The sequence below is a fragment of the Petromyzon marinus genome, chromosome 69 (assembly GCF_048934315.1).
Source record: "Petromyzon marinus isolate PM22_M1 ecotype Great Lakes invasive population chromosome 69, UKy_Petmar_22M1.pri1.0, whole genome shotgun sequence".
NCBI lineage: Eukaryota > Metazoa > Chordata > Hyperoartia > Petromyzontiformes > Petromyzontidae > Petromyzon > Petromyzon marinus.
Window position 1 is genome coordinate 7,385,551 of NC_133735.1, and position 144,179 is coordinate 7,529,729.

Consider the following 144,179-nt stretch of genomic DNA (forward strand, 5'->3'; position numbering starts at 1 on the left):
GATGGTGGTGATGTTAATTGTGAAGATGGTAGTGATGGTGGTGGTGATGTAGATTGTGAAGATGGTAGTGCTGGTGGTGGTGATGTAGATTGTGTTGGTAGTGGTGGTAGTGATGGTGGTAGTGATGGTGGTGGTGATAGTAGTGATTGTGGTGGTGATGTAGATGGTGGTGATGTTAATTGTGAAGATGGTAGTGATGATGGTGGTGATGTAGATTGTGATGGTAGTGATGGTGGTGGTGATGTAGATTGTGTTGGTAGTGGTGGTAGTGATGGTGGTGGTGATGTAGATTGTGTTGGTAGTGATGGTGGTGGTAGTGATGGTGGTGGTGATGTAGATTGTGTTGGTAGTGATGGTGGTGGTAGTGATGGTGGTGGTGATGTGGCTTGTGTTGGTAGTGGTGGTAGTGATGGTGGTGGTGATGTAGATTGTGTTGGTAGTGATGGTGGTGGTGATGAAAATTGTGTTGGTAGTGATGGTAGTGGTGATGTAGATTGTGTTGGTAGTGGTGGTAGTGATGGTGGTGGTGATGTAGATTGTGTTGGTAGTGGTGGTAGTGTTGGTAGTGGTGGTAGTGATGGTGGTTGTGATGTTGATGGGAGTGTTTGCTGCTGTTAATGTCCACGTGGTGATGATGACGATGCTCAGCTGTGGCTCTCTATCTCTCTATTTATCTCTATGTATCTCTGTGCGTCTCTATGCATCTCTATGTATCTCTGTGTCTCTATGCATCTCTATGTATCTCTGTGTCTCTATGTTTCTCTATGTATGGCTATGGGTCTCTATGTATCTCTATGTATGTCTAAGGGTCTCTATGTATCTCTGTGTCTCTATGTATCTCTATGTGTCTCTGTGTCTCTATGTATCTCTATGCATGGCTGTGGATCTCTATGTATCGCTATGTATCTCTGTCTCTATGTATCTCTATATATGTCTATGAGTCTCTATGGGTCTCTATGTATCTCTTTGGGTCTATACGTATCTCTATATATGTCTATGGGTCTCTATGTATCTCTATGGGTCTCTGTGTCTCTATGGGTCTCTATGTATATCTACGTATCTCTATGGGTCTGTGGGTCTCTATGGGTCTCTATGTATCTCTATGTGTCTCTGTGTATTTCTGTGGGTCTCTATGGATCTGTAATGTGAACGTGATGATGATGAGCCGCTATTATTTGTGATGGTCCCAGGTGGCTCCTAAAATTTGAATTTATTAGCTCAGTGGTAGCGTTACCCGGTGAGAAAAAAAATATGTGTATTTTACAAACGCGTTTTTTTGTAGTTGTTAATGCTGAGAGTCGCTCGGGAGGACCCGTAGCGTGCAGCGGTCACGGCCTCCGGGTGCCGGGAACCACGTGGGTCCGAGGCGAGTTCACCATCACCAACATCAACAACAACATCAACAACATCATCAACATCAACATCATCAACATCATCAACATCATCATCATCGCCATCACTAACATCACCAACATCAATATCACTAACAACACCATCACTAACATCACCAACATCAATATCACTAACAACACCATCACTAACATCACCAACATCAACAACATCAACAACATCATCATCACCATCACTAACATCACCAACAACACCATCAACATCACCATCATCAACATCACCATCATCAACAACACCATCACTAACATCACCAACATCAACATCATCAACAACATCAACAACATCAACAACACCTTCACTAACATCACCAACATCAACAACATCATCAACAACAACATCAACAACATCAACATCATCACTAACATCATCAACATCAACAACATCAACAACACCATCAACAACACCATCAACAACATCAACAACACCATCACTAAAAACACCATCACTAACATCACCATCATCAACAACATCAACAACATCATCAACATCATCAACAACATCACCAACATCACCAACAACACCATCAACAACATCGTCACTAACATCACCAACATCAATATCACTAACAACACCATCACTAACATCACCAATATCACTAACATCACCATCATCAACAACATCAACAACATCATCATCACCATCACTAACATCACCAACAACAACATCATCAACAACATCAACAACACCATCACTAACAACACCATCACTAACATCACCATCATCAACAACATCAACAACATCATCAACAACATCAACATCATCAACAACATCAACAACGTCATCACTAACAACACCATCACTAACAACACTATCACTAACATCACTAACAACACCATCACTAACATCACCATCACTAACAACACCATCACTAACATCACCATCACTAACATCACTAACAACACCATCAACAACATCAAACACATCAACAACATCATCAACAACATCATCAACAACATCAACATCATCAACAACATCATCACTAACATCACCAATATCACTAACATCACCATCACTAACATCACTAACAACACCATCACTAACATCACCAATATCACTAACATCACCAACAACACCATCACCAACATCAACATCATCAACAACATCAACACTAACATCACTAACATCACCATCAGTAACATCACCACCATCAACAACACTATCACTAACATCACCATCACTAACATCACCAATATCACTAACATCACCATCACTAACATCACTAACAACACCATCATTAACATCACCATCACTAACATCACCATCACTAACATCACTAACATCACCATCACTAACATCACCATCATCAACAACACCATCACCAATATCACTAATATCACTAACATCACTAAAATCACCATCATCAACAACACCATCACTAACATCACCATCACTAACATCACCATCATCAACAACACCATCACTAACATCACCATCACTAACATCACCATCATCAACAACACCATCACTAACATCACCATCATCAACATCACCATCACTAACATCACCATCACCAACATCACCATCATCAACAACACCATCACTAACATCACCAATATCACTAACATCACCAATATCACTAACATCACCATCACCAACATCAACATCATCAACAACACCATCACTAACAACACCAATATCACTAACATCACTAACATCACCATCACTAACATCACCATCACCAATATCACTAACATCACCATCATCAACAACACCACCACTAACATCACCATCACTAACATCACCATCACTAACATCACCATCACTAACATCACCATCATCAACAACACCATCACTAACATCACCATCACCAATATCACTAACATCACCATCACTAACATCACCATCACTAACATCACCATCACTAACATCACCATCACTAACATCACCATCACAGAGACCATCACCAATATCACTAACAACACCATCACTAACATCACCATCACCAATATGACTAACATCACCATCACTAACATCACCATCACCAACATCACCATCATCAACAACACCATCACTAACATCACCAATATCACTAACATCACCAATATCACTAACATCACCATCACCAACATCAACATCATCAACAACACCATCACTAACAACACCAATATCACTAACATCACTAACATCACCATCACTAACATCACCATCACCAATATCACTAACATCACCATCATCAACAACACCATCACTAACATCACCATCACTAACATCACTAACATCACCAATATCACTAACATCACCATCATCAACAACACCACCACTAACATCACCAATATCACTAACATCACCATCACTAACATCACCATCACTAACATCACCATCATCAACAACACCATCACTAACATCACCATCACCAATATCACTAACATCACCATCACTAACATCACCATCACTAACATCACCATCACTAACATCACCATCACTAACATCACCATCACAGAGACCATCACCAATATCACTAACAACACCATCACTAACATCACCATCACCAATATGACTAACATCACCATCACTAACATCACCATCACAGAGACCATCACGAATATCACTAACAATACTATAACTAACATCACCATCACCAATATCACTAACATCACCATCACTAACATCACCATCACAAACACCATCACCATCACAGAGACCATCACCAATATCACCAACATCACCATCATCAATAACACCATCACTAACATCACCAATATCACTAACATCACCAATATCACTAACATCACCATCACCAACATCAACATCATCAACAACACCATCACTAACATCACCATCATCAACATCACCATCACTAACATCACCATCACCAACATCACCATCATCAACAACACCATCACTAACATCACCAATATCACTAACATCACCAATATCACTAACATCACCATCACCAACATCAACATCATCAACAACACCATCACTAACAACACCAATATCACTAACATCACTAACATCACCGTCACTAACATCACCATCACCAATATCACTAACATCACCATCATCAACAACACCATCACTAACATCACCATCACTAACATCACTAACATCACCAATATCACTAACATCACCATCATCAACAACACCACCACTAACATCACCATCACTAACATCACCATCACTAACATCACCATCACTAACATCACCATCATCAACAACACCATCACTAACATCACCATCACCAATATCACTAACATCACCATCACTAACATCACCATCACTAACATCACCATCACTAACATCACCATCACTAACATCACCATCACAGAGACCATCACCAATATCACTAACAACACCATCACTAACATCACCATCACCAATATGACTAACATCACCATCACTAACATCACCATCACTAACATCACCATCACAGAGACCATCACGAATATCACTAACAACACCATAACTAACATCACCATCACCAATATCACTAACATCACCATCACTAACATCACCATCACAAACACCATCACCATCACAGAGACCATCACCAATATCACCAACATCACCATCATCAATAACACCATCACTAACATCACCATCACCAATTTCACTAACATCACCATCACTAACATCACCATCACTAACATCACCATCATCAACAACACCATCATCAACACCATCACTAACATCACCATCACCAACATCACCATCACTAATAACATCACTATCACTAACAACATCAACATCACCAACATTGACATCAGTAACATCACCACCAATATCACTATCACCACCAATATCACTAACATCACCATCACTAACATCACCATCACTAACATCACCATCACCAACATCACCATCATCAACAACACCATCACTAACATCACCGTCACCAATATCACTAACATCACCATCACTACCATCACCATCACTAACAACATCACCATCACCAACATCACCATCACTAACATCACCAATATCACTAACATCACCATCATCAACAACACCATCACTAACATCACCATCACCAATATCACTAACATCACCATCACCAATATCACTAACATCACCAATATCACTAACATCACCATCATCAACAACACCATCACTAACATCACCATCACCAATATCACTAACATCACCATCACCAACATCACCATCATCAACAACACCATTACTAACATTACTAACATCACCATCACCAATATCACTAACATCACCATCACTAACATCACCAGCATCAACAACACCATCACAAACACCATCACAGACACCATCACCATCACAGACACCATCACCAATATCACTAACATCACCATCACTAACATCACCATCACTAACAACATCACTAACAACACCATCACAAACACCATCACCATCACAGAGACCATCACCAATATCACTAACATCACCATCACTAACATCACCATCATTAACAACACCATCACTAACATCACCATCACCAATATCGCTAACATCACCATCATCAACAACACCATCACTAACATCACCATCAACAATATCACTAACATCACTAACATCACCATCACTAACATCACCATCACTAACATCACCATCATCAACACCACCATCACTAACATCACCATCACCAATATCACTAACATCACCATCATCAACAACACCATCACTAACATCACCATCACTAACATCACTAACATCACCATCATCAACAACACCATCACTAACATCACCATCACTAACATCACCATTATCAACAACACCATCACAGACACCATCACAGAGACCATCACCAATATCAATTACATCACCATCACTAACATCACCATCACTAGCATCACCATCACTAACAACATCACCATCACAGAGACCAATAACAACATCACCAACATCATCAACATCACCATCATAAACATCATCACAGACACCATCACCATCACAGAGACCATCACCAATATCACTAACATCACCATCATCAACAACACCATCACTAACATCACCATCACCAATATCACTAACATCACCATCACCAACATCACCATCATCAACAACACCATTACTAACATCACTAACATCACCATCACCAATATCACTAACATCACCATCACTAACATCACCATCACTAACATCACCAGCATCAACAACACCATCACAAACACCATCACCATCACAGACACCATCACCATCACAGACACCATCACCAATATCACTAACATCACCATCACTAACATCACCATCACTAACAACATCACCATCACTAACAACACCATCACAAACACCATCCATCACCATCACAGAGACCATCACCAATATCACTAACATCACCATCACTAACATCACCATCATTAACAACACCATCACTAACATCACCATCACCAATATCGCTAACATCACCATCATCAACAACACCATCACTAACATCACCATCAACAATATCACTAACATCACTAACATCACCATCACTAACATCACCATCACTAACATCACCATCATCAACACCACCATCACTAACATCACCATCACCAATATCACTAGCATCACCATCATCAACAACACCATCACTAACATCACCATCACTAACATCATTAACATCACCATCATCAACAACACCATCACTAACATCACCATCACTAACATCACCATTATCAACAACACCATCACAGACACCATCACAGAGACCATCACCAATATCAATTACATCACCATCACTAACATCACCATCACTAACATTACCATCACTAACAACATCACCATCACAGAGACCAATAACAACATCACCAACATCATCAACATCACCATCATTAACATCATCACAGACACCATCACCATCACAGAGACCATCACCAATATCACTAACATCACCAATATCACTAACATCACCATCACTAACATCACCATCACTAACATCACCATCACTAACATCACCATCACAGAGACCATCACCAATATCACTAACATCACCATCACTAACATCACCATCACTAACATCACCATCACTAATATCACCATCACAGACACCATCACCATTACAGAGACCATCACCAATATCACTAACATCACCATCACCAATATCACTAACATCACCATCACTAACATCACTATCACTAACATCACCATCACTAACATCACCATCACTAACATCACCGTCACAGACACCATCACCAACATCACTAACATCACCATCACAGACACCATCACCAACATCACTAACATCACCACCATCACAGAAACCATCACCAAGTCTGTGTCAGTCTGTGTCTGTGTCAGTCTGTCTGTGTCAGTTTGTGTCTGTGTCAGTCTGTGTCTGTGTCAGTCTGTGTCAGTCTGTGTCTGTGTCAGTCTGTGTCTGTGTCAGTCTGTGTCTGTGTCTGTGTCAGTCTGTCTGTGTCAGTTTGTGTCTGTGTCAGTCTGTCTGTGTCAGTCTGTGTCTGTGTCAGTCTGTGTCTGTGTCAGTCTGTGTCAGTCTGTGTCTGTGTCAGTCTGTGTCAGTTTGTGTCTGTGTCAGTCTGTGTCTGTGTCAGTCTGTGTCAGTCTGTGTCTGTGTCAGTCTGTGTCTGTGTCAGTCTGTGTCTGTGTCTGTCTGTGTTTGTGTCAGTCTGTGTCTGTGTCAGTCTGTGTCTGTATCTGTCTGTGTCAGTCTGTGTCTGTGTCTGTCTGTGTCTGTGTCAGTCTGTGTCAGTCTGTGTCTGTGTCAGTCTGTGTCAGTCTGTGTCAGTCTGTGTCTGTGTCAGTCTGTGTCTGTATCTGTCTGTGTCTGTCTGTGTCTGTGTCTGTCTGTGTCGTGGAGGAATCCCACAGGCTAAGAAGCTCATCGCATACAATGGCAGCTGTCCCTGTGCCTGCTGTCAGTAGCTGTGTGATGACTGCTGCTGTGTGTTCTGTAGCCTAGGGGCACCCCCAGTGGCAGCTGTCTCTGTCTGCTGTCAGTAGCTGTGTGATGACTGCTGCTGCTGCTACTGCTGTGTTCTGTAGCCTAGGGGCACCCCAGCGGCAGCTGTCCCAGTGGCAGCTGTCAGTAGCTGTGTGATGACTGCTGCTGCTGCTGTGTTCTGTAGCCTAGGGGCACCCCCAATGGCAGCTGTCCCTGTGTCTGCTGTCAGTAGCTGAGTGATGATTGCTGCTGTGTGGTCGATGGCCTAGGGGCACTCCCAGCGGCAGCTGTCCCAGTGGCAGCTGTCCCTGTGTCTGCTGTCAGTAGCTGGGTGATAACTGCTGCTGCTGCTACTGCTGTGTGGTCGATGGCCTAGGGGCACCCCCAGTGGCAGCTGTCCCTGTGCCTGCTGTCAGTAGCTGTGTGGTGACTGCTGCTGCTGTGTGGTCTGTAGCCGAGGGGAACCCCCAGCGGCAGCTGTCCCAGTGGCAGCTGTCAGTAGCTGAGTGATGATTGCTGCTGCTGCTGTGTTCTGTAGCCGAGGGGAACCCCCAGCGGCAGCTGTTCCAGTGGCAGCTGTCAGTAGCTGAGTGATGATTGCTGCTGTGTGGTCGATGGCCTAGGGGAACCCCCAGCGGCAGCTGTCAGTAGCTGTGTGATGACTGCTGCTGCTGCTGTGGTCTGTAGCCTAGGGGCACCCCCAGTGGCAGCTGTCCCAGTGGCAGCTGTCTCTGTGTCTGCTGTCAGTAGCTGGGTGATGACTGCTGCTGCTGTGTTCTGTAGCCTAGGGGCACCCCCCGTGGCAGCTGTCCCCCTGCCCCGTGCTCTGAACGAGCTGTCCGTGCGTCCCACAGCGGTCGCTGGGATGGCGGCTCTCAGGTCCTGGGCGGCTCTGCGCCTCCTGCAAAGGTGGACAACAACAACAACAAAAACAACAACAACAACAAAAACAACAACAACAGCAGCAGCAGCAGCCTCCACCACCTTCTCCACCACCGCCACGCTCTCCGCGGAGTGGTGGCGCCGCGGTGGTGACGGCGGCCCCGCCCACACCGGCTCTGGCCCCGCCCCCACCGGCTCCGCCCACACCGGCTCCGGCTCCGCCCACTCCGGATCCGGCTTCGGCCCCGCCCACACCGGCTCTGGCCCCGCCCACGCCGGCTCCGGCTCCGCCCACACCGGCTCCGCCCACACCGGCTCCGGCTCTGGCCCCGCCCACACCGGCTCCGGCCCCGCTCACTCCGGCTCCGCCCACACCGGCTCCGGCTCCGCCCACACCGGCTCCGGCTCTGGCCCCGCCCACACCGGCTCCGGCCCCGCTCACTCCGGCTCCGCCCACACCGGCTCCGGCTCCGCCCACTCCGCCTTCGGCTCCGGCTCCGCCCACTCCGGCTTGGGCTCCGCCCACCCCGGCCACCCCGGCACTGAGGAGGAGGCTGAGGAGGCTCTGCTGCAGCTGCGGCTGCACAAGCGGCGGCCGTACCGGCGCTGGGCGTCGCGGGAGCTGCGGGCGGCGCTGCGGCGGCTGCTGGGGCCCAAGTGGGGGCCCGCTGACGACATCCTGCAGGTGGGGGGGGTGGGGGGGTGGTGGGGGGGGTGGGGGGGTGGTGGTGGGGGGGTGACTTCTGTGGGAGAGTGTGGGGAGGCTGCCAGCAGCTGAATGTGTGGACGTGTCTCTGTGTGGTGGGTGGGTGGTTGAAGTGTGTTGGTGGTGGAGGTGGTGGTAGTGGGGGTGGTGGTGGTGTGGGTGGTGGTGGTGATGTTGGTGGTGGTGATGGTGGTAGTGGTGGTAGTGGTGATGTGGGTGGTGGTGGTGATGTTGGTGGTGGTGATGGTGTTGGTGGTGGTGGTGGTGATGTGGGTGGTGGTGATGTTGGTGGTGGAGGTGGTGGTAGTGGTGGTGGTGGTGATGTGGGTGGTGGTGATGTTGGTGGTGGTGATGGTGGTAGTGGTGGTGGTGGTGATGTGAAGGTGATGATGATGATGGTGGTGATGATGATGGTGATGAAGATGATGATGGTGGTAATGATGATGAAGATGATGGTGGTGATGAAGATGATGATGGTAGTAGTGATGATGATGATGGTGGTGGTGATGGCGGTGGAGGCGACGACGGAGCCCTCGGTGAGCCAAGCGACGACAGCTCGCAGCTGACCGGCCTCCCCCCACCACCACCTCCCCCCACCACCACCTCCCCCCACCACCACCCCCCCCCACCTCCCCCCCCCCACCCCCCCAGGTGGGTGCCCCCGTGCTGCGCTTGCCGGCGCGGGCGCTGCTGAGCGACGAGGTGGCGGGCGACGAGGTGGCGGGCGACGAGGTGGCGGGCGACGAGGTGGCGGGCGACGAGGTGGCGGGCGACGAGGTGGCGGGCCTGGTGCTACGCCTGGTGGCGGCGCTCAGGGCCAGCGACTCGAGTGGACTCAGTGCCCCGCAGATCGGGGAGTCGGTGCAGGTGGTGACGGCACCACCACCGCAACCACAACCACCAACACCACCACCAACACCACCAACACCAACACCACCACAACAACCAACACCACCAACACCACAACCACCACCAACACCAACACCACCACCAACACCACCACAACAACCACCACCACCACCGCAACCAACACCACCACAACAACCACCACCACCGCAACCAACACCACCAACACCACAACCAACACCAACACCAACACCACCACAACAACCACCACAACCACCACCACCACCACAACAACCAACACCACCAACACCACAACCACCACCAACACCAACACAACAACCACCACCACAACAGCCACCACCACCAACACAACAACCACCACCACAACAACAGCCACCACCAACACCACCACAACCACCACCACCACCACAACAACCACCAACACCAACACCACCAACACCACCACAACAACCACCACAACCACCACCACCACCACCACCACCGCAACCACAACCACCAACACCAACACCACCAACACCACCACAACAACCACCACAACCACCACCACCACCACAACAACAACCACAACCACCAACACCAACACCACCACCAACACCACCACAACAACCAACACCAACACCACCAACACCACCACAACAACCACCAACACCGCCACCACCTACGGCACCAACACCACCACAACAACCACCACCACAACCACCACCACCGCAACCACAACCGCCACCACCACCGCCACAACTGCCACCACAACCACCTACACCACTACCACCCCCCCTAACCACCACCACCGCCCCCAGGTGATGGTGATGGAGGTGACGGAGCGTCAGCTGGCTCGACATCCGGCCTCCCGTCGCCGTGCCCACGGGATGGTTCCCGTGCCGCTCAGCGTGTTCATCAACCCGTCGGTGCGGCCGCTGGCCGACTCGGCCCTCACCGTCCTGCCCGAGCGGTGCGCCAGCGTCCGCCGGTTCGCCGCCTGTGTACCGCGACACGATGCCGTGGTCCTCACCGGTGAGCTGCCGGCCATGGGAACGTGGAGTGGCGCTTAGCCGGGGAGGGGGGGGGTTTGATTGGAGAGACGCTGACAGGTGAGACAGTGACTCACTACTCTGACAGGTGAGACACTGACTCACTACTCTGACAGGTGAGACAGTGACTCACTACTCTGACAGGTGAGACAGTAACTCACTACTCTGACAGGTGAGACAGTGACTCACTACTCTGACAGGTGAGACAGTGACTCACTACTCTGACAGGTGAGACAGTGACTCACTACTCTGACAGGTGAGACAGTGACTCACTACTCTGACAGGTGAGACAGTAACTCACTACTCTCACAGGTGAGACAGTGACTCACTACTCTGACAGGTGAGACAGTGACTCACTACGCTGACAGGTGAGACACTGACTCACTACTCTGACTGGTGAGTCACTGACTCACTACTCTGACAGGTGAGACAGTGACTTACTACTCTGACAGGTGAGACAGTGACTCACTACTCTGACAGGTGAGACAGTGACTCACTACTCTGACAGGTGAGACACTGACTCACTACTCTGACAGGTGAGACACTGACTCACTACTCTGACAGGTGAGACAGTGACTCACTACACCGACAGGTGAGACAGTAACTCACTACTCTGACAGGTGAGACACTGACTCACTACTCTGACAGGTGAGACACTGACTCGCTACTCTGACAGGTGAGACAGTGACTCACTACTCTGACAGGTGAGACACTGACTCACTACTCTGACAGGTGAGACAGTGACTCACTACACCGACAGGTGAGACAGTAACTCACTACTCTGACAGGTGAGACAGTAACTCACTACTCTGACAGGTGAGACAGTAACTCACTACTCTGACAGGTGAGACAGTGACTCACTACTCTGACAGGTGAGACAGTAACTCACTACTCTGACAGGTGAGACAGTGACTCACTACTCTGACAGGTGAGACAGTAACTCACTACTCTGACAGGTGAGACAGTGACTCACTACTCTGACAGGTGAGACAGTGACTCACTACTCTGACAGGTGAGACAGTGACTCACTACTCTGACAGGTGAGACAGTGACTCACTACTCTGACAGGTGAGACAGTAACTCACTACTCTGACAGGTGAGACAGTGACTCACTACTCTCACAGGTGAGTCAGTAACTCACTACTCTGACAGGTGAGCCAGTAACTCACTACTCTGACAGGTGAGTCACTGACTCACTACTCTGACAGGTGAGACAGTGACTCACTACTCTGACAGGTGAGACAGTGACTCACTACTCTGACAGGTGAGACAGTGACTCACTACTCTGACAGGTGAGACAGTGACTCACTACTCTGACAGGTGAGACAGTAACTCACTACTCTGACAGGTGAGACAGTAACTCGCTACTCTGACAGGTGAGACACTGACTCACTACTCTGACAGGTGAGTCAGTAACTCACTACTCTGACAGGTGAGACAGTAACTCACTACTCTCACAGGTGAGACAGTGACTCACTACTCTGACAGGTGAGCCAGTGACTCACTACTCTGACACGTGAGACAGTGACTCACTACTCTGACAGGTGAGACAGTGACTCACTACTCTGACAGGTGAGACAGTAACTCACTACTCTGACAGGTGAGACAGTGACTCACTACTCTGACAGGTGAGTCACTGACTCACTACTCTGACAGGTGAGACAGTAACTCACTACTCTGACAGGTGAGACAGTGACTCACTACTCTGACAGGTGAGACAGTAACTCACTACGCTGACAGGTGAGACAGTAACTCGCTACTCTGACAGGTGAGACACTGACTCACTACTCTGACAGGTGAGACAGTAACTCACTACTCTGACAGGTGAGACAGTGACTCACTACTCTGACAGGTGAGACACTGACTCACTACTCTGACAGGTGAGACAGTGACTCACTACACCGACAGGTGAGACAGTAACTCACTACTCTGACAGGTGAGACACTGACTCACTACTCTGACAGGTGAGACACTGACTCGCTACTCTGACAGGTGAGACAGTGACTCACTACTCTGACAGGTGAGACACTGACTCACTACTCTGACAGGTGAGACAGTGACTCACTACACCGACAGGTGAGACAGTAACTCACTACTCTGACAGGTGAGACAGTAACTCACTACTCTGACAGGTGAGACAGTAACTCACTACTCTGACAGGTGAGACAGTGACTCACTACTCTGACAGGTGAGACAGTAACTCACTACTCTGACAGGTGAGACAGTGACTCACTACTCTGACAGGTGAGACAGTAACTCACTACTCTGACAGGTGAGACAGTGACTCACTACTCTGACAGGTGAGACAGTGACTCACTACTCTGACAGGTGAGACAGTGACTCACTACTCTGACAGGTGAGACAGTGACTCACTACTCTGACAGGTGAGACAGTAACTCACTACTCTGACAGGTGAGACAGTGACTCACTACTCTCACAGGTGAGTCAGTAACTCACTACTCTGACAGGTGAGCCAGTAACTCACTACTCTGACAGGTGAGTCACTGACTCACTACTCTGACAGGTGAGACAGTGACTCACTACTCTGACAGGTGAGACAGTGACTCACTACTCTGACAGGTGAGACAGTGACTCACTACTCTGACAGGTGAGACAGTGACTCACTACTCTGACAGGTGAGACAGTAACTCACTACTCTGACAGGTGAGACAGTAACTCGCTACTCTGACAGGTGAGACACTGACTCACTACTCTGACAGGTGAGTCAGTAACTCACTACTCTGACAGGTGAGACAGTAACTCACTACTCTCACAGGTGAGACAGTGACTCACTACTCTGACAGGTGAGCCAGTGACTCACTACTCTGACACGTGAGACAGTGACTCACTACTCTGACAGGTGAGACAGTGACTCACTACTCTGACAGGTGAGACAGTAACTCACTACTCTGACAGGTGAGACAGTGACTCACTACTCTGACAGGTGAGTCACTGACTCACTACTCTGACAGGTGAGACAGTAACTCACTACTCTGACAGGTGAGTCAGTAACTCACTACTCTGACAGGTGAGACAGTAACTCACTACGCTGACAGGTGAGACAGTGACTCACTACTCTGACAGGTGAGCCAGTGACTCACTACTCTGACAGGTGAGACAGTGACTCACTACTCTGACAGGTGAGACAGTGACTCACTACTCTGACAGGTGAGACAGTAACTCACTACTCTGACAGGTGAGACAGTGACTCACTACTCTGACAGGTGAGCCAGTGACTCACTACTCTGACAGGTGAGACAGTGACTCACTACTCTGACAGGTGAGACAGTGACTCACTACTCTGACAGGTGAGACAGTAACTCACTACTCTGACAGGTGAGACAGTAACTCACTACTCTGACAGGTGAGTCACTGACTCACTACTCTGACAGGTGTAACAGTGACTCACTACTCTGACAGGTGAGACAGTGACTCACTACTCTGACAGGTGAGACAGTAACTCACTACGCTGACAGGTGAGACAGTAACTCGCTACTCTGACAGGTGAGACACTGACTCACTACTCTGACAGGTGAGACAGTAACTCACTACTCTGACAGGTGAGACAGTGACTCACTACTCTGACAGGTGAGACAGTAACTCACTACTCTGACAGGTGAGACAGTGACTCACTACACCGACAGGTGAGACAGTAACTCACTACTCTGACAGGTGAGACACTGACTCACTACTCTGACAGGTGAGACACTGACTCGCTACTCTGACAGGTGAGACAGTGACTCACTACTCTGACAGGTGAGACACTGACTCACTACTCTGACAGGTGAGACAGTGACTCACTACACCGACAGGTGAGACAGTAACTCACTACTCTGACAGGTGAGACAGTAACTCACTACTCTGACAGGTGAGACAGTAACTCACTACTCTGACAGGTGAGACAGTGACTCACTACTCTGACAGGTGAGACAGTAACTCACTACTCTGACAGGTGAGACAGTGACTCACTACTCTGACAGGTGAGACAGTAACTCACTACTCTGACAGGTGAGACAGTGACTCACTACTCTGACAGGTGAGACAGTGACTCACTACTCTGACAGGTGAGACAGTGACTCACTACTCTGACAGGTGAGACAGTGACTCACTACTCTGACAGGTGAGACAGTAACTCACTACTCTGACAGGTGAGACAGTGACTCACTACTCTGACAGGTGAGACACTGACTCACTACTCTGACAGGTGAGCCAGTAACTCACTACTCTGACAGGTGAGTCACTGACTCACTACTCTGACAGGTGAGACAGTGACTCACTACTCTGACAGGTGAGACAGTGACTCACTACTCTGACAGGTGAGACAGTGACTCACTACTCTGACAGGTGAGACAGTGACTCACTACTCTGACAGGTGAGACAGTAACTCACTACTCTGACAGGTGAGACAGTAACTCGCTACTCTGACAGGTGAGACACTGACTCACTACTCTGACAGGTGAGTCAGTAACTCACTACTCTGACAGGTGAGACAGTAACTCACTACTCTCACAGGTGAGACAGTGACTCACTACTCTGACAGGTGAGCCAGTGACTCACTACTCTGACACGTGAGACAGTGACTCACTACTCTGACAGGTGAGACAGTGACTCACTACTCTGACAGGTGAGACAGTAACTCACTACTCTGACAGGTGAGACACTGACTCACTACTCTGACAGGTGAGTCACTGACTCACTACTCTGACAGGTGAGACAGTAACTCACTACTCTGACAGGTGAGACAGTGACTCACTACTCTGACAGGTGAGACAGTAACTCACTACGCTGACAGGTGAGACAGTAACTCGCTACTCTGACAGGTGAGACACTGACTCACTACTCTGACAGGTGAGACAGTAACTCACTACTCTGACAGGTGAGACAGTGACTCACTACTCTGACAGGTGAGACAGTGACTCACTACTCTGACAGGTGAGACAGTAACTCACTACTCTGACAGGTGAGACAGTGACTCACTACTCTGACAGGTGTAACAGTGACTCACTACTCTGACAGGTGAGACAGTGACTCACTACTCTGACAGGTGAGACAGTAACTCACTACTCTGACAGGTGAGACACTGACTCACTACTCTGACAGGTAAGCCAGTAACTCACTACTCTGACAGGTGAGACAGTGACTCACTACTCTGACAGGTGAGACAGTGACTCACTACTCTGACAGGTGAGACAGTAACTCACTACTCTGACAGGTGAGACAGTAACTCACTACTCTGACAGGTGAGACAGTGACTCACTACTCTGACAGGTGAGACAGTGACTCACTACTCTGACAGGTGAGACAGTGACTCACTACTCTGACAGGTGAGACAGTGACTCACTACTCTGACAGGTGAGACAGTAACTCACTACTCTGACAGGTGAGACAGTGACTCACTACTCTGACAGGTGAGTCACTGACTCACTACTCTGACAGGTGAGACAATAACTCACTACTCTGACAGGTGAGACAGTGACTCACTACTCTGACAGGTGAGACAGTAACTCACTACGCTGACAGGTGAGACAGTAACTCACTACTCTGACAGGTGAGACAGTAACTCGCTACTCTGACAGGTGAGACACTGACTCACTACTCTGACAGGTGAGACAGTAACTCACTACTCTGACAGGTGAGACAGTGACTCACTACTCTGACAGGTGAGACAGTGACTCACTACTCTGACAGGTGAGGCAGTAACTCACTACTCTGACAGGTGAGACAGTAACTCACTACTCTGACAGGTGAGACAGTAACTCGCTACTCTGACAGGTGAGACACTGACTCACTACTCTGACAGGTGAGACAGTTACTCACTACTCTGACAGGTGAGACAGTGACTCACTACTCTGACAGGTGAGACAGTAACTCACTACTCTGACAGGTTAGACAGTAACTCACTACTCTGACAGGTGAGACACTGACTCACTACTCTGACAGGTGAGACAGTGACTCACTACTCTGACAGGTGAGACAGTGACTCACTACTCTGACAGGTGAGACAGTAACTCACTACTCTGACAGGTGAGACACTGACTCACTACTCTGACAGGTGAGACAGTGACTCACTACTCTGACAGGTGAGACAGTAACTCACTACTCTGACAGGTGAGACAGTAACTCACTACTCTGACAGGTGAGACACTGACTCACTACTCTGACAGGTGAGCCAGTGACTCACTACTCTGACAGGTGAGACAGTGACTCACTACTCTGACAGGTGAGACAGTAACTCACTACTCTGACAGGTGAGACAGTGACTCACTACTCTGACAGGTGAGACAGTGACTCACTACTCTGACAGGTGAGGCAGTAACTCACTACTCTGACAGGTGAGACAGTAACTCACTACTCTGACAGGTGAGACAGTAACTCGCTACTCTGACAGGTGAGACACTGACTCACTACTCTGACAGGTGAGACAGTTACTCACTACTCTGACAGGTGAGACAGTGACTCACTACTCTGACAGGTGAGACAGTAACTCACTACTCTGACAGGTTAGACAGTAACTCACTACTCTGACAGGTGAGACACTGACTCACTACTCTGACAGGTGAGACAGTGACTCACTACTCTGACAGGTGAGACAGTGACTCACTACTCTGACAGGTGAGACAGTAACTCACTACTCTGACAGGTGAGACACTGACTCACTACTCTGACAGGTGAGACAGTGACTCACTACTCTGACAGGTGAGACAGTAACTCACTACTCTGACAGGTGAGACAGTAACTCACTACTCTGACAGGTGAGACACTGACTCACTACTCTGACAGGTGAGACAGTGACTCACTACTCTGACAGGTGAGACAGTGACTCACTACTCTGACAGGTGAGACACTGACTCACTACTCTGACAGGTGAGACAGTGACTCACTACTCTGACAGGTGAGACAGTGACTCACTACTCTGACAGGTGAGACAGTAACTCACTACTCTGACAGGTGAGACACTGACTCACTACTCTGACAGGTGAGTCACTGACTCACTACTCTGACAGGTGAGACAGTGACTCACTACTCTGACAGGTGAGACAGAGACTCACTACTCTGACAGGTGAGACAGTGACTCACTACTCTGACAGGTGAGACACTGACTCACTACTCTGACAGGTGAGCCAGTGACTCACTACTCTGACAGGTGAGACAGTGACTCACTACTCTGACAGGTGAGACAGTAACTCACTACTCTGACAGGTGAGACACTGACTCACTACTCTGACAGGTGAGACAGTGACTCACTACTCTCACAGGTGAGACACTGACTCACTACGCCGACAGGTGAGACAGTGACTCACTACTCTGACAGGTGAGACAGTGACTCACTACTCTGACAGGTGAGACAGTAACTCACTACTCTGACAGGTGAGACAGTGACTCACTATTCTGACAGGTGAGACAGTAACTCACTACTCTGACAGGTAAGACAGTAACTCACTACTCTGACAGGTGAGACAGTGACTCACTACTCTGACAGGTAAGACAGTAACTCACTACTCTGACAGGTGAGCCAGTAACTCACTACTCTGACAGGTGAGACAGTAACTAACTACTCTCACAGGTGAGACACTGACTCACTACTCTGACAGGTGAGACACTGACTCACTACTCTGACAGGTGAGACAGTAACTCACTACTCCGACAGGTGAGACAGTGACTCACTACTCCGACAGGTGAGACAGTGACTCACTACTCCGACAGGTGAGCCAGTAACTCACTACTCCGACAGGTGAGACACTGACTCGCTACTCTCACAGGTGAGACAGTAACTCACTACTCTGACAGGTGAGTCAGTAACTCACTACTCTGACAGGTGAGCCAGTAACTCACTACTCTGACAGGTGAGACAGTGACTCACTACTCTGACAGGTGAGTCACTGACTCACTACTCTAACAGGTGAGACAGTGACTCACTACTCTGACAGGTGAGACAGTAACTCACTACTCTGACAGGTGAGACAGTAACTCACTACTCTGACAGGTGAGACAGTGACTCACTACTCTGACAGGTGAGACAGTAACTCACTACTCCGACAGGTTAGACAGTAACTCACTACTCTGACAGGTGAGACAGTGACTCACTACTCTCACAGGTGAGACAGTCACTCACTACTCTGACAGGTGAGCCAGTAACTCACTACTCTGACAGGTGAGACAGTGACTCACTACGCTAACAGGTGAGACAGTGACTCACTACTCTGACAGGTGAGACAGTAACTCACTACTCTGACAGGTGAGACAGTGACTCACTATGCTAACAGGTGAGACAGTGACTCACTACTCTGACAGGTGAGACAGTGACTCACTACGCTAACAGGTGAGACAGTGACTCACTACTCTGACAGGTGAGACAGTAACTCACTACTCTGACAGGTGAGACAGTGACTCACTACGCTAACAGGTGAGACAGTAACTCACTACTCTGACAGGTGAGACACTGATTCACTACTCTGACAGGTGAGACAGTAACTCACTACTCTGACAGGTGAGACAGTAACTCACTACTCTGACAGGTGAGACAGTGACTCACTACTCTGACAGGTGAGCCAGTAACTCACTACTCTGACAGGTGAGACACTGACTCACTACTCTGACAGGTGAGACAGTAACTCACTACTCTGACAGGTGAGCCAGTAACTCACTGCTCTGACAGGTGAGACAGTGACTCACTACTCTGACAGGTGAGACAGTGACTCACTACTCTGACAGGTGAGCCAGTAACTCACTGCTCTGACAGGTGAGACAGTGACTCACTACTCTGACAGGTGAGACAGTGACTCACTACTCTGACAGGTGAGACAGTGACTCACTACTCTGACAGGTGAGACAGTAACTCACTACTCTGACAGGTGAGACAGTGACTCACTACTCTGACAGGTGAGACAGTAACTCACTACGCTGACAGGTGAGACAGTAACTCACTACTCCGACAGGTTAGACAGTGACTCACTACTCTCACAGGTGAGACAGTCACTCACTACTCTGACAGGTGAGACAGTAACTCACTTCACTGACAGGTGAGACACTGACTCACTACTCTGACAGGTGAGGCACTGACTCACTACTCTGACAGGTGAGACACTGACTCACTACTCTGACAGGTGAGACTAACTCACTACTCTGACAGGTGAGACTAACTCACTACTCTGACAGGTGAGACAGTGACTCACTACTCTGACAGGTGAGACAGTGACTCACTACTCTGACAGGTGAGACACTGACTCACTACTCTGACAGGTGAGACACTGACTCACTACTCTGACAGGTGAGACAGTGACTCACTACTCTGACAGGTGAGACAGTAACTCACTACTCTGACAGGTGAGACAGTAACTCACTACACTGACAGGTGAGTCACTGACTCACTACACCGACAGGTGAGTCACTGACTCACTACACCGACAGGTGAGTCACTGACTCACTACTCTGACACCACCTCCCTCCCTCCCCCCACGTGTCCCAGGTCTGAACGAGCGTGGCGAGTCGGTGTCCGTGCAGCTGAGGGGCTTTGCGGCCCGCGTGGCCCAGCACGAGGTGGACCACCTCCAGGGAGTCCTCTACCTCGAGCGCATGGACCCCACCACGCTCGTGGACATGCACTGGGAGGAGTAGCGGGCTGGGTGGGGGAGGGGCTAGCGGGGAAGGGAGGGGCTAGGGGGTAAGGGAGGGGCTGGAGGGGAGGGGCTAGGGGGGAAGGGAGGGGCTGAGGTGCGAGGGGATCCGACACGCTGGTGGACACGCACTGGGAGGAGTCGCGGACTGGGTGGGAGGGGCTAGGGGGAGGGGAGGGGCTAGTGGGGAAGGGAGGGGCTGGAGGGGAAGGGAGGGGCTGGGGGAGGGGCTAGCGGGGAAGGGGAGGGGCTGGGTGGGAGGGGCTAGCGGGGAAGGGATGGGCTAGCGGGGAAGGGAGGGGCTGGGTGGGTGGGGCTAGGGGGGAAGGGAGGGGCTGGGGGGAGGGGCTAGCGGGGAAGGGAGGGGCCTGGTGGGAGGGGCTTGGGGGGAAGGGAGGGGCTGGAGGGGAGGGGCTAGCGGGGAAGGGAGGGGCTAGCGGAGAAGGGAGGGGCCTGGTGGGAGGGGCTAGGGGGGAAGGGAGGGGCTGAGGGGGAGGGGCTAGGGGGGAAGGGAGGGGCTGGAGGGGAGGGGCTAGGGGGGAATGGAGGGGCTGAGGGGGAGGGGCGAGGGGACCCCGCTACGTTCGTGGACACGCACTGGGAGGAGTAGTGGGCTGGGTGGGAGGGGCTAAGGGGGAGGGGCTAGGGGGGAAGGGAGGGGCTAGCGGGGAAGGGAGGGGCTGGGTGGGGCTAGGGGGGAAGGGAGGGGCTGGGGGGAGGGGCTAGGGGGGAAGGGAGGGGCTGAGGGGGAGGGGCTAGGGGGGAGGGGAGGGGCTAGAGGCGAAGGGAGGGGCTGAGGGGGAGGGGCGAGGGGGGAAGGGAGGGGCTGGGTGGGAGGGGCTGGAGGGAGGAGGAGGAGGGGGGTAGGAAGAGCTGGGGTGGGCGGGGTTTCGTGTCGGTGGGGCGGGGGGCTGGTGCGGAGAGGGGATGGGGGCCGCGGGGAGGGTGGGGGGTGGGCGACGGCAGGGGAGGGGGGCCAGGGGGGAGAGGGGAGGGTGGGCGGGGGGGGGTAGAGGGGAGGGGCCACTGGGGGGTGGGGGTGGGGTGGGAGAAAGCTGACTTTGCGTCTAAAAAAATTATATGTTCGGCTTTGCCTTCCTCCGGTACGAATGAAGATTTCAGTTTTTTGATGATTCTGTTTGAGAGAGGGGGGTGGTGGGTGGAGAAAATAAAAACCACGACACAGAGGGTGGAAGGCAGCTGAGTTTGTGGGTTGTTCAGATGAAGAGTCGCTTGTGGGTGTGCGTGTGGGTGAGTGAGTGGCGTCTGTGAATGACGGTGCTGTGGGAGGGGGGAGGGCCAATTCCAATTGGCCCTCCCAATTGACGCTCACAACAACGAGTGGAGTGATGCTCACAACAACGAGCGGAGCGCCGGGTGGCTAAAGCACAGCGGGTTGGCACAGTAGGGGGGCACAGGTGGTGCATCAGCCAGTCATTTCAGTCGACCCGTGGCACCTGGGTCTGCCCCGTGACCTCCTGCCAGCGGGCGTTCGACACTTCACGTGGCCTCAATGTGCACCTAGCCTGGCACAAGTGTCGTGGTGACGTCACTGTGGCGAATGGCGGTTGTTGTCGTGAGGGAGTGGATTAATGGGTGGGTGGAGTTGGTGGGCGTGTGGGTGAGTGAGTGGGTGTGTAGGTGAATGGGTGGGTGAGTTGGTGGATGAGTGGGTGAGTAGGTAAGTGGGTGACTGGGTGGGTGTGTGGTTGAGTGAGAGTGGGTGGGCGAGTGAGGGAGTGGGTGGGTGTGTGGGTGAGTGGGTAAGTGGGTGGTGTGTAGTTGAGTGAGATAGTGGGTGGGTGGGCGAGTGAGGGAGTGGGTGGGTGGGTTGGTGAGTGGGTGAGTGGGCGATTTGGTGTTTGAATGTGTATGTGAGTGAATGAGTCAGTGAGTGAATCCGTGAATGAATAAGTGAGTGAATGAGTGTTCATGGTCATGTGACCGCTCCGCAGTTGATAGGCGCTAAGCACTGCGCCACCGCTCCACGTACACACACAGCCACTAAAGACAAAGATCCCCCGTGCTGCCTGCCGAGACTATTGGAGCAAGAGAATCACAGAGAGAGCCACTCGCACACACACAGACACTAACTCACACAGAGAGAGTGCCTCACAGACACTGACTCACACACACATAGAGACTCGCGCACACACACAGACACTGACTCACACATAGAGACTCACAGACACTGACTCACACGCAGAGAGAGCCTCACACACACAGACACTGACTCACACACAGAGACACACACACAGACACTGACTCACACACAGAGAGAGCCTCACACACAGACACTGACTCACACACAGAGACTCACACACACACTGACTCACACACAGAGAGAGCCTCACACACAGACACGGACTCACACATAGAGAGAGCCTCAGACACTGACTCACACACAGAGAGAGACTCACACACACAGACACTGACTCGCACACAGATAGACTAAAGAGAGACAGAGCGAGACACAGACATTGACTCTCACACACACATAGACACTGACTCACACAGACACACTGACTCACATAGACACTGACTCACACAGACACACACACACAGCCCACACACACACAGACACAGCCCACACACACAGATACACCCACACAACCCACAGCACAAACAAGATAACACACACACAGACACAGATACACCCACACAGCCCACACACACACACAGGCACACCCACACAGCACCACAGCACAAACAAGATAACATACACACAGACACACACCCACATACAGACACACACCCACACACAACCCACAGCACAAACAAGACCAACACACAAACAGACACACAGCCCACACACAGCCCACACACACACAGACACACACACCCACACACAACCCACAGCACAAACAAGACAAACACGCCAATATAATGACGACTGCGCGTGATGATGATCATGATGAGGGTCGCGCGCACGCACGCGGAGCCTGCACGTGACTGTCTCCCAGTGAGGGCGCCTGGGTTAGACTCCGGACCGTAGTCCATGGGGTTGTGGCGGTGGTGGTGGTTGTGGTGGTGGTGGTGGCGGTAGTGGTGGTTGTGGTGGTGGTGGTAGTGTTGGTGGTTGTGGTTGTGGTAGTATTGGTGGTGGTGGTAGTGGTGGTAGTGGTTGTGGTGGTGGTGGTGTTTGTGGTAGCGGTGGTGGTAGTGTTGGTGGTAGTGGTGGTGGTAGTATTGGTGGTGGTAGTGGTGGTAGTGGTGGTGGTTGTGGTGGTGGTGGTAGTGGTGGCGGTTGTGGTGGTGGTAGTGGTGGTGGTTGTGTTGGTGGTGGTGGTGTTGGTAGTGGTGATGGTTGTGTTGGTGGTGGTTGTAGTGGTGGGGGCTCTGGACGGGTGCGAGGGGCTGCTAACCCCTCCACCTTCAAATAAACGACCACTAAACCACGGAAAAAAATATCCAGCTAAGCTTGTGCCGGAGGCCCCGGGGGGACATGCGTCTATGACGTCTCCTGGCCGAACCTCATTTGGCGGAGCCAGGAGACTGAATCCTTACCCTCGGGGCTCCTCCAGAAACAGCAAAAAGCCACTGCGGGTGGCCACGTGGAATGTTCGAACGCTCACTGCGGAGGAGAGGCTGCCCACTCCTCTGTCGGGAGCTGGACCGGTACCGCCTGGATCTCTGCGGTATTCAGGAGGTCCGGTGGACCGGCTCTGGCTCCTGCCACCATGAGGGGTGGACAGTCCTCTACTCGGGGTAGAAGACTGCCAAACAACAGGGTGTGGCTCTTCTTTTGAACAAAAGAATGAAGGGGGCGTGGGAGCGTGGCGGTGGGTTGTGGGAAGCTGTAAGCCTCAGGCTACTTTGGGCTCGCCTTCCCATCAACAGGAAGCGAGGAATGGTGGTCGTGGTTACTTATGCCCCCACCGAAGATGAACATCAGCCGAGGGATGCAGGCAAAGCCGATGGGTCAGATGCCTTCTATGACCTGTCACAGGCGCTAGCTAAAGTGGCCCCGCAGGATAGAGTCATCTTGTTGGGTGACTTCAATGCCCGAGTTGGTTATGATGCTGGCACCTGGTCTGGAGTGATTGGAGGGCATGGGCCAGATCAGCTCAATAACAGCAGGAGGCTGCTAGACTTTCGTGCAGCCCATGGGCTTGTATTTACCAACACGCTGTTCCGGCATCAGCGCATCCACTCAACATCATAGATGCATGCCGGGTCCAAGCAAGAACATCTGCTGGACTTCATAGTGACGGACCAGTGGATGTGAGCCCATGTCCTTGACACCAGAACCTACCGTGGAGCTGATCTGCCCATTGACCATCGACTAGTCATCTTCCACTCCGGTGGTGGGTGTACACCCAGGACCCCGTTCAAACCCACGGTGGCATGGTCTCAGCTAGCTGATGAAAGTTGCAAGCGACAATTTCATCATTGCTTGCAGCTGGGTTTTGGCATCGTCCCCCACTCCTGATGTCGAGGGGAAATGGGCGAGGTTTAGGACTGTGGCTCATACAGCTGCAATGGCTGCATTGGGTACGCGGTCCAGACCTCCTCAGAGACGCTGGCTGACAGAGGAGGTGTTCAGGTTGGCTGTGAAAAGTGACAGGCCCACTCTCATCGTCTACAGCATCCACAGAGAATGAGGAGGCTTACCGCAGTCTTCGCTCAGAGGTTCGGAGAGCTGTGAGGCGCTGCAAGGATGGGTGGTGATCGCGGGTTGCTGAGGAGATGGAGTCTGCCTCAATGGCCCGCGATCACAAATCTCTATTTAACTCCATCAAAAAAGTAACCTGCAGCGCCACACCTATTACCATCGTTAGGGGAAAAAACGGTGATCCAATCTCCGACCCCCAGGAACAGGTTTGCAGATTTGCTGAGCATTTCTGTGGGATCGAGGGGGAGGGAAAATCCCTCAGCCTAAAAAACATCATGGGACAAAGTGGGGATGACCCTGCTGAGGCTGCGGTGCCTCAAATATTGGAGGAGGAAGTCACCCCCTGTAAGTGGCTGGCTGAAGTGTCATCTGTTGAGGAAGTACTGAAGGCGATCCGGAGTCTGAGACCAGGAAAGGCACCGGGCAGAGATGATCTCCCAAGTGAAATCCTGAGGGAGGGTGGCGTTTGTGCACAGATTGCCCTCTATGACATCATAACAACAGTCTGGACCGCTGGACGGGTTCCGCAAGATTTGAAGGATGCCCTTGTGGTCCCCCTTTTTAAGAAGGGGGACCGCACAGACTGTAACAACTACCGGGGCATCTCACTCCTCAGAGTGCCGGGAAAGGTCCTGGCAAGGATTATTCAACATCGCCTTACCAGGTACGCTAAGGAGAGGCTTGCGGAAGCCCCAATCTGGTTTAAGGAATGGGCGGTCCTGCACAGATGCCATACTTTCTGTCCATCTACTGCAGCAGAGATGTAGGGAATTCCAAAAAGACCTACATCTACAGTATGCTTTATTGACCTGGTCAAGGCCTATGATACCATCAGCAGGCCTGGGCTCTGGGTTGTTCTTCATGCTTTCGGAGTACCTGACCCTCTGCTCACGATCATTAAGGACCTTCATGATGGTGAGCAGGCCCGGGTAAAACTACGTGGCCGGGAGTCAGAACCATTCCCTGTACTCCTTGGGGTGCGACAGGGATGTCCTCTGGCTCCCACATTATTTAACATCTATTTTGACCACGTAGCTCGTGATGCCTTCAATAGCTGTACTGGAGGAATTTCCGTCTGGTACAGATAGAATGGGAGGCTGATCGATGCCCGGGTGCGGTCAAGGGATGGCTCCCTATTGCTCAACCACGTTATGTATGCCAATGATCTGGTAATTGCTGCTCACTCAGAGGAGGAGTTGGAGGCGCTGCTGCTGAACCTGGAGCTTGCCACTAAGAGTTGGGGCCTTACCATCAGCCCCACAAAAACTAAGCACCTGCCAGGGTATTTTGTACCATCGGACACTCCACCCACACAACTCCCAATTGGTGATGAGGCAATTGTGGAGATAGTGGAGAGTTTTCCATACCTGGGCAGTGTGATATTGACCGGCTCCGGTTTGACAGCAGAGGTCTCACTCCGAATCAGTCGAGCGGCAATATCTTTTCATCGGTTGCGTAACGCTGTGTGGAAGCTACCTGATCTGTCGCTTCACACGAAGCTTCAAGTCTTCTCGGCCACGGTCATTCCCTCCCTTCTCTACGCTTGCGAAACGTGGACCCCCCTAATGGAACATCTTCGCCGGTTAGAAACATTTAGGCTGGCCTGCCTACGAACCTTCCTGGGATTAACCAGGCTGGATTGTGTGAGGAGCTCACAAATCCTTGAAAGATCTGAACAAAGTCCCATTGGTCAGCTCCTCCGGCAGGCAAGGCTGCGTTGGCTGGGTCATGTAGCCCTCATGCCCAGCCACCGCATGCCGAAACAGCTTTTGTTCGGCCGGATCGAGGGGGCTAAGCGGGCGCGGCACGGGTTAGAGAAGAGATGGAGTGATGTGGTACAGGAGGACGTGGAGCTGAGTGGACTTGCCGATGACCGGTACCAGCGGTGTCATGATCGGCCTCTGTGGAGGAGGCTCGTGAAGGACGCTACTGGGCAGTTGGAGGCAGTCGCCCTCCAACAACAATGGAGGGTGGAGGAACGACGCTCACAACAACGAGCGGAGTGCCGGGTCTCTAAAGCACAGCAAGTTGGCACAGTAGGGGGCAGAGGTGGTACATCAGCCACTCATCTCAGTCGTCTCAGTCAGTCAACCCGTGGCACCTGCCACAGGTCAACGTGGCCTCAACGTGCACCTAGCCTGGCACAAGCGTGGTGGTGACGTTATCGCCACTTAGTGGAGAATGGCGGTTATCGTTGTTGTTGGTTGTTGTTGGTGGTGGTGGTTGTGGTGGTTACGCAACTGCTGTTGCTGCTGCTGCTCGAACCCAGCAAGGGTTGGTGGATCACACACAGATGGGCTGTGAGACTCCCTGCTGTATATTTGGAGTCTGCGTCTCTCATCATCATCATCATCACCACGGTGGCTAGGAGATGTTACCTCCCTCGCCTGGTACACAGGAGGTCGTGGGTTCGATCCCAGACCCCGACACTTGTACGTGTGGAGTCTGCTTCTCTCTCTCTCTCCCCGTGGTTGCGTGGATTCCACTGCTATGAATGTCCACGTGGTGGTGACGATGATGACGATGCTCAGCTACTCGGGTGAGCTGCTGTGATGTTGCGATGCACCACGTCGCTTCTGAACGAAGAGCCACAGCGGGGAGCCCTACTCCCTGGTACAATAAAGCAGAGTTTCGTTTGGGCCTCTGTGGTACTCTATATGGGTGTCTATGAACGTCTATGGGTCTCTGTGCATCTCTGTGAGTCTCTCTGTGTCTCTAGGTGTCTGTATGGGTCTCTGTGTATCTCTATGGGTCTCTGTGTATCTCTATGAGTCTCTGTGTATCTAAGAGTCTGTATGGGTCTCTGTGTATCTCTATGAGTCTCTCTGTGTATCTAGGATTCTCTATGGGTCTCTATGTATCTCTATGGGTCTCTATGTATCTCTATGAGTCTCTTTGTGTCTCTAGGAGTCTGTATGGGTCTCTATGAATCTCTATGGGTCTCTATGAATCTCTATGAGTCTCTTTGTCTCTCTACGAGTCTGTATGGGTCTCTATGAATCTCTATGGGTCTCTATGAATCTCTATGAGTCTCTCTGTGTATCTAGGAGTCTGTATGGGTCTCTATACATCTCTGTGAGTCTCTGTGTATCTCTATGGGTCTCTAGGGGTCTGTATGGGTCTCTATGCATCTCTATGGGTCTCTGTGTATCTCTATGAGTCTCTTTGTGTATCTGGGTGTCTGTATGGGTCTCTATGAATCTCTATGGGTCTCTGTGTATCTCTGTGAGTCTCTCTGTGTCTCTAGGTGTCTGTATTGGTTTCTATGCATCTCTGTGAGTCTCTGTGTATCTCTGTGGGTCTCTATGTATCTCTATGAGTCTCTCTGTGTCTCTAGGTGTCTGTATGGGTCTCTATGCATCTCTGTGAGTCTCTGTGTATCTCTGTGGGTCTCTATGCATCTCGATGCGTCTCTGTGCGTCTGTAATTTCCACGCGATGATGATGATGATGAGTCGACTTGGTCCAACAGTGCTACTACCCTACTTTATATAAAGCCAACCACAGCAGCTCATTGTTTATCACCTGATGACGGACGCTTGTGTTGCCACCGAAACGTCGTGATTTATTTTATTAATTTTGACTTCACCGAAAGAACCAGAGAGTATATGTCACCTTGCACGGTGGTTAAAGTATATTTGAAACAAACAAAAAAATGCGTTCGTAGTTATCTAAGAGTTGAGTTTCACATAGGCGAGGCGTCTCTCCATGCCGGGTGAATGTTTGATGCAGGAAGCCGTCGGGATGATTGAACAATGGGAGGGGATCCCGTGCTGGAGCATGCGTGTTAGAGACAGCTGTTGAGACATCACCATCAACGCCACCAACTTCAACGCCAAAACCACCAACTTCAACGCCACCACCACCATCAACGCCACTAACTTCAACGCCACCACCACCGCCAACGCCACCACCACCAACTTCAACACGACCGCCACTATCAACGCCACCACCACCACCATCAACGCCACCACCATCATCGCCACCACCGCCACCATCAACGCCAACGCCAACACCACCATCAACACCGCCACCACCACCATCAACGCCACCGCCACCATCAACGCCACCACCACCACTACCACCACCACCGCCGCCACCACCGCTACCACCACCACCACCACCGCCACCACTGCCACCACCATCAACGCCACCACCACCACCATCAACGCCACCACCACCATCAACGCCACCGCCACCACCATCAACGCTACCACCACCATCAACACCGCCACCACCACCATCAACGCCACCACCACCATCAACGCCACCACCACCACTACCACCACTGCCGCCGCCACCATCGCTACCACCACCGCCACCACCGCCACCACTGCCACCACCACTTCCTCCACCGCCACTACCACCACCACCGCCATGCAACCACCACTACCACCATCACCACGCCACCACCTCCATTACCTCCATCACCATCTCCACCGCCACCACCACCACCACCACGACCATCGCTTCAGCAGCAGCAGCTAAAGCAATACCTTTGTCATCCGGAGCTAGCAGAGATTCTTTAAACCTTCAAGCGCAGCCTTGCCACCAATTTGGTTCCCGATGCATCGCACGATGCACGGGGGATACTGCTGGATAGATCCGGAGCAGCGCGCAGTTCTTAACCCTTTAGCGGCAGGGTCTCTGTGGGTGTCTATGTATCTCTGTGGGTCTCTGTGGGTGTCTATGTATCTCTATGTATCTCTGTGGGTGTCTATGTATCTCTATGTATCTCTGTGGGTCTCTGTGTGTGTCGATGTATCTCTTTGCGTCTCTGTGGGTCTCAGTGGGTGTCTATGTATCTCTGTGGGTCTCTGTGGGTGTCTATGTATCTCTGTGCGTCTCTGTGGGTCTCAGTGGGTGTCGATTTATCTCTGTGGGTCTCTGTGGGTGTCGATGTATCTCTGTGGGTCTCTGTGTATCTCTATGGGTCTCTGTGGGTGTCGATGTATCTCTGTGGGTCTCTGTGAGTGTCTATGTATCTCTATGGGTCTCTGTGTATCTCTATGGGTCTCTGTGTATCTCTATGGGTCTCTGTGTATCTCTATGGGTCTCTGTGTATCTCTATGGGTCTCTGTGTATCTCTATGGGTCTCTGTGTATCTATATGGGTCTCTGTGGGTGTCTATGTATCTCTGTGGGTCTCTGTGGGTGTCTATTTATCTCTATGGGTCTCTGTGGGTCTCTGTGGGTGTCTGTGTATCTCTGTGGGTCTCTATTTATCTCTGTGCGTCTCTGTGGGTCTCTGTGTATCTCTATGGATCTCTGTGGGTGTCTATTTATCTCTGTGGGTCTCTGTGGGTGTCTATTTATCTCTGTGGGTCTCTTGTGGGTGTCTATGTATCTCTGTGTATCTCTACGGGTCTCTGTGTATCTCTATGGGTCTCTGTATATCTCTGCGGGTCTCTGTTTATCTCTATGGGTCTCTGTGTATCTCTATGGGTCTCTGTGTATCTCTATGGGTCTCTGTATATCTCTGCGGGTCTCTGTTTATCTCTATGGGTCTCTGTGTATCTCTATGGATCTCTGTATCTCTGTGTGTCTCTGTGTATCTCTATGGGTCTCTGTGTATCTCTGTGGGTCTCTTTATCTCTGTGGGTCTCTGTGTATCTCTATGGGTCTCTGTGTATCTCTGTGGGTCTCTTTATCTCTGTGGGTCTCTGTGTATCTCTATGGGTCTCTGTATATCTCTGTGGGTATCTGTGTATCTCTGTGTATCTCTGTGTATCTCTGTGGGTCTCTGTGTATCTCTATGGGTCTCTTTATCTCTGTGGGTCTCTGTGTATCTCTATGGGTCTCTGTATATCTCTGCGGGTCTCTGTTTATCTCTATGGGTCTCTGTGTATCTCTATGGGTCTCTGTGTATCTCTATGGGTCTCTGTATATCTCTGCGGGTCTCTGTTTATCTCTATGGGTCTCTGTGTATCTCTATGGATCTCTGTGTATCTCTGTGTGTCTCTGTGTATCTCTATGGGTCTCTGTGTATCTCTGTGGGTCTCTTTATCTCTGTGGGTCTCTGTGTATCTCTATGGGTCTCTGTGTATCTCTGTGGGTCTCTTTATCTCTGTGGGTCTCTGTGTATCTCTATGGGTCTCTGTATATCTCTGTGGGTATCTGTGTATCTCTGTGTATCTCTGTGTATCTCTGTGTATCTCTGTGGGTCTCTGTGTATCTCTATGGGTCTCTTTATCTCTGTGGGTCTCTGTGTATCTCTATGGGTCTCTGTATATCTCTGTGGGTATCTGTGTATCTCTGTGTATCTCTGTGTATCTCTGTGGGTCTCTGTGTATCTCTATGGGTCTCTGTGTATCTCTGTGGGTCTCTGTGTGTCTCTGTGGGTCTCTGTGTATCTCTGTGGGTCTCTGTGTGTCTCTATGGGTCTCTCTGTATCTCTGTGGGTCTCTGTGTATCTCTGTGGGTCTCTGTATATCTATCTGAGCTGCTTTAATTTGCTTTGGCCAGGATAGCTTCTGACAACGAGCTGCTACACAACAGATCAGTAAGCGGAGGAGAAGCCCCTTATACCCTGTTATAAATTTGAAGACGAAATAAAAATATATATATAAATTGTAATTACATAACAATTGAACACCGTGGCATGTCACAGATAACTGTTCTATAAGCGCAGTCCTCTGCCCTAGAAGGCGGGCTGCGATTATTCTCAGGGTCACTCAAAAGGTAAAGATTCCTACAGGTGTAGCCTCCAGCAGGCTGTCGGGCAAGTGTCCGTAGGCACACAGACGCACAGACACAAACATACAGACACACACACACAGACACACACATACATACACAGACATACACAGACACACACAAACTCACATTCAGACACACACACTCACATACACACATACATACACAGACACTCACAGACACACACTGACATACACACATACAGACACTCACATACACACTCACAGACACACACACTCACATACAAACACACTCACATACACAGACACTCACAGACACACACTGACATACATACACACACACAGACACTCACATACACACAGACACACAGCCACTCACAGACACACACTCAAATACATACACAGACACACACTGACATACATACAGACACACACTCACATACACACTCACATACACAGACACACAGCCACTCACAGACACACACTCACATACATACACAGACACACAGACACTCACAGACACACACTGACATACATACACACAGACACAGACACACACACTCACATACACACTCACATACAGACACACAGACACTCACAGACACACACTGACATACATACACACACAGACACATACACACACACTCACATACATACACAGACACACAGACACTCACAGACACACACATACATACACACACAGACACACAAACACAAGAGATAGAGCTCCCCCGTGTAGCCTGTAACAGACTGTTAGGGCAAGTGCTGTTAGCGGGTAGCAGCACCTATGAAGGCTACCATCCACGTGGCACACGAGGGGGTGGGGGTGATGTCACCACAGCCACTGCTACTGAACACAAATTAATTTTGTTATATATAACAAAATAAAGGCTGAGCTGACCTAGGGGAGGCCCAGGACAGGTTTACACCCTTTCGCTAACCGCGGCGCCACCGCTCCCCTGGGCTAAATGCAGAGGCAACAGCCCTGGGTCTGGGTGTCTCTCTCTCAGGGGGTTCACGATGGCCGTGTCAGAGACACTGAGAGTCTGGGTTCAAGCCCTGGGTCTGGGTGTCTCTCTCAGGGGGTTCACGATGGCCGTGTCAGAGACACTGAGAGTCTGGGTTCAAGCCCTGGGTCTGGGTGTCTCTCTCTTTCAGTGGGGTTCACTAAGCCAGAGACACTGAGAGTCTGGGTTCAAGCTCTGGGTCTGGGTGTCTCTCTCTCTCTCAGGGGGTTCACGATGGCCGTGTCAGAGACACTGAGAGTCTGGGTTCAAGCCCTGGGTCTGGGTGTCTCTCTCTCTCTCTCTCAGGGGGTTCACGATGTCCGTGTCAGAGACATTGAGATTCTGGGTGTCTCTGTCTCACGGGGTTCACAGTGGCCGTGTCAGGGACACTGAGATCTTGGGTGTCTCTCTCAGGGGGTTCACAGTGGCCGTGTCAGAGACAGTGAGATCCTGGGTATCTCTCTCAGGGGGTTCACAGTGGCCGTGTCAGAGACACTGAGACCCTGGGTGTCTCTGTCTAGCGGGGTTCACAGTGGCCGTGCCAGGGACATTGAGATCCTGGGTGTCTCTCTCAGGGGGTTCACAGTGGCCGTGTCAGAGACATTGAGATCCTGGGTGTCTCTGTCTAGCGGGGTTCACAGTGGCCGTGTCAGAGACACTGAGATTCTAGGTGTCTCTCTCAGGGGGTTCACAGTGGCCGTGTCAGAGACACTGAGATCCTGTGTGTCTCTGTCTCGCAGGGTTCACAGTGGCCGTGTCAGAGACATTGAGATCCTGGGTGTCTCTCTGTCTAGCGAGGTTCACAGTGGCCGTGTCAGAGACATTGAGATCCTGGGTGTCTCTAACTAGGGCAGTTCACAGTGGCCATGTCAGAGACACTGAGATCCTCGGTGTCTCTGTCTCGCGGGGTTCACAGTGGCCGTGCCAGGGACATTGAGATCCTGGGTGTCTCTAACTAGGGCAGTTCACAGTGGCAGTGTCAGGGTCTCGAGTCAGCACTCCTGCACCGGGACTTTGCACCCGAATGTCTCGCGGTGACAAACTCCGGGTTGACGCCTCCTCCTCCTCCTCCTCAGCCTCCTTCTCCCACCTCGGTCGCTGCATTGTCTAAGCAGCACCCACACAGAGACTGCCACCAGCAGCACACAGACACACAGAGACTAGCAACAGCACCCAGACACACACACACAGAGAGACTACCACCACCAGCACCGAGACACACACACAGAGACTACCACCACCAGCACCCAGACACACACAGAGACTACCACCACCAGCACCCAGACACACACACAGAGACTACCACCACCAGCACCCAGACACACACAGAGACTACCACCACCACCAGCACCCAGACACACACACAGAGACTACCACCACCAGCACCCAGACACACACAGAGACTACCACCACCAGCACACAGACACACAGAGACTACCACCACCAGCACCCAGACACACACACAGAGACTATCACCACCACCAGCACCCAGACACACACACAGACTACCACCACCAGCACCCAGACACACACACAGAGACTACCACCACCAGCACCCAGACACACACAGAGACTACCACCACCAGCACCCAGACACACACACAGAGACTACCACCACCAGCACCCAGACACACACAGAGACTACCACCACCAGCACCCAGACACACACACAGAGACTACCACCACCAGCACCCAGAAACACACAGAGACTACCACCACCAGCACCCAGACACACACAGAGACTACCACCACCAGCACCCAGACACACACAGAGACTACCACCATCACCACCAGCATGGGAGGTAGTGATGGAGGTAGTGATGGAGGTGGAGTTGGTCTCAAGAAAGAAATTGGACTCCTCAGTGCATGTGGGATAATCATTGGTGAGTGTGGGTGGTGAGGATGGGTGGTGAGTGTGGGTGGTGAGGGTGGGTGGTGAGGGTGGGTGGTGAGTGTGGGTGGTGAGGGTGGGTGGTGAGGGTGGGTGCTGAATGTGGGTGCTGAGTGTGGGTGGTGAGTGTGGGTGGTGAGGGTGGGTGGTGTACACTAACATTGTATACTACATTTTTACTACATTGCATAGTAACATTGTATACTACATTTTTACTCTATTGTATACTAACATTGTATACTATATTGGTACTACATTGTATACTACATTGCATACTACATTGTATACTACATTTTTACTATAATGTATACTAACATTGTATACTATATTGTTACTACATTGTATACTACATTGTATACTACATTCTACACTACATTACATACTACATTGTACACTACATTGTATACTATATTCTACACTACATTGCATACTACATTGTACACTACATTGTATACTACATTTTACACTAACATTGTATACTACATTGTACACTACATTGTATACTACATTGTACATTACATTGCATACCACACTGTACACGACATTGTACACTAACATTGTATACTACATTCTACACTACATTGTACATTACATTGTACACTACATTGCATACGATATTCTACATTGTATACTACATTCTACACTACATTGCATACTACATTGTACACTACATTGTATACTATATTCTACACTACATTGCATACTACATTGTACACTACATTGTATACTACATTTTACACTAACATTGTATACTACATTGTACACTACATTGTATACTACATTGTACACTACATTGCATACTACACTGTACACGACATTGTACACTAACATTGTATACTACATTCTACACTACATTGTACATTACATTGTACACTACATTGCATACGATATTCTACATTGTATACTACATTCTACACTACATTGCATACTACATTGTACACTACATTGTATACTACATTGTACACTACATTGCATACTACACTGTACACGACATCGTACACTAACATTGTATACTACATTCCACACTACATTGTACATTACATTGTACACTACATTGCATACGATATTGTACATTGTATACTACATTCTACACTACATTGTATACTACATTGTACACTACATTGTATACTACATTGTACACTACATTTCATACTACACTGTACACGACATTGTACACTAACATTGTATACTACATTGTACACTACATTGTACATTACATTGTACACTACAATCTTTGGTTCTTTCGGTAAAAGTCATCACGTGGGCAGAAAATAAAATAAGTCACGGCGTTCCGATCGCAACGCGAGCGATCATCGTCAGGTGGAGAACCACAGCAAGACTTTTTTTTCCTGCTGAAGTGGGAGAAGAGAGATGGCGTGGTAAGAGGTGTCACATATACCACACTGTATACTGCACCGTATACCACATTGTATGCAACCGTGACGGTTCGATAGAGGCGCGCACACACTGCTATAGGGAAGGCAACACTATTTACTAACACGACTTGTAATGGCGTTGCACATCGGGTGATGAACTCCGACCTATCCTCGCTGACACTCGACACTCGGGTAACAACCGGCGGGGCCAAGCAGGGAGGTGTGCCTGGGCGTGGTCTGGCCACGCCCACCTCCTTCTCGAGGATTCGAGAAGGTGGTGGGCGTGGCATGGGCGTGGTCTGGCCACACCCACCACCTCGAATCCTCGAGAAGGTGGGTGTGGCCAGACCACGCCCATGCCACGGCCACCTTCTCGAATCCTCGAGAAGGTGGGCGTGGCCAGACCACGCCCAGGCCACGCCCACCACCTCGAATCCTCGAGAAGGCTCAGCCCCCTGGCCACGCGGCCCCCAAGGTCCCCCCGGGGGCCCTCCCCGGGCCCCCCACTTTGACCCGGTCACGTGTCCCACCGGGTTCACAGCGGAGGGCCATGGCGGGCGATGTTGGTGCGTCGCGGGCCGGCACCGGGTTTGGTTGCCGTGCGAGGCCGGCTCCGGCGCAGCACGGCGTGCGAGGCACCGCCGTGCCGGCCCAAGCGGGGCCTGTCGAGCGCCGGGGGTTCGGCGCGGGCGCCAGGCACGGCCCGCGGCGCCGGCCCGCCACGAGGGGGAGCGGGAGAGCGACGGCCCAGGGGCAGGGTCGCCCCCCCCCCCCCCGGGGCCTCGGCGCTCTGGTTGACCCCCGGCAGACACGTGATCCGGAGTGTCCACGGAGGGGCTAGGGGGTGGTCACGTGTCCGGGGAGAGCTCTCGAGAGGGATCGAGAGGGAGCTGGAACGTTCCAGAAGGCGGGCGGGGCCGAGGGCGGAGCAGCCCCGACCCGGGAGGATATCAGGTGGGTCCCCGAGAGGGACCGGGGTTCTTCGACAGCTGGAAGCTCCACGTCTACAAGCTGTAAGCTCCACGTCGCTCCACGTCCTACAAGCTGGAAGCTCCACGTCCCACAAGCTGTAAGCTCCACGTCGCTCCACGTTCTACAAGCTGGAAGCTCCACGTCCTACAAGCTGTAAGCTCCACGTCTACAAGCTGTAAGCTCCACATCGCTCCACATCCTACAAGCTGTAAGCTCTACGTCCTACAAGCTGTAAGCTCCACGTCCTACAAGCTGGAAGCTCCACGTCCTACAAGCTGGAAGCTCCACGTGCTACAAGCTGTAAGCTCCACGTCCTACAAGCTGTAAGCTCCACGTGCTACAAGCTGTAAGCTCCTTGTCCTACAAGCTGTAAGCTCCATGTCCTACAAGCTGGAAGCTCCACGTCCTACGAGCTGTAAGCTCCACGTCCTACAAGCTGTAAGCTCCACATCCTACAAGCTGGAAGCTCCACGTGCTACAAGCTGTAAGCTCCACGTCCTACAAGCTGTAAGCTCCACGTGCTACAAGCTGTAAGCTCCTTGTCCTACAAGCTGTAAGCTCCATGTCCTACAAGCTGGAAGCTCCACGTCCGACGAGGCATCAGCACGTGGTCAGGGACCCGAGCGAGGGTCTGACCCTTCGTAGCGATAACTCCTCCGTATAGTGGAGTTTAGCTGGGTGGTCACCACCCTAGGCTGTATCCGGTGAAGGGGCTGTTACCCTTTTGTGTTAACGTGTTGATGTTACAATAAATGTGATGCCTCTAAAGAGAAATATCTGCGACTCAGTTGGACTCACTACACAACCATTGCCCACGAACATTATATACTACATTGTATACTAACAATACCCACTAACATTGTTTTACTACATTGTACACTTCCACTGCCCACTAACATTGTTTACTACATTGTATACTACCACTGCCCGCTAACATTGTTTACTACATTGTACACTACATTGTATACCACATTGTATACTACATTGTTTATTACATTGTACACTACATTGTACACTACATTGTATACTACCAATACCCACTAACATTGTTTTACTACATTGTATACTACCACTGCCCACTAACATTGTTTACTACATTGTACACTACATTGTATACTACATTGTATACTACATTGTTTATTACATTGTACACTACATTGTGCACTACATTGTATATTACATTGTACACTACCATTACCCACTAACAGTATATACTACATTGTACACTACATTGTTTATTACATTGTACACTACATTGTACACTACCACTGCCCACTAACATTGTACACTACATTGTATACTACATTGTACACTACATTGTACACTACATTGTATACTACATTGTATACCACATTGTACACTACATTGTATACTACCACTGCCCACTAACATTGTACACTACATTGTATACTATATTGTACACTACATTGTACACTACATTGTATACTACATTGTATACTACACTGTACACTACATTGTACACTACATTGTATACTACCATTACCCACTAACATTGTACACTACATTGTACACTACATTGTACACTACATTGTACACTACCATTACCCACTAACATTGTACACTACATTGTACACTATATTGTACACTACATTGTACACTACATTGTACACTACATTGTACACTATATTGTACACTACATTGTACACTACATTGTATACTACATTATACACTACATTATACACTACCATTGCCCACTAACATTGTACACCACATTGTACACTACATTGTACACTACCACTGCCCACTAACATTGTACACTACATTGTATACTACATTGTACACTACATTGTATACTACATTGTACACTACATTGTACACTACATTGTACACTACATTGTATACTACCACTGCCCACTAACATTGTACACTACATTGTACACTACATTGTATACTACCACTGCCCACTAACATTGTACACTACATTGTACACTACCACTGCCCACTAACATTGTACACTACATTGTATACTACATTGTACACTACATTGTATACTACATTGTACACTACATTGTATACTGCATTCTACACTACATTGTACACTACATTGTATACTACATTCTACACTACATTGTATACTACATTGTACACTACATTGTATACTACATTGTACACTACATTGTACACTACATTGTATACTACATTGTACGCTACATTGTATACTACCACTGCCCACTAACATTGTACACTACATTGTACACTACATTGTACACTACATTGTATACTACATTGTACACTACATTGTATACTACCACTGCCCACTAACATTGTACACTACATTGTACACTACATTGTACACTACATTGTACACTACATTGTATACTACATTGTACACTACATTGTATACTACCACTGCCCACTAACATTGTACACTACATTGTTCACTGCATTGTACACTACATTGTACACTACATTGTATACTACCACTGTCCACTAACATTGTACACTACATTGTACACTACATTGTATACTACAATGTACACTACATTGTATACTACCACTGCCCACTAACATTGTACACTACATTGTACACTACATTGTACACTACCACTGCCCACTAACATTGTACACTACATTGTACACTACATTGTATACTACCACTGTCCACTAACATTGTACACTACATTGTACACTACATTGTACACTACATTGCACACTACATTGTACACTACCACTGCCCACTAACATTGTACACTACATTGTATACTACATTGTACACTACATTGTACACTACATTGTATACTACCACTGCCCACTAACATTGTACACTACATTGTACACTACCACTGCCCACTAACATTGTACACTACATTGTACACTACATTGTATACTACCACTGTCCACTAACATTGTACACTACATTGTACACTACATTGTACACTACATTGCACACTACATTGTACACTACCACTGCCCACTAACATTGTACACTACATTGTATACTACATTGTACACTACATTGTACACTACATTGTATACTACATTGCACACTACATTGTACACTACCACTGCCCACTAACATTGTACACTACATTGTACACTACATTGTATACTACATTGTACACTACATTGTACACTACATTGTACACTACCACTGCCCACCAACATTGTTTACTACATTGTACACTACATTGTACACTACATTGTACACTACCACTGACCATTAACATTGTACACTACATTGTTCACTACATTGTACACTACCACTGCCCACTAACATTGTACACTAACATTGTTTACTACATTGTACACTACATTGTATACTACATTGTACACTACATTGTACACTACATTGTACACTACCACTGCCCACTAACATTGTACACTAACATTGTTTACTACATTGTACACTACATTGTATACTACATTGTACACTACATTGTACACTACATTGTACACTACCACTGCCCACTAACATTGTTAACTACATTGTACACTACATTGTACACTACATTGTACACTAACATTGTACACTAACATTGTACACTACATTGTACACTACATTGTACACTACCACTGCCCACTAACATTGTTAACTACATTGTACACTACATTGTACACTACATTGTACACTAACATTGTACACTAACATTGTACACTACATTGTACACTACATTGTACACTACCACTGCCCACTAACATTGTACACTACATTGTATACTACATTGTACACTACATTGTACACTACATTGTATACTACCACTGTCCACTAACATTGTACACTACATTGTACACTACATTGTACACTACATTGCACACTACATTGTACACTAACATTGTACACTAACATTGTACACTACATTGTACACTAACATTGTACACTACATTGTACACTACCACTGCCCACTAACATCGCCCCCCCCCGTGCGTGGCACTGCAGGGAACATCATCGGCTCGGGGATCTTCGTTTCCCCCAAGGGCGTGATGGAGAACGCCGGCTCTGTGGGCGTTGCCCTCCTGGTGTGGATCATCACCGGAGTCATCACCGCCATCGGCGCCCTCTGCTACGCCGAGTTGGGGGTCACCATCCCCAAATCCGGCGGCGACTACAGCTACGTCAAGGACATCTTTGGGGGCCTCGCTGGGTGGGTTGTGTGTGACAGCGATGGACCTCTGGCTCCCACACATCGTTTAAACGTCGTCTTTGTCCACGGAGTACGAAAAGCTTTCCCGTGGCTGTATTGGAGGATATTTCCACCTGGTACGGATACAACTGATCGATGCCCCGGGGCGCGGTCGAGGGATGACTCCCTCTTGGTCGACCGTCTTATGCACGCCGGTGATCCGGCGATTGCCGCTCACTCGGGAGGAGGAGTTGGAGGCGCTGCTGCTGAACCTGGAGCTTGCCACTAAGAGGTGGGGCTTTGCCATCGGCACCCACCAAAACTAAAGCACCTGCCCGGGTATTTTGTGCCATCGGGCACTCCACCCCCACGACTCCCAATCGGTGATGGGGCAGTTGTGGTGAGAGTGGAGAGTTTCCCATACCTGGGCATTGTGCTCATGACCGGCTCCGGTTTGACAGCAGAGGACTCACTGAGAATCAGTCGAGCGGCAATATCTTTTCATCGGCTGCGTAACGCCGTGTAGAAACTCCCTGGTCTGACGTGTCACATGGAGCTTCAGGTCTTCTCGGCCACTGTCGTCATGTCCTCCCTTAATGCTTGCAAAACGTGGACCCTCCTTAATGGAACATCTTCGCCGTTTATAAACATTCAGGCTGGCCTGCCTACGATCCATCCTGGGTTTAACCTGCAGACTGGATTGTGTGAGGAGCTCACAAATCCTTGAAAGATCTGGACAAAGTCCCATCGGTGAGCTCCTCCGGCAGGCAAGCCTGCGTTGGCTGGGTCATGTAGCCCGCATGCCCAGCCACCGCATGCCGAAACAGCTTTTGCTTGGCTGGATTGAGGGGGCTAAACAGGCGTGGCACGGGCTAGAGAAGAGATGGAGTGATGTGGTACAGGAGGACGTGGAGCTGAGTGGACTTGCCGATGACCGGTACCAGCAGTGTCAAGATCGGCCTCTGTGGAGGAGGCTCGTGAAGGACGCTACTGGGCAGTTGGAGGCAGTCGCCCTCCAACAACAACGGAGGGCGGAGGAGCGACGCTCACAACAACGGGCGGAGCGCCGGGTGGCTAAAGCACAGCGGGTTGGCACAGTAGGGGGCACAGGTGGTGGTGCATCGGCCACTCATCTCAGTCATCTCAGTCGGTCGACCCGTGGCACCCGCTGGGTCTGCCAACCGTGACCTCCTGCCGGCGGGCGTTCCGACACTTCGCGTGGCCTTCAACGTGCACCCGGCCTGGCACAGGCGCCGTGGTGACGTCACGGTTGTTGTTGTTGTTGTTGTTCACGTGCGTGTGCGTGTGTGTGTGTTCACGTGCGTGCGTGCAGCTTCCTGCGCTTGTGGATCGCGCTGCTCGTGATCTACCCCACCAACCAGGCGGTGATAGCTCTCACGTTCGCCAACTACGTCCTGCAGCCTCTCTTCCCCTCGTGCCCCGGCCCGGACGTGGGCCTCAGCCTCCTCGCCGCCCTCTGCCTCCGTGAGTCTCGCCGACGGGACGCCGGGTCCGTGGCAACCCGGTTGAGGCCGGCGTTCCCGGTCTCAGGCCTGTGGGAACAATTATTTTGGTGGCAGGCTCAGGCCCAGGCCCAGCCCAGACAGATCAGCCAGGCCAGCCAGGTCAACCAGACCAACCAGCTGGCCGGACCAGCCAGGCCAGCCAGACCAGCCAGGCCATAGCCAGGCCAGCCAGTCCATAGCCAGGCCAGCCAGTCCATAGCCAGGCCAGCCAGTCCATAGCCAGGCCAGCCAGTCCATAGCCAGGCCAGCCAGTCCATAGCCAGGCCAGCCAGTCCATAGCCAGGCCAGCCAGTCCATAGTCAGGCCAGCCAGTCCATAGCCAGGCCAGCCAGTCCATAGCCGGGCCAGCCAGTCCATAGCCGGGCCAGCCAGTCCATAGCCAGGCCAGCCAGTCCATAGCCAGGCCAGCCAGTCCATAGCCAGGCCAGCCAGTCCATAGCCAGGCCAGCCAGTCCATAGCCAGGCCAGCCAGTCCATAGCCAGGCCAGCCAGTCCATAGCCAGGCCAGCCAGGCTATAGCCAGGCCAGCCAGGCTATAGCCAGATCAGCCAGGCCAGCCAGGCCAGCCAGCCCAGCCAGGCCAGACAGATCAACCAGCCAGCAGACCACGTGTCTCTCTCTGTCTTCACGTGCCTCTCTGTGTCTCCACGTGTCTCTCAGTCTCCACGTGTCTCTGTGTCTCTGTCCCCACGTGTCTCTGTGTCTCTGTCCCCACCTGTCTCTGTGTCTCTGTCCGCACGTGTCTCTGTGTCCCCCGTGTCCTCACGCGTCTCCATGTGTCTCTGTGTCTCTGTCTCCACGTGTCCCCACGTGTCTCTGTGTCCCCGCGTGTCCTCACGCATCTCCACGTGTCTCTGTCCCCACGTGTCTCTGTGTCCCCACGTGTCTCTGTCCCCACGTGTCTCCACGTGTTTCTATCCCCACGTGTCTCTCTGTCCCCACGTGTCCCCACGTGTCTCTGTGTCCCCACGTGTCCCCACGTGTCCCCACGTGTCTCTGTGTCCCCACGTGTCCACACGTGTCCTCACGTGTCTCCACGTGTCTCTGTGTCCCCACGTGTCTCTGTGTCCCCACGTGTCTCTGTCCCCACGTGTCTCTATCCCCACGTGTCTCTGTGTCCCCACGTGTCCCCACGTGTCCCCACGTGTCTCTCTGTCCCCACGTGTCCCCACGTGTCTCTGTGTCCCCACGTGTCCCCACGTGTCTCTGTGTCCCCACGTGTCCACACGTGTCCTCACGTGTCTCTGTGTCCCCACGTGTCTCTGTGTCCCCACGTGTCCCCACGTGTCCCCACGTGTCCTCACGTGTCTCCACGTGTATCTGTGTCCACACGTGTCCCCACGTGTCTCTGTGTCCCCACGTGTCCCCACGTGTCTCTGTGTCCACACGTGTCTGTGTCCCCACGTGTCCTCACGTGTCTCCACGTGTCTCTGTCCCCACGTGTCTCTGTGTCCCCACGTGTCCTCACGTGTCCCCACGTGTCCCCACGTTTCTCTGTGTCCCCACGTGTCCCCACGTGTCCTCACGTTTCTCCACGTGTCTCTGTCTCCACGTGTCTCTGTGTCCCCACGTGTCCTCACGTGTCCCCACGTGTCCCCACGTGTCTCTGTGTCCCCACGTGTCCTCACGTGTCCCCACGTGTCCCCAGGTGTCTCTGTGTCCCCACGTGTCCCCACGTGTCCTCACGTGTCCCCACGTGTCTCTGTGTCCCCACGTGTCCCCACGTGTCTCTGTGTCGACACGTGTCCTCACGCGTCTCCACGTGTCTCTCTGTCCCCACGTGTCCCCACGTGTCTCCACGTGTCTCTGTGTCCCAGTGCTTCTCACGTGTCTCCACGTGTCTCTCTGTCCCCACGTGTCTCTCTCCCCACGTGTCCCCACGTGTCCCCACGTGTCTCTGTGTCCACACGTGTCCTCACGTGTCTCCACGTGTCCCCACGTGTCCCCACGTGTCTCTGTGCCCCCACGTGTCCCCACGTGTCCCCACGTGTCTCTGTGTCCCCACGTGTCCCCACGTGTCTCCACGTGTCTCTCTGCCCCCACGTGTCCCCACGTGTCCCCACGTGTCTCTGTGTCCGCACGTGTCCCCACGTGTCTGTGCCCCCACGTGTCCCCACGTGTCCCCACGTGTCTCTGCCCCCACGTGTCCCCACGTGTCCCCACGTGTCTGTGCCCCCACGTGTCCCCACGTGTCCCCACGTGTCCCCACGTGTCTCTGTGTCCCAGTGCTTCTCACGTGGGTGAACTGCTCCAGCGTGCGCTGGGCCACCAGGGTTCAGGACCTCTTCACGGCGGGGAAGCTGCTCGCCCTCGGCCTCATCATCGTCGTGGGATTTGTGCAGATCTGCAGAGGTGGGGACACGCAGTGGCGCCCGTGCCAGGCTAGGTGCACGCCCGCCGGCAGGTCACGGGGGCAGACCCAGCGGGTGCCACGGGTCGACTGACTGACAGATGACTGAGATGACTGGCTGATGCACCACCTGTGCCCCCCCTACTGTGCCAACCTGCTGTGCTTTAGCCGCCCGGCGCTCCGCTCGTTGTTGTGAGCGTCGCTCCTCCGCCTTCCGTTGTTGTTGTTGGAGGGCGACTGCCTCCAACTGCCCAGTAGCGTCCTTCACGAGCCTCCTCCTCCACAGAGGCCGATCTTGACACCGCTGGTACCGGTCATTGGCAAGTCCACTCAGCTCCACGTCCTCCTGTACCACATCACTCCATCTCTTCTTTAGCCCGTGCCGCGCCCGTTTAGCCCCCTCGATCCGGCCGAACAAAAGCTGTTTCGGCATGCGGTGGCTGGGCATGCGGGCTACATGGCCCAGCCAACGCAGCCTTGCCTGCCGGAGGAGCTCACCGATTGGACTTTGTCCAGATCTTTCAAGGATTTGTGAGCTCCTCACACAATCCAGTCTGGTTAAACCCAGGATGGATCGTAGGCAGGCCAGCCTAAATGTTTCTAACCGGCGAAGATGTTCCATTAGGGGGGGTCCACGTTTCGCAAGCGTAGAGAAGGGAGGGAATGACCGTGGCCGAGAAGACCTGAAGCTTAGTGCGGAGCGACAGACGAGGTAGCTTCCACACAGCGTTACGCAACCGATGAAAAGATATTGCCGCTCGACTGATTCGGAGTGAGACCTCTGCTGTTAAACTGGAGCCGGTCATAAGCACACTGCCCAGGTATGGGAAACTCTCCACTCTCTCCACAACTGCCCCATCACCGATTGGGAGTTGTGGGGGTGGAGTGTCCGATGGTACAAAATACCCAGGCAGGTGCTTAGTTTTGGTGGGGCTGATGGTAAGGCCCCACCTCTTAGTGGCAAGCTCCAGTCTCAGCAGCAGCGTCTCCAACTCCTCCTCTGAATGAGCAGCTATTACTAAATCATCGGCATACATAACGTGGTTGAGCAATAGGGAGCCATCCCTTAACCGCACCCGGGCATCGATCAGCACCCCATTGTATCTATACCATATGGAAATCCCTTTGGTACAGCCATCAAAGGCCTCACGAACTACGTGGTCGAAAAAGATGTTAAATATTGTGGGAGCCAGAGGACATCCCTGTCGCACCCCAAGGTGAACAGGGAATGGCTCCGACTCCCAGCCACGTAGTTTTACCCTGGCCCGCTCACCATCATGAAGGTCCTTAATGATCGTGAGCAGAGGGTCAGGGACTCCAAAAGCACGAACAGTCCAGAGGCCTGGCCTGTTCATGGCATCATAGGCCTTGACCAGGTTAATACGCACACACACTGTACAAATACACACAGTATAAATACACACGGCCACATATAGAGCTTCCCCAGGTAGCCTGCGGTGGGCTGGAAGGGCAAGAGCCCCAAGCAAGCGCACACGCACGCCTACACGTGTAGGTGAATCCTATTGGCGCTGTGTGTGTAGGTGAATACTATTGGCGCTGTGTGTAGGTGAATCCTATTGGCTGTGTGGTGTAGGTCAATCCTATTGGCTGTGTGGTGTGGGTGAATCCGATTGGCTTGGTGTGTGTAGGTGAATCCTATTGGCTGTGTGTGTAGGTGAATCCTATTGGCTGTGTGGTGTAGGTGAATTCTATTGGCTCGGTGTGTGTAGGTGAATCCTATTGACTGTGTGTGTAGGTGAATCCTATTGGCTATGTGTGTAGGTGAATCCTATTGGCTGTGTGTCTGTGTATAGGTGAATCCTATTGGCTGCGTGTGTGTGTGTAGGTGAATTCTATTGGCTGGATGTGTGTGTAGGTGAATCTGATTGGCTGCGTGTATATATCTGAAGCCTATTGGCTGTGTGTGTTTGTAGAGGTGAACCCCATTGGCTGTGTGTATATGTGAATCTTATTGGCTGTGTGTCGTTGAATCCTATTGGCTGGGTGTGTAGGTGAATCCGATTGGCTGTGTGTGTAGCTGAATCTGATTGGCTGTGTGTAGGTGAATCTGGTTGGCTGTGTGTATAGGTGAATCTGGTTGGCTGTGTGTATAGGTGAATCTTATTGGCTGTGTGTAGGTGAATCTTATTGGCTGTGTGTGTAGCTGAATCTGATTGGCTGTGTGTAGGTGAATCTTTTCTAGATATAAAGCTTTCGTGACTGCTAAGATCCATAATCTTTGGTTCTATTGGGTAAAGTCACGTAGGTGAAAATAAAATAACAAAAAATCACGACGTTTCGGCCACAACACAAGCGCTGTCCTCCAGACAGTCTCGTCCCTTCACCTGATGAAGGCCGCTTGTGTTGTGGCCGAAACGTCGTGATTTTTTGTTATTTTATTTTCACCTACGTGACTTTACCCAATAGAACCAAAGAGTATAGGTGAATCTTGTTGGCTGTGTATATAGGTGAATCTTATTGGCTGTGTGTAGGTGAATCTCATTGGCTGTGTGTGTTTAGGTGAATCAGATTGTCTGTGTGTGTATCTTAATCTGATTGGCTGTGTGTAGGTGAATCTTGTTGGCTGTGTGTATAGATGAATCTTATTTGGCTGTGTGTAAATGAATCTTATTGGCTGTGTATGTGTAGGTGAATACGATTGGCTGTGTGTAGCTGAATCTGATTGGCTGTGTGTAGGTGAATCTTATTGGCTGTGTGTAGGTGAATCTTATTGGCTGTGTGTAGGTGAATCTTATTGGCTGTGTGTGTAGGTGAATACGATTGGCTGTGTGTAGCTGAATCTGATTGGCTGTGTGTAGGTGATTCTTATTGGCTGTGTGTAGGTGAATCTTATTGGCTGTGTGTGTGTAGGCAAATACGATTGGCTGTGTGTGTAGCTGAATCTGATTGGCTGTGTGTCGGTGAATCTTGTTGGCTGTGTGTTTAGGTGAAACTTATTGGCTGTGTGTAGGTGAATCTTATTGGCTGTGTGTGTAGGTGAATCTGATTGGCTGTGTGTAGGTTAATCTTGTTGGCTGTGTGTTTAGATGAATCTTATTGGCTGTATGTAGGTGAATCTTATTGGCTGTGTGTGTTTAGGTGAATCCGATTGGCTGTGTGTGGAGCTGAATCTGATTGGCTGTGTGTAGGTGAATCTTGTTGGCTGTGTGTTTAGGTGAATCCTATTGGCTGGAGCCCCAGAATGCGTTCCAGGCCTGGCAGGAGCCGACCGTGGGGCTCATCGCTTTGGCCTTCCTCCAGGGCTCATTTGCATACGGGGGCTGGAACTTTCTCAACTACGTCACCGAGGAGCTTGTCAACCCCTACAGGTGAGGGCGGCTCCCACACGGCCATCGTGAACCCCCCGAGAGAGAGAGATACCCAGACCCAGGGCTTGAACCCAGACTCTCAGTGTCTCTGACACGGCCATCGTGAACCCCCTGAGAGAGAGACACCCAGACCCAGGGCTTGAACCCAGACTCTCAGTGTCTCTGATATGGCCATCGTGAACCCCGAGAGAGAGAGACACCCAGACCCAGGGCTTGAACCCAGACTCTCAGTGTCTCCGACACGGCCATCGTGAACCCCCTGAGAGAGAGAGAGACACCCAGACCCAGGGCTTGAACCCAGACTCTCAGTGTCTCTGACACGGCCATCGTGAACCCCCTGAGAGAGACAGACACCCAGACCCAGGGCTTGAACCCAGACTCTCAGTGTCTCTGACACGGCCATCGTAAACCCCCTGAGAGAGAGACACCCAGACCCAGGGTTCGAACCCAATATCTTAGTGTCTCCGACACGGCCATCGTAAACCCCCTGAGAGAGAGAGACACCCAGACCCAGGGCTCGAACCCAGGATCTCAGTGTCTCCGACACGGCCATTATTAACCCCCTGAAAGATACACCCAGACATCGTCAGGATCGGGATCGAACCCACGACCTCCTGCGTACTGTGCGAGGTAGTCAACATCTCAGACTAGGTGATGACGGTGAGAGAGAGAGAGACGCAGACTACAAATATGCAGCAGCAGGGGTCGGCATCGAACCCAACACCTCCTGCGTACCGGGCGAGGTAGTCAACATCTAGCCACCGTGATGATGATGATGATGAGAGAGACACAGACTCCACATAGACCTCCTGTAGACCAGGCGAGGTAGTCAACATCTCCTAGCCACCGTGAAAGATGATAAGAGACAGACGCAGACTCCACATCTACAGCAGCAGCAGCAGGAGTCGTCAGGGTCAGGATCGAACCCACGACTTCCTGTAGACCAGGCGAGGTAGTCAACATCTCCTAGCCAGCGTGATGATGATGAGAGACACGCAGACTCCACATAGACCTCCTGAGGACCAGGTGAGGTAGTCAACATCTCCTAGCCACCGTGATGATGATGAGAGAGACACAGACTCCACATAGACCTGCTGTAGACCAGGCGAGGTAGTCAACATCTCCTAGCCACCGTGATGATGATGATGATGAGAGAGACACAGACTCCACATAGACCTCCTGTAGACCAGGCGAGGTAGTCAACATCTCCTAGCCACCGTGAAAGATGATGAGAGACAGACGCAGACTCCACATCTACAGCAGCAGCAGCAGGAGTCGTCAGGGTCAGGATCGAACCCACGACTTCCTGTAGACCAGGCGAGGTAGTCAACATCTCCTAGCCAGCGTGATGATGATGAGAGACACGCAGACTCCACATAGACCTCCTGAGGACCAGGTGAGGTAGTCAACATCTCCTAGCCACCGTGATGATGATGAGAGAGACACAGACTCCACATAGACCTGCTGTAGACCAGGCGAGGTAGTCAACATCTCCTAGCCACCGTGATGATGATGATGATGAGAGAGAGACACAGACTCCACATAGACCTCCTGTAGACCAGGCGAGGTAGTCAACATCTCCTAGCCACCGTGATGATGATGATGATGAGAGAGAGACACAGACTCCACATAGACCTCCTGTATACCAGGCGAGGTAGTCAACATCTCATAGCCACCGTGATAATGATGATGAGAGAGACACAGACTCCACATAGACCTCCTGTAGACCAGGCGAGGTAGTCAACATCTCATAGCCACCGTGATGATGATGATGATGAGAGAGAGACACAGACTCCACATAGACCTCCTGTAGACCAGGCGAGGTAGTCAACATCTCCTAGCCACCGTGATGATGATGATGAGAGAGACACAGACTCCACATAGACCTCCTGTAGACCAGGCGAGGTAGTCAACATCTCATAGCCACCGTGATGATGAGAGAGAGACACAGACTCCACATAGACCTCCTGTAGACCAGGCGAGGTAGTTAACATCTCCTAGCCACCGTGATGATGATTATGAGAGAGACACAGACTCCACATAGACCTCCTGTGTACCAGGCGAGGTAGTCAACATCTCATAGCCACCGTGATGATGAGAGAGAGACACAGACTCCACATAGACCTCCTGTGTACCAGGCGAAGTAGTCAACATCTCCTAGCCACCGTGATGATGATGATGATGATGAGAGAGAGACACAGACTCCACATAGACCTCCTGTAGACCAGGCGAGGTAGTCAATATCTCCTAGCCACCGTGATGATGAGAGAGAGACACAGACTCTACATAGACCTCCTGTAGACCAGGCGAGGCAGTCAACATCTCCTAGCCACAATGATGATGAGAGAGACACAGACTCCACATAGACCTCCTGTGTACCGGGCGAGGTAGTCAACATCTCCTAGCCACCGTGATGATGATGATGAGAGAGACACAGACTCCACATAGACCTCCTGTACACCAGGCGAGGTAGTCAACATCTCCTAGCCACCGTGATGATGAGAGAGAGACACAGACTCCACATAGACCTCCTGTAGACCAGGCGAGGTAGTCAACATCTCCTAGCCACCGTGATGATGACGATGATGATGAGAGAGACACAGACTCCACATAGACCTTCTGTGTACCAGGCGAGGTAGTCAACATCTCCTAGCCACCGTGATGATGATGAGAGAGAGACACAGACTCCACATAGACCTCCTGTAGACCAGGCGAGGTAGTCAACATCTCATAGCCACCGTGATGATGATGAGAGAGACACAGACTCCACATAGACCTCCTGTGTACCAGGCGAGGTAGTCAACATCTCCTAGCCACCGTGATGATGATGATGAGAGAGAGACACAGACTCCACATAGACCTCCTGTGTACCAGGCGAGGTAGTCAACATCTCCTAGCCACCGTGATGCTGATGATGACGATGATGAGAGAGAGACACAGACTCCACATAGACTTCCTGTAGACCAGGCGAGGTAGTCAACATCTCATAGCCACCGTGATGATGATGATGAGCGAGAGACACAGACTCCACATAGACCTCCTGTAGACCAGGCGAGGTAGTCAACATCTCCTAGCCACCGTGATGATGATGATGAGAGAGAGACACAGACTCCACATAGACCTCCTGTGTACCAGGCGAGGTAGTCAACATCTCCTAGCCACCGTGATGCTGATGATGACGATGATGAGAGAGAGACACAGACTCCACATAGACTTCCTGTAGACCAGGCGAGGTAGTCAACATCTCATAGCCACCGTAATGATGATGATGAGCGAGAGACACAGACTCCACATAGACCTCCTGTAGACCAGGCGAGGTAGTCAACATCTCCTAGCCACCGTGATGATGATGATGATGAGAGAGAGACACAGACTCCACATACACCTCCTGTGCACCAGGCGAGGTAGTCAACATCTCCTAGCCACCGTGATGATGAGAGAGAGACACAGACTCTACATAGACCTCCTGTAGTGCAGGCGAGGTAGTCAACATCTCCTAGCCACCGTGATGATGAGAGAGACACAGACTCCACATAGGCCTCCTGTAGACCGGGCGAGGTAGTCAACATCTCCTAGCCACCGTGATGATGATGATGAAAGAGAGACACAGACTCCACATAGACCTCCTGTAGACCAGGCGAGGTAGTCAACATCTCCTAGCCACCGTGATGATGATGAGAGAGACACAGACTCCACATAGACCTCCTGTAGACCAGGCGAGGTAGTCAACATCTCCTAGCCACCGTGATGATGACAGAGACACAGACTCCACATAGACCTCCTGTAGACCAGGCGAGGTAGTCAACATCTCCTAGCCACCGTGATGATGATGATGATGACAGAGACACAGACTCCACATAGACCTCCTGTAGACCAGGCAAGGTAGTCAATATCTCCTAGCCACCGTGATGATGATGATGATGACAGAGACACAGACTCCACATAGACCTCCTGTAGACCAGGCGAGGTAGTCAACATCTCCTAGCCACCGTGATGATGACAGAGACACAGACTCCACATAGACCTCCTGTAGACCAGGCGAGGTAGTCAACATCTCCTAGCCACCGTGATGATGATGATGATGACAGAGACACAGACTCCACATAGACCTCCTGTAGACCAGGCAAGGTAGTCAATATCTCCTAGCCACCGTGATGATGATGATGATGACAGAGACACAGACTCCACATAGACCTCCTGTAGACCAGGCGAGGTAGTCAACATCTCCTAGCCACCGTGATGATGATGATGATGATGACAGAGACACAGACTCCACATAGACCTCCTGTAGACCAGGCGAGGTAGTCAACATCTCCCCACCCCCCCCACCCCGTTGCAGGAATCTTCCGCTGGCGATCTTCATCTCGATCCCCGTGGTAACGTTTGTCTACGTGTTCGCCAACATCGCCTACGTGACAGCCATGTCTCCAGCCGAGCTGCTCGAGTCCAACGCCGTGGCAGTGGTAACGCGCACAGAGAGAGAGAGAGACACGCAGAGAGAGACAGAGAGAGACACGGAGAGAGAGACACACGCAGAGAGACAGAGAGAGAGAGAGAGAGACACAGAGAGAAACACCCGGAGACACGCAGAGAGAGACAGAGACAGAGAGAGACAGAGAGAGACACGCAGAGAGACACGCAGAGAGACAGAGACAGAGAGAGAGACACCCAGAGACACGTAGAGAGACAGAGAGACAGAGAGAGACACGTAGAGAGACAGAGACAGAGAGATACAGTGGTAACGCGCACAGAGAGAGAGAGAGACACGGAGAGAGAGACAGAGAGACAGAGAGAAACACGTAGAGAGACAGAGACAAAGAGACAGAGAGAGACACGCAGAGAGAGACAGAGAGAGACACGGAGAGAGAGACACACGCAGAGAGACAGAGAGAGAGAGAGACACAGAGAGAAACACCCGGAGACACGCAGAGAGAGACAGAGACAGAGAGAGACAGAGAGAGACACGCAGAGAGACACGCAGAGAGACAGAGACAGAGAGAGAGACACCCAGAGACACGCAGAGAGAGACAGAGAGACAGAGAGAGACACGTAGAGAGACAGAGACAGAGAGATACAGTGGTAACGCGCACAGAGAGAGAGAGAGACACGGAGAGAGAGACAGAGAGACAGACAGAAACACGTAGAGAGACAGAGACAAAGAGACAGAGAGAGACACGGAGAGAGAGACAGAGAGAGACACGGAGAGAGAGACACACGCAGAGAGACAGAGAGAGAGAGAGAGAGACACAGAGAGAAACACCCGGAGACACGCAGAGAGAGACAGAGACAGAGAGAGACAGAGAGAGACACGCAGAGAGACACGCAGAGAGACAGAGACAGAGAGAGAGACACCCAGAGACACGCAGAGAGAGACAGAGAGACAGAGAGAGACACGTAGAGAGACAGAGACAGAGAGATACAGTGGTAACGCGCACAGAGAGAGAGAGAGACACGGAGAGAGAGACAGAGAGACAGACAGAAACACGTAGAGAGACAGAGACAAAGAGACAGAGAGAGACACGGAGAGAGAGACAGAGAGAGACACGGAGAGAGAGACACACGCAGAGACAGAGAGAGACACGTAGAATGACAGAGACAGAGAGACAGAGGGAGACACGGAGAGAGAGACAGAGACAGACACAGAGAGAGACACGCAGAGACACAGAGACAGAGAGACAGAGAGAGACACGCAGAGAGACAGAGACAGAGAGAGACACGCAGAGAGAGACACAGAGAGACAGAGACAGAGAGAGACACGCAGAGAGACAGAGAGAGACACGCAGAGAGACAGAGAGAGAGAGACACGCAGAGACACGCAGAGAGACAGAGAGACACGCAGAGAGACAGAGACAGAGAGACACGCAGAGAGACAGAGAGAGACACACAGAGAGAGACACGCAGAGAGACACGCAGAGAGAGACGCAGAGAGAGAGACAGAGAGACACACAGACAGAGAGAGACACGCAGAGAGAGACACGCAGAGAGACACACACAGAGACACACAGAGAGACACACAAAGAGACACGCAGAGAGACACGTGTCTGACTCTCCCCGTGTCCCCGTGTCCCCGTGTCTCACTCTCCCTGTGTCTCACTCTCCCCGTGTCCCCGTGTCCCCGTGTCTCACTCTCCTCGTGTCTCACTCTCCCCGTATCTCCGTGTCCGCGTGTCTCACTCTCCCCGTGTCTCACTCTCCCCGTGTCCCCGTGTCCCCGTGTCTCACTCTCCCCGTGTCTCACTCTCCCCGTGTCTCCGTGTCTCACTCTCCCCGTGTCTCACTCTCCCGGTGTCTCCCTGTCTCCGTGTCTCACTCTCCCCGTGTCTCACTCTCCCCGTGTCCCCGTGTCTCCGTGTCTCACTCTCCCCGTGTCTCACTCTCCCCGTGTCTCACTCTCCCCGTGTCCCCGTGTCTCCGTGTCTCACTCTCCCCGTGTCTCACTCTCCCCGTGTCTCACTCTCCCCGTGTCTCACTCTCCCCGTGTCTCCATGTCTCCGTGTCTCACTCTCCCCGTGTCTCACTCTCTCCGTGTCTCACTCTCCCCGTGTCTCACTCTCCCCGTGTCCCCGTGTCTCACTCTCCCCGTGTCCCCGTGTCTCCGTGTCTCACTCTCCCCGTGTCTCACTCTCCCCGTGTCTCACTCTCCCCGTGTCCCCGTGTCTCACTCTCCCCGTGTCCCCGTGTCCCCGTGTCTCTATCTCCCCGTGTCCCCGTGTCTCACTCTCCCCGTGTCTCACTCTCCCCGTGTCCCCGTGTCTCACTCTCCCCGTGTCCCCGTGTCCCCGTGTCTCTATCTCCCCGTGTCTCCGTGTCTCTCTCTCCCCGTGTCCCCGTGTCTCACTCTCCCCGTGTCTCACTCTCCCCGTGTCTCACTCTCCCCGTGTCTCACTCTCCCCGTGTCTCACTCTCCCCGTGTCTCACTCTCCCCGTGTCTCACTCTCCCCGTGTCCCCGTGTCTCACTCTCCCCGTGTCCCCGTGTCTCACTCTCCCCGTGTCCCCGTGTCTCACTCTCCCCGTGTCTCCGTGTCTCACTCTCCCCGTGTCTCCGTGTCTCCGTGTCTCACTCTCCCCGTGTCTCCGTATCTCACTCTCCCCGTGTCTCCCTCTCCCCGTGTCTCACTCTCCCCGTGTCTCACTCTCCCAGTGTCCCCGTGTCTCACTCTCCCTGTGTCTCACTTTCCCCGTGTCCCCGTGTCTCACTCTCCCCGTGTCCCCGTGTCTCACTCTCCCCGTGTCTCCGTGTCTCACTCTCCCCGTGTCTCCGTGTCTCCGTGTCTCCGTGTCTCACTCTCCCCGTGTCTCACTCTCCCCGTGTCTCACTCTCCCCGTGTCTCCGTGTCTCACTCTCCCCGTGTCTCACTCTCCCCGTGTCTCCGTGTCTCACTCTCCCCGTGTCTCCGTGTCCCCGTGTCTCACTCTCCCCGTGTCTCCGTGTCCCCGTGTCTCACTCTCCCCGTGTCTCCGTGTCTCACTCTCCCCGTGTCTCACTCTCCCCGTGTCTCCGTGTCTCACTCTCCCCGTGTCTCACTCTCCCCGTGTCCCCGTGTCTCACTCTCCCCGTGTCCCCGTGTCTCACTCTCCCCGTGTCTCACTCTCCCCGTGTCCCCGTGTCTCACTCTCCCCGTGTCTCCGTGTCCCCGTGTCTCACTCTCCCCGTGTCTCCGTGTCTCACTTTCCCCGTGTCTCACTCTCCCCGTGTCTCACTTTCTCCGTGTCTCACTCTCCCCGTGTCTCCGTGTCTCCGTGTCTCACTCTCCCCGTGTCTCACTCTCCCCGTGTCTCACTCTCCCCGTGTCTCCGTGTCTCACTCTCCCCGTGTCTCACTCTCCCCGTGTCTCCGTGTCTCACTCTCCCCATGTCTCACTCTCCCCGTGTCTCCGTGTCTCCGTGTCTCCGTGTCCCCGTGTCCCCGTGTCTCCGTGTCTCACTCTCCCCGTGTCTCACTCTCCCCGTGTCTCACTCTCCCCGTGTCTCCGTGTCTCACTCTCCCCGTGTCTCCGTGTCCCCGTGTCCCCGTGTCTCCGTGTCCCCGTGTCTCATTCTCCCCGTGTCTCCGTGTCCCCGTGTCCCCGTGTCCCCGTGTCTCCGTGTCCCCGTGTCTCACTCTCCCCGTGTCTCACTCTCCCCGTGTCTCCGTGTCCCCGTGTCCCCGTGTCCCCGTGTCTCCGTGTCCCCGTGTCTCCGTGTCTCCGTGTCGTCCCAGACGTTCGGCAACAAGCTACTGGGAGTGATGTCGTGGGTGATGCCGATCTCTGTGGCGCTGTCAACCTTCGGAGGAGTCAACGGTTCACTCTTCACCTCCTCCAGGTGACACCCCCCTCATCTACCCCCCTCATCTACCCCCCTCATCTACCCCCCTCATCTACCCCCCTCAACTACCCCCCCTCATCTACCCCCCTCATCTACCCCCTCTCATCTACCCCCCCTCATCTACCCCCTCTCATCTACCCCCCCTCATCTACCCCCCTCATCTACCCCCCTCATCTACCCCCCCTCGTCTACCCCCTCATCTATCCCCTCATCTACCCCCCCCCTGATCTACCCCCCCTCATCTACCCCCCCTCAACTACCCCCTCATCTACCCCCCTCATCTACCCCCCTCATCTACCCCCCCTCAACTACCCCCCTCATCTACCCCCTCAACTACCCCCCCTCATCTACCCCCCTCATCTACCCCCCTCATCTACCCCCTCATCTACCCCCTCATCTACCCCCCTCATCTACCCCCCCTCATCTACCCCCTCATCTACCCCCCTCATCTACCCCCCCTCATCTACCCCCTCATCTACCCCCCTCAACTACCCCCCTCATCTACCCCCCCTCAACTACCCCCCTCATCTACCCCCCTCATCTACCCCCCCTCATCTACCCCCCCTCAACTACACCCCTCATCTACCCCCCTCATCTACCCCCCCTCATCTACCCCCCTCATCTACCCCCCTCATCTACCCCCCCCCTCATCTACCCCCCTCAACTACCCCCCTCATCTACCCCCCTCATTTACCCCCCCTCATCTACCCCCCCTCATCTACCCCCTCATCTACCCCCCTCATCTACCCCCCTCATCTACCCCCCTCATCTACCCCCCCTCAACTACCCCCCTCATCTACCCCCCTCATCTACCCCCCCTCATCTACCCCCCTCATCTACCCCCCGGATCTACCCCCCCTCATCTACCCCCCCCTCAACTACCCCCCTCATCTACCCCCTCAACTACCCCCCTCATCTACCCCCTCATCTACCCCCCCTCAAATACCCCCCTCATTTATCCCCCCTCATCTACCCCACTCATCTACCCCCCCCTCATCTACCCCCCTCAACTACCCCCCTCATCTACCCCCCTCATCTACCCCCCTCATCTACCCCCCTCATCTACCCCCCTCATCTACCCCCCTCATCTACCCCCTTATCTACCCCCCCCTCAACTACCCCCCTCATCTACCCCCCTCATCTACCCCCCCTCATCTACCCCCCCTCATCTACCCCCTCATCTACCCCCCCTCATCTACCCCCCATCTACCCCCCCATCTACCCCCTCAACTACCCCCCTCATCTACCCCCTCATCTACCCCCTCATCTACCCCCCCTCATCCGCCCCCCCCTCATCTACCCCCTCATCTACCCCCTCATCTACCCCCTCATCTACCCCCCCTCATCCGCCCCCCCCTCATCTACCCCCTCATCTACCCCCCTCATCTACCCCCCCTCATCTACCCCTCTCATCTATCCCACTCATCTACCCCCCCTCATCTACCCCCTCTCATCTACCCCCCCTCAACTACCCCCCCTCATCTACCCCCCTCATCTACCCCCCTCATCTACCCCCCTCATCCACCCCCTCATCTACCCCCCCCTCATCTACCCCCCCTCAACTACCCCCCTCATCTACCCCCCTCATCTACCCCCCCTCATCTACCCCCCTCATCTACCCCCTTCATCTACCCCCCCTCATCTACCCCCCCTCATCTACCCCCCCTCATCTACCCCCCTCATCTACCCCCCTCATCTACCCCCCCTCATCTACCCCCCTCATCTACCCCCCTCATCTACCCCCCTCATCTACCCCCTCTCATCTACCCCCTCATCTACCCCCCCTCATCTACCCCCCCATCTACACCCTCATCTACCCCCCCTCAACTACCCCCCTCATCTACCCCCCCTCATCTACCCCCCTCATCTACCCCCTCATCTGCCCCTTATCTACCCCCACCTCATCTACCCCCCCTCAACTACCCTCTCATCTACCCCCCCTCATCTACCCCCCATCATCTACCCCCCCTCAACTACCCCCCCTCATCTACCCCGTCATCTACCCCTCATCTACCCCCCTCATCTACCCCCTCATCTACCCCCCCCTCATCTACCCCCCCTCATCTACCCCCCGTCATCTACCCCCCTTATCTACCCCCCTCATCTACCCCCCTCATCTACCCCCTCAACTACCCCCTTCATCTACCCCCTCATCTACCCCCCTTATCTACCCCCCTCATCTACCCTCCTCATCTACCCCCTCAACTACCCCCCTCATCTACCCCCTCATCTACCCCCCCTCATCTACCCCCCTCATCTACCCCCTCATCTACCCCCCCTCATCTACCCCCCGCATCTACCCCCCACATCTACCCCCTCATCTACCCCCCCTCATCTACCCCCCGCATCTACCCCCCGCATCTACCCCCTCATCTACCCCCCCTCATCTACCCCTCTCATCTACCCCCCTCATCTACCCCCTCATCTACCCCCCTCATCTACCCCCTCATCTACCCCCCCTCATCTACCCCCCTCATCTACCCCCCTCATCTACCCCCTCATCTAACCCCCCTCATCTACCCACCCTCATCTACCCCCCCTCATCTACCCCCCCTCATCTACCCCCAGCATCTACCCCTCGCATCTACCCCCCCTCAACTACTCCCCTCATCTACCCCCCTCATCTACCCCCCCCTCATCTACCCCCCTCATCTACCCCCTCATCTACCCCTCCCTCATCTACCCCCCCATCTACCCCCCCATCTACCCCCTCAAATACCCCCCTCATCTACCCCCTCATCTACCCCCCCCTCATCCGCCCCCCCCCTCATCTACCACCTCATCTACCCCCCCTCATCTACCCCCCCTCATCTACCCCCCTCATCTACCCCCCTCATCTACCCCCCTTCATCAACCCCCCCCTCATCTACCCCCCCTCATCTACCCCCCTCATCTACCCTCCTCATCTACCCCCCCTCATCTACCCCCCTCATCTACCCCCCTCATCTACCCCCCTCATCTACCCCCCCTCATCTACCCCCCTCATCTACCCCCCCCTCATCTACCCCCCTCATCTACCCCCTCATCTACCCCCCCTCATCTACCCCCCTCATCTACCCCCCTCATTTACCCCCCTCATCTACCCCCCCTCATCTACCCCCCTCATCTACCCCCCCTCATCTACCCCCCTCATCTACCCCCCCTCATCTACCCCCCTCATCTACCCCCCTCATCTACCCCGCTCATCTACCCCCCTCATCTACCCCCCCTCATCTACCCCCCTCATCTACCCCCCTCATCTACCCACCCTCATCTACCCCCCCTCATCTACCCCCCCTCATCTACCCCCCTCATCTACCCCCCCTCATCTACCCCCCTCATCTACCCCCCCTCATCTACCCCCCCTCATCTACCCCCCCTCATCTACCCCCCCTCATCTACCCCCTCATCTACCCCCCCCTCATCTACCCCCCCTCATCTACCCCCCCTCATCTACCCCCTCATCTACCCCCCTCATCTACCCCCCCTCATCTACCCCCCCTCATCTACCCCCCTCATCTACCCCCCTCATCTACCCCCCTCATCTACCCCCCCCTCAAGTACCCCCCTCATCTACCCCCCTCATCTACCCCCCCTCATCTACCCCCCTCATCTACCCCCCCTCATCTACCCCCCCTCATGTACCCCCCTCATCTACCCCCCTCATCTACCCCCCTCATCTACCCCCCTCATCTACCCCCCCTCATCTACCCCCCTCATCTACCCCCCTCATCTACCCCCTCATCTACACCCCCTCATCTACCCCCCCTCATCTACCCCCCCTCATCTACCCCCCTCATCTACCCCCCCTCATCTACCCCCTCATCTACACCCCCTCATCTACCCCCCTCATCTACCCCCCTCATCTACCCCCCTCATCTACCCCCTCATCTAAACCCCCTCATCTACCCCCCTCATCTACCCCCACTCATCTACCCCCCCCCTCATCTACCCCCCCTCATCTACCCCCCTCATCTACCCCCCTTCATCAACCCCCTCATATACACCCCCTCATCTACCCCCCTCATCTACCCCCCTCATCTACCCCCTCATCTACACCCCCTCATCTACACCCCTCATCTACCCCCCTTCATCAACCCCCCCTCATCTACCCCCCCTCATCTACCCCCCTCATCTACCCCCCCTCATCTACCCCCCCTCATCTACCCCCCCTCATCTACCCCCCTCATCTACCCCCCTCATCTACCCCCCTCATCTACCCCCCCTCATCAGCCCCCCTCATCTACCCCCCTGATCTAATCCCCTCTCATCTACCCCCCTCATCTACCCCCCCTCATCTACCCCCCTCATCTACCCCCTCATCTACCCCCCTCATCTACCCCCTCATCTACCCCCCCTCATCTACCCCCCTCATCTACCCCCCTCATCAGCCCCCCTCATCTACCCCCCTCATCTACCCCCCCTCATCTACCCCCCTCATCTACCCCCCCATCTCCTGACCCACTCACCCCACCTCCTCACCCCCTCACCCCACCTCCTCACCCACCCACCCCACCTCCTCACCCCACCTCCTCACCCCACCTCCTCACCCCCTCACCCCACCTCCTCACCCACTCACCCCACCTCCTCACCCCACCTCTTCACCCACTCACCCCACCTCCTCACCCACCAACCCCACCTCCTCACCCACTCACCCCACCTCCTCACCCACTCACCCCACCTCTTCACCCACTCACCCCACCTCCTCACTCACCCACCCCACCTCCTCACTCACCCACCCCACCTCCTCACCCACTCACCCCACCTCTTCACCCACTCACCCCACCTCCTCACCCACTCACCCCACCTCCTCACTCACTCACCCCACCTCCTCACCCACCCCACCTCCTCACCCCACCTCCTCACCCACTCACCCCACCTCCTCACCCACCCACCCCACCTCCTCACCCCACCTCTTCACCCACTCACCCCACCTCCTCACCCACCCACCCCACCTCCTCACCCCACCTCCTCACCCCCTCACCCCACCTCCTCACCCACTCACCCCACCTCCTCACCCACTCACCCCACCTCCTCACCCACCCACCCCACCTCCTCACCCCACCTCTTCACCCACTCACCCCACCTCCTCACCCACCAACCCCACCTCCTCACCCACTCACCCCACCTCCTCACCCCCTCACCCCATCTCTTCACCCACTCACCCCACCTCCTCACCCACTCACCCCACCTCTTCACCCACTCACCCCACCTCCTCACTCACCCACCCCACTTCTTCACTCACTCACCCCACCTCTTCACCCACTCACCCCACCTCCTCACCCACTCACCCCACCTCCTCACTCACTCACCCCACCTCCTCACCCACCCCACCTCCTCACCCCACCTCCTCACCCACTCACCCCACCTCCTCACTCACTCACCCCACCTCCTCATTCACTCACCCCACCTCATCACCCACTCACCCCACCTCTTCACCCACCCACCCCACCTCCTCACCCCACCTCCTCACCCACTCACCCCACCTCTTCACCCACCCCACCTCCTCACCCCACCTCCTCACCCACTCACCCCACCTCCTCACCCACCCACCCCACCTCCTCACCCCACCTCTTCACCCACTCACCCCACCTCGTCACCCACTCACCCCACCTCTTCACTCACTCACCCCACCTCCTCACCCACTCACCCCACCTCCTCACTCACTCACCCCACCTCCTCATTCACTCACCCCACCTCCTCACCCACTCACCCCACCTCCTCACCCACCCACCCCACCTCCTCACCCCACCTCCTCACCCACTCACCCCACCTCCTCACCCACCCACCCCACCTCCTCACCCCACCTCCTCACCCACTCACCCCACTTCTTCACCCACCCACCCCACCTCCTCACCCCACCTCTTCACCCACTCACCCCACCTCCTCACCCACCAACCCCACCTCCTCACCCACTCACCCCACCTCCTCACCCCCTCACCCCATCTCTTCACCCACTCACCCCACCTCCTCACCCACTCACCCCACCTCTTCACCCACTCACCCCACCTCCTCACTCACCCACCCCACTTCTTCACTCACTCACCCCACCTCTTCACCCACTCACCCCACCTCCTCACCCACTCACCCCACCTCCTCACCCACTCACCCCACCTCTTCACCCCCTCACCCCACCTCCTCACCCACTCACCCCACCTCCTCACTCACTCACCCCACCTCTTCACCCACCCACCCCACCTCCTCACCCCACCTCCTCACCCCACCTCCTCACCTCCTCACCCACTCACCCCACCTCCTCACTCACTCACCCCACCTCCTCACCCCACCTCTTCACTCACCAACCTCGCCTCTCCTCACCCCAGGTTATTTTTCGCGGGCGCCAGGGAGGGCCATCTACCCAGCCTCCTAGCCATGATCCACGTGGATCGATGCACTCCAATACCTGCCCTGCTCTTCACGGTGAGCACTACACTACTATACACTATACACTACAGTATACACTATACACTACACTATACACTACACTATACACTACACTACTATACACTATACACTACACTATACACTACACTATACACTACACTATACACTACACTATACACTACTATACACTATACACTACACTATACACTACACAATACACTACACTATACACTACACTATACACTATACACTACACTATACACTACACTATACACTACACTATACACTACACTATTATACACTACACTACACTATACACTACACTACTATACACTACACTATACACTACACTATTATACACTATAGTACTATACACTACACTACTATACACTACTATACACTACACTATACACCACACTACTATACACTACACTATACACTACACTATACACTACACTATACACTACACTACTATACACTACATTATACACTACATTACTATACACTACACTACTATACACTACACTATACACCACTCTACTATACACTACACTACACACGACACTATACACTACCTCCCCAGTGTGTCACTACACTGCTGATGTTACTAACTAGTGACATGTACAATCTGTCTCTCACTCCTAGTGTGTCACCACACTGCTGATGTTAGTAACTAGTGACATGTACACTCTGTCTCTCACTCCTAGTGTGTCACTACACTGCTGATGTTACTAACTAGTGACATGTACACTCTGTCTCTCACTCCTAGTGTGTCACTACACTGCTGATGTTAGTAACTAGTGACATGTATACTCTGTCTCTCACTCCTAGTGTGTCACTACACTGCTGATGTTACTAACTAGTGACATGTACAATCTGTCTCTCACTCCTAGTGTGTCACTACACTGCTGATGTTACTAACTAGTGACATGTACACTCTGTCTCTCACTCCTAGTGTGTCACTACACTGCTGATGTTACTAACTAGTGACATGTACACTCTGTCTCTCACTCCCTCTCCTAGTTTGTCACTACACTGCTGATGTTACTAACTAGTGACATGTACACTCTGTCTCTCACTCCTAGTGTGTCACTACACTGCTGATGTTACTAACTAGTGACATGTACACTCTGTCTCTCACTCCTCCTAGTGTGTCACTACACTGCTGATGTTACTAACTAGTGACATGTACACTCTGTCTCTCACTCCTAGTGTGTCACCACACTGCTGATGTTACTAACTAGTGACATGTACACTCTGTCTCTCACTCCTAGTGTGTCACCACACTGCTGATGTTACTAACTAGTGACATGTACACTCTGTCTCTCACTCCCTCTCCTAGTATGTCACCACACTGCTGATGTTACTAACTAGTGACATGTACACTCTGTATCTCACTCCCTCTCCTAGTGTGTCACTACACTGCTGATGTTACTAACTAATGACATGTACACTGTCTCTCACTCCTCCTCCTAGTGTGTCACTACACTGCTGATGTTACTAACTAGTGACATGTACACTCTGTCACTCACTCCCCTCCTAGTGTGTCACTACACTGCTGATGTTACTAACTAGTGACATGTACACTCTGTCTCTCACTCCTCCTAGTGTGTCACTACACTGCTGATGTTACTAACTAGTGACATGTACACTTTGTCTCTCACTCCTCCTCCTAGTGTGTCACCACACTGCTGATGTTAGTAACTAGTGACATGTACACTTTGTCTCTCACTCCTAGTGTGTCACTACACTGCTGATGTTACTAACTAGTGACATGTACACTCTGTCTCTCACTCCCCTCCTAGTGTGTCACCACACTGCTGATGTTACTAACTAGTGACATGTACACTCTGTCTCTCACTCCCTCTCCTAGTGCGTCACCACACTGCTGATGTTACTAACTAGTGACATGTACACTCTGTCTCTCACTCCTCCTAGTGTGTCACCACACTGCTGATGTTACTAACTAGTGACATGTACACTCTGTCTCTCACTCCTAGTGTGTCACTACACTGCTGATGTTACTAACTAGTGACATGTACACTCTGTCTCTCACTCCCCTCCTAGTGTGTCACTACACTGCTGATGTTAGTAACTAGTGACATGTACACTCTGTCTCTCACTCCCTCTCCTAGTGTGTCACCACACTGCTGATGTTACTAACTAGTGACATGTACACTCTGTCTCTCACTCCTAGTGTGTCACTACACTGATGATGTTACTAACTAGTGACATGTACACTCTGTCTCTCACTCCCTCTCCTAGTGTGTCACCACACTGCTGATGTTACTAACTAGTGACATGTACACTCTGTCTCTCACTCCCTCTCCTAGTGTGTCACTACACTGCTGATGTTAGTAACTAGTGACATGTACACTCTGTCTCTCACTCCTAGTGTGTCACTACACTGCTGATGTTACTAACTAGTGACATGTACACTCTGTCTCTCACTCCCCTCTTAGTGTGTCACTACACTGCTGATGTTACTAACTAGTGACATGTACACTCTGTCTCTCACTCCTAGTGTGTCACTACACTGCTGATGTTACTAACTAGTGACATGTACACTCTGTCTCTCACTCCCTCTCCTAGTGTGTCACCACACTGCTGATGTTAGTAACTAGTGACATGTACACTTTGTCTCTCACTCCTAGTGTGTCACTACACTGCTGATGTTACTAACTAGTGACATGTACACTCTGTCTCTCACTCCCTCTCCTAGTGTGTCACCACACTGCTGATGTTACTAACTAGTGACATGTACACTCTGTCTCTCACTCCCTCTCCTAGTGTGTCACTACACTGCTGATGTTACTAACTAGTGACATGTACACTCTGTCTCTCACTCCCCTCCTAGTGTGTCATTACACTGCTGATGTTACTAACTAGTGACATGTACACTCTGTCTCTCACTCCTAGTGTGTCACTACACTGCTGATGTTACTAACTAGTGACATGTACACTCTGTCTCTCACTCCCTCTCCTAGTGTGTCACCACACTGCTGATGTTACTAACTAGTGACATGTACACTCTGTCTCTCACTCTCTCTCCTAGTGTGTCACTACACTGCTGATGTTACTAACTAGTGACATGTACACTCTGTCTCTCACTCCTAGTGTGTCACTACACTGCTGATGTTACTAACTAGTGACATGTACACTCTGTCACTCACTCCCCTCCTAGTGTGTCACTACACTGCTGATGTTACTAACTAGTGACATGTACACTCTGTCTCTCACTCCTCCTAGTGTGTCACTACACTGCTGATGTCACTAACTAGTGACATGTACACTCTGTCTCTCACTCCTAGTGTGTCACCACACTGCTGATGTTACTAACTAGTGACATGTACACTCTGTCACTCACTCCCCTCCTAGTGTGTCACTACACTGCTGATGTTACTAACTAGTGACATGTACACTCTGTCTCTCACTCCTCCTAGTGTGTCACTACACTGCTGATGTCACTAACTAGTGACATGTACACTCTGTCTCTCACTCCCTCTCCTAGTTTGTCACTACACTGCTGATGTTACTAACTAGTGACATGTACACTCTGTCACTCACTCCCTCTCCAAGTGTGTCACTACACTGCTGATGTTACTAACTAGTGACATGTACACTCTGTCTCTCACTCCTCCTAGTGTGTCACTACACTGCTGATGTTACTAACTAGTGACATGTACACTCTGTCTCTCACTCCTCTCCTTGTGTGTCACTACACTGCTGATGTTACTAACTAGTGACATGTACACTCTGTCACTCACTCCCCTCCTAGTGTGTCACCACACTGCTGATGTTACTAACTAGTGACATGTACACTCTGTCTCTCACTCCCCTCCTAGTGTGTCACTACACTGCTGATGTTACTAACTAGTGACATGTACACTCTGTCTCTCACTCCTCCTAGTGTGTCACTACACTGCTGATGTTACTAACTAGTGACATGTACACTCTGTCTCTCACTCCTAGTGTGTCACTACACTGCTGATGTTACTAACTAGTGACATGTACACTCTGTCTCTCACTCCTAGTGTGTCACTACACTGCTGATGTTACTAACTAGTGACATGTACACTCTGTCACTCACTCCCTCTCCTAGTGTGTCACTACACTGCTGATGTTACTAACTAGTGACATGTACACTCTGTCTCTCACTCCTAGTGTGTCACTACACTGCTGATGTTACTAACTAGTGACATGTACACTCTGTCTCTCACTCCTAGTGTGTCACTACACTGCTGATGTTACTAACTAGTGACATGTACACTCTGTCTCTCACTCCTAGTGTGTCACCACACTGCTGATGTTACTAACTAGTGACATGTACACTCTGTCTCTCACTCCCCTCCTAGTGTGTCACTACACTGCTGATGTTAGTAACTAGTGACATGTACACTCTGTCTCTCACTCCTAGTGTGTCACTACACTGCTGATGTTACTAACTAGTGACATGTACACTGTCTCTCACTCCCCTCCTAGTGTGTCACTACACTGCTGATGTTACTAACTAGTGACATGTACACTCTGTCACTCACTCCCTCTCCTAGTGTGTCACTACACTGCTGATGTTACTAACTAGTGACATGTACACTCTGTCTCTCACTCCTAGTGTGTCACTACACTGCTGATGTTACTAACTAGTGACATGTACACTCTGTCTCTCACTCCTAGTGTGTCACTACACTGCTGATGTTACTAACTAGTGACATGTACACTCTGTCTCTCACTCCTAGTGTGTCACCACACTGCTGATGTTACTAACTAGTGACATGTACACTCTGTCTCTCACTCCTAGTGTGTCACTACACTGCTGATGTTACTAACTAGTGACATGTACACTCTGTCTCTCACTCCCTCTCCTAGTGTGTCACCACACTGCTGATGTTAGTAACTAGTGACATGTACACTTTGTCTCTCACTCCTAGTGTGTCACTACACTGCTGATGTTACTAACTAGTGACATGTACACTCTGTCTCTCACTCCCCTCCTAGTGTGTCACCACACTGCTGATGTTACTAACTAGTGACATGTACACTCTGTCTCTCACTCCCTCTCCTAGTGCGTCACCACACTGCTGATGTTACTAACTAGTGACATGTACACTCTGTCTCTCACTCCTCCTAGTGTGTCACCACACTGCTGATGTTACTAACTAGTGACATGTACACTCTGTCTCTCACTCCTAGTGTGTCACTACACTGCTGATGTTACTAACTAGTGACATGTACACTCTGTCTCTCACTCCCCTCCTAGTGTGTCACTACACTGCTGATGTTAGTAACTAGTGACATGTACACTCTGTCTCTCACTCCCTCTCCTAGTGTGTCACCACACTGCTGATGTTACTAACTAGTGACATGTACACTCTGTCTCTCACTCCTAGTGTGTCACTACACTGATGATGTTACTAACTAGTGACATGTACACTCTGTCTCTCACTCCCTCTCCTAGTGTGTCACCACACTGCTGATGTTACTAACTAGTGACATGTACACTCTGTCTCTCACTCCCTCTCCTAGTGTGTCACTACACTGCTGATGTTAGTAACTAGTGACATGTACACTCTGTCTCTCACTCCTAGTGTGTCACTACACTGCTGATGTTACTAACTAGTGACATGTACACTCTGTCTCTCACTCCCCTCTTAGTGTGTCACTACACTGCTGATGTTACTAACTAGTGACATGTACACTCTGTCTCTCACTCCTAGTGTGTCACTACACTGCTGATGTTACTAACTAGTGACATGTACACTCTGTCTCTCACTCCCTCTCCTAGTGTGTCACCACACTGCTGATGTTAGTAACTAGTGACATGTACACTTTGTCTCTCACTCCTAGTGTGTCACTACACTGCTGATGTTACTAACTAGTGACATGTACACTCTGTCTCTCACTCCCTCTCCTAGTGTGTCACCACACTGCTGATGTTACTAACTAGTGACATGTACACTCTGTCTCTCACTCCCTCTCCTAGTGTGTCACTACACTGCTGATGTTACTAACTAGTGACATGTACACTCTGTCTCTCACTCCCCTCCTAGTGTGTCATTACACTGCTGATGTTACTAACTAGTGACATGTACACTCTGTCTCTCACTCCTAGTGTGTCACTACACTGCTGATGTTACTAACTAGTGACATGTACACTCTGTCTCTCACTCCCTCTCCTAGTGTGTCACCACACTGCTGATGTTACTAACTAGTGACATGTACACTCTGTCTCTCACTCTCTCTCCTAGTGTGTCACTACACTGCTGATGTTACTAACTAGTGACATGTACACTCTGTCTCTCACTCCTAGTGTGTCACTACACTGCTGATGTTACTAACTAGTGACATGTACACTCTGTCACTCACTCCCCTCCTAGTGTGTCACTACACTGCTGATGTTACTAACTAGTGACATGTACACTCTGTCTCTCACTCCTCCTAGTGTGTCACTACACTGCTGATGTCACTAACTAGTGACATGTACACTCTGTCTCTCACTCCTAGTGTGTCACCACACTGCTGATGTTACTAACTAGTGACATGTACACTCTGTCACTCACTCCCCTCCTAGTGTGTCACTACACTGCTGATGTTACTAACTAGTGACATGTACACTCTGTCTCTCACTCCTCCTAGTGTGTCACTACACTGCTGATGTCACTAACTAGTGACATGTACACTCTGTCTCTCACTCCCTCTCCTAGTTTGTCACTACACTGCTGATGTTACTAACTAGTGACATGTACACTCTGTCACTCACTCCCTCTCCAAGTGTGTCACTACACTGCTGATGTTACTAACTAGTGACATGTACACTCTGTCTCTCACTCCTCCTAGTGTGTCACTACACTGCTGATGTTACTAACTAGTGACATGTACACTCTGTCTCTCACTCCTCTCCTTGTGTGTCACTACACTGCTGATGTTACTAACTAGTGACATGTACACTCTGTCACTCACTCCCCTCCTAGTGTGTCACCACACTGCTGATGTTACTAACTAGTGACATGTACACTCTGTCTCTCACTCCCCTCCTAGTGTGTCACTACACTGCTGATGTTACTAACTAGTGACATGTACACTCTGTCTCTCACTCCTCCTAGTGTGTCACTACACTGCTGATGTTACTAACTAGTGACATGTACACTCTGTCTCTCACTCCTAGTGTGTCACTACACTGCTGATGTTACTAACTAGTGACATGTACACTCTGTCTCTCACTCCTAGTGTGTCACTACACTGCTGATGTTACTAACTAGTGACATGTACACTCTGTCACTCACTCCCTCTCCTAGTGTGTCACTACACTGCTGATGTTACTAACTAGTGACATGTACACTCTGTCTCTCACTCCTAGTGTGTCACTACACTGCTGATGTTACTAACTAGTGACATGTACACTCTGTCTCTCACTCCTAGTGTGTCACTACACTGCTGATGTTACTAACTAGTGACATGTACACTCTGTCTCTCACTCCTAGTGTGTCACCACACTGCTGATGTTACTAACTAGTGACATGTACACTCTGTCTCTCACTCCCCTCCTAGTGTGTCACTACACTGCTGATGTTAGTAACTAGTGACATGTACACTCTGTCTCTCACTCCTAGTGTGTCACTACACTGCTGATGTTACTAACTAGTGACATGTACACTGTCTCTCACTCCCCTCCTAGTGTGTCACTACACTGCTGATGTTACTAACTAGTGACATGTACACTCTGTCACTCACTCCCTCTCCTAGTGTGTCACTACACTGCTGATGTTACTAACTAGTGACATGTACACTCTGTCTCTCACTCCTAGTGTGTCACTACACTGCTGATGTTACTAACTAGTGACATGTACACTCTGTCTCTCACTCCTAGTGTGTCACTACACTGCTGATGTTACTAACTAGTGACATGTACACTCTGTCTCTCACTCCTAGTGTGTCACCACACTGCTGATGTTACTAACTAGTGACATGTACACTCTGTCTCTCACTCCCCTCCTAGTGTGTCACTACACTGCTGATGTTAGTAACTAGTGACATGTACACTCTGTCTCTCACTCCCTCTCCTAGTGTGTCACTACACTGCTGATGTTATTAACTAGTGACATGTACACTCTGTCTCTCACTCCTAGTGTGTCACTACACTGCTGATGTTATTAACTAGTGACATGTACACTCTGTCTCTCACTCCTCCTAGTGTGTCACTAGACTGCTGATGTTACTAACTAGTGACATGTACACTCTGTCTCTCACTCCTAGTGTGTCACTACACTGCTGATGTTACTAACTAGTGACATGTACACTCTGTCTCTCACTCCTCCTAGTGTGTCACCACACTGCTGATGTTACTAACTAGTGACATGTACACTCTGTCTCTCACTCCCTCTCCTAGTGTGTCACTACACTGCTGATGTTACTAACTAGTGACATGTACACTCTGTCTCTCACTCCTCTCCTAGTGTGTCACTACACTGCTGATGTTACTAACTAGTGACATGTACACTCTGTCTCTCACTCCTCCTCCTAGTGTGTCACCATACTGCTGATATTACTAACTAGTGACATGTACAATCTGTCTCTCACTCTCACCTAGTGTGTCACTACACTGCTGATGTTACTAACTAGTAACATGTACACTCTGTCTCTCACTCCTAGTGTGTCACTACACTGCTGATGTTACTAACTAGTGACATGTACACTCTGTCTCTCACTCCCCTCCTAGTGTGTCACTACACTGCTGATGTTAGTAACTAGTGACATGTACACTCTGTGTCTCACTCCCCTCCTAGTGTGTCACCACACTGCTGATATTACTAACTAGTGACATGTACAATCTGTCTCTCACTCTCACCTAGTGTGTCACTACACTGCTGATGTTACTAACTAGTAACATGTACACTCTGTCTCTCACTCCTAGTGTGTCACTACACTGCTGATGTTACTAACTAGTGACATGTACACTCTGTCTCTCACTCCCCTCCTAGTGTGTCACTACACTGCTGATGTTATTAACTAGTGACATGTACACTCTGTCTCTCACTCCTAGTGTGTCACTACACTGCTGATGTTACTAACTAGTGACATGTACACTCTGTCTCTCACTCCTCCTAGTGTGTCACTACACTGCTGATGTTACTAACTAGTGACATGTACACTCTGTCTCTCACTCCTGCTCCTAGTGTGTCATTACACTGCTGATGTTAATAACTAGTGACATGTACACTCTGTCACTCACTCCCCTCCTAGTGTGTCACTACACTGCTGATGTTACAAACTAGTGACATGTACACTCTGTCACTCACTCCTCCTAGTGTGTCACTACACTGCTGATGTTACTAACTAGTGACATGTACACTCTGTCTCTCACTCCCCTCCTAGTGTGTCACTACACTGCTGATGTTACTAACTAGTGACATGTACACTCTGTCTCTCACTCCTAGTGTGTCACCACACTGCTGATGTTACTAACTAGTGACATGTACACTCTGTCTCTCACTCCCTCTCCTAGTGTGTCACTACACTGCTGATGTTACTAACTAGTGACATGTACACTCTGTAACTCACTCCTCCTCCTAGTGTGTCACTACACTGCTGATGTTACTAACTAGTGACATGTACACTCTGTCTCTCACTCCTAGTGTGTCACTACACTGCTGATGTTACTAACTAGTGACATGTACACTCTGTCTCTCACTCCTAGTGTGTCACTACACTGCTGATGTTACTAACTAGTGACATGTACACTCTGTCTCTCACTCCTAGTGTGTCACTACACTGCTGATGTTACTAACTAGTGACATGTACACTCTGTCTCTCACTCCCCTCCTAGTGTGTCATTACACTGCTGATGTTACTAACTAGTGACATGTACACTCTGTCTCTCACTCCTAGTGTGTCACTACACTGCTGATGTTACTAACTAGTGACATGTACACTCTGTCTCTCACTCCCTCTCCTAGTGTGTCACCACACTGCTGATGTTACTAACTAGTGACATGTACACTCTGTCTCTCACTCTCTCTCCTAGTGTGTCACTACACTGCTGATGTTACTAACTAGTGACATGTACACTCTGTCTCTCACTCCTAGTGTGTCACTACACTGCTGATGTTACTAACTAGTGACATGTACACTCTGTCACTCACTCCCCTCCTAGTGTGTCACTACACTGCTGATGTTACTAACTAGTGACATGTACACTCTGTCTCTCACTCCTCCTAGTGTGTCACTACACTGCTGATGTCACTAACTAGTGACATGTACACTCTGTCTCTCACTCCTAGTGTGTCACCACACTGCTGATGTTACTAACTAGTGACATGTACACTCTGTCTCTCACTCCTAGTGTGTCACTACACTGCTGATGTCACTAACTAGTGACATGTACACTCTGTCTCTCACTCCCTCTCCTAGTATGTCACCACACTGCTGATGTTACTAACTAGTGACATGTACACTCTGTCACTCACTCCCCTCCTAGTGTGTCACTACACTGCTGATGTTACTAACTAGTGACATGTACACTCTGTCTCTCACTCCTCCTAGTGTGTCACTACACTGCTGATGTCACTAACTAGTGACATGTACACTCTGTCTCTCACTCCCTCTCCTAGTTTGTCACTACACTGCTGATGTTACTAACTAGTGACATGTACACTCTGTCACTCACTCCCTCTCCAAGTGTGTCACTACACTGCTGATGTTACTAACTAGTGACATGTACACTCTGTCTCTCACTCCTCCTAGTGTGTCACTACACTGCTGATGTTAGTAACTAGTGACATGTACACTTTGTCTCTCACTCCTAGTGTGTCACTACACTGCTGATGTTACTAACTAGTGACATGTACACTCTGTCTCTCACTCCCCTCCTAGTGTGTCACCACACTGCTGATGTTACTAACTAGTGACATGTACACTCTGTCTCTCACTCCCTCTCCTAGTGCGTCACCACACTGCTGATGTTACTAACTAGTGACATGTACACTCTGTCTCTCACTCCTCCTAGTGTGTCACCACACTGCTGATGTTACTAACTAGTGACATGTACACTCTGTCTCTCACTCCTAGTGTGTCACTACACTGCTGATGTTACTAACTAGTGACATGTACACTCTGTCTCTCACTCCCCTCCTAGTGTGTCACTACACTGCTGATGTTAGTAACTAGTGACATGTACACTCTGTCTCTCACTCCCTCTCCTAGTGTGTCACCACACTGCTGATGTTACTAACTAGTGACATGTACACTCTGTCTCTCACTCCTAGTGTGTCACTACACTGATGATGTTACTAACTAGTGACATGTACACTCTGTCTCTCACTCCCTCTCCTAGTGTGTCACCACACTGCTGATGTTACTAACTAGTGACATGTACACTCTGTCTCTCACTCCCTCTCCTAGTGTGTCACTACACTGCTGATGTTAGTAACTAGTGACATGTACACTCTGTCTCTCACTCCTAGTGTGTCACTACACTGCTGATGTTACTAACTAGTGACATGTACACTCTGTCTCTCACTCCCCTCTTAGTGTGTCACTACACTGCTGATGTTACTAACTAGTGACATGTACACTCTGTCTCTCACTCCTAGTGTGTCACTACACTGCTGATGTTACTAACTAGTGACATGTACACTCTGTCTCTCACTCCCTCTCCTAGTGTGTCACCACACTGCTGATGTTAGTAACTAGTGACATGTACACTTTGTCTCTCACTCCTAGTGTGTCACTACACTGCTGATGTTACTAACTAGTGACATGTACACTCTGTCTCTCACTCCCTCTCCTAGTGTGTCACCACACTGCTGATGTTACTAACTAGTGACATGTACACTCTGTCTCTCACTCCCTCTCCTAGTGTGTCACTACACTGCTGATGTTACTAACTAGTGACATGTACACTCTGTCTCTCACTCCCCTCCTAGTGTGTCATTACACTGCTGATGTTACTAACTAGTGACATGTACACTCTGTCTCTCACTCCTAGTGTGTCACTACACTGCTGATGTTACTAACTAGTGACATGTACACTCTGTCTCTCACTCCCTCTCCTAGTGTGTCACCACACTGCTGATGTTACTAACTAGTGACATGTACACTCTGTCTCTCACTCTCTCTCCTAGTGTGTCACTACACTGCTGATGTTACTAACTAGTGACATGTACACTCTGTCTCTCACTCCTAGTGTGTCACTACACTGCTGATGTTACTAACTAGTGACATGTACACTCTGTCACTCACTCCCCTCCTAGTGTGTCACTACACTGCTGATGTTACTAACTAGTGACATGTACACTCTGTCTCTCACTCCTCCTAGTGTGTCACTACACTGCTGATGTCACTAACTAGTGACATGTACACTCTGTCTCTCACTCCTAGTGTGTCACCACACTGCTGATGTTACTAACTAGTGACATGTACACTCTGTCACTCACTCCCCTCCTAGTGTGTCACTACACTGCTGATGTTACTAACTAGTGACATGTACACTCTGTCTCTCACTCCTCCTAGTGTGTCACTACACTGCTGATGTCACTAACTAGTGACATGTACACTCTGTCTCTCACTCCCTCTCCTAGTTTGTCACTACACTGCTGATGTTACTAACTAGTGACATGTACACTCTGTCACTCACTCCCTCTCCAAGTGTGTCACTACACTGCTGATGTTACTAACTAGTGACATGTACACTCTGTCTCTCACTCCTCCTAGTGTGTCACTACACTGCTGATGTTACTAACTAGTGACATGTACACTCTGTCTCTCACTCCTCTCCTTGTGTGTCACTACACTGCTGATGTTACTAACTAGTGACATGTACACTCTGTCACTCACTCCCCTCCTAGTGTGTCACCACACTGCTGATGTTACTAACTAGTGACATGTACACTCTGTCTCTCACTCCCCTCCTAGTGTGTCACTACACTGCTGATGTTACTAACTAGTGACATGTACACTCTGTCTCTCACTCCTCCTAGTGTGTCACTACACTGCTGATGTTACTAACTAGTGACATGTACACTCTGTCTCTCACTCCTAGTGTGTCACTACACTGCTGATGTTACTAACTAGTGACATGTACACTCTGTCTCTCACTCCTAGTGTGTCACTACACTGCTGATGTTACTAACTAGTGACATGTACACTCTGTCACTCACTCCCTCTCCTAGTGTGTCACTACACTGCTGATGTTACTAACTAGTGACATGTACACTCTGTCTCTCACTCCTAGTGTGTCACTACACTGCTGATGTTACTAACTAGTGACATGTACACTCTGTCTCTCACTCCTAGTGTGTCACTACACTGCTGATGTTACTAACTAGTGACATGTACACTCTGTCTCTCACTCCTAGTGTGTCACCACACTGCTGATGTTACTAACTAGTGACATGTACACTCTGTCTCTCACTCCCCTCCTAGTGTGTCACTACACTGCTGATGTTAGTAACTAGTGACATGTACACTCTGTCTCTCACTCCTAGTGTGTCACTACACTGCTGATGTTACTAACTAGTGACATGTACACTGTCTCTCACTCCCCTCCTAGTGTGTCACTACACTGCTGATGTTACTAACTAGTGACATGTACACTCTGTCACTCACTCCCTCTCCTAGTGTGTCACTACACTGCTGATGTTACTAACTAGTGACATGTACACTCTGTCTCTCACTCCTAGTGTGTCACTACACTGCTGATGTTACTAACTAGTGACATGTACACTCTGTCTCTCACTCCTAGTGTGTCACTACACTGCTGATGTTACTAACTAGTGACATGTACACTCTGTCTCTCACTCCTAGTGTGTCACCACACTGCTGATGTTACTAACTAGTGACATGTACACTCTGTCTCTCACTCCCCTCCTAGTGTGTCACTACACTGCTGATGTTAGTAACTAGTGACATGTACACTCTGTCTCTCACTCCCTCTCCTAGTGTGTCACTACACTGCTGATGTTATTAACTAGTGACATGTACACTCTGTCTCTCACTCCTAGTGTGTCACTACACTGCTGATGTTATTAACTAGTGACATGTACACTCTGTCTCTCACTCCTCCTAGTGTGTCACTAGACTGCTGATGTTACTAACTAGTGACATGTACACTCTGTCTCTCACTCCTAGTGTGTCACTACACTGCTGATGTTACTAACTAGTGACATGTACACTCTGTCTCTCACTCCTCCTAGTGTGTCACCACACTGCTGATGTTACTAACTAGTGACATGTACACTCTGTCTCTCACTCCCTCTCCTAGTGTGTCACTACACTGCTGATGTTACTAACTAGTGACATGTACACTCTGTCTCTCACTCCTCTCCTAGTGTGTCACTACACTGCTGATGTTACTAACTAGTGACATGTACACTCTGTCTCTCACTCCTCCTCCTAGTGTGTCACCATACTGCTGATATTACTAACTAGTGACATGTACAATCTGTCTCTCACTCTCACCTAGTGTGTCACTACACTGCTGATGTTACTAACTAGTAACATGTACACTCTGTCTCTCACTCCTAGTGTGTCACTACACTGCTGATGTTACTAACTAGTGACATGTACACTCTGTCTCTCACTCCCCTCCTAGTGTGTCACTACACTGCTGATGTTAGTAACTAGTGACATGTACACTCTGTGTCTCACTCCCCTCCTAGTGTGTCACCACACTGCTGATATTACTAACTAGTGACATGTACAATCTGTCTCTCACTCTCACCTAGTGTGTCACTACACTGCTGATGTTACTAACTAGTAACATGTACACTCTGTCTCTCACTCCTAGTGTGTCACTACACTGCTGATGTTACTAACTAGTGACATGTACACTCTGTCTCTCACTCCCCTCCTAGTGTGTCACTACACTGCTGATGTTATTAACTAGTGACATGTACACTCTGTCTCTCACTCCTAGTGTGTCACTACACTGCTGATGTTACTAACTAGTGACATGTACACTCTGTCTCTCACTCCTCCTAGTGTGTCACTACACTGCTGATGTTACTAACTAGTGACATGTACACTCTGTCTCTCACTCCTGCTCCTAGTGTGTCATTACACTGCTGATGTTAATAACTAGTGACATGTACACTCTGTCACTCACTCCGCTCCTAGTGTGTCACTACACTGCTGATGTTACAAACTAGTGACATGTACACTCTGTCACTCACTCCTCCTAGTGTGTCACTACACTGCTGATGTTACTAACTAGTGACATGTACACTCTGTCTCTCACTCCCCTCCTAGTGTGTCACTACACTGCTGATGTTACTAACTAGTGACATGTACACTCTGTCTCTCACTCCTAGTGTGTCACCACACTGCTGATGTTACTAACTAGTGACATGTACACTCTGTCTCTCACTCCCTCTCCTAGTGTGTCACTACACTGCTGATGTTACTAACTAGTGACATGTACACTCTGTAACTCACTCCTCCTCCTAGTGTGTCACTACACTGCTGATGTTACTAACTAGTGACATGTACACTCTGTCTCTCACTCCTAGTGTGTCACTACACTGCTGATGCTACTAACTAGTGACATGTACACTCTGTCTCTCACTCCTAGTGTGTCACTACACTGCTGATGTTACTAACTAGTGACATGTACACTCTGTCTCTCACTCCTAGTGTGTCACTACACTGCTGATGTTACTAACTAGTGACATGTACACTCTGTCTCTCACTCCCCTCCTAGTGTGTCATTACACTGCTGATGTTACTAACTAGTGACATGTACACTCTGTCTCTCACTCCTAGTGTGTCACTACACTGCTGATGTTACTAACTAGTGACATGTACACTCTGTCTCTCACTCCCTCTCCTAGTGTGTCACCACACTGCTGATGTTACTAACTAGTGACATGTACACTCTGTCTCTCACTCTCTCTCCTAGTGTGTCACTACACTGCTGATGTTACTAACTAGTGACATGTACACTCTGTCTCTCACTCCTAGTGTGTCACTACACTGCTGATGTTACTAACTAGTGACATGTACACTCTGTCACTCACTCCCCTCCTAGTGTGTCACTACACTGCTGATGTTACTAACTAGTGACATGTACACTCTGTCTCTCACTCCTCCTAGTGTGTCACTACACTGCTGATGTCACTAACTAGTGACATGTACACTCTGTCTCTCACTCCTAGTGTGTCACCACACTGCTGATGTTACTAACTAGTGACATGTACACTCTGTCACTCACTCCTCCTAGTGTGTCACTACACTGCTGATGTCACTAACTAGTGACATGTACACTCTGTCTCTCACTCCTCCTAGTGTGTCACTACACTGCTGATGTCACTAACTAGTGACATGTACACTCTGTCACTCACTCCCCTCCTAGTGTGTCACTACACTGCTGATGTTACTAACTAGTGACATGTACACTCTGTCTCTCACTCCTCCTAGTGTGTCACTACACTGCTGATGTCACTAACTAGTGACATGTACACTCTGTCTCTCACTCCCTCTCCTAGTTTGTCACTACACTGCTGATGTTACTAACTAGTGACATGTACACTCTGTCACTCACTCCCTCTCCAAGTGTGTCACTACACTGCTGATGTTACTAACTAGTGACATGTACACTCTGTCTCTCACTCCTCCTAGTGTGTCACTACACTGCTGATGTTACTAACTAGTGACATGTACACTCTGTCTCTCACTCCTCTCCTTGTGTGTCACTACACTGCTGATGTTACTAACTAGTGACATGTACACTCTGTCACTCACTCCCCTCCTAGTGTGTCACCACACTGCTGATGTTACTAACTAGTGACATGTACACTCTGTCTCTCACTCCCCTCCTAGTGTGTCACTACACTGCTGATGTTACTAACTAGTGACATGTACACTCTGTCTCTCACTCCTCCTAGTGTGTCACTACACTGCTGATGTTACTAACTAGTGACATGTACACTCTGTCTCTCACTCCTAGTGTGTCACTACACTGCTGATGTTACTAACTAGTGACATGTACACTCTGTCTCTCACTCCTCCTAGTGTGTCACTACACTGCTGATGTTATTAACTAGTGACATGTACACTCTGTGTCTCACTCCCTCTCCTAGTGTGTCACTACACTGCTGATGTTACTAACTAGTGACATGTACACTCTGTCTCTCACTCCCTCTCCTAGTGTGTCACTACACTGCTGATGTTACTAACTAGTGACATGTACACTCTGTCTCTCACTCCTAGTGTGTCACTACACTGCTGATGTTACTAACTAGTGACATGTACACTCTGTCTCTCACTCCTCCTAGTGTGTCACTACACTGCTGATGTTATTAACTAGTGACATGTACACTCTGTGTCTCACTCCCTCTCCTAGTGTGTCACTACACTGCTGATGTTACTAACTAGTGACATGTACACTCTGTCTCTCACTCCTAGTGTGTCACTACACTGCTGATGTTAGTAACTAGTGACATGTACACTCTGTCTCTCACTCCTAGTGTGTCACTACACTGCTGATGTTACTAACTAGTGACATGTACACTCTGTCTCTCACTCCCCTCCTAGTGTGTCACTACACTGCTGATGTTACTAACTAGTGACATGTACACTCTGTCTCTCACTCCTCCTAGTGTGTCACTACACTGCTGATGTTACTAACTAGTGACATGTACACTCTGTCACTCACTCCTCCTAGTGTGTCACTACACTGCTGATGTTACTAACTAGTGACATGTACACTCTGTCTCTCACTCCCCTCCTAGTGTGTCACTACACAGCTGATGTTACTAACTAGTGACATGTACACTCTGTCTCTCTCACTCCTCCTAGTGTGTCACTACACTGCTGATGTTACTAACTAGTGACATGTACACTCTGTCTCTCACTCCTAGTGTGTCACCACACTGCTGATGTTACTAACTAGTGACATGTACACTCTGTCTCTCACTCACCTCCTAGTGTGTCACTACACTGTTGATGTTACTAACTAGTGACATGTACACTCTGTCCCTCACTCCCCTCCTAGTGTGTCACTACACTGCTGATGTTACTAACTAGTGACATGTACACTGTCTCTCACTCCTTCTAGTGTGTCACTACACTGCTGATGTTACTAACTAGTGACATGTACACTCTGTCTCTCACTCCTCCTAGTGTGTCACTACACTGCTGATGTTACTAACTAGTGACATGTACACTCTGTCTCTCACTCCTAGTGTGTCACTACACTGCTGATGTTACTAACTAGTGACATGTACACTCTGTCTCTCACTCCTAGTGTGTCACTACACTGCTGATGTTACTAACTAGTGACATGTACACTCTGTCTCTCACTCCCCTCCTAGTGTGTCACTACACTGCTGATGTTACTAACTAGTGACATGTACACTCTGTCTCTCACTCCCTCTCCTAGTGTGTCACCACACTGCTGATGTTACTAGCTAGTGACATGTACACTCTGTCTCTCACTCCTAGTGTGTCACTACACTGCTGATGTTACTAACTAGTGACATGTACACTCTGTCACTCACTCCTAGTGTGTCACTACACTGCTGATGTTACTAACTAGTGACATGTACACTCTGTCTCTCACTCCCTCTCCTAGTTTGTCACTACACTGCTGATGTTACTAACTAGTGACATGTACACTCTGTCTCTCACTCCTAGTGTGTCACTACACTGCTGATGTTACTAACTAGTGACATGTACACTCTGTCTCTCACTCCTAGTGTGTCACTACACTGCTGATGTTAGTAACAAGTGACATGTACACTCTGTCTCTCACTCCTCCTAGTGTGTCACTACACTGCTGATGTTACTAACTAGTGACATGTACACTCTGTCTCTCACTCCTAGTGTGTCACCACACTGCTGATGTTACTAACTAGTGACATGTACACTCTGTCTCTCACTCCTAGTGTGTCACCACACTGCTGATGTTACTAACTAGTGACATGTACACTCTGTCTCTCACTCCCTCTCCTAGTGTGTCACCACACTGCTGATGTTACTAACTAGTGACATGTACACTCTGTATCTCACTCCCTCTCCTAGTGTGTCACTACACTGCTGATGTTACTAACTAATGACATGTACACTGTCTCTCACTCCTCCTCCTAGTGTGTCACTACACTGCTGATGTTACTAACTAGTGACATGTACACTCTGTCACTCACTCCCCTCCTAGTGTGTCACTACACTGCTGATGTTACTAACTAGTGACATGTACACTCTGTCTCTCACTCCTCCTAGTGTGTCACTACACTGCTGATGTTACTAACTAGTGACATGTACACTTTGTCTCTCACTCCTCCTCCTAGTGTGTCACCACACTGCTGATGTTAGTAACTAGTGACATGTACACTTTGTCTCTCACTCCTAGTGTGTCACTACACTGCTGATGTTACTAACTAGTGACATGTACACTCTGTCTCTCACTCCCCTCCTAGTGTGTCACCACACTGCTGATGTTACTAACTAGTGACATGTACACTCTGTCTCTCACTCCCTCTCCTAGTGCGTCACCACACTGCTGATGTTACTAACTAGTGACATGTACACTCTGTCTCTCACTCCTCCTAGTGTGTCACCACACTGCTGATGTTACTAACTAGTGACATGTACACTCTGTCTCTCACTCCTAGTGTGTCACTACACTGCTGATGTTACTAACTAGTGACATGTACACTCTGTCTCTCACTCCCCTCCTAGTGTGTCACTACACTGCTGATGTTAGTAACTAGTGACATGTACACTCTGTCTCTCACTCCCTCTCCTAGTGTGTCACCACACTGCTGATGTTACTAACTAGTGACATGTACACTCTGTCTCTCACTCCTAGTGTGTCACTACACTGATGATGTTACTAACTAGTGACATGTACACTCTGTCTCTCACTCCCTCTCCTAGTGTGTCACCACACTGCTGATGTTACTAACTAGTGACATGTACACTCTGTCTCTCACTCCCTCTCCTAGTGTGTCACTACACTGCTGATGTTAGTAACTAGTGACATGTACACTCTGTCTCTCACTCCTAGTGTGTCACTACACTGCTGATGTTACTAACTAGTGACATGTACACTCTGTCTCTCACTCCCCTCTTAGTGTGTCACTACACTGCTGATGTTACTAACTAGTGACATGTACACTCTGTCTCTCACTCCTAGTGTGTCACTACACTGCTGATGTTACTAACTAGTGACATGTACACTCTGTCTCTCACTCCCTCTCCTAGTGTGTCACCACACTGCTGATGTTAGTAACTAGTGACATGTACACTTTGTCTCTCACTCCTAGTGTGTCACTACACTGCTGATGTTACTAACTAGTGACATGTACACTCTGTCTCTCACTCCCTCTCCTAGTGTGTCACCACACTGCTGATGTTACTAACTAGTGACATGTACACTCTGTCTCTCACTCCCTCTCCTAGTGTGTCACTACACTGCTGATGTTACTAACTAGTGACATGTACACTCTGTCTCTCACTCCCCTCCTAGTGTGTCACTACACTGCTGATGTTACTAACTAGTGACATGTACACTGTCTCTCACTCCCCTCCTAGTGTGTCACCACACTGCTGATGTTACTAACTAGTGACATGTACACTCTGTCTCTCACTCCTAGTGTGTCACTACACTGCTGATGTTACTAACTAGTGACATGTACACTCTGTCTCTCACTCCTAGTGTGTCACTACACTGCTGATGTTACTAACTAGTGACATGTACACTCTGTCTCTCACTCCTGCTCCTAGTGTGTCACTACACTGCTGATGTTACTAACTAGTGACATGTACACTCTGTCACTCACTCCCCTCCTAGTGTGTCACTACACTGCTGATGTTACAAACTAGTGACATGTACACTCTGTCACTCACTCCTCCTAGTGTGTCACCACACTGCTGATGTTACTAACTAGTGACATGTACACTCTGTCTCTCACTCCCTCTCCTAGTGTGTCACTACACTGCTGATGTTACTAACTAGTGACATGTACACTCTGTCTCTCACTCCCCTCCTAGTGTGTCACTACACTGCTGATGTTACTAACTAGTGACATGTACAATTTGTCTCTCACTCCACCTAGTGTGTCACTACACTGCTGATGTTACTAACTAGAGACATGTACAATCTGTCTCTCACTCCTAGTGTGTCACTACACTGCTGATGTTACTAACTAGTGACATGTACACTCTGTCTCTCACTCCCTCTCCTAGTGTGTCACTACACTGCTGATGTTACTAACTAGTGACATGTACAATTTGTCTCTCACTCCACCTAGTGTGTCACTACACTGCTGATGTTACTAACTAGAGACATGTACAATCTGTCTCTCACTCCTAGTGTGTCACTACACTGCTGATGTTACTAACTAGTGACATGTACACTCTGTCTCTCACTCCCTCTCCTAGTGTGTCACTACACTGCTGATGTTACTAACTAGAGACATGTACAATCTGTCTCTCACTCCTAGTGTGTCACCACACTGCTGATGTTACTAACTAGTGACATGTACACTCTGTCTCTCACTCCCTCTCCTAGTGTGTCACCACACTGCTGATGTTACTAACTAGTGACATGTACACTCTGTCTCTCACTCCTCCTAGTGTGTCACCACACTGCTGATGTTACTAACTAGTGACATGTACACTCTGTCTCTCACTCCCCTCCTAGTGTGTCACTACACTGCTGATGTTACTAACTAGTGACATGTACACTCTGTCTCTCACTCCTCCTAGTGTGTCACCACACTGCTGATGTTACTAACTAGTGACATGTACACTCTGTCTCTCACTCCTAGTGTGTCACTACACTGCTGATGTTACTAACTAGTGACATGTACACTCTGTCTCTCACTCCTCCTAGTGTGTCACCACACTGCTGATGTTACTAACTAGTGACATGTACACTCTGTCTCTCACTCCTAGTGTGTCACTACACTGCTGATGTTACTAACTAGTGACATGTACACTCTGTCTCTCACTCCCTCTCCTAGTGCGTCACCACACTGCTGATGTTACTAACTAGTGACATGTACACTCTGTCTCTCACTCCTAGTGTGTCACTACACTGCTGATGTTACTAACTAGTGACATGTACACTCTCACTCCCTCTCCTAGTGTGTCACCACACTGCTGATGTTACTAACTAGTGACATGTACACTCTGTCTCTCACTCCTAGTGTGTCACCACACTGCTGATGTTACTAACTAGTGACATGTACACTCTGTCTCTCACTCCTAGTGTGTCACCACACTGCTGATGTTACTAACTAGTGACATGTACACTCTGTCTCTCACTCCTAGTGTGTCACTACACTGCTGATGTTACTAACTAGTGACATGTACACTCTGTCTCTCACTCCCTCTCCTAGTGCGTCACCACACTGCTGATGTTACTAACTAGTGACATGTACACTCTGTCTCTCACTCCCCTCCTAGTGTGTCACTACACTGCTGATGTTACTAACTAGTGACATGTACACTCTGTCTCTCACTCCCCTCCTAGTGTGTCACTACACTGCTGATGTTAGTAACTAGTGACATGTACACTCTGTCTCTCACTCCCTCTCCTAGTGTGTCACCACACTGCTGATGTTACTAACTAGTGACATGTACACTCTGTCTCTCACTCCTAGTGTGTCACTACTCTGCTGATGTTACTAACTAGTGACATGTACACTCTGTCTCTCACTCCTCCTAGTGTGTCACTACACTGCTGATGATACTAACTAGTGACATGTACACTCTGTCTCTCACTCCTTCTAGTGCGTCACCACACTGCTGATGTTACTAACTAGTGACATGTACACTCTGTCTCTCACTCCCCTCCTAGTGTGTCACTACACTGCTGATGTTACTAACTAGTGACATGTACACTCTGTCTCTCACTCCCTCTCCTAGTGTGTCACCACACTGCTGATGTTACTAACTAGTGACATGTACACTCTGTCTCTCACTCCTAGTGTGTCACTACACTGCTGATGTTACTAACTAGTGACATGTACAATCTGTCTCTCACTCCTAGTGTGTCACCACACTGCTGATGTTAGTAACTAGTGACATGTACACTCTGTCTCTCACTCCCTCTCCTAGTGTGTCACCACACTGCTGATGTTACTAACTAGTGACATGTACACTCTGTCTCTCACTCCCTCTCCTAGTGTGTCACCACACTGCTGATGTTACTAACTAGTGACATGTACACGCTCATCAACTACGTGGGCTTCATCAACTATCTCTTCTACGGCGTGACTGTGGCTGGCCAGCTGGTGCTGCGGTGGCGGAAGCCGAAGCTCCACCGACCCATCAAGGTCGACCCGGCCACCAGCCTGACACGGCCACTGTGTGTGTGTGTGTGTCTCTGTGTGTGTGTCTGTGTGTGTGTGTCTGTGTGTGTGTCTCTGTGTGTGTGTGTCTGTGTGTGTGTCTCTGCGTATGTGTGTGTGTGTCTGTGTGTGTATCTCAGTGTGTGTGTCTGTGTGTGTGTATCTCTGTGTGTGTGTATCTGTGTCTGTGTGTCTCTCTGTGTGCGTATCTGTGTGTGTGTCTGTGTGTGTATCTCTGTGTGTCTGTGTGTGTGTCTCTGTATGTGTCTTTGTGTGTGTGTCTGTGTGTGTATATCTGTGTGTGTATCTCTGGTGGTCCCCCTCTTTAAGAAGGGGGACCGCACAGACTGTAACAACTACAGGGGCATCTCACTGCTCAGTGTGCCGGGAAAGGTCCTGGCAAGGATTATTCAGCATCGCCTTGCCAGGCATGCTGAGGAGAGGCTTGCGGAGCCCCAATGCGGTTTCAGGAAAGGGCGGTCCTGCACAGATGCCATATTTTCTGTCCGTCTGCTACAGCAGAGGTGTAGGGAATTCCAACAAGACCTACATCTCTGCTTTATTGACCTGGTCAAGGCCTATGATACCATCAGTAGGCCTGGGCTCTGGGTCGTTCTTCGTGCTTTTGGAGTACCTGACCCTCTGCTCACGATCATTAAGGACCTTCATGATGGTGAGCGGGCCCGGGTAAAACTACGTGGCCGGGAGTCAGAGCCATTCCCTGTACACCTTGGGGTGCGACAGGGATGTCCTCTGGCTCCCGCATTATTTAACATTTATTTTGACCACGTAGTTCGTGAAGCCTTCAATAGCTGTACCGGGGGAATCTCCATATGGTACAGATATAATGGGAGGCTGATCGAGGCCCGGGTGCGGTCAAGGGATGGCTCCCTATTGGTCAACCACGTTATGTATGCTGATGATTTGGTAATAGCTGCTCAGTCAGAGGAGGAGTTGGAGACGCTGCTGCTGAGACTGGAGCGTGCCACTAAGAGGTGGGGCCTTACCATCAGCCCCACCAAAACTAAGCACCTGCCTGGGTATTTTGTACCATCGGACACTCCACCCCCACAACTCCCAATCGGTGATGGGCAGTTGTGGAGAGAGTGGAGAGTTTCCCATACCTGGGTAGTGTGCTTATGACTGGCTCCAGTTTAACAGCAGAGGTCTCACTCCGAATCAGTCGAGCGGCAATGTCTTTTCATCGGTTGCGTAACGCTGTGTGGAAGCTACCTGGTCTGTCGCTCCGCACTAAGCTTCAGGTCTTCTCGGCCACGGTCATTCCCTCCCTTCTCTACGCTTGCGAAACGTGGACCCCCCTAATGGAACATCTTCGCCGGTCAGAAACATTTAGGCTGGCCTGCCTACGATCCATCCTGGGTTTAACCAGACTGGATTGTGAGAGGAGCTCACAAATCCTTGAAAGATCTGGGCAAGGTCCCATCGGTGAGCTCCTCTAGCGGGCAAGGCTGAGATGGCTGGGTCATGTAGCCCGCATGCCCAGCCAACGCATGCCAAAACAGCTTTTGTTCGGCCGGATTGAGGGGGCTAAGCGGGCGCGGCACGGGCTAGAGAAGAGATGGAGTGATGTGGTACAGGAGGACGTGGAGCTGAGTGGACTTGCCGATGACTGGTACCAACGGTGTCAAGATCGACCTCTGTGGAGGAGGCTCGTGAAGGATGCTACTGGGCAGTTGGAGGTAGTCGCCCTCCAACAACAATGGAGGGCGGAGGAGCGACGCTCACAACAACGAGCGAAGCGCCGGGTGGCTAAAGCACAGCAGGTTGGCACAGTAGGGGGCACAGGTGGTGCATCAGCCAGTCATCTCAGTCAGTCGACCCGTGGCACCTGGGTCTGTCCCGTGACCTCCTGCCAGCGGGCGTTCGACACTTCACGTGGCCTCAGGGTGCACATGGCCTGGCAAAAGCGTCGTGGTGACGTCACCGCCACTTAGTGGCGAATGGCGGTTGTTGTTGTATCTCTGTGTGTGTATCTCTGTGTGTGTATCTGTGTGTGTATCTCTGTGTGTGTATCTCTGTGTGTGTATCTCTGTGTGTGTATCTTTGTGCGTGTATCTCTGTGTGTATCTGTGTCTGTGTGTATCTCTGTGTGTGTATCTCTGTGTGTGTATCTGTGTGTCTGTGTGTGTATCTCTGTGTGTGTCTGTGTGTCTGTATCTCTGTGTGTATCTCTGTGTGTGTCTGTGTGTCTGTGTGTGTATCTCTGTGTGTGTATCTCTGTGTGTCTGTGTGTGTATCTCTGTGTGTGTATCTCTGTGTGTGTCTGTGTGTCTGTATCTCTGTGTGTGTATCTCTGTGTGTGTATCTCTGTGTGTCTCTCTGTGTATATCTCTGTGTGTCTGTGTGTGTATCTCTGTGTATGTCTGTGTGTGTATCTCTGTGTGTCTCTCTGTGTGTGTCTCTCTGTGTGTGTATCTCTGTGTGTATCTCTGTGTATCTGTGTGTGTATCTCTGTGTGTGTATCTGTGTGTGTGTGTCTCTGTGTGTATCTCTGTGTTATATACTTAATTCGCGGTTTAGTGGTAATTTAGTCAGTCAGTCGACCCGTGGCACATGGATCTGCCCCGTGACCTCCTGCCAGCGGGCGTTCGACACTTCACGTGGCCTCAGGGTGCACATAGCCTGGCACAAGCGTCGTGGTGACGTCACCGCCACTTAGTGGTGAATGGCGGTTGTTGTTGTTGTTGTATCTCTGTGTGTGTGTCTCTGTGTGTGTATCTGTGTGTGTCTGTGTGTGTCTGTATCTTTGTGTATCTCTGTGTGTGTCTGTGTGTGTCTGTGTGTGTCTGTATCTCTGTGTGTGTCTGTGTGTGTCTGTATCTCTGTGTATCTCTGTGTGTGTCTGTGTGTGTCTGTGTCTCTGTGTGTGTCTGTATCTCTGTGTGTGTCTGTGTGGGTCTGTGTGTGTCTGTGTGTGTCTTTATCTCTGTGTGTGTCTGTGTGTGTCTGTATGTGTCTGTATGTGTCTGTGTGTGTCGGACGGGCAACTCTGTCGTGGACAGTGCTGTGGGGGGAGATCCAATTTTGATTGGCTCCTCCCCTCATGGCATATGTGTCCAACACAGGGGCTAAACGGGGGCTCTGGACGGGTGCGAGGGGCTGGTAACCCCTCCACCTTCAATTAATTACCACGAAACCACGAGTTAAACTGAAATATGTAACTAATAAGCTTGTGCCGGAGGCCCCGGGGGGCCAGGCATCTATGACGTCTCCTGGCCAAACCCCAATTGGCGGAGCCAGGAGATTGAATATCTACCCTCGGGGCTCCTCCAGAAACAACGAAAAGCCACTACGGGTGGCCACGTGGAATGTTCGAACGCTCACTGCGGAGGAGAGGCTGCCACTCCTCTGTCGGGAGCTGGACCGGTACCGCCTGGATCTCTGTGGCATTCAGGAGGTCCGGTGGACCGGCTCTGGCTCCTGCCACCATGAGGGGTGGACAGTCCTCTACTCGGGGAAGCAGACTGCCAAACAACAGGGTGTGGCTCTTCTTTTGAACAAAAGAATTAAGGGGGCGTGGGAGCATGGCGATGAGTTGTGGGAAGCTGTAAGCCCCAGGCTACTTTGGGCTCGCCTTCCCATCAACCGGAGGCGAGGAATGGTGGTCGTGGTTACTTATGCCCCCACCGAAGATGAACATCCGTGGAGGGATGCAGGCAAAGCCGATGAGTCAGATGCCTTCTATGACCTCCTGTCACAGGTGCTGGCTAAAGTGGCCCCTCGGGATAGAGTCATCATGTTGGGTGACTTCAATGCCCGAGTTGGTCATGATACTGGCACCTGGTCTGGAGTGATTGGAGGGCATGGGCCAGATCAGCTCAATAACAACAGTAGGAGGCTGCTAGATTTTTGTGCAGCCCATGGGCTTGTAATTACCAACACGCTGTTCCGGCATCGGCGCATCCACACAACATCATGGATGCATGCCGGGTCCAAGCAAGAACATCTGCTGGACTACATAGTGACGGACCAGCGGATGCGAGCCCATGTCCTTGACACCAGGACCTACCGTGGAGCTGATCTGCCCTCTGACCATCGACTAGTCACTTGTAAGATGCGCCTGCCATTCTTCCACTCCGGTGGTGGGTGTACACCCAGGACCCCATTCCAACCTAAAGTGACCTGGTCTCAGTTATCTGATGAAAGTTGCAAGCGAGAATTTCATCATCGCTTGCGGCTGGGATTGGCATCGTCCCCGACTCCTCCTGATGTCGAGGGTAAATGGGCGAGGTTTAGGACTGTGACTCATGCAGCTGCAATGGCTGCTTTGGGTACGCGGTCCAGACCTCCCCAGAGACCCTGGCTGAGAGAGGAGGTGTTCAGGATGGTTGAGAAAAAGCGACAGGCCCACTGTCATCGGCTATAGCCTCCCACGTCAGAGAATGAGGAGGCTTACCACAGCCTTCGCTCGGAGGTTCGGAGAGCCGTGAGGCGCTGCAAGGATGGGTGGTGGTCGCGGGTTGCTGAGGAGATGGAGTCTGCCTCAGTGGCCCGTGATCACAAATCTCTATTTAACTCCATCAAAAAAGTAACCTGCAGCGCCACACCTATTACCATCATTGGGGGAAAAACGGTGATCCAAACTCTGACCCCCAGGAACAGGTTTGCAGATTTGCTGAGCATTTCTGTGAGGTCCTGGGGGAGGGAAAATCCCTCAGCCAGGAAAACATCGTGGCACAAAGTGAGGATGACCCTACTGAGGCTGCGGTGCCTCAAATATTGGAAGAAGTCACCCCCTGTGAGTGGCTGGCTGAGGTGCCATCTGTTGAGGAAGTACTGAAGGCGATCCGGAGTCTGAGACCAGGAAAGGCAGCGGGCAGGGATGATCTCCCAAGCGAAATGCTGAGGGAGGGTGGCGTTTGTGCACAGACTGCCCTATATGACATCATAACAACGGTCTGGACCACTGGATGGGTTCCGCAGGATTGGAAGGATGCCCTGGTGGTCCCCCTTTTTACGAAGGGGGACCGCACAGACTGTAACAACTACAGGGGCATCTCACTCCTCAGTGTGCCGGGAAAGGTCCTGGCAAGGATTATTCAGCATCGCCTTGCCAGGCATGCTGAGGAGAGGCTTGCGGAGCCCCAATGCGGTTTCAGGAAAGGGCGGTCCTGCACAGATGCCATATTTTCTGTCCGTCTGCTACAGCAGAGGTGTAGGGAATTCCAACAAGACCTACATCTCTGCTTTATTGACCTGGTCAAGGCCTATGATACCATCAGTAGGCCTGGGCTCTGGGTCGTTCTTCGTGCTTTTGGAGTACCTGACCCTCTGCTCACAATCATTAAGGACCTTCATGATGGTGAGCGGGCCCGGGTAAAACTACGTGGCCGGGAGTCAGAGCCATTCCCTGTTAACCTTGGGGTGCAACAGGGATGTCCTTTGGCTCCCACATTATTTAACATCTATTTCGACCACGTAGTTCGTGAAGCCTTCAATAGCTGTACCGGGGGAATCTCCATATGGTACAGATATAATGGGAGGCTGATCGATGCCCGGGTGTGGTCAAGGGATGGCTCCCTATTGGTCAACCACGTTATGTATGCTGATGATTTGGTAATAGCTGCTCAGTCAGAGGAGGAGTTGGAGACGCTGCTGCTGAGACTGGAGCGTGCCACTAAGAGGTGGGGCCTTACCATCAGCCCCACCAAAACTAAGCACCTGCCTGGGTATTTTGTACCATCGGACACTCCACCCCCACAACTCCCAATCGGTGATGGGGCAGTTGTGGAGAGAGTTTCCCATACCTGGGCAGTGTGCTTATGACTGGCTCCAGTTTGACAGCAGAGGTCTCACTCCGAATCAGTCGAGTGGCAATATCTTTTCATCGGTTGCGTAACCCTGTGTGGAAGCTACCTGGTCTGTCGCTCCGCACTAAGCTTCAGGTCTTCTCGGCCACGGTCATTCCCTCCCTTCTCTACGCTTGCGAAACGTGGACCCCCCTAATGGAACATCTTCGCCGGTTAGAAACATTTAGGCTGGCCTGCCTACGATCCATCCTGGGTTTAACCAGACTGGATTGTGTGAGGAGCTCACAAATCCTTGAAAGATCTGGGCAAGGTCCCATCGGTGAGCTCCTCCAGCGGGCAAGGCTGAGATGGCTGGGTCATGTAGCCCGCATGCCCAGCCACCGCATGCCGAAACAGCTTTTGTTCGGCCGGATTTAGGGGGCTAAGTGGGCGCGGCACGGGCTAGAGAAGAGATGGAGTGATGTGGTGCAGGAGGACGTGGAGCTGAGTGGACTTGCCGATGACTGGTACCAGCGGTGTCAAGATTGGCCTCTGTGGAGGAGGCTCGTGAAGGACGCTACTGGGCAGTTGGAGGTAGTCGCCCTCCAACAACAACGGAGGGCGGAGGAGCGACGCTCAGAACAACGAGCGGAGCGCCGGGTGGCTAAAGCACAGCAGGTTGGCACAGTAGGGGGCACAGGTGGTGCACCAGCCAGTCGTCTCAGTCAGTCGACCCGTGGCACCTGGGTCTGCCCCGTGACCTCCTGCCAGCGGGCGTTCGACACTTCACGTGGCCTCAGGGTGCACATAGCCTGGCACAAGCGTCGTGGTGATGTCACCGCCACTTAGTGGTGAATGGCGGTTGTTGTTGTTGTATCTCTGTGTGTGTGTCTCTGTGTGTGTATCTCTGTGTGTGTATCTGTGTGTGTCTGTGTCTCTGTGTGTGTCTGTGTGTGTCTGTATCTCTGTGTATCTCTGTGTGTGTCTGTGTGTGTCTGTATCTCTGTGCGTGTCTGTGTGTGTCTGTGTGTGTCTGTATCTCTGTGTGTATTCATGTGTGTGTCTGTGTGTCTGTATCTCTGTGAGTATTCATGTGTGTGTCTGTGTGTGTCTGTATCTCTGTGTGTTTGTCTGTGTGTGTCTGTATCTCTGTGTGTATCTGTGTGTGTCTGTGTGTGTGTGTTCCTACAGATCAGCCTGGCCTTCCCCATCATCTACCTCCTCTTCTGGGCCTTCCTGCTCATCTTCAGCCTCATCTCGGAGCCAGTCGTGTGCGGCATGGGGCTCGCCATCATGTTGACTGGCGTGCCGGTCTACTACGCAGGGGTGCACTGGCAGACCAAGCCACGCACGTTCGAGGCCTTCGTGGGTGAGTGGCTCCACACCGATTCTCTCTCTCTCTCTGTGTGTGTGTCTCTCTCTGTGTGTGTGTGTCTGTGTGTCTGTGTGTGTGTGTGTCTGTGTGTGTGTCTGTGTGTGTCTGTGTGTGTGTGTCTGTGTGTGTGTCTCTCTCTCTGTGTGTGTGTCTCTGTGTCTCTGTGTGTGTCTGTGTGTGTGTCTGTGTGTGTGTGTGTGTCTGTGTGTGTGTCTCTCTCTTTGTGTGTGTGTCTGTGTGTGTCTCTCTTTGTGTGTGTGTCTGTGTGTGTGTCTGTGTCTCTCTGTGTGTGTGTCTCTGTGTGTGTGTGTGTCTCTGTGTGTGTCTGTGTGTGTGTCTGTGTGTGTCTCTCTTTGTGTGTGTGTGTATCTCTGTGTGTGTCTGTGTGTGTCTCTCTCTGTGTGTGTCTCTCTGTGTGTGTGTCTGTGTGTGTCTCTCTCTCTGTGTGTCTGTGTGTGTGTCTGTGTGTGTGTCTGTGTGTGTGTCTGTGTGTGTGTGTCTGTGTGTGTGTCTGTGTGTGTGTCTGTGTGTGTGTGTCTGTGTGTGTGTCTGTGTGTGTGTCTGTGTGTGTGTCTGTGTGTGTGTCTCTCTCTTTGTGTGTGTGTGTCTGTGTGTGTCTCTCTTTGTCTGTGTGTGTCTCTCCGTGTGTGTCTGTGTGTGTGTGTCTGTGTGTGTCTCTCTCCGTGTGTGTCTGTGTGTGTGTGTCTGTGTGTGTCTCTCTCTGTGTGTGTCTGTGTGTGTGTGTCTGTGTGTGTCTCTCTCTGTGTGTGTCTGTGTGTGTGTCTGTGTGTGTGTGTCTCTCTCTGTGTGTGTCTGTGTGTGTGTCTGTGTGTGTGTCTCTCTGTGTGTGTGTCTGTGTGTGTGTGTCTCTCTCTGTGTGTGTCTGTGTGTCTCTCTGTGTGTGTGTGTGTGTCTCTCTGTGTGTGTCTGTGTGTGTGTGTCTGTGTGTGTCTCTCTGTGTGTGTGTGTCTGTGTGTGTGTCTCTCTGTGTGTGTCTCTCTCTGTGTGTGTCTGTGTGTGTGTGTCTGTGTGTCTCTCTCTGTGTGTGTGTGTGTCTGTGTGTGTCTCTCTCTCTGTGTGTGTGTCTGTGTGTGTCTCTCTTTGTGTGTGTGTGTATCTCTGTGTGTGTCTGTGTGTGTCTCTCTCTGTGTGTGTCTCTCTCTGTGTGTGTGTGTCTCTGTGTGTGTCTGTGTGTGTGTGTCTGTGTGTCTCTCTCTCTGTGTGTGTGTGTCTGTGTGTGTCTCTCTTTGTCTGTGTGTGTCTCTCTGTGTGTGTCTGTGTGTCTGTGTGTGTCTCTCTCTGTGTGTGACCTCGTGGTGGGGGCAGAGGTGGGCGGCCAGTGTGGGGGGCGGTGGTGGGGGTGGTGGAGGGGGGGGTGGTGGGGGGGGTGGTGGGGGGGGTGGTGGTGGTGGGGGTAGGGGTGGTGGTGGTGGTGGGGGTGGTGGTGGGGGTGTTGGTGGTGGGGGGTTGTTGTAGGGGGTTGGGGGTGGTGGCAGTGGTGGTGGTGGGAGGTGGTGCCGGTGGGGGTTGTGGTGGTGGTGGGGGGTGGGGGTGGTGGTGGGGGTGGTGGGGGTTGGTGTTGGGGGGGGGTGGTGGGGGGGTGGTGCTGGTGGGGGGGGTGGTGATGGTGGGGGGGTGAGAACATCACGGGGAAAAGTTTGGGGTGTGGGCGGCTGACCCTGCTGAGGCTGCGTTGGCTCAAATATCGGAGGAGGTAGTCAACACCCACTCACCCCACCCACCTCCCCTCCTCTGTGAGCGGCTGGACGAGTTGCCATCTGGTGAAGGCGATCCGGAGTTTGAGACCAGGAAAAGGCACCGGGCAGAGATGATTTCCCAAGCGACACACTGAGAGAGGGTGGCGTTTGTGCACAGACTGCCCTACGTGGCAGTTGTTGTTGTTGTGTGTGTGTGTCTAAACCAATCCTGGGCCTCCCCCAAGTCAATTCAGCCTCAAATGAGTACCTGGTGCAGTGTGTAAAACATCGCCACTGGGGGAGACAAAGGCGGCCGGGCCTGGTGCTGGCCACCCACCACCCTCGTGTGCCACAGTGCCGGCCTTCATTGGTGCTACTCGCTAACAGCCCTTGCCCCAGCAGTCTGTTAGAGCCTACACGGCGGATCTTTGTCTGTGTGTGCGTGCAGAGTGGATGACGTTCAACGCACAGAAGCTGAGCGTGGTGGTTTACCCGCAAGAGACGGCACGGAAGGAGGTGGGTGACGGTGGTAACGGCGGTGGTGACAGCGGTGGTGACGGTCGTGACGGTGATGACGACGACCCCAAGCGACGCTCTCCGATTTACAAGCCGGGAGTGAGAGCAAGCGTCAAACAGGAGCTGTGACGAGCACCAGCGGACACACCGCCAACAGACAACCGCTTACCGCCAACAGGCAACCGCCGACTGGCAACAGACAACCGCCAACTGTCGACCACCAACAAACAACCACCAACTGTCAACCGCCAACTGTCAACCACCAACAGACAACCGCCAACTGTCGACCACCAACAAACAACCACCAACTGTCAACCGCCAACTGTCAACCACCAACAGACAACCGCCAACTGCCAACAGACAACTGTCAACCGCCAACTGTCAACCACCAACAAACAACCACCAACTGTCAACTGCCAACTGTCAACCACCAATAGGCAACTGCCAACTGCCAACAGACAACCGTCAATGTCCAGCAGACAATAGACAGCTGTCAACTGCCAACAGACAACCGCTAACTTCCAACAAACAACCGCCAACAGGCAACCGCCAACAGACAACTTCCAACAGACAACCGCCAACTGCCAACCGCCAACAGACAACCGCCAACTACCAGCAGACAACAGACAACTGTGAGCCACCAACTGCCAACCGCCAAATGCCAACAGACAACCGCTAATTTCCAGCAGACAACAGACAGCTGTCAACTGCCAACAGACAACCGCCAACCACCAACAGACAACCGGCAACCACCAACAGACAACCACCATCTTCCAGCAGACAACCGCCAACCACCAACAGACAACCGCCAACTTCCAGCAGACAACCGCCAATCAGCAAACCACCAAACACCAAGCACCAGCAGACAACCACCAACTGACAAATGTCAACTCAAGAAGTCACTCAACGACTCACCCACCCACTCACCCAACCACTCACCCATTCACTCACGCACCCATTCACTCACCCATTCACCCATTCACTCACGCACCCATTCACTCACCCATTCACCCAACCACTCACCCATTCACTCACCCACCCACTCACACAACCACTCACCCATTCACTCAGCCACCCACTCACACATTCAGTCACCCACTCACCCACCCACTCATCCATTCACTCACGCACCCATTCACTCACCCATTAACTCACCCATTAACTCACCCATTAACTCACCCAACGACTCACCCATTCACTCACCCACCCACTCACCCATGCACTCACCCACTCACCCATTAACTCACCCAACGACTCACCCATTCACTCACCCACCCACTCACCCACCCACTCACCCACCCACTCAACCACTCACCCATTCACCACACACTCACCCATTCACTCACCCACTCACCCACCCACTCACCCATTCATTCACCCACCCACTCACCCAACCACTCACCCATTCACTAACCCAACGACTCACCAATTCACGCACCCACTCACTCACCCATTCACTCACCCACTCACCCATTCACTCACTCACCCACTCACCCACCCACCCACCCACTCACCCAACCACTCACCCATTCACTCACCCACCCACTCACACATTCAGTCACCGATTCACTCACCCACTCACTACACACACACACTACACACACGACACACACACCACACACTACACACACACTACACACACTACACACACTACACACACACAGTCTCCAACCATCTGCTCCGCAACCCCCCGCAGTATTAACCAGGTCGGCCCGCCACTCCCAAACCACGAACCTCTGCCAACAAGCTGTAAACAACAACAACATCTCGCGAAATAAAGCTGTACATACACACAGACAGGTGTGGTGTGTTTGTTGTAGATACACACACACAGGGCTTGAACCCAGACTCTCAGTGTCTCTGACACGGCCATCGTGAACCCCCTGAGAGAGAGACACCCAGACCCAGGGCTTGAACCCAGACTCTCAGTGTCTCTGACACGGCCATCGTGAAACCCCTGAGAGAGAGAGAGAGACACCCAGACCCAGGGCTTGAAACCAGGTCCCTCAGTGTCTCTGACACGGCCATCGTGAACCCCCTGAGAGAGAGAGAGAGAGACACCCAGACCCAGGGCTTGAAACCAGGTCCCTCAGTGTCTCTGACACGGCCATCGTGAACCCCCTGAGAGAGAGAAGACACCCAGATACAGGGCTTGAACCCAGGCTCTCAGTGTCTCCGCAACAGCCATCGTGAACCCCCTGAGAGAGACACCCAGACCCAGGGCTTGAACCCAGGTCTCAGTGTCTCCGACACGGCCATCGTGAACCCCCTGAGAGAGAGAGACACCCAGACCCAGGGCTTGAACCCAGTCTCTCAGTGTCTCTGACACGGCCATCGTGAACCCCCTGAGAGAGAGACACCCAGACCCAGGGCTTGAACCCAGGCTCTCAGTGTCTCCGACACGGCTATCGTGAACCCCCTAAGAGAGAGACACCCAGACCCAGGGCTTGAACCCAGACTCTCAGTGTCTCTGACACGGCCATCGTGAACCCCCTGAGAGAGAGAGACACCCAGACCCAGGGCTTGAACCCAGGTCTAAGTGTCTCTGACACGACCATCGTGAACCCCCTGAGAGAGAGATACACCCAGACCCAGGGCTTGAACCCAGGCTCTCAGTGTCTCTGACACGGCCATCGTGAACTCTTTGAGAGAGAGAGAGAGACACCCAGACCCAGGGCTTGAACCCAGGATCTCAGTGTCTCTGACACGGCCATCGTGAACCCCCTGAGAGAGACACCCAGACCCAGGGCTTGAACCCAGGCTCTCAGTGTCTCTGACACGGACATCGTGAACCCCCTGAGAGAGACACCCAGACCCAGGGCTTGAACCCAGAATCTCAACCCATGGCACCTGATGGGTCTGTCCCGTGACCTCCTCCTGCACCTAGCCTGGCACAGCAGTCAACCCATGGCACCTGCTGGGTCTGTCCCGTGACCTGTCAGCAGCGAGCCTTCCAAATGACACGTGGCATCAAAGTGCACCTAGCCTGGTACAGGCGCGTTGGTTAGAGAGTGTGGCGGCGGGGCTGACTTGTGGAGTGGGCGGGGCTAGTCGTGGAGTGGGTGGGGCTAGTTTGACAGGGGGCGGAGTTAATTGTGGAGTGGGTGGGGGCTAGTTGATGAGGGGCGGGTCTAGTTGCGGGGTGGGCGGCGCTAGGTGACGAGAGGGGTTGGGGGCTAATTGTAAAATGGGCGGGGCAGGGTCGTTGGTGCGGGGGGCGGGACTACTTATGGAGGGCGTGGCTAGTTGACAATAGGGGCGGGGCTAATTGTATAGCGGGCTCCTTGCGGTATGGGCGGGGCTAGTAATAAAGGCAGGCGGGGGCTAGTTGATGGGGGGGGTGGGGTTAATTATTTTGTGGGCGGGGCTACTTGTGGATTGGGCGGAGCCAATTGCGAGTGGGGGCGGGGCGAGCTGTCACTTTTTCCCAGGGTGCACGACGGCCGCCGGCATTCCGGTTTTTGGACTCGCGGTCACGTGGCGGTTGCCAGGGGTCACGGTACAGTGCGGGTCGTGGGGCCGCACCGGGGGGGGGGCACGGGAGGGGGCAGGGGGGGTGAGGGGGCGGGGGGGGCACGGGAGGGGACGGGGGGGGCACGGGGGGGGGGGCACGGGGGGGGGGGCACGAGGGGGGGGGTACCGGTTTGCTACATGTGTGTGTGTGTGTGTGCTACATGTGTGTGTGTGTGTGTGCTACATGTGTGTGTGTGTGTGTGCTACATGTGTGTGTGTGTGTGTGCTACATGTGTGTGTGTGTGTGTGCTACATGTGTGTGTGTGTGTGCTACATGTGTGTGTGTGTGTGCTACATGTGTGTGTGTGTGTGTGCTACATGTGTGTGTGTGTGTGTGCTACATGTGTGTGTGTGTGTGCTACATGTGTGTGTGTGTGTGCTACATGTGTGTGTGTGTGTGCTACATGTGTGTGTGTGTGTGCTACATGTGTGTGTGTGTGTGCTACATGTGTGTGTGTGTGTGTTACATGTGTGTGTGTGTGTGCGCTACATGTGTGTGTGTGTGCTACATGTGTGTGTGTGCTACATGTGTGTGTGTGTGCTACATGTGTGTGTGTGTGCTACATGTGTGTGTGTGTGTGCTACATGTGTGTGTGCTACATGTGTGTGTGTGTGCTACATGTGTGTGTGTGTGTGTACTACATGTGTGTGTGTGTGTGCTACATGTGTGTGTGTGTGTGCTACATGTGTGTGTGTGTGTGCTACATGTATTGGTGTCTGTTACATGTGTGTGTGTGTGCTACATGTGTGTGTGTGTTACATGTGTGTGTGTGTGTGCTACATGTGTGTGTGTGTGCTACATGTGTGTGTGTGCTACATGTGTGTGTGTGTGCTACATGTGTGTGTGTGTGTGCTACATGTGTGTGTGTGTGTGCTACATGTGTGTGTGTGCTACCTGTGTGTGTGTGCTACATGTGTGTGTGTGTGTGCTACATGTGTGTGTGTGCTACATGTGTGTGTGTGTGTGTGCTACATGTGTGTGTGTGTTACATGTGTGTGTGTGCTACATGTATGTGTGTGTGTTACATGTGTGTGTGCTACATGTGTGTGTGTGTGCTACATGTGTGTGTGTGTGTGCTACCTGTGTGTGTGTGCTACCTGTATGTGTGTGTGTGCTACATGTGTGTGTGTGTGCTACATGTGTGTGTGTGTGCTACATGTGTGTGTGTGCTACATGTGTGTGTGTGTGTGCTACATGTGTGTGTGTGTGCTACATGTGTGTGTGTGTGTGCTACATGTGTGTGTGTGTGCTACATGTGTGTGTGTGTGCTACCTGTGTGTGTGTGTGCTACATGTGTGTGTGTGTTACATGTGTGTGTGTGCTACATGTATGTGTGTGTGTTACATGTGTGTGTGTGTGTGCTACCTGTGTGTGTGTGCTACCTGTGTGTGTGTGCTACATGTGTGTGTGTGTGCTACATGTGTGTGTGTGTGTGTGCTACATGTGTGTGTGTGTGTGTTACATGTGTGTGTGTGTGCTACATGTATGTGTGTGTGTTACATGTGTGTGTGTGTGCTACATGTATGTGTGTGTGTTACATGTGTGTGTGTGTGCTACATGTGTGTGTGTGCTACATGTGTGTGTGTGTGTGTGCTACATGTGTGTGTGTGTGTGTGCTACATGTGTGTGTGTGTGTGCTACATGTGTGTATGTGTGTTACATGTGTGTGTGTGTGCTACATGTGTGTGTGTGCTACATGTGTGTGTGTGTGTGTGCTACATGTGTGTGTGTGCTACATGTGTGTGTGTGCTACATGTGTGTGTGTGTGCTACATGTGTGTGTGTGTGTGTGCTACCTGTGTGTGTGTGTGCTACGTGTGTGTGTGTGTGTGCTACATGTGTGTGTGTGTGTGCTGCGTGTGTGTGTGTGTACTACATGTGTGTGTGTGCTACATGTGTGTGTGTGTGCTACATGTGTGTGTGTGTGCTACATGTGTGTGTGTGTGCTACATGTGTGTGTGTGCTGCGTGTGTGTGCTACATGTGTGTTCTGTGTGTGTGTGCTACATGTGTGTGTGTGTGCTACATGTGTGTGTGTGCTACATGTGTGTGTGTGTGCTACATGTGTGTGTGTGTGCTACATGTGTGTGTGTGTGCTACATGTGTGTGTGTGTGTGCTACCTGTGTGTGTGTGTGCTACGTGTGTGTGTGTGTGCTACGTGTGTGTGTGCTACGTGTGTGTGTGTGCTACATGTGTGTGCTGTGTGTGTGTGCTACGTGTGTGTGTGTGCTACCTGTGTGTGTGTGCTACATGTGTGTGTGTGCTACATGTGTGTGTGTGTGCTACATGTGTATGTGTGTGCTACATGTGTGTGCTGTGTCTGTGTGCTACGTGTGTGTGTGCTACATGTGTGTGTGTGTGCTACCTGTGTGTGTGTGTGCTACATGTGTGTGCTGTGTCTGTGTGCTACGTGTGTGTGTGTGCTACATGTGTGTGTGTGTGTGCTACATGTGTGTGTGTGTGCTACATGTGTGTGTGCTACATGTGTGTGTGTGTGCTACATGTGTGTGTGTGCTACATGTGTGTGTGTGCTACATGTGTATGTGTGTGCTACATGTGTGTGTGTGCTGTGTGTGTGTGTGCTGTGTGTGCTGTGTGTGTCTGTGTGTGTGCTGCATGTGTGTGTGTGCTACATGTGTGTGTGTGTGCTACATGTGTGTGTGTGCTACATGTGTGTGTGTGTGCTACATGTGTGTGTGTGTGCTACGTGTGTGTGTGCTACATGTGTATGTGCTACATGTGTGTGTGTGTGTGCTACATGTGTGTGTGTGTGCTACATGTGTGTGTGTGCTACATGTGTGTGTGTGTGCTGCGTGTGTGTGTGTGTGCTACATGTGTGTGTGTGTGCTGCATGTGTGTGTGTGTGTGCTACATGTGTGTGTGTGCTACATGTGTGTGTGTGTGTGCTACATGTGTGTGTGTGCTGCATGTGTGTGTGTGTGCTGCATGTGTGTGTGTGTGCTACATGTGTGTGTGTGCTACGTGTGTGTGTGCTACATGTGTGTTTGTGCTACATGTGTGTGTGTGTGTGCTACATGTGTGTGTGTGTGCTACATGTGTGTGTGTGCTGCATGTGTGTGTGTGTGCTACATGTGTGTGTGTGCTACATGTGTGTGCGTGTGTGCTACATGTGTGTGTGTGCTGCATGTGTGTGTGTGTGCTACATGTGTGTGTGTGTGTGCTGCATGTGTGTGTGTGTGCTACATGTGTGTGTGCTACATGTGTGTGTGTGTGCTACATGTGTGTGTGTGCTACATGTGTGTGTGTGCTACATGTGTATGTGTGTGCTACATGTGTGTGTGTGCTGTGTGTGTGTATGCTGTGTGTGCTGTGTGTGTCTGTGTGTGTGCTGCATGTGTGTGTGTGCTACATGTGTGTGTGTGTGCTACATGTGTGTGTGTGCTACATGTGTGTGTGTGTGCTACATGTGTGTGTGTGTGCTACATGTGTGTGTGTGCTACATGTGTATGTGCTACATGTGTGTATGTGTGTGCTACATGTGTGTGTGTGCTACATGTGTGTGTGTGTGCTGCGTGTGTGTGTGTGTGCTACATGTGTGTGTGTGTGCTGCATGTGTGTGTGTGTGCTACATGTGTGTGTGTGTGTGCTACATGTGTGTGTGTGTGCTACATGTGTGTGTGTGCTGCATGTGTGTGTGTGTGCTACATGTGTGTGTGTGCTACGTGTGTGTGTGCTACATGTATGTGTGTGTGTGCTACATTTGTGTGTGTGTGTGCTACATGTGTGTGTGCTACGTGTGTGTGTGTGCTGCATGTGTGTGTGTGTGCTGCATGTGTGTGTGTGTCCTGCATGTGTGTGTGTGCTACATGTGTGAGTGTGTGTGTATACGCTACATGGGCTTGTAATTACCAACACGCTGTTCCAGCATCGGCGCATCCACACAACATCATGGATGCATGCCGGGTCCAAGCAAGAACATCTGCTGGACTACGTAGTGACGGACCAGCGGATGCGAGCCCATGTCCTTGACACCAGGACCTACCATGGAGCTGATCTGCCCTCTGACCATCGACTAGTCATCTGTAAGATGCGCCTAGCCATTCTTCCACTCCGGTGGTGGGTGTACACCCAGGACCCCATTCCAACCTAAAGTGGCCTGGTCTTGGTTAGCTGATGAAAGTTGCAAGCGAGAATTTCATCATCGCTTGCAGCTGGGGTTGGCATCGTCCCCCACTCCTCCTGATGTCGAGGGTAAATGGGCGAGGTTTTGGACTGTGACTCATGCAGCTGCAATGGCTGCTTTGGGTACGTGGTCCAGACCTCCCGAGAGACCCTGGCTGACAGAGGAGGGAGGTGTTCAGGATAGTTGAGAAAAATCGACAGGCCCACTGTCATCAGCTACAGCATCCCACGTCAGAGAATGAGGAGGCTTACCGCAACCTTCGCTCGGAGGTTCGGAGAGCCGTGAGGCCCTGCAAGGATGGGTGGTGGTCGCGGGTTGGTGAGGAGATGGAGTCTGCCTCAGTGGCCCGCGATCACAAATCTCTATTTAACTCCATCAAAAAAGTAACCTGCAGCGCCACACCTATTACCATCATTAGGGGAAAAAATGGTGTTCCAATCTCCGACCCCCAGGAACAGGTTTGCAGATTTGCTGAGCATTTATGTGAGGTCCTGGGGGAGGGGAAACCCCTCAGCCAGGAAAACATCGTGTCACAAAGTGGGGATGACCCTGCTGAGGCTGCGGTGCCTCAAATATTGGAAGAAGTCACCCCCTGTGAGTGGCTGACTGAGGTGCCATCTGTTGAGGAAGTACTCAAGGCGATCCAGAGTCTGAGACCAGGAAAGGCACCGGGCAGAGATGATCTCCAAAGCGAAATGCTGAGGGAGGGTGGCGTTTGTGCACAGACTGCCCTATATGACATCATAACAACAGTCTGGACCACTGGACGGGTTCCGCAGGATTGGAAGGATGACCTGGTGGTCCCCCTCATTAAGAAAGGGGACCGCACAGACTGTAACAACTACAGGGGCATCTCATTCCTCAGTGTGCCGGGAAAGATCCTGGCAAGGATTATTCAACATCGCCTTGCCAGGCACGCTGAGGAGAGGCTTGCGGAGCCCCAATGCGGTTTCAGGAAAGGGCGGTCCTGCACAGATGCCATATTTTCTGTCCAGCTGCTACAGCAGAGGCGTAGGGAATTCCAACAAGACCTACATCTCTGCTTTATTGACCTGGTCAAGGCCTATGATACCATCAGTAGGAATGGGCTCTGGGTTGTCCTTCGTGTTTTTGGAGTCCCTGACCCCCTGCTCACGATCATTAAGGACCTTCATGATGGTGAGCGGGCCCGGGTAAAACTACGTGGCCGGAAGTCAGAGCCATTTCCTGTACACCTTGGGGTACGACAGGGATGTCCTCTGGCTCCCACATTTAACATCTATTTTGACCACGTAGTTCATGAAGCCTTCAATAGCTGTACCGGGGGAATCTCCATTTCGTACAGATATAATGGGAGGCTGATCGATGCCCGGGTGCAGTCAAGGGATGGCTCCCTATTGCTCAACCACGTTATGTATGCCGATGATTGGGTAATAGCTGCTCATTCAGAGACGGAGTTGGAGATGCTGCTGCTGAGACTGGAGCGTGCCACTAAGAGATGGGGCCTTACCATCATCCCCACCAAAACTAAGCACCTGCCTGTGTATTTTGTACCAGTGGACACTCCACCCCCACAACTCCCAATCGGTGATGGGGCAGTTGTGGAGAGAGTGGAGAGTTTCCCATACCTGGGCAGTGTGCTTATGACCGGCTCCAGTTTAACAGCAGAGGTCTCACTCCGAATCAGTCGAGCGGCAATATCTTTTCATCGGTTGCGTAACGCTGTGTGGAAGCTACCTGGTCTGTCGCTCCGCACTAAGCTTCAGGTCTTCTCGGCCACGGTCATTCCCTCCCTTCTCTACGCTTGCGAAACGTGGACCCCCTTAATGGAGCATCTTCGCTGGTTGGAAACATTTAGGCTGGCCTGCCTACGATCCATCCTGGGGTTAACCAGGCTGGATTGTGAGGAGCTCACAAATCCTTGAAAGATCTGGGCAAAGTCCCATCGGTGAGCTCCTCCGGCGGGCAAGACTGCGTTGGCTGGGTCATGTAGCCCGCATGCCCAGCTACCGCATGCCGAAACAGCTTTTGTTCGGCCGGATCGAGGGGGCTAGATGGGCGCGGCACGGGCTAGAGAAGAGATGGAGTGATGTGGTACAGGAGGACGTGGAGCTGAGTGGACTTGCCGATGACTGGTACCAGCGGTGTCAAGATCGGCCTCTGTGGAGGAGGCTCGTTAAGGACGCTTCTGGGCAGTTGGAGGCAGTCGCCCTCCATCAACAACGGAGGGCGGAGGAGCGACGCTCACAACAACGAGCGGAGCACCGGGTGGCTAAAGCACAGCAAGTAGGCACAGTAGGGGGCACAGGTGGTGCATCAGCCAGTCATCTCAGTCATTTCAATCAGTCGACCCGTGGCACCTGGGTCTGCCCCGTGACCTCCTGCCAACGGGCGTTCGACACTTCAAGTGGCCTCAAGGTGCACATGGCCTGGCACAAGCGTCATGGTGACATCACCGCCACTTAGTGGCGAATGGCGGTTATTGTTGTACGCTACGTGTGTGTGTGTGTACACTACGTGTGTGTGTGTGTGTACCCTACACGTGTGTGTGTGTGTGTACCCTACACGTGTGTGTGTGTGTGTGTACACTACATGTGTGTGTGTGTACACTACGTGTGTATGTGTGTGTGTACACTACACGTGTGTGTGTGTACTCTACGTGTGTGTGTGTGTACACTACACGTGTGTGTGTGTGTGTACACTACGTGTGTGTGTGTACACTACACGTGTGTGTGTGTATACGCTACACATGTGTGCATGTGTGTGTGTGTGTGTACCCTACGTGTATGTGTGTGTACGCTACGTGTGTGTGTGTACGCTACACGTGTGTGTGTACGCTACAAGTGTGTGTGTGTGTATGCTACACGTGTGTGTGTGTGTGTACACTATGTGTGTGTATACGCTACACGTGTGTATGTGTGTGTGTATGTGTGTGTGTATGTGTGTGTGTATACCCTACATATGTGTGTGTGTGTGTACACTACGTGTGTGTGTATGTGTGTGTGTGTATGTGTGTGTGTGTATGTGTGTGTGTGTATGTGTGTATGTGTGTGTGTACCCTACATGTGTGTATGTGTGTGTGTGTGTACGCTACACGTGTGTGTGTGTGTATGTGTGTATGTGTGTGTGTATGTGTATGTGTGTGTATGTGTGTGTATGTGTGTGTGAATGTGTGTATGTGTGTGTATACGCGTGTGTGTGTATGTGTGTGTATGTGTGTGTGTGTCGCAGGCCACGCTATGGAGGCCGTGGTGCTGCTCGTGCGCCGAGCCGCGGTGCGTGCCGTGGCGCTGCTGTCCCGGCGGAGCGGCGCGGCGTGCACGGCGCTGGCGCTCCTCACGCTGCTCGCCTGCGCTGCCAAGGAGCTGGCACCGCTCCCCGAGTTCTACTTCGCCCACAAGCGAAACTTCGTCAACGTGTGGGTCCACGCCCGCACTCTGCCGCCACGCCGCCTCCCGCTCGCCGTTGTCTGTGTCACCCCAACCACACCTCTGTCTGTGTGTGTCACCCTCTCTGTGTGTGTCACCCTCTCTCTGTGTGTCACCCAACCACACCTCTGTCTGTGTGTGTCACCCTCTGTCTGTGTGTCACCCTCTCTCTGTGTGTCACCCTCTCTCTGTGTCACCCTCTCTCTGTGTCACCCCAACCACACCTCTCTCTGTGTGTCACCCAACCACACCTCTCTCTGTGTGTCACCCTCTGTCTGTGTCACCCCAACCACACCTCTGTCTGTGTGTCACCCTCTCTCTGTGTGTCACCCCAACCACACCTCTCTCTGTGTGTCACCCTCTCTGTGTGTGTCACCCCAACCACACCTCTCTCTGTGTCACCCTCTCTCTGTGTCACCCCAAACACACCTCTCTCTGTGTGTCACCCTCTCTCTGTGTCACCGTCTCTCTGTGTCACCTTCTCTGTGTGTCACCCTCTCTGTGTCACCCAACCCTCTCTGTGTCACCCTCTCTCTGTGTCACCCCAACCACACCTCTCTCTGTGTGTCACCCAACCACACCTCTCTCTGTGTGTCACCCAACCCTCTCTCTGTGTCACCCTCTCTCTGTGTCACCCCAACCACACCTCTCTCTGTGTGTCACCCAACCACACCTCTCTCTGTGTGTCACCCAACCCTCTCTCTGTGTCACCCCAACCACACCTCTCTCTGTGTGTCACCCAACCCACTCTGTGTGTCACCCTCTCTCTGTGTCACCCTCTCTGTGTCACCCAACCCACTCTGTGTGTCACCCTCTCTCTGTGTGTCACCCTCTCTCTGTGTCACCCAACCCTCTGTGTGTGTCACCCTCTCTGTGTGTCACCCAACCCACTCTGTGTCACCCAACCCTCTCTGTGTGTCACCCTCTCTCTGTGTGTGTCACCCCAACCTTCTCTCTGTGTCACCCAACCCTCTCTGTGTCACCCAACCCTCTCTGTGTGTCACCCTCTCTCTGTGTCACCCTCTCTGTGTCACCCAACCCACTCTGTGTGTCACCCTCTCTCTGTGTGTCACCCTCTCTCTGTGTCACCCAACCCTCTGTGTGTGTCACCCTCTCTGTGTGTCACCCAACCCACTCTGTGTCACCCAACCCTCTCTGTGTGTCACCCTCTCTCTGTGTGTGTCACCCCAACCTTCTCTCTGTGTCACCCAACCCTCTCTGTGTCACCCAACCCTCTCTGTGTGTCACCCTCTCTCTGTGTCACCCTCTGTGTCACCCTCTCTCTGTGTCACCCTCTCTCTGTGTGTGTCACCCCAACCTTCTCTCTGTGTCACCCTCTCTCTCTGTGTCACCCAACCCTCTCTGTGTCACCCTCTCTCTGTGTCACCCTCTCTCTGTGTGTGTCACCCCAACCTTCTCTCTGTGTCACCCAACCCTCTCTGTGTCACCCAACCCTCTCTGTGTGTCACCCTCTCCTCTCTGTGTCACCCAACCCTCTCTGTGTGTCACCCTCTCCTCTCTGTGTCACCCTCTCTCTGTGTGTGTCACCCCAACCTTCTCTCTGTGTCACCCAACCCTCTCTGTGTCACCCTCTCTGTGTCACCCTCTCTCTCTCCCCCCCCCTCTCTCCGCCCCCCCCCTCTCTCCGCCCCCCTCTCTCCGCCCCCCCCCCCTCTCTCCGCCCCCCCCCCTCTCTCTCCGCCCCCCCCCCCTCTCTCCGCCCCCCCTCCAGGTTCTTCGTGAAGCGTGCGTGGGGCTGGATGCTGCTGCCGCTCGTGCCGCTGGTGGCCGTCACGGCCGGCGGCGTGGGGGGGGCCCCCCAAAGGGGGGGCCTCGGGCCCCACGCGGCTCGGCTCCTCGTGGCCACCGCCGTTTGGTTCGTGGCCACGGAAACCTTCGGGCACCTCGACCGGATCACGGGGAGCTGCGACACCGGGCTCGGTGAGGGGTGGGGGGGGCGGGTCGTGACGAGGGGGGGGTGGGTGGGGGGGTGGGTGGGGGTGAGGGTGGGGGTGAGGGGTGGGTGGGGGTGAGGGGTGGGTGAGTGGGTGGGTTGGTGTGGTGAGTGGGTGGGTGAGTGGGTGGGTGGGTGTGGTGAGTGGGTGGGTGAGTGGGTGAGTGGGTGAGTGGGTTGGTTGGTGAGTGGGTGAGTGGGTGGGTGGGTGGGTGAGTGGGTGGGTGGGTGGGTGAGTGGGTGGAGTGAGTGGGTGGGTGAGTGGGTGGGTGAGTGGGTTGGTGAGTGGGTGGGTGAGTGGGTGGGTGAGTGGGTTGGTGAGTGGGTGGGGTGAGTGGGTGGGTGGGGTGAGTGGGTGGGTGGGGTGAGTGGGTGAGTGGGTGAGTGGGGTGGGTTGGTGAGTGGGTGTGGTGAGTGGGTGGGTGGGGTGAGTGGGTGGGTGAGTGGGTGGGGTGAGTGGGTTGGTGAGTGGGTGAGTGAGTGGGTGTGGGTGAGTGGGTTGGTGAGTGGGTTGGTGAGTGGGTGGGTGAGTGGGTTGGTGAGTGGGTGGGTGAGTGGGTGGGGTGAGTGGGTGGGTGAGTGGGTGGGTTGGTGAGTGGGTTGGTGAGTGGGTGTGGGTGGGTGAGTGGGTGGGTGAGTGGGTGGGGTGAGTGAGTGGGTGAGTGAGTGGGTGAGTGGGTTGGTGAGTGGGTTGGTGAGTGGGTTGGTGAGTGGGTTGGTGAGTGGGTTGGTGAGTGGGTTGGTGAGTGGGTTGGTGAGTGGGTTGGTGAGTGGGTTGGTGAGTGGGTTGGTGAGTGGGTTGGTGAGTGGGTTGGTGAGTGGGTTGGTGAGTGGGTTGGTGAGTGGGTTGGTGAGTGGGTTGGTGAGTGGGTTGGTGAGTGGGTTGGTGAGTGGGTTGGCGACTTTAACAAAGGTAATCTCAGCCACGAACTCCCCAAATATATACAATTCATTAAATGCCCAACCAGAGAAGGGAACACTCTGGATCACTGCTACACTACAGTCAGTAGAGCCTACCACGCCGTCCCCCGAGCAGCACTGGGACACTCTGACCATGCCATGGTCTACCTGATTCCTGCATACAGGCAGAAACTAAAACTCTGTAAACCTGCTGTGAGGACATCTAAACAGTGGACCAGTGAGGCTGTGGAAGATTTGCGGGCGTGCTTAGACTGTACTGACTGGGATATGTTCACAACTGCTACCAATAGTCTGGATGAACTCACAGAGGCTGTGACGTCCTACATCAGCTTCTGTGAGGACTGCTGTATCCCAACACGTACCAGGTTGAACTTTAACAACAACAAGCCCTGGTTCTCAGCAAAGCTCAGAAGGTTGAGGTTGGAGAAGGAGGAAGCGTTTAGGAGTGGGGATAGAGACAGATTCAAGGAGTCGAAGAACAGGTTTAGCAAAGCGGTGAGAGAGGCTAAACGACTGTGCTCAGAGAGACTAAAACACCAGTTTTCTAATAACGACGCTGCTTCTGTCTGGAGAGGGCTCAGGCAGATCACCAACTACAAACCCAGAGCCCCCCACACCACTAACGACTCCCGCCTAGCCAACGACCTGAACGAGTTCTACTGTAGATTTGAAAGACAATTGAACTGTCCTGAACCACCCCTTCCCACCCAAGAGGCCCCATCCCCCACCCATACTACAGAGACGACTCTCTCCTTTCAGGAGGGAGAAGTTAATAGACTTTTCAAGAGGCAGAATCCACGCAAAGCAGCCGGGCCGGACTCTGTCTCTCCAGCCACCCTCAGGCACTGTGCTGACCAGCTGTCTCTGGTGTTCACCAACATCTTCAACACCTCCCTGGAGACATGCCATGTACCAGCCTGTCTCAAGTCCTCCACCATCATCCCTGTGCCCAAAAAGCTAAGGCCAACAGGACTAAATGATTACAGACCGGTCGCCCTTACATCTGTGGTAATGAAGTCTTTTGAGCGCCTGGTCCTGGCACACCTCAAAGCCATCACAGACCCTCTCCTGGACCCCCTTCAGTTTGCCTACAGAGCCAACAGGTCTGTGGACGACGCAGTTAACATGGCCCTCCACTTCACTACAGCATCTGGACGCCCCAGCATCCTACGCCAGGATCCTGTTTGTGGACTTCAGCTCTGCCTTCAACACCATCATCCCTGCCCTGCTTCAGGACAAGCTCTTCCAGCTGAACGTGCCCTACACCACCTGTAAATGGATCACAGACTTCCTGTCTGACAGGAAGCAGTGCGTTAAGCTGGGAACACAAGTCTCTGACTCCAGGTCCATCAGCACCGGAACTCCTCAGGGCTGCGTCCTTTCCCCACTGCTCTTCTCCCTGTATACCAACAGCTGCACCTCCAATCATCTGTCCATCAAGCTCTTGAAGTTTGCGGACGACACCACCCTCATTGGGCTGATCTCTGGTGGGGATGAGTCTGACTATAGGTGGGAAGCTGACAACCTGGTGACCTGGTATAGCCAGAACAACTTAGAGCTAAATGCTCTAAAGACAGTTGAGATGGTTGTGGACTTCAGGAAGAATACAGCCCCACTCACCCCCATCACCCTGTTAGACTCCCCAGTCAAAATTGTAGAGTCCTTCCACTTCCTGGGCACTATTCTCTCCCGGGACCTCAAGTGGGAACTGAACATCAGCTCCCTCACCAAGAGAGCTCAACAGAGGATGTACTTTCTACGGCAGTTGAAGAAATTCAACCTGCCAAAGACAATGATGGTGCAATTCTATACAGCGATCATTGAATCCATCCTCACCTCCTCCATAACCGTCTGGTACGCTGCTGCCACTGCCAAGAACAAGAGCAGACTGCAGCGCATCATCCACACTGCTGAGAAGGTGATTGCCTGCAATCTACCGACCCTCGAGGACCTGCACACGACAAGGAGCATGAGGCGAGCGAGGAAGGTTGTGGCCGATTCATCCAACCCTGGACACTCTCTGTTTCAGCTACTCCCCTCCGGCAGAAGGCTTCGGTCCATCAGGACCAAAACCTCACGCCATAAAAACAGATTCTTCCCATCTGATCTGCTGCTGGCCTGTTAAACAAGGCCAAGGGCTTACACTGATTTTAACATTTTATCTACATAATGACACCTTGCCGATATTAACTATGTTAACCTATTTGTATTTTTTATTTTTTAATTATATCTTAAAGCTATTTTATATTCGATATTTATTCAATTTTATATACTTCAGCCCCTTGGTGTTAGTTAGACTTTTAACCCTTATTATTATTATAGTAAGACTTGTTTAAAACTTATTTAAGATTTTAGATTCCTATATGTTGAATGTACGCACCATCCTGCCAAAGTAAATTCCGTGTCGGTGTGAACTTTCATGGCGAATTAAACCCTTTCTGATTCTGAGTGGGTGAGTGAATCAGCAGTCCACGAACCCTCGGCCACAGCAACTGTAGCCGGCTGAATCACTCCGAGGCGCCACCACCGTCACCACCACCGTCACCGCCACAGCCGCTACCACCACTACCACCACCACCGTCACCGCCACAGCCGCTACCACCGCTACCGCCACCATCACCGCCATCACCGCCACCTCCACCCGTGCTATAACCGCCCACCCACCTTTGTCTCCCTCTCGCACAGCCACCGCCGCCACCACCGCCACCACCGCCGCCGCCGCCGCCGCCACCGCCGCCACCACCACCACCGCCGCCGCACCGCCGGCGCCGCTGGCGGCCGGCGACCGCCGTGAGTGCCAGCGTCTGGGCGGCAGCTGGAGCGGCGTGGACATCTCTGGCCACGCGTTCCTCCTCACCTACTGCCTCCTGCTGGGCGTGGAGGAGCTGCGCGGGGCCTTAGCCTTCACGGAGCGGCAGCGCGCCCACGGCGATGGCGGGGGTCGTCGTCGCGGCGACGGCGGCGGCGGTCGTCACGACGACGGGGGTCGTCGTCAGGACGACGGGGGTCGTCGTCAGGACGACGGGGGTCGTCGTCAGGACGACGGGGGTCGTCGTCAGGACGACGGGGGTCGTCGTCAGGACGACGGGGGTCGTCGTCAGGACGACGGGGGTCGTCGGGACGACGGCGGTCGTCAGGACGACGGGGGTCGTCAAGATGATGGGGGTCGTCGTCAGGACGACGGGGGTCGTCGTCAGGACGACGGGGGTCGTCGTCGCGGCGACGGCAGCGAGACCCGATACCGGCCCACGTGCCGCCCGGCCATCCGACCGGCCGATGCACGGTGGCGCTCCTCCTCCTCCTCCGCCTCCTCCTCCTCCTCCGCCTCCTCCTCCGCCTCCTCCGCCGCCTCCGCGTGGCGAGGCCCGGCGGCGGGCGACGGCTGGCCGACCGTGGTGGTGGAGGCGCTGTGCTTGCCGGCGCTGCTGGCGCTGATGGCGCTGTGGGCGGCGGCGCTGGCGGGCACCTGCCTCTACCACCACGAGGCGTGGCACAAGGTGGCCGGAGCCGCCGTGGCGTACGCGGCCTGGCACGCCACCTACCGGCGCTGGTACCGGGGCTCGGGGTGGGTGGCGCCGCCCGGAGGTGGGGATGGGGCGCAGAGAGACTTTTAGAGATTCGCGGAGACTCACAGAGACTCACAGAGACCCACGGAGACTCGTAGAGACTCGTAGAGACTCATGGAGACTCGTAGAGACTCGTAGACACCCACAGAGACTCGTAGAGACTCACGGAGACTTGTAGAGACTTATAGAGACTCGTAGAGACTCCTAGAGACTCGTAGAGACTCGTAGAGACTCGTAGAGACTCATAGAGATCCACGGAGACTCGGAGAGACTCGTAGAGACTCACGGAGACTTGTAGAGACTTATAGAGACTCGTAGAGACTCCTAGAGACTCGTAGAGACTCGTAGAGACTCACAGAGACTCAGCGACCCACAGAGACTCGTAGAGATCCACGGAGACTCGCAGAGACTCGTAGAGACCCACAGAGACTCGTAGAGACCCACGGAGACTCGTAGAGACGCATAGAGATCCACGGAGACTCGGAGAGACTCGTAGAGACTCACGGACACTTGTAGAGACTTATAGAGACTCGTAGAGACTCCTAGAGACTCGTAGAGACTCGTAGAGACTCACAGAGACTCAGCGACCCACAGAGACTCGTAGAGATCCACGGAGACTCGCAGAGACTCGTAGAGACCCACAGAGACTCGTAGAGACCCACGGAGACTCGTAGAGACTCGTAGAGACTCACGGAGACTCGTAGAGACTCGTAGACACCCCCAGAGACTCGTAGAGACTCACGGAGACTTGTAGAGACTCATAGAGACTCGTAGAGACTCGTAGAGACTCACAGAGACTCACAGAGACCCACGGAGACTCACGGAGGCTCGTAGAGACTCGTAGAGACTCACGGAGACTCGCAGAGACTCGTAGACACCCACGGAGACTCGTAGAGACTCGTAGAGATCCACGGAGACTCGGAGAGACTCGTAGAGACTCACGGAGACTTGTAGAGTCTTATAGAGACTCGTAGAGACTCCTAGAGACTCGTAGAGACTCGTAGAGACTCACAGAGACTCAGCGACCCACAGAGACTCGTAGAGACCCACGGAGACTCGCAGAGACTCGTAGAGACCCACAGAGACTCGTAGAGACCCACAGAGACTCGTAGAGACCCACGGAGACTCGCAGAGACTCGCAGAGACTCACAGAGACCCACGGAGACTCGTAGAGACTCGTAGACACCGACAGAGACTCGGAGAGACTCGTAGAGACTCGTAGAGACTCAGAGAGACTCAGAGAGACTCACGGAGACTCGTAGAGAATCGTAGAGACGCACGGAGACTCGTAGAGACTCGTAGACACCCACAGAGACTCGTAGAGACTCGCGGAGACTCGTAGAGACTCGTAGAGACTCGTAGAGACTCACAGAGACTCAGCGACCCACAGAGACTCGTAGAGACTCGCGGACACTCGTAGAGACTCGCGGAGACTCACAGAGACTCACAGAGACCCACGGAGACTCGTAGAGACTCGTAGACACCCACAGAGACTCGGAGAGACTCGTAGAGACTCGTAGAGACTCAGAGAGCCTCAGAGAGACTCACGGAGACTCGTAGAGAATCGTAGAGACTCACAGAGACTCACAGAGACCCACGGAGACTCGTAGAGACTCGTAGACACCCACAGAGACTCGTAGAGACTCATAGAGACTCGCGGAGACTCGTAGAGACTCGTAGAGACTCACGGAGACTTGTAGAGACTCATAGAGACTCGTAGAGACTCACAGAGACTCAGCGACCCACAGAGACTCGTAGAGACTCGCGGAGACTTGTAGAGACTCATAGAGACCCACAGAGACCCACAGAGACTCGTAGAGACCCACGGAGACTCACAGAGACTCGTAGACACCCACGGAGACTCGTAGAGACTCATAGAGACCCACGGAGACTCGTAGAGACTCACAGAGACTTGTAGAGACTTATAGAGACCCACAGAGACTCGTAGAGACCCACGGAGACTCGTAGAGACTCATAGAGACCCACGGAGACTCGTAGAGACTCGTAGACACGCACAGAGACTCGTAGAGACTCGTAGAGACTCGTAGAGACTCATAGAGACCCACGGAGACTCGGAGAGACTCGTAGAGACTCACGGAGACTTGTAGAGACTCATAGAGACCCACGGAGACTTGTAGAGACTCGTAGAGACTCACAGAGACTCACAGAGACTCGTAGAGACTCATAGAGACTCGTAGAGACCCACAGAGACCCACGGAGACTCACGGAGACTCACAGAGACTCACAGAGACTCGTAGAGACCCGCAGAGACTCGGAGAGACTCGGAGAGACTCGTAGAGACTCACGGAGACTCGTAGAAACTCGTAGAGACTCGTGGAGACTCGTAGAGACTCGTAGAGACTCACAGAGACCCACAGAGACCCACAGAGACTCGCAGAGACTCGCAGAGACTCGTAGAGACTCATAGAGACTTGTAGAGACTCACAGAGGCTCGTAAAGACCCACAGAGACTCATAGAGACCCACGGAGAATCGTAGAGACTCACAGACACCCACAGAGACTCATAAAGACCCAGAGACCCACAGAGACTCACAGACACCCACAGAGACTCACAGAGACTCATGGAGACCCACAGAGACTCATAGAGACCCACAGAGACCCACAGAGACTCATAGAGACCCACAGAGACTCGTAGAGACCCACAGAGACTCGTAGAGACTCACAGAGACTCACAGAGACTCATAGAGACCCACAGAAACCCACAGAGACTGGTAGAGACTCACAGAGACTCACAGAGACTCGTAGAGACTCACAGAGACTCACGGAGACTCACAGAGACTCACAGAGACTCACAGAGACACACAGAGACTCGTAGAGACTCGTAGAGACTCGTAGAGACTCGTAGAGACTCATAGAGACCCACAGAGACCCACTGCCTCGCACTGAGTTGTATTATCGAAGCGTCACGTGACCAGGGATAGGAGTGTGGCCGCTCAGCTCCATTCTAGGACGTTGCATCTTTGCTGCCCGTTCTCACTTTGATGCGCTGAAGCTCTTGTTGTTGTTGTTGTGGTCGTCGGCCTTTAACTATTGATTGCCAATACTACACGTACTGATGGTTTACTGGGTGGGTGGGTGGGTGAGTGACCGAGTGATTGGGTGGGTGGGTGAGTGAGTGGGCGAGTGAGTGAGTGAGTGGGTGGGTGAGTGGATGAGTGGTTGAGTGAGTGGGTGGGTGGGTGAGTGGTTGAGTGAGTGGGTGGGTGGGTGAGTGGGTGGGTGGGTGAGTGGATGAGTGGTTGAGTGAATGGGTGGGTGGGTGAGTGGTTGAGTGAGTGGGTGGGTGGCTGGCTGAGTGAGTGAGTGAGTGAATGGTTGAGTGGGTGGGTGGGTGAGTGAGTGGGTGGAGTGAGTGGTTGAGTGAGTGGGTGGGTGAGTGGTTGACTGAGTCGGTGGGTGAGTGGATGAGTGGTTGAGTGAGTGGGTGGGTGGGTGAGTGGTTGAGTGAGTGGGTGGGTGGCTGGCTGAGTGAGTGAGTGAGTGAATGGTTGAGTGGGTGGGTGGGTGAGTGAGTGGGTGGAGTGAGTGGTTGAGTGAGTGGGTGGGTGAGTGGTTGACTGAGTCGGTGGGTGAGTGGATGAGTGGTTGAGTGAGTGGGTGGGTGGGTGAGTGGTTGAGTGAGTGGGTGGGTGAGTGGGTGAGTGAGTGGGTGGGTGAGTGAGTGAGTAAGTGAGTGGGTGGGTGCGCCCGGCCGCCTTTGCCTTCTCCCCCAGCGGCGATGTTTACCGGCCGCACACCGCCGCGGCACGCAGAGGGGAAGGGGGGGGGGGTGGGCGGGTGGGCCCCAGTACCGGTGCAGCGGACCCTGGTGGCCTCCTCCTCCTCCTCTGGCCGTAGCGCTTGCGGGGCGGCCCCTCCGTACCCTCGCTGAACGGTGGCCGGCAGCCCCTGCGGCGGCGCTTGACGTTGTTGCAGCCTAGCGGCGAAGCTAGCGCCCGCCCGCCCACCCGCCCACGCGTGCGTGTCGGGGATTTTGCGTCCGTGGGTTGGATCGCGTGCGGTTCAGGCACCGCCACCGCCACCGCCCCCCCCCCCCCCGGCACAGCCAATCGGTGCGTTCACGCGAACGGAGCGCGCCGATTGGCCGGCAGCACGGTTCGCGCGTTGCGAGGGCGAATCCGCTGCGGCGGATTCGCGAATCTCCGAGGACGACGTTCCGCCTCGCAAGTTGCAACCGGCTTCGTCAGGCGACGGGCGGAGTCGGAGACTTGTAGAGACTCATAGAGACTCGTAGAGACTCCTAGAGACTCGTAGAGACCCACGGAGACTCGTAGAGACTCATAGAGACCCACGGAGACTCGCAGAGACTCGCAGAGACTCGGGAGACTCGCGGAGAGTCGCAGAGACTCGTAGACACCCACGGAGACTCGTAGAGACTCCTAGAGACTCGTAGAGACTCGTAGAGACTCGTAGAGACTCGTAGAGACTCCTAGAGACTCGTAGAGACTCCTAGAGACTCCTAGAGACTCCTAGAGACTCGTAGAGACCCACGGAGACTCGTAGAGACTCATAGAGACCCACGGAGACTCGCAGAGACTCCTAGAGACTCGTAGAGACTCATAGAGACTCCTAGAGACTCGTAGAGACCCACGGAGACTCGTAGAGACTCATAGAGACCCACGGAGACTCGCAGAGACTCGGGGAGACTCGCGGAGAGTCGCAGAGACTCGTAGACACCCACGGAGACTCGTAGAGACTCGTAGACACCCACGGAGACTCGTAGAGACTCGTAGAGACTCATAGAGACCCACGGAGACTCAGAGAGACTTGTAGAGACTCACGGAGACTCGCAGAGACTCGTAGAGACCCACGGAGAGTCGTAGAGAATCTTCCGGCCTCCGCCCGCTCCGCCCGCAGCTCTGACCGAACGTCGCACTCGATATGCGTCGTCCCAGGCGAATTGTTAATAAAGTGGACGACAGCGAATCACCGTTGCCGTGAGCTGTGTGGGATTTATTCGTCGTGTTTTTGTCTTGGGGGGGGGGGGGGGTCAGCGTTTTTTAGCGGTACGTAGCAGGTACCAACGCCGGCAATGGACACCACCGCCACCACAGTTCATAGCCAACGGTCGTGAGTGGGTGGGTTTCGAGTTGCAAGTTTTCATTTGTTAGGCACTAGCTTTGGTACCTGGCTTCGCCCCGGCCGCCTTTGCCTCCCCGGTTACTCGTTTGAGGCCGAGCCGACCTAGGGGAGGCCCAGGACCGGGTTCAAGTAATCGTCGCCGGTGGTGGCCGCGAGCGGGAATTGGAACCCGGGTGGCCGGGTTCGTAGCGCGGCGTAGCGCTAACCGCTACGCTACCGCTCCCCCCCACCCCACACACACAGGTACACACACACAGATACACACATACAGATACACACAGATACACACATACAGATACACACAGATACACAGAGACAGATACACACACAGATACACACAGATACACACACACACAGATACACACAGAGACACACACAGATACACACACAGATACACACACCCACGTATACACACACACAGATACACACACACAGATACACACACAGACACTCACACAGAGACACACAGATACACACACAGATACACACCCACGTATACACACACACAGATACACACACCCACGTATGCACACACAGATACACAGATACACACACACAGATACACACACAGACACTCACACAGAGACACAGATACACACAGATACACACCCACGTATACACACACACAGATACACACACACACAGATACACACACACACACAGAGACACACAGATACACACACCCACGTATACACACACAGATACACAGATACACACACAGACACACACACAGATACACACACCCACGTATACACACAGATACACACACAGATACACACACCCACGTATACACACAGATACACACACACAGACACACAGATACACACACACAGATACACATACCCACGTATACACACACACAGACAGACACACACAGATACACACCCACAGACAGATACACACACAGATACACACATACACATAGATAAACACAGATACACAGACACACACACAGACAGATACACAGACAGCGCGCTAACCACTACACTACAATGCGTTGCGCTTCCACATGCGCGGGTCACGTGACAGATGTGACGTCACAGCTCACTTGCCGTGCATAAAATAAATGCATTATTGAGCTCCCGCACCCCCCGCAAAAAAAAAGTATTTCTATAATGTTTGCATGGTGTACAGTCTGGAAAGTAACCCACACGGCCAAATTTCAAGTTTGTTGTATGCCGGGAAGTACGCTAAACATTTTGAACAGCCTCTTTGGTTCTATTCGGTAAAGTCGCGTAGGTAAACAAAATGAAATAACACGAAAAATCACGACGTTTCGGCCACAACACAAGTGAGTGTGGCCTTCATCAGGTGAAGGGACCGTGCTGTCACGAGGACAGCGTTGGGGTGAAGACAGCCAAGATCCAGGTCGCGTCCTTTAAGCTGTGTGGGAGGAAGCAAAACGCTTTGACAAAGGGATAGAACGAAAGAGCATGGATCCTTGAAGTCACGAAAGCTTCAAATCTCGAATTTTGAACAGACGCACACAACGATCACAACTTTGCCGTTTTTTTTATATATGTATGGTGGGTTTCCGGAGACACTTCGGATAGGCAACTTCTTTATTACAATACTGCACTCCCAACAGTCCTGATACACTCTTACAGCCTAGAGACACAGCCTACCGCTAGCGTGCCGTGACACTGCCAACGCTCTGGGGTCCTCTGCTATAATTAGCCTAGGGGAGGCGACCCCTGACCCCAACCCAGCCAAGGTGCGGGTCCAGACCTCTGGCTTCCTCGGCCCCGCGCCCTTGTAAGGGCGCGGGGCCGGAAGTCCCAGAGTACCACCACCGGCCCAGAGTCCCACCACCGGCACAGAGCCCCACCACCGGGAGTCCCAGAGTCCCACCACCGGCCCAGAGTCCCACCACCGGGAGTCCCAGAGTCCCACCACCGGCCCAGAGTCCCACCACCAGCCCAGAGTCCCACCACCGGGAGTCCCAGAGTCCCACCACCGGCCCAGACTCCCACCACCGGCCCAGACTCCCACCACAAGCCCAGAGTCCCACCACCGGCACAAGAGTCCCACCACCGGCACAAGAGTCCCACCACCGGCCCAGAGCCCCACCACCGTCCCAGAGTCCCACCACCGGCACAGAGCCCCATCACCGGGAGTCCCAGACTCCCGGTGGTGGGAGTCCCAGACTCCCACCACAGGCCCAGAGTCCCACCACCGGCCCAGAGTCCCACCACCGGCCCAGAGCCCCACCACCGGGAGTCCCAGAGTCCCACCACCTGCCCAGACTCCCACCACCGGCCCAGAGTCCCACCACCGGCACAGACTCCCACCACCGGCCCAGAGTCCCACCACCGGCCCAGAGCCCCACCACCTGCCCAGACTCCCACCACCGGCCCAGACTCCCACCACCGGCACAAGAGTCCCACCACGGGCCCAGAGCCCCACCACCGGCACAAGAGTCCCACTATCGGCACAAGAGTCCCACCACCGGGAGTCCCAGACTCCCGGTGGTGGGAGTCCCAGACTCCCACCACCGGCCCAGAGTCCCACCACCGGCACAGACTCCCACCACCGGCCCAGAGTCTCACCACCGGCCCAGACTCCCACCACCGGCCCAGAGTCCCACCACCGGGAGTCCCAGAGTCCCACCACCGGCCTAGAGTCCCACCACCGGCCCAGACTCCCACCACCGGCCCAGAGTCCCACCACCGGCCCAGAGCCCCACCACCGGCCCAGAGTCCCACCACCCGCCCAGACTCCCACCACCGGCCCAGAGTCCCACCACCGGCCCAGAGTCCCACCACCGGCCCAGAGTCCCACCACCGGCCCAGAGTCCCACCACCGGCCCAGAGTCCCACCACCGGCCCAGAGTCCCACCACCGGGAGTCCCAGAGTCCCACCACTGGCCCAGAGTCCCACCACCGGCCCAGAGTCCCACCACTGGCCCAGACTCCCACCACCGGCCCAGACTCCCACCACCGGCCCAGAGTCCCACCACCGGCCCAGACTCCCACCACCGGCCCAGAGTCCCACCACCGGCCCAGACTCCCACCACCGGCCTAGAGTCCCACCACCGGCACAGACTCCCACCACCGGCCCAGAGTCCCACCACCGGCCCAGAGTCCCACCACCGGGAGTCCCAGAGTCCCACCACCGGGAGTCCCAGAGTCCCACCACCGGCCCAGAGTCCCACCACCGGCACAGACTCCCACCACCGGCCCAGAGTCCCAACACCTGCCCAGAGTCCCACCACCGGCACAGACTCCCACCACCGGCCCACACAGCGTCCCGGCCCTGCCAAGGGCAGCGGGTCGAGGGGGTCCAGGGTCCTGTCTAGCTGCCGGTCTTCGGCTTCGGTCTTCAAGCGGTCCCCGATTGGCTGGGGAGGTCCCCTTTTATGCCCCTTGCCCATTGAGGGGTGGGGCTGCGAGGGATCCTAGACCCCCCCCTCGTTGGGGGCACCAAGGGGCTTAGCTGTCTGGGAATCCTGATCCGCGGGCCACAGTGGGTACAAAAATTTGACAAGAGGGGCCGGGCCAGGAACAGACTAAGTATAAATGGCGTGTTAAAAAATCATTACGTGAAAGGGTTTGGCCTTTAACAGGTAGCAAAGCGTTTATTTGCGAGGCGATTTAACAAATTGCACGAACACGAACGATATAAAAACGTGTCGTAACTCCCGGTCAAAGTGCGCCATCTAATGGGGAAATGGGGGCATTGCAGGAGAAAGGTAAAAATGTGTTTAATAATAATCATAATATTTGGACGATTTAACACGTAGCAGGCTTTCGCGACCAATATTATTCGTAATAAAGGTTTTTGGGTTAGATCGCGTTATTTATAAATGTGTCGTAACCCTCCACCACCCGACACGGCCAATCAGCAAAAAAAGTGTCACGTTGACAAAAGACAAATAGTTCACCACTTTAGCTCCACACTGGTGTGTTGAAGAGTGAATCCACAACATTTACAGTTTGAGTAGTACTGTGATGTTTCGCTGGTAAATACATCCAGCATCATCGGGCAATTCGCCAGAATGGTAAAGCCCTCGCTTGCTCCCGGTCTTAAATAGAGTGGCAGGGTGACGTCATCATTCAACTCATTTCAGGTGCAGTGATTTGAGGCGGAGGAGGGGGGGGGGGGTATTGTAATTATATAATCGATTGGTAATCAGTCAATGGTTATGACTAGTAATGAGTTGCGGATTAGTAATGAGTTGTAATGTGTGTTATTGCGATTATATGCTACATTAGTAAATCCGTTAATTAGCATGTGTTTCCCCTGCAAGGAATTGTAATGCGTATTATTTAATAATACGCTTCCAGGCCGCACTAAGCCACCGTTTGGACAAGGTCGGCGGGCGGGATTAAGAAGCCCAACGGGCCGCACCGGACTTTGCCCGCGTCTGATCTGTGGTGCCACATGTTCACGGCGATAGCCCTGTGAGCCGCGGGGCTCTTGAGTCGTCGGGCGGTGCAACCGCAACAAGGAGAATGTGAATGGAGAGGCATCTTGAAGCGACGACGCGCGACGGAAACATCCTGGGATTTCGATCTGAAGCTTTCGTGGCTCCAGCGATGCTTCCTATTCTTGGTTCTTTCGGTAAAGTCGCTTGGAAGGGAAACAATGAAATGATGCAAATATATGAAGCAATAAAATTCTGAACGCGCGGCGGACTCGTCCATCTGAACAAACTGTTAAATCGCCCTCCGTGGTGCTAACGTTACAACAACAACAAAAAACGCCGCTTTTTTCAAATTTCCTTGCTGTGGTTTTCACACCTGATGACGGGCGTTGCAATTGCAACGCAAGCAATCGTCATCAGGTGTGCAGTGGTTTACACGTAAAAATGAGGCAATTGAATTCTGACGACGTTTCACTGGCAACGCGAGCAATCATCTTCAGGTGTGACAGAACCACGGCAGGAAAATTTTACTCTTTTCCCGATCTTCCTGCCGTGGGTTTTCACGCCTGAAGATGACTGCTTGTGTTGCGGTCGAAACCGTCGTGAGAATTTTAGTGCGTTTGATTTTTGCTGCTTTGTTATTTCCCTTCGACGTGACTTTGCCGAGAGAACCAAGGAATAAGCAACACCCTGGATGGACCAGCAAATCTTCCAGAAGGAAAACGCCGTATTGCAACGCTGTGTGCAAAAAAAATAAAATCCCAGCTTGATGCAAGTCGCACAATAACAACAACAACAACCATGTGACATGGTGAAGTGATATGTCGAAGTGACATGGTGAAGTGTGGGTAACGACCACCAGGAAGTCGTTCCTTGTTAACCGCTAATCAGTGCCCGAACATCTTACAGGCCGATTAAGACCCCATTGGTCGCCCCGTGCCCCCTTTATAAATCCACTAAACTACGATAAACTGCACTATTATACACTACACTATACACTGCACTATTATACACTACACTATATACCACACGACTATACACTGCACGATACGCTACACTATACACTGCACTATTATACACTACACTATATACTACACTACTATACACTGCACTATACACTACACTATTATACACTACACTACTATACACTACACTATTATACACTGCACTATTATACACTACACTATACACTACACTACTATACACTACACTACGATACACTACACTATTATACACTACACTATACACTGCACTATTATACACTACACTACTATACACTATACTATACACTACACTATACACTATTATACACTACACTATATACTAGACTACTATACACTACACTATTATATACTACACTACTATACACTACACTACTATACACTACACTATACACTACACTACTATACACTACACTATATACTACACGACTACACTATATACTACACTAGTATACACTGCACTATACACTACACTATACACTGCACTATTATACTCTACACTATATACTACACTATACACTGCACTATACACTATTACACACTGCACTATACACTCCTATACACTACACTATACACTACACTATACACTATACACTAAAATACTATACACTACTATACACTACACTTTAAACTACACTACTATACACTACACTACCATACACTACACTATACACTACATTACTATACACTACACTACTATAAACTACACTACTATATACTACACTATACACTACACTACTATACACAACACAACTATACACTACACTACTAAACACTACACTACTATACACTACACTATACACTACACTATACACTACTATATACTACACTATACACTACACTACTAAACACTAGACTACTATACACTACACTACTATTTACTACACTATACACTGCATTACTATACACTACACTATACACTACACTACTATACACTACACTACTATACACTACACTATACACTACACTACTATACACTACACTATATACTACACTACTATACAGTACACTACTATATACTACACTATACACTACACTACTATACACTACACTACTATATACTACACTATACACTACATTACTATAAACTACATTACTATAGCAAGATGGCGGCTACAACCTGTCCCCTCCCCCGAGGATTGTTTTGGCGCCAAATTTTGAATCGCCTCCGAAGGCGACCAATGAGACGTCGAGTTTGGTCGAGGGCGTCACCGCTTGCTGCCCAATGGCGTTGCATGAGAGTGCGGGGGGATGGGGGGGGTCTAAGGGGGTAGTGGTGGGGGGGGGTGTGGTGATGGTGGGGGGGGGGGGGGGTGGTGGTAGTGGTGGGGGGGGTGTGGTGGTGGTGGGGGGGGGTGGTGGTGGGGGGGGGTGCGTTTTGGTGGGTGGTTGTGGTGGTGGTTGTGGTGGGTGGTGGTGGTTGTGGTGGCTGGTGGTGGAGTGGAGTTGTGGTGGTTGTGATGGTTGTGGTGGGTGGTTGTGGTGGGTGGTTGTGGTGGTGGATGAGTGGTGGTGGGTGGTTGTGGTGTGTAGTTGTGGTGGTTGTGGTGTGTAGTTGTGGTGGTTGTGGTGTGTAGTTGTGGTGGTTGTGGTGGCTATACGGGTGGTGGATTGGTGCTTGTTGTGGTGGATGGTGGTGGGTGGTTGTGGTGGCGGGTGGTTGTGGTGGTTGTGGTGGGTGGTTGTGGTGGGTGGTTGTGGTGTTTGTGGTGGTGGGTGGTTGTGGTGGTGGGTGGATGAGTAGTGGTTGTGGTCGGTGGTTGTGGTTGTGGTGGATGGTTGTGGTGGTGGGTAGTGGTGGATGAGTGGTGGTGGGTGGGTGGTGGTGGTGGATGGTTGTGGTGGTTGTGGTGGTGGATGAGTGGTGATGGGTGGTTGTGGTGGGTGGTTGTGGTGGTTGTGGTGGTTGGTTGTGGTGGTGGATGAGTGGTGGTGGGTGGTTGTGGTGGGTGGTTGTGGTGGTTGTGGTGTGTAGTTGTGGTGGTTGTGGTGGCTATACGGGTGGTGGATTGGTGCTTGTTGTGGTGGATGGTGGTGGGTGGTTGTGGTGGCGGGTGGTTGTGGTGGTTGTGGTGGGTGGTTGTGGTGGGTGGTTGTGGTGTTTGTGGTGGTGGGTGGTTGTGGTGGTGGGTGGATGAGTAGTGGTTGTGGTCGGTGGTTGTGGTTGTGGTGGATGGTTGTGGTGGTGGGTAGTGGTGGATGAGTGGTGGTGGGTGGGTGGTGGTGGTGGATGGTTGTGGTGGTTGTGGTGGTGGATGAGTGGTGATGGGTGGTTGTGGTGGGTGGTTGTGGTGGTTGTGGTGGTTGGTTGTGGTGGTGGATGAGTGGTGGTGGGTGGTTGTGGTGGGTGGTTGTGGTGGTTGTGGTGTGTAGTTGTGCTGGTTGTGGTGGCTATACGGGTGGTGGATTGGTGCTTGTTGTGGTGGATGGTGGTGGGTGGTTGTGGTGGTGGGTGGTTGTGGTGTTAGCGGGTGGTTGTGGTGGTAGTGGGTGGTTGTGGTGGGTGGATGAGTAGTGGTTGTGGTGGGTGGTTGTGGTGGTGGTTGTCGTGGATGGTTGTGGTGGTGGGTGGTGGTGGATGAGTGGTGGTGGGTGGGTGGTTGTGGTAGTGGATGGTGGGTGGTTGTGGTGGTGGGTGGTGGTGGGTGGTGGTTGTGGTGGTGGTGGGTGGTGGTGGGTGGTTGTGGTGGGTGGTTGTGGTGGTTGTGGTGTGTAGTTGTGCTGGTTGTGGTGGCTATACGGGTGGTGGATTGGTGCTTGTTGTGGTGGATGGTGGTGGGTGGTTGTGGTGGTGGGTGGTTGTGGTGTTAGCGGGTGGTTGTGGTGGTAGTGGGTGGTTGTGGTGGGTGGATGAGTAGTGGTTGTGGTGGGTGGTTGTGGTGGTGGTTGTCGTGGATGGTTGTGGTGGTGGGTGGTGGTGGATGAGTGGTGGTGGGTGGGTGGTTGTGGTAGTGGATGGTGGGTGGTTGTGGTGGTGGGTGGTGGTGGGTGGTGGTTGTGGTGGTGGTGGGTGGTGGTGGGTGGTTGTGGTGGTGGTGGTTGTGGTGGTGGATGGTGGTTGTGGTGGTAGTGGGTGGTTGTGGTGGCGGGTGGTTGTGGTGGTGGATGAGTGGTTGTGGTGGTGGATGAGTGGTGGTGGTGGGTGGTGGATGAGTGGTGGTGGATGGTGGTTGTGGTGGTAGTGGGTGGTTGTGGTGGTGGATGAGTGGTTGTGGTGGTGGATGAGTGGTGGGTGGTTGTGGTGGTGGGTGGTTGTGGTGGTGGGTGAGCGGTTGTGGTGGTAGTGGGTGGTTGTGGTGGTAGTGGGTGGTTGTGGTGGTGGATGAGTGGTTGTGGTGGTGGATGAGTGGTTGTGGTGGGTGGTTGTGGTTGTGGTGGTTGTGGTGGTTGGAGCGGTTAGCGCTACGCTGCGCTATGAACCTGGCGACCCGGGTTCGATTCCCGCTCACGGCCAACACCACCAGTGACGATTATCTGAACCGGGTCCTGGGCCTTCCCCTAGGTCGACTCAGCCTCAAATTAGTTACCTGGTGCGGTGTGTCGTAGTAAACATCGCCACTAGGGAGAGACAAAGGCGGCCGGGCGTGGTGCTGGCCACCCAACCCCCTCGTGTACCGTTACCGGCCTTAATAGGTGCTCGCTAACAGCACTTGCCCCTACAGTCTGTGAAGGCTACACAGGGGATCTTTGTCTTTGTGGTGGTTGGCCAGCCCCCCGCGCATGCGCACAAGCGCCACAGCAGCAGCAGCAGCGCGAACGGAAGTTTTGAAAGGCCGTCATTTTCATTTTTTTCGGCGTTTTTTTGTTGTTGCGCGCGTGTCGATATTTGTGCGAACCCCGGACTTCCCCGCGCAGGTAAAACGCAAAATCTCAACACGTACGGAGCGAAAGTCTCAATAGAATTCTGTTTTTTTTTTTAAATGCATTATTGTTAAATCGAGAATGTGACCCTACGTGCGGCCTAGTCCGTAGCACCGACGCCTACGGCTTGCCTGGAAAGGGTGCCGTGTTTGGCGCGACCTCGGCCGCTGGGCTGCCTCATCTCCACACCCCTCCCCCTCTCTTTCCTCAATGTCTTCCTTTTTGTTTACACCGCTTCACCAATCTTTGCCGATGTTGTTTACCGTCGGTAACGTATTGTTAATGTGTGTGCAGTGGATTTACTCTCTAACACGCAACCGATTACCCACAGACTACTCACAGAGACCCACAGACTCACCACACAGAGACCCACAGACTACTCACAGACCCACAGACTCACCATACAAAGACCCACAGACTCACCACACAGAGACCACAGACTACTCACACAGAGACCCACAGACTCACCACACATAGACTCATAGACGACTCACACAGAGACCTGTAGACTGCTCACACAGAGACCCATAGACTACTCACACAGAGACCCACAGACTACTCACATAGAGACCCACAAACTACTCACACAGACTCACCACACAGAGACCCACAGACTCACCACAAGAGACCCATAGACTACTCGCACAGAGACCCACAGACTCACCACAAGAGACCCATAGACTACTCACACAGAGACCCATAGACTACTCACACAGAGACCCATAGACTACTCACACAGAGACCAATAGACTACTCACACAGAGACCCACAGACTCACGCACGAAGACCCACAGACTCACCACACAGAGACCCATAGACGACTCACACAAAGACCCACAGACTCACCCCACAAAGACCCACAGACTCACCACACAGAGACCCACAGACTCACCCCACAAAGACCCACAGACTCACCACACAGAGACCCACACACTCACCACACAGAGCCCCACAGACTCACCACACAGAGACCCACAGACTCACCACACAGACCCATAGACGACTCACACAGAGACCTGTAGACTGCTCACACAGAGACCCATAGACTACTCACACAGAGACCCACAGACTACTCACATAGAGACCCACAGACTACTCACACAGACTCACCACACAGAGGCCCACAGACTCACCACAAGAGACCCATAGACTACTCGCACAGAGACCCACAGACTCACCGCAAGAGACCCATAGACTACTCACACAGAGACCCATAGACTACTCACACAGAGACCCACAGACTCACCACACAGAGACCCACAGACTCACCCCACAAAGACCCACAGACTCACCACACAGAGACCCACAGACTCACCACACAGAGACCCACAGACTCACCGCACAGAGACCCACAGACTCACCGCACAGAGACCCACAGACTACTCACACACAGACCCACAGACTCACCACACAGAGACCCACAGACTCACCACACAGAGACCCACAGACTCACCACACAGAGACCCACAGACTCGCCACACAGAGACCCACAGACTCGCCACACAGACCCACAGACTCACCACACAGAGACCCACAGACTCACCACACAGAGACCCATAGACGACTCACACAGAGACCCACAGACTCACCCCACAAAGACCCACAGACTCACCCCACAAAGACCCACAGACTCACCACACAGAGACCCACAGACTCACCACACAGAGACCCACAGACTCGCCACACAGAGACCCACAGACTCGCCACACAGACCCACAGACTCACCACACAGAGACCCACAGACTCGCCACACAAAGACCCATAGACGACTCACACAGAGACCCACAGACTCGCCACACAGAGACCCATAGACTACTCACACAGAGACCCATAGACTACTCACACAGAGACCCACAGACTCGCCACACAGAGACCCATAGACTACTCCATCAGAGACCCACAGACTCACCGCACGAAGACCCATAGACTACTCACACAGAGACCCACAGACTCACCACACAGAGACCCACAGTCTCACTACACAGAGACCCACAGACTACTCACACAGACCCACAGACTCACTACACAAAGACCCACAGACTCACCACACAAAGACCCACAGACTACTCACACAGAGACCCACAGACTCACTACACAAAGACCCACAGACTCACCGCACGAAGACCCACAGACTCACCACACAGAGACCCACAGACTACTCACACAGACCCACAGACTCACCACACATAGACTCATAGACGACTCACACAGAGACCCACAGACTCACCACACAGAGACCCACAGACTCACCACACAGAGACCCACAGACTCACCACACAGAGACCCACAGACTCGCCGCACAGAGACCCACAGACTCACCCCACAAAGACCCACAGACTCACCACACAAAGACCCACAGACTCACCACACAGAGACCCACAGACTCACCACACAGAGACCCACAAACTCACCACACAGACCCATAGACGACTCACACAGAGACCTGTAGACTACTCACACAGAGACCCACAGACTACTCACACAGACTCACCACACAGAGACCCACAGACTCACCACAATAGACCCATAGACTACTCGCACAGAGACCCACAGACTCACCACAAGAGACCCATAGACTACTCACACAGAGACCCATAGACTACTCACACAGAGACCCACAGACTCACCACACAGAGACCCACAGACTCGCCACACAGAGACCCACAGACTCACCACACAGAGACCCATAGACTCACCACACAGAGACCCACAGACTCACCACACAGAGACCCACAGACTCACCACACAGAGACCCACAGACTCACCACACAGAGACCCACAGAGACCCACAGACTCACCACACAGAGACCCACAGACTCACCGCACAGAGACCCACAGACTCACCACACAAAGACCCACAGACTCACCACACAGAGTCCCACAGACTACTCACACAGACCCACAGACTACTCACACAGACCCACAGACTCGCCGCACAGAGACCCACAGACTACTCACACAGACCCACAGACTACTCACACAGAGACCCACAGGCTCACCACACAAAGACCCACAGACTCGCCACACAGAGACCCACAGACTCACCACACAGAGACCCACAGACTACTCACACAGAGACCCACAGACTCACTACACAAAGACCCACAGACTCACCACACAAAGACCCACAGACTCACCGCACGAAGACCCACAGACTCACCACACAGAGACCCACAGACTACTCACACAGACCCACAGACTCACCACACAGAGATCCACAGACTACTCACACAGACCCACAGACTCACCACACATAGACTCATAGACGACTCACACAGAGACCCACATACCACACAGAGACCCACAGACTCACCACACAGAGACCCACAGACTACTCACACAGACCCACAGACTACTCACACAGACCCACAGACTCACCACACAACGACCCACAGACTCACCACACAGAGACCCACAGTCTCACCACACAGAGACCCACAGACTACTCACACAGACCCACAGACTACTCACACAGACCCACAGACTCACCACACAACGACCCACAGACTCACCACACAGAGACCCACACACTCACCACACAAAGACCCACAGACTCACCACACAGAGACCCACAGACTCACCACACAGAGACCCACAGACTCGCCACACAGAGACCCACAGACTACTCACACAGACCCACAGACTACTCACACAGACCCACAGACTCACCACACAAAGACCCACAGACTCACCACACAGAGACCCACAGACTACTCACACAGACCCACAGACTACTCACACAGTGACCCACAGACTCACCACACAGAGACCCACAGACTCACCACACAGAGACCCACAGACTCACCGCACAGAGACCCACAGACTCACCACACAGAGACCCACAGACTCACCACACAGAGACCCACAAACTCACCACACAGACCCATAGACGACTCACACAGAGACCTGTAGACTGCTCACACAGAGACCCATAGACTACTCACACAGAGACCCACAGACTACTCACATAGAGACCCACAGACTACTCACACAGACTCACCACACAGAGACCCACAGACTCACCACAAGAGACCCATAGGCTACTCGCACAGAGACCCACAGACTCACCACAAGAGACCCATAGACTACTCACACAGAGACCCATAGACTACTCACACAGAGACCCATAGACTACTCACACAGAGACCCACAGACTCACCACACAGAGACCCACAGACTCGCCACACAGAGACCCACAGACTCACCACACAGAGACCCACAGACTCACCACACAGAGACCCACAGACTCACCGCACAGAGACCCACAGACTACTCACACAGACCCACAGAATACTCACACAGACCCACAGACTCACCACACGGAGACCCACAGACTCACCACACAGAGACCCACAGACTCGCCACACAGAGACCCACAGACTCGCCGCACAACAGACCCAACACGCGCGTGTCAAAGAAGCTCGCCGCCGCGACCTCCGCCCCACCGCTCTCCCCTCTCTCCGAAATCTTTCGAAACCTCCCGTGGGCGGACAGGGCCCACCCACGATGGCCAGCGCCTCGACGCAGGGCAACGTCGGCCGGCGAGTCCTCAGCAACCGCACGGACAGCACCGCGCCCGAGGACATGAAGCGTCGTGTCTTCGTGGGCCTCAAGAAGCTGGGCCACCTGGGGCAATACCTGGACCTGCTCAGGCAGCTGTTTGAGAACTTCGGCCCGCTAGACGGTGAGAAGTGGTGGGGTGGGTGGTGGTGGGGTGGGTGGTGGGGGGGTGGGTGGTGGGGGGGTGGTGGGGGGGGTGGATTTTTGGCTCGGCCGTCGACGGTCACCGCACAGCGCGGTGCTTTGAGATGCTATCTACACTACACTATACACTACACTATACACTACTATACACTACTACACACTACTATACACTACATTATACACTACACTATACTATACACTACACTATACACTACTACATACTACTATACACTACACTATACACTACTATACACTACACTATACACTACTATACACTACACTATACACTACACACTACACTATACACTACACTACTATACACTTCACTATACACTACACTACTATACACTACACTACTATACACTACACTACTATACACTACAATACACAATGCACTCTACTATACACTACACTACTATACACTACACTACTATACACTACACTACTAAATACTACACTATACACTACTATACACTACACTACGCTACGATACACTTATGATGGTGCTGATGATGATGATGGTGATTGTGGTAATCTTGGTGATGGTGCTGATTATGATGGTGATGGTGCTGATTGTGATGATCGTCGTGGTGATCATGCTGATGGTGATGGTGGTGGTGATGGTGCTGATCGTGATGATGTTGGTGGTAATCGTGGCGATGGCGCTGATGATGTTGGTGGTAATCGTGGCGATGGTGCTTATGATGATGATGAGGATGATGGTGGCTATTGTCATGATGATGGTGGTGACGGTGCCGATTGTGATGATGATGATGGTGGTGGTGCTGATGATGATGATGATGGTGATTGTCGTGTGACGCTGACGACGGCGGTGCCTTGCGTCCTGTGTGCAGCTCTGGCCACGTTCAATGGGTTCGCGTTCGTGCAGTTCGTCAATGAAAAGGATGCTCACAGTGCCATCGCCGCCCTCTCCGGGAAAGAATTCTACAGCTGCAAGATGGGTACGCGGGGACACACACACTACACGCTACACACTACTCACTACACACACACTACACACTACACGCTACACACACACTACACACTACGCGCAGACACACACACTACACACTACGCACACTACACACACACTACACACACACGCTACGCGCACACACACACTACGCACACACTACACACACACACTACACACACTACACACACACACTACGCACACACTACACACACACACTACACACACACTACACGCTACGCGCACACACACACACTACACACACACTACACACACACTACACGCGCACACACACACTACACGCTACGCGCACACACACTACACACACACTACACTCACACTACACGCTCACACACTACACACACACTACACACACACACACTACACACACACACTACACACACACTACATACACACACTACACACTACACACTACGCACACACACACACACTACACACTACGCACACTACACACACACTACACACACACGCTACGCGCACACACACACTACGCACACACTACACACACACTACACGCTACGCACACACTACACACACACACTACACACACACACTACGCACACACTACACACACACACTACACACACACTACACACACACACTACACACACTACACACACTACACACACACACTACACACACACTACACGCTACGCGCACACACACACACTACACACACACACTACACACACACTACACGCTACGCACACACTACACACACACACTACACACACACACTACGCACACACTACACACACACACTACACACACTACACACACACACCACACACACACTACACACTACGCACACACACACTACACACACACACTACAGACACTACACACCCACTACGCACACACACACTACACACTACGCACACACACTACGCACACACACACACTACACACTACGCACACACACACTACACACTACACGCGCACACATACACTACACACTACACACTACGCACACACACTACGCACACACACACACACTACGCACACACACACTACACACACTACACACACTACACACTACGCCCACACTACAAACTACGCACACACACACACTGCACACTACGCTCACACTACACACTACGCACACACACACTACACACACACGCTCACACACACTACGCGCTCACACTACACTCACACTACGCACACACACTACGCACACACACTACACACTCACACTACACACACACTACACGCACACACACACTACACACACACTACACGCTCACACTACACACACACACTACACAGACACTACACACACACACTACACTCACACTACACACACACACTACACACTCACACTACACACACACACTACACTCACACTACACGCTCACACTACACACACACACACTACACACACACTACACGCTCACACTACACACACACACTACACACACACTACACACACACACACTGCACACACACTACACGCTCACACTACACACACACACACTACACTCACACTAAACGCTCACACTATACACACACTACACACACACACTACACACACACACTACACACACACACTACACACTCACACTACACGCACACACTACACACTCACACTACACGCACACACTACACACTCACACTACACACACTACACACACACTACACACACACACTACAACAACAACAACAACCGCCATTCGCCACTAAGTGGCGGTGACGTCACCACGACGCTTGTGCCAGGCTATGTGCACCCTGAGGCCACGTGAAGTGTCGAACGCCCGCTGGCAGGAGGTCACGGGGCAGACCCAGGTGCCACGGGTCGACTGACTGAGATGACTGGCTGATGCACCACCTGTGCCCCCTACTGTGCCAACCTGCTGTGCTTTAGCCACCCGGCGCTCCGCTCGCTGTTGTGAGCGTCGCTCCTCCGCCCTCCGTTGTTGTTGGAGGGCGACTGCCTCCAACTGCCCAGTAGCATCCTTCACGAGCCTCCTCCACAGAGGCCGATCTTGACACCGCTGGTACCAGTCATCGGCAAGTCCACTCAGCTCCATGTCCTCCTGTACCACATCACTCCATCTCTTCTCTAGCCCGTGCCGCGCCCGCTTAGCCCCCTCAATCCGGCCAAACAAAAGCTGTTTCGGCATGCGGTGGCTGGGCATGCGGGCTACATGACCCAGCCATCGCAGCCTTGCCTGCCGGAGGAGCTCACCGATGGGACCCTGCCCAGATCTTTCAAGGATTTGTGAGCTCCTCACACAATCCAGTCTGGTTAAACCCAGGATGGATCGTAGGCAGGTCAGCCTAAATGTTTCTAACCGGCGAAGATGTTCCATTAGGGGGGTCCACGTTTCGCAAGCGTAGAGAAGGGAGGGAATGACCGTGGCCGAGAAGACCTGAAGCTTAGTGCGGAGCGACAGACCAGGTAGCTTCCACACAGCGTTACGCAACCGATGAAAAGATATTGCCGCTCGACTGATTCGGAGTGAGACCTCTGCTGTTAAACTGGAGCCAGTCATAAGCACACTGCCCAGGTATGGGAAACTCTCCATTCTCTCCACAACTGCCCCATCACCGATTGGGAGTTGTGGGGGTGGAGTGTCCGATGGTACAAAATACCCAGGCAGGTGCTTAGTTTTGGTGGGGCTGATGGTAAGGCCCCATCTCTTAGTGGCACACTCCAGTCTCAGCAGCAGCGTCTCCAACTCCTCCTCTGACTGAGCAGCTATTACCAAGTCATCAGCATACATAACGTGGTTGAGGAGGAGATGGAGGTGGTGGAGGAGGTAGAGGAGGTGGTGGTGGTGGAGGAGGAGATGGAGGTGGAAGAGGAGGTGGTGGAGGAGGAGGATGTGCAAGGAGGAGGTGGTGGAGGAGGTGGGGGAGGAGGTGGAGGAGGAGGAGGAGGTGGAGGCTCGTGAAGGACGCTCGCAACAACGAGCAGAGCGCCGGGTCGGATAAAACGCAACGAGTTGGCACAGCCACCCCCAGTCGAGTCTGTCATGTGACCTCCTCCTCCTGCACCTAGCCTGGCACAGCAGTCAGCCCATGGGACCTGCTGGGTCTGTCCCGTGACCTCCTGCACCTAGCCTGGCACAGCAGTCAACCCATGGCACCTGCTGGGTCTGTCCCGTGACCTCCTCCTGCACCTAGCCTGGCACGGCAGTCAACCCATGGCACCTGCTGGGTCTGTCACGTGACCTCCTCCTCCTGCACCTAGCCTGGCACAGCAGTCAACCCATGGCACCTGCTGGGTCTGTCCCGTGACCTCCTGCACCTAGCCTGGCACAGCAGTCAACTCACAGCACCTGCTGGGTCTGTCACGTGACCTCCTCCTCCTCTTCCTGCACCTAGCCTGGCACAGCAGTCAGCCCATGGCACCTGCTGGGTCTGTCAAGTGACCTCCTGCACCTAGCCTGGCACAGCAGTCAACCCACCTCCTGCACCTAGCCTGGCACAGCAGTCAACCCACCTCCTGCACCTAGCCTGGCACAGCAGTCAACCCATGATGAGCACGGTCGGTCTACGTATGGTGCGAAAAAAGTTCAACACACAAAGGCAAAGATCCCCCGCCTTGTACAGGCCTGGACAGGCTGCAGGGGCAAGTGCTGTTTGCGAGCAGCGCCTACAAAGGCCGGCACGGCACACCCAGGGGGTGGGTGGCCCGTGCCACGCCCGGCCGCCTTTGTCTCCCCCAGCGGTGATGGGGTTTTTTTCGCCGCACACCACCGCACCAGGTGACTCGTTTGAGGTTGAGTCGACCTAGGGGCGCGGTGGGGTGGGGTAGGGTGTGTGTGGTGGGTGCGGTGGGTGTGGTGTGGTAGGGTGTGGTGGGTGTGGTGGGTGGGTGGGTGTGGTGGGTGGGTGTGGTGGGTGGGTGGGTGTGGTGGGTGTGGTGGGTGTGGTGGGTGTGGTGGGTGTGGTGGGTGTGGTGGGTGTGGTGGGTGGGTGGGTGTGGGGTGTGGTGGGTGGGTGACGACGACGGGAGTAGCTTCTGTTATTCTTGCACCACCCCCCCCCTGCTCCACCCCTCCACCCCCCTCCGTCCTTGTAGATGTGAGGCTCGTGACAATGCGCAGCAACAAGGACGGTGACTCAGATAAAAGGTAAACAACAACAACAACACAACAACAACACAACAACACACACACAACAACACACAACAACAACACAACAACAACACACAACAACAACAACACACAACAACAACAACACACAACAACAACACACAACAACAACACAACAACAACAACACACAACAACAACACACAACAACAACACACAACAACAACACACAACAACACACAACAACAACACACAACAACACACAACAACAACACACAACAACACACAACACACAACAACAACACACAACAACACAACAACAACACAACAACAACACAACAACAACACACAACAACACAACAACAACAACACAACAACAACACAACAACAACACACAACAACACACACAACAACACAACAACAACACACAACAACAACAACACACAACAACAACAACACACAACAACAACACACAACAACAACACAACAACAACAACACACAACAACAACACACAACAACAACACACAACAACAACACACAACAACACACAACAACAACACACAACAACACACAACAACACACACAACAACACACAACACACAACAACAACACACAACAACACAACAACAACACAACAACACAACAACAACACACAACAACACAACAACAACAACACAACAACAACACAACAACAACACAACAACACACAACAACAACACACAACAACACACAACAACACAACAACAACACAACAACACACACCAACAACAACACACAACAACAACACACAACAACACACAACAACACACAACAACACAACAACAACACAACAACACAACAACAACACAACAACACAACAACAACACACAACAACAACAACACACAACAACAACACACAACAACAACACACAACAACACACAACAACAACACACAACAACACACAACAACAACACACAACAACACACAACAACAACACACAACAACACACAACAACAACACACAACACACAACAACAACAACACACAACAACACACAACACACAACAACAACACACAACAACAACACACACAACAACAACACACAACAACAACACACAGCAACAACACACAACAACAACAACAACAACACACAACAACAACAACACACAACAACAACACACAACAACAACAATAACAACACACACAACAACAACACACAACAACACACAACAACAACACACAACAACAACACACAACAACACACAACAACACACAACAACAACACACAACAACACACAACAACAACACACAACAACAACACACAACAACACACACACACAACAACACACAACACACACAACAACAACAACACACAACAACAACACACAACAACAACACACAACAACAACACACAACAACAACACAACAACAACACACACAACAACAACACACAACAACACACAACAACAACACAACAACACACAACAACAACAACAACACACAACAACACACAACAACAACACACAACAACACACAACAACAACACACAACAACAACAAACACGCACAACAACAAACACGCACAGCAACAAACCAACAACAACACACAACAACACACAACAACACAACAACAACATACAACAACAAAACACACAACAACACAATTCACAACAACAACAAAACACACAACAACAACAACAAAACAACAGTTGTTGTGTGGTGGTGAGCGTAGTGTAGTGGTGGTGGTGTAGTGAGTGTGGTGGTGGTGAGTGGTGGTGGTTGTGGTGAGTGTAGTGATGGCGGTGGTGTGGTGAGTGTGGTGAGTGTAGTGGTGTGGTGAGTGTAGTGGTGGTGGTGGTGTGGTGGTGGTGTTGTGAGTGTGGCGGTGGTGGTGAGCGTAGTGTTGTGGTGAGCGTAGTGTTGTGGTGGTGGTGTTGTGAGTGTTGTGGTGGTGAGTGGTGGTGGTGTGATGAGTGTTGTGAGTGTAGTGGTGTGGTGAGTGTAGTGGTGGTGGTGTAGTGAGTGTGGTGAGTGTAGTGGTGGCGGTGGTGTGGTGAGTGTGGTTGAGTGTAGTGGTGGTGTAGTGAGTGTGGTGAGTGTAGTGGTGGCGGTGGTGGTGTGGTGAGTGTAGTGGGTGTGTGAGTGTGGTGAGTGTAGTGGTGGTGGTGTGGTGAGTGTGATGGTGGTGGTGGTGTGGTGAGTGTAGTGGTGGTGATGGTGTGGTGGTGGTGTGGTGAGTGTGATGGTGGTGGTGTGGTGAGTGTAGTGGTGGTGTGGTGAGTGTCGTGGCGGTGATGTCGTGAATTTGGTTGACGCTAACCTCACCGCTGTGCTGCTGCTGCTGCTGCTATTGTGCTGCTGCTGCTGCTATTGTGCTGCTGCTGCTATTGTGCTGCTGCTGCTATTGTGCTGCTGCTGCTATTGTGCTGCTGCTATTGTGCTACTGCTATTGTGCTGCTGCTATTGTACTGCTATTGTGCTGCTGCTATTGTTCTGCTGCTGCTGCTGCTGCTGCTATTGTGCTGCTGCTATTGTGCTACTACTATTGTGCTACTGCTATTGTGCTGCTGCTATTGTTCTGCTACTGCTATTGTGCTGCTGCTGCTGCTATTGTGCTGCTGCTATTGTGTTGCTGCTGCTATTGTGCTACTGCTATTGTACTGCTACTGCTATTGTGCTGCTTCTGCTATTGTGCTACTGCTGCTATTGTGCTGCTACTGCTATTGTGCTACTGCTGCTATTGTGCTGCTGCTATTGTGCTGCTATTGTGCTACTACTATTGTGCTGCTGCTGCTATTGTGCTGCTGCTATTGTGCTGCTGCTGCTATTGTGCTACTGCTATTGTACTGCTACTGCTATTGTGCTGCTACTGCTATTGTGCTGCTGCTGCTATTGTGCTGCTGCTGCTATTGTGCTACTGCTATTGTGCTGCTGCTATTGTGCTGCTGCTGCTATTGTGCTACTGCTATTGTGCTACTGCTATTGTGCTACTGCTATTGTGCTACTGCTATTGTGCTGCTGCTATTGTGCTGCTGCTGCTGCTATTGTGCTACTGCTATTGTGCTGCTACTGCTATTGTACTGCTGCTATTGTGCTACTGCTATTGTGCTACTACTATTGTGCTACTGCTATTGTGCTACTACTATTGTGCTACTGCTGCTATTGTGCTGCTGCTGCTACTGCTATTGTGCTACTGCTGCTATTGTGCTACTGCTGCTATTGTGCTACTGCTGCTATTGTGCTACTACTATTGTGCTACTACTATTGTGCTACTACTATTGTGCTACTGCTATTGTGCTGCTGCTATTGTTCTGCTGCTGCTGCTGCTGCTATTGTGCAGCCCACTGCAGCTGCAGGACGTCGTCCGAGATCGCTCGCCAATCCGCAGGTAACCCGACGCTCGGCCCGTCACCAACTCTCACCCCCGGCAAATACCGCTCCTCGCCTCGGCGAGCTTAGCCACCACCACCACCACCACCGGCTTCCTGTCTAGCCACGAGCCCGAGATTGACTCGGCCCGGTCAGTGTGGACAGGAAAACCGGGGGACCCGGAGAAAAATCCGCGTGACCACGGAAAGAGTGGGAGAGAGAGAGAGACGCAGACTCCAAATGTCGAGCTGCAGGCATCATCAGGGTCGGGATGGAACCCACGACCTCCTGTGTACCAGGCGAGGTAGTCAACATCTCATAGCCACCGTGATGATGATGATGAGAGAGAGACACAGACTCCACATAGACCTCCTGTAGACCAGGCGAGGTAGTCAACATCTCCTAGCCACCGTGATGATGAGAGAGACACAGACTCCACATAGACCTCCTGTATACCAGGCGAGGTAGTCAACATCTCCTAGCCACCGTGATGATGATGATGAGAGAGACACAGACTCCACATAGACCTCCTGTATACCAGGCGAGGTAGTCAACATCTCCTAGCCACCGTGATGATGATGATGATGAGAGAGACAGACTCCACATAGACCTCCTGTATACCAGGCGAGGTAGTCAACATCTCCTAGCCACCGTGATGATGAGAGAGAGACACAGACTCCACATAGACCTCCTGTAGACCAGGCGAGGTAGTCAACATCTCCTAGCCACCGTGATGATGATGATGATGAGAGAGACACAGACTCCACATAGACCTCCTGTAGACCAGGCGAGGTAGTCAACATCTCATAGCCACCGTGATGATGAGAGACACAGACTCCACATAGACCTCCTGTAGACCAGGCGAGGTAGTCAACATCTCCTAGCCACCGTGATGATGAGAGAGACACAGACTCCACATAGACCTCCTGTATACCAGGCGAGGTAGTCAACATCTCTTGGCCACCGTGATGATGAGAGAGAGACACAGACTCCACATAGACCTCCTGTAGACCAGGCGAGGTAGTCAACATCTCCTAGCCACCGTGATGATGATGATGATGAGAGAGACACAGACTCCACATAGACCTCCTGTATACCAGGCGAGGTAGTCAACATCTCCTAGCCACCGTGATGATGATGATGATGAGAGAGACACAGACTCCACATAGACCTCCTGTAGACCAGGCGAGGTAGTCAACATCTCCTAGCCACCGTGATGATGAGAGAGAGACACAGACTCCACATAGACCTCCTGTGTACCAGGCGAGGTAGTCAACATCTAGCCACCGTGATGATGATGAGAGAGACACAGACTCCACATAGACCTCCTGTAGACCAGGCGAGGTAGTCAACATCTCATAGCCACCGTGATCTTCACCCGTTGCGTTTGTCACCTTTCGTGCTCAGGCCCGACACGACCGTGAATTTGCAGCATCCCTCGGTGCCCGTGCACAACAAGAAAGGTCGGTAGCCTGGGGTCTGTGCCCTTTCGTGTGTCTCTGTGTGTCTCTGTGTGTCTCTGTGTGTCTCTGTGGGTCTCTGTGTGTCACTGTGGGACTCTGTGTGTCACTGTGGGTCTCTGTGTGTCTCTGTGTGTCTCTGTGTGTCACTGTGGGTCTCTTTGGGTCTCTGTGGGTCTCTGTGGGACTCTGTGGGTCTCTGTGGGTCTCTGTGTGTCTCTGTGTGTCTCTGTATGTCTCTGTGTGTCTCTGTGGGTCCCTGTGTGTCTCTGTGTCTCTGTGTGTCTCTGTGTGTCTCTGTGTGTCTCTGTATGTCTCTGTGGGTCTCTGTGGGTCTCTGTGTGTCTCTGTGTGTCTCTGTGGGTCCCTGTGTGTCTCTGTGTCTCTGTGGGTGTCTGTGTCACTGTGTGTCTCTGTGTGTCTCTGTGTGTTTCTGTGTGCCTCTGTGTGTCTCTGTGGGTCTCTGTGTGTCTCTTTGTGTCTCTGTGGGTCTCTGTGTCTCTGTGTGTCTCTGTGGGTCTCTGTGTGTCTCTGTGTGTCTCTGTGGGGCTCTGTATTTCTCTGTGTGTCTCTATGGGTCTCTGTGTGTCTCTATGGGTCTCTGTGTGTCTCTGTGTGTCTCTGTGTGTCTCTGTGGGTGTCTGTGTCACTGTGTGTCACTGTGTGTCTCTGTGTGTCTCTGTGTGTCTCTGTGGGTGTCTGTGTCACTGTGTGTCTCTGTGGGTCTCTGTGGGTCTCTGTGTGTCTCTGTGTGTCACTGTGGGTCTCTGTGTGTCTCTGTGTGTCTCTGTGTGTCTCTGTGGGTCTCTGTGTGTCACTGTGGGTCTCTGTGGGTCTCTGTGGGTCTCTGTGGGTCTCTGTGTGTCTCTGTGGGTGTCTGTGTCACTGTGTCTCTGTGTGTCTCTGTGGGTCTCTGTGTGTCACTGTGGGTCTCTGTATGTCTCTGTGGGTCTCTGTGTGTCTCGGTGCGTCTCTGTGGGTCACTGTGGGTCTCTTTGGGTCTCTGTGGGTCTCTGTGGGACTCTGTGGGTCTCTGTGGGTCTCTGTGTGTCTCTGTGTGTCTCTGTATGTCTCTGTGTGTCTCTGTGGGTCCCTGTGTGTCTCTGTGTCTCTGTGTGTCTCTGTGTGTCTCTGTGTGTCTCTGTATGTCTCTGTGGGTCTCTGTGGGTCTCTGTGTGTCTCTGTGTGTCTCTGTGGGTCCCTGTGTGTCTCTGTGTCTCTGTGGGTGTCTGTGTCACTGTGTGTCTCTGTGTGTCTCTGTGTGTTTCTGTGTGCCTCTGTGTGTCTCTGTGGGTCTCTGTGTGTCTCTTTGTGTCTCTGTGGGTCTCTGTGTCTCTGTGTGTCTCTGTGGGTCTCTGTGTGTCTCTGTGTGTCTCTGTGGGGCTCTGTATTTCTCT

At 51.9% G+C, this 144,179-nt stretch overlaps 4 protein-coding genes across 6 annotated transcripts in view; all 4 read left to right on the forward strand.

Moving 5' to 3' along the window:
* The first annotated feature begins 614 nt into the window (after positions 1-614).
* On the forward strand, positions 615-21,324 carry PDF (peptide deformylase, mitochondrial). Of its 3 annotated transcripts, none has more exons than XM_076055050.1 (6): positions 615-1,366; positions 9,058-9,770; positions 10,443-10,493; positions 10,524-10,658; positions 11,456-11,669; positions 21,153-21,324. In XM_076055050.1, exons 1-6 carry the CDS (start codon positions 1,252-1,254, stop codon positions 21,299-21,301), a joined length of 1,377 nt encoding a protein of 458 aa, XP_075911165.1. In that variant the 5' UTR covers positions 615-1,251; the 3' UTR covers positions 21,302-21,324. The 3 variants fall into 3 exon arrangements, with proteins under 3 accessions (XP_075911165.1, XP_075911166.1, XP_075911164.1); XM_076055051.1 differs by having other exon boundaries at positions 10,539-10,658; XM_076055049.1 differs by having other exon boundaries at positions 10,443-10,658.
* Positions 21,325-34,614: 13,290 nt separating this feature from the next.
* LOC116957037 (large neutral amino acids transporter small subunit 2) lies at positions 34,615-98,194 on the forward strand. Its single transcript, XM_076055048.1, has 11 exons — positions 34,615-35,459; positions 41,714-41,918; positions 43,231-43,382; positions 45,650-45,775; positions 48,949-49,102; positions 53,442-53,565; positions 57,304-57,407; positions 63,713-63,809; positions 86,897-87,046; positions 94,003-94,180; positions 96,332-98,194. Exons 1-11 carry the CDS (start codon positions 35,372-35,374, stop codon positions 96,526-96,528), a joined length of 1,575 nt encoding a protein of 524 aa, XP_075911163.1. The 5' UTR covers positions 34,615-35,371; the 3' UTR covers positions 96,529-98,194.
* Positions 98,195-99,816: 1,622 nt separating this feature from the next.
* On the forward strand, positions 99,817-116,988 carry LOC142906702 (uncharacterized). The gene is made up of 4 exons (XM_076055052.1): positions 99,817-99,898; positions 107,267-107,453; positions 109,196-109,404; positions 113,024-116,988. The coding sequence occupies exons 2-4, from the start codon at positions 107,275-107,277 to the stop codon at positions 113,950-113,952; spliced, it is 1,317 nt and encodes a 438-aa protein (XP_075911167.1). The 5' UTR covers positions 99,817-99,898; positions 107,267-107,274; the 3' UTR covers positions 113,953-116,988.
* An 11,088-nt stretch (positions 116,989-128,076) lies between these two features.
* LOC116937891 (uncharacterized) overlaps positions 128,077-144,179 on the forward strand; it is a 29,184-nt gene continuing 13,081 nt past the window's right edge. Inside the window, exons 1-6 of the mRNA XM_076055059.1 lie at positions 128,077-128,229; positions 132,730-132,919; positions 133,794-133,901; positions 137,964-138,015; positions 141,294-141,341; positions 142,730-142,785. Coding sequence (XP_075911174.1) covers positions 128,095-128,229; positions 132,730-132,919; positions 133,794-133,901; positions 137,964-138,015; positions 141,294-141,341; positions 142,730-142,785 — 589 coding nt within the window. The 5' untranslated portion in view covers positions 128,077-128,094. The remainder of the gene's footprint in view (positions 128,230-132,729; positions 132,920-133,793; positions 133,902-137,963; positions 138,016-141,293; positions 141,342-142,729; positions 142,786-144,179) is intronic.

Bases quoted from the DNA above. Each gene is read 5' to 3' on its own strand.
- PDF (XM_076055049.1), top strand. From the start codon at position 1,252: ATGTGTATTTTACAAACGCGTTTTTTTGTAGTTGTTAATGCTGAGAGT. The intron at 1,367-9,057 runs GCGAGTTCACCA...TGCGTCCCACAG, and splicing joins GGGAACCACGTGGGTCCGAG to CGGTCGCTGGGATGGCGGCT. The intron at 9,771-10,442 runs GTGGGGGGGGTG...CCACCCCCCCAG, and splicing joins CCGCTGACGACATCCTGCAG to GTGGGTGCCCCCGTGCTGCG.
- LOC116957037 (XM_076055048.1), top strand. From the start codon at position 35,372: ATGGGAGGTAGTGATGGAGGTAGTGATGGAGGTGGAGTTGGTCTCAAG. The intron at 43,383-45,649 runs GTGAGTCTCGCC...TCTGTGTCCCAG, and splicing joins CCTCGCCGCCCTCTGCCTCC to TGCTTCTCACGTGGGTGAAC. The intron at 87,047-94,002 runs GTCGACCCGGCC...GTGTTCCTACAG, and splicing joins AGCTCCACCGACCCATCAAG to ATCAGCCTGGCCTTCCCCAT.
- LOC142906702 (XM_076055052.1), top strand. From the start codon at position 107,275: ATGGAGGCCGTGGTGCTGCTCGTGCGCCGAGCCGCGGTGCGTGCCGTG. The intron at 107,454-109,195 runs GTGGGTCCACGC...CCCCCCCTCCAG, and splicing joins AAGCGAAACTTCGTCAACGT to GTTCTTCGTGAAGCGTGCGT. The intron at 109,405-113,023 runs GTGAGGGGTGGG...CCTCTCGCACAG, and splicing joins GAGCTGCGACACCGGGCTCG to CCACCGCCGCCACCACCGCC.